The sequence below is a fragment of the Lissotriton vulgaris genome, chromosome 9, assembly GCF_964263255.1.
Source record: "Lissotriton vulgaris chromosome 9, aLisVul1.2, whole genome shotgun sequence".
Classification (NCBI taxonomy): Eukaryota; Metazoa; Chordata; class Amphibia; order Caudata; family Salamandridae; genus Lissotriton; species Lissotriton vulgaris.
In genome coordinates this window covers 530,083,358-530,227,536 of record NC_141697.1, presented here as the reverse complement: position 1 = coordinate 530,227,536, position 144,179 = coordinate 530,083,358, and positions in this window count along the sequence as shown.

The following is a 144,179-nucleotide window of genomic DNA, read 5'->3' as shown; positions in this document are numbered from 1 at the left end:
TGACGGAGCGGTTCCGTCATGGCCCCGCCCGCTCAATAGAACGCGCCGCGCAGGTGCAAAATCAGCGCCGCGCAGGCGCGGCGGCCGGGCCATGACGGAACCGCTCCGTCATCAGCACTGCGCGACCGTGGCTGATGACGGAGCGGTTCCGTCATCAGCACTGCGCGACCGTGGCTGATGACGGAGCGGTTCCGTCATCAGCAGGGGAGGGGTTAAAGGGAGTTTCATCGAACAGTGGTCAGAGAGCGGACACACTTAGAGGTTGTGTCAGGGCAATACGCCAGTGCAGGAGTCAGATTCTTCTTTTGACCCATTGTATATAGCCATAAGAATATTGAATAACAAACTCCAAATAGACACAATAATACAAAGTGTTGTGAACTTGGTTCTATGGCATTGTTTATGAACAATTTAAATACAGAAGAAAATTGAATTGTAAATATTTCTGTTGTGTGCTGTGAGTGCAGGTGATATGTTGATTGTATGCCGGAAAGGTTGAATGAGAGATTGAATGTATGACGTTTGATATTTGTAGAATTGAATGCTTTTATTGTTGCAATCATGATGTAAAAATGTAAAAAGTGAAAATTGCATTTATGCTGGAATTCTGAGAACAAAATAATAAAAGAAAAAGATTGATTCAGACAGAATTAGTAGTCTAGTACACATTTTGTTGGATGTTCAATTTGTTAGTACAAGTTAAGATGCAATAAGAAAGCAGTAATGGCGGTTGTTTAGTTAAATATAGGAGTCAGATTCTCAGCAGACCTCCAGGGTGCAACAGCATCCGGCCACCGGAGAGTCAGGAGAACGATGTGGCATGAAACAAAATGAAGGTCTGACATCCAGACTGCGAGATGGACATAGTACCCTGTGGCTTAGAAGAGGGTTACGAAGAACCCACTATAGTTACAGGATGCCCAGGTGATGTGGTGTCGTCCTGCTAGTTGCCAAGTGTGACGCCCCATTCAGTGCGCCATCAATTGCACTTAAGAGCCGAGGAGGTACGAAAGGAACAGCTTGTTACCGGAAAATGTGAAAAGTGACGGAATTACCTTCCAGTTGAAAAATTGCATTGAAATCACTGATACAATTAATAAAAACACCAGATGAACATGGAAAAAAATCATAGTGCGAAAGCAAAGACAGTGTGGCAAAGTTTAGGAATCAGGAAAGTTAGGGCCATATGTATGAACACATTTTCCCATAGACACAGAATGGGTAAAACCCTTTGATACATATGGCCCTTAGTGTCTGTCTGTCAACAATTTAAATTTAAATTTAAAGTTTAGGAATCAGGAAAGTTAGTGTTCGTCTGACAACAATCATGTATGTTAGTTACCGAGTCCTGCTATCAACATAAATGTCTGTTATGAACAAGGGCATGGGATAGGGCCCTGCAGAACAGTTGGCACCACCACAATAATGTGATCTCCAGTGGGGCCAATACCTTGGTATGTTGGTAATGTAGTCTTACTGAGTACGTTCCGCTGGCAGATGGTGTGGGTGGTGAGAATTTAGGGCACCAGCAGCCACATTTTTTCGGAAAACCGCATTTTATCATATCAACAGTGTCTGTATACAGCCAAGTGCGGCCCACCAGTCCCTGAAGAACAGTGCAGACAAGCCTATGTTATTACCTGCCTGAGGTATGTGCCTGGGCCTATCACGGCTGCAGATCTGGAGTGGGCCTATCTATCTCCCAGCACTGTCAATTTCCACTCTGCCAGCTGTTTTCGTGTGCCATTTTTAAGGGGGCGTGTTCAAATAGGAGCGGTTAGCCTCGTGCTCTTTTAAAACAAAATTTAAAAAATGATGCATTGCTCTTTCCAGCGAGGATGACCTCACCGGCTTAGGAGGAATGCGCCCTTTCTATCGGCTGATCTGAGGCCTACTTCACCCGCGCGCGCCCATCACTCACGCGCGGAAGCTCGGCCGCCAGCCTTTGAACAGAGGGGGGCGGTCTGATGCCGACAGATGACATCTTCAAAGCAGCGGTGAGCGTATGTCTGCTCCGCAGACCTGTAGAACAACCGCAGCGGGCGCATTGGTTCTTCGGGTGAGCGCAGAGGTGTTCTTCAATAAGTGCTTCTGGAAATGAAATTCGTGGCACGTCCAAGAATGCATCTGCATCTCTGAGGCGTAACATTCAGTTTTCTAACGCTCATGTAGAGAGTAAGTATGACCTCCTGCCATTCATGTTACAAACGAGCATTGGCAAAGCCAATAGGCCTGTACTCGCAACTGTGTAATGTGTTTTTATTTAACTTTTATGCTGCAAATGCTCGTAATATGTTTTTTTTTAAAAAATGGCAAAATTGCATTAATAAATAAATAACTTAAGATAAAAGGAGTAGCCCAGCAGACCTTTACCTGGCTACGAACTTATTTTTAAGGTCTAGCCTGCAAGGGCATGCGCTCGCGTGCTAGACACTGCTGTATACATAAAAGGGCTTGGAGCCCGTCCGTTGTTTACCATTTGGTGGTTTGCGTGGCACTCCTCTTTACAGCCTCATCTTTCCTCAATGCAGGCCTAACATAGTTCCCCTTCCTCTCTGTGGAGCAGGGGCCCAGCTCAGATTGATTCAACTTAATCAGTGCCCGTCCGCTGCTCCCGATGCGATTGAGAGACTATTTTGTTCTGCTTAACTTTTAGTGCATTTTATTGCAAAGTAACATTGTTTCTTCCTTATGTGTAATTTCTGAAATTAGGCTTTAACACAATCATGCAGTACACCCCAATCCACCCCACTCTAATATGTTCCCTCTCTAATCCACGCCAATCCATCCCACCTCACTCCACACCACTGGTACTCATGGTACGGCCCACAGGCCGCCACCGGCTCGACACACCTTCATGGTGGCCCGCGCAGCTTGCCTTGCAGTTTTCACAGCCGGCAGTAAACACAGAAGATGACTGCAGAAGCATATGTAGTGAATATGTAGGTATTCACTACGTATGCTCCTGCAGCCATCTTCTGTGTTTACTGCCCACCTCTGTGACGTCAGGGCACCTTCAGAAAGCTTCCCAAAAGGCCCTTTAAAAGTCAGCTGTAAGAGCTTTCCCAGCTGACTTCTAAAAGGGCGTTTTGGGAAGCTTTCTGTTTGGACAGAGACTGATAGAGACAGATCGAGGCGACGGATAGAGGCAGTGACACATCGACAGATAGAGACACAAATACAGATAGAGAGATAGAGACAGAGGCAGACAGAGACAGGGACAGACAGGGACAGACAGAGACAGGGACAGATAGAGACAGAGACAGATAGAGACAGGGACAGACAGAGGCAGATATCTGATAGAGACAGGGACAGATAGAGACAGAGATAGAGACAGGCAGAGACAGGTAGAGGCAGAGACAGGTAGAGGCAGAGACAGATAGAGGCATAGACAGGTAGAGGCAAAGACAGTTAGAGGCACAGACAGATAGAGACAGGGACAGATAGAGACAGGGACAGACAGAGACAGATAGAGACAGACAGGGACAGAGACAGACAGACAGATAGAGGCAGAGAGAGATAGAGGAAGAGACAGATAGAGGCAAAAACAGACTGAGACAGACAAAGATGGAGATAGAGATAGAGGCAGGGACAGATAGAGGCAGATAGAGGCAGAGACAGGGACAGGCGGGTAGAGGCAGAGACAGATAGAGACAGACAGAGAGACAGGGAGATGCAGAGGGAGACAGAGGGAGGCAGACAGATGGAGACAGACAGAGGTCGGGAGACAGAGGGAGGGAGACAGACGGAGGGAGACAGACATAGGGAGGAGAGAGACAAACAGAGGGAGACGCACGCAGGGAGACAGAGGGAGGTTGACAGACAGAGGGGGAGAGAGGGGGGAGACAGACAGAGGGAGGAGGGAGACAGAGGGAGAGAGAAGGGGAGGGAGACAGGGAGACAGACAGAGAGAGGGAGACTGAGACAGGGAGGAGGGAGACAGAGAGAGGGTGTAGTAATTAGTCCAAGGAAGCAGAAGAAAGTTGGAAGTAGTTTATTCTGAGAAGACAGCTTAACAACCACCTCCAGCATAACACCAGTAGTAACTGACCAGCTAGTACAGATTAGAATGTTAAGCCAAGAATGTACAATAACAATTCTGAGAAGGAATGGTGCACTAAGATAGGATAACATGGGATACTACACACCTTCCCCCCTAAAAAAAAATAAAAAAAAACACAAAAAAAAAAGAATTCAACAAAGCAAAGAAATTCAACATAAGTAATCATGTAGCTTTACAGGTAATTGCTTGACGCGAGAACTTTTCCTTTGCGCTGTGGAAGGAACAACACTGTGTTTGAGAGAAGCACTTAAGGAATCAGGAACACTTTCCAGAGCATTGGAATTATTGACAACACAATCATCAGAGGACGGGGAGGATTGAGGAAGCGAAACATATGCAGGAACACTGGGAACCGGACTTTCCGGTGCAAAGGTGTCAACCATGGCAGAATAAGAGGTGTCATCTTCAACTGTGGGATGACTAGGTACAGAGATAGGAGGACACAGGCTGTTATCTTCCAAGCTGGGGTTCTTGCATAGAGACACTCTCCTGAAATTCCATACCTTCCCCCCTTCAACACGAATAGCTTTAGAGAAAATTTCAGTCACCCTACAAGGATCAGACCATTTGTTCCATTTGTTCCCAACAGACCTACCCAACTTGACTCGTACAAAATCGCCAACTTTGATTTTAGTACTTTGTCTATTTAATGATAAAAAACTGTTTTTCATCTTCTCTTGATATTTCAAAACCCTGTCTTTGACTTCATTACAATCAAAAGAAGATTCAAATGGGAGTTTAGATTTTAACCACCAAGGGAGCAGCTTGGAACCAGGTTTCCTACCCCTGAGCATTTCAAAAGGAGATAGACCAGTGACGGAATTAGGAGAGGTACGGTAAGACAAAAGCATAGCACGTAAGGATTTCTTCCAATCAAGGTTACTCTTAATGGCCAATTGGATAGATTCTTTGACGACCTTGTTAAAGCGTTCTGTTTGACCATTGGCCTGAGGGTTATAGTTGGACACCCTCTTATGCACAATTCCACACCTAGCAAGAAAAGATTCAAATTCCCTACTCACAAATTGTGGCCCATTGTCAGACACAATTTCGGCTGGTATTCCTTCCTTGCAAAAAACTTCATCCAGAAACTGAATAACCTGTGTGGAACCAACCTTATCCACAACTTTAAGTTCAGGCCACTTAGAAAAATAGTCGATGAGCACTAAAGCAAAGACCTCCTTGTTGGGAGACAAAGATAAGGGACCAATAATGTCAATGCCTAATTTTTTCCAAGGACAAGCTACAAATTCAATAGGAGAAACACCCGTAGACAAAGGTTTGACAGTCTTGTCGCTTTTAGCACACGGGGAGCAGGAACTAACCCACTTATCCACCATCCTGTCAACCCCGGGCCACCAGTAGAATTCACGGATGCGCCTCTTGGTGCTGGACATGCCCATGTGGCCTTCATGTGCCATCGAAACAATTCTTTCTCTCAAAGTAAGGGGAGGAATAATTTTGTCACCTCTGATTAGAAAACCTTGGTCAAACATAAGTTCGTCCTGAATTTTAAAAAATGAGAGGATGTCACCGGAAAGATACCTTTCTTGAGGCCAACCATGTTGTAAATGATCCACTACACTTGACAAACACGTGTCCTTGGTCATGGCTTCTCTCCAAACAGTCTCAGATATGCTATCAGCAGAGCAAACAGTGGCACATTCGTTAACATCATCGATGTTGAACACAACATCAGAATCACACTGTTCACACCAAATGGCATTAACTAATGGTAACCTGGACATGCAATCAGCGTGCACGTTAAGACGACCAGGAATATACTCTACAATGCACTGAAATTCTTGTAGTTTTGCTGCAAGACGGGCTAGACGTGCAGTTAACGTTCTACCGCCACCAGCTGCCAACATATTTATCAAGGGCTTATGATCAGTTCTTAAACGGAATCTGGTTCCCCAAATAAATTGCCTAAAGTGTTCACAGGCCCAGGTGCATGCTAAGAGTTCCTTTTCTATAGTAGAATAGTTATATTCAGCGCCACGTAGTGTCCTAGAAGCATATGAGACTACACATTCATCCCCTTTGTCTTTCTGGATTAGGACGGCACCCAAGCCCACATTGCTTGCGTCCACACAAACTATGCATTCATTACCCAAGGTGAATGGTTTGAGAAACGGGGCATTTGCTACTTCCTGTTTCATCAAATCGAAAGCTAGTTGTTGTTCGTGACTCCAAACAAACTTTATATCTTTCTTTAGCAAAGATCTTAATGGATGTACCTTTGATGCATAACCCTGGACAAACTTACTGTAGAATTCAGTTAAGCCCAGGAAAGACACAAGTTGTTCTTTATTCAACGGTGCTGGTGCCTTTAAAATACTCTGTATATGATTGAATTTAGGCTTAATGCCTTCTGAGGATATTTCGTGACCCAGGTACTCGACCTTGTTTTGCCTAAACTTGCATTTAGATAATTTTAAAGTTAGACCTTTCTCTTGTACACATTTTAAAACATTTTCTAAGTTAATATCATGTTCTTCATAACTTTTCCCGTAGATAAGGATATCGTCTTGGAAGGCGATAGCCCCAAAACAACCCTCAAGAACAGTCTTCATTAGTCTTTGGAAGACCGAAGCCGCACTGGCTAGGCCGAAGGGCATCCTGCAATACTGGAACATGCCTTCTGGCGTAATAAATGTCGTCAAAAACTTTGACTCTTCATGGAGCAACACTTGGTGGTATGCACTGGTTAGATCTAGAGTTGAGAACACAGTAGCTCCTGATAAAGTGGAAATGAGTTCATGGATATGGGGTAAGGGGTGTCTATCAATCCAAATTTCCTTATTTAAACTCCGAAGGTCAACACATAAACGGAGTTCGCCGTTACTTTTGAGCGACAAAACTACTGGCGAAACCCACGGGGATGATTCTACTGGTTCAATGATCTTTTTGTCAACTAAATCTGCTAAAATACCCTTTAATTTTTCACGGTAGGCTAAGGGGACGTTCCTTACTCTGTGTCTGATGGGAATAGCTGAATCTTTGAGTATTATGCGGTGTTTAAAATTTGTGAAGGTTCCCAAACTGTCCGAAAAAATAGATGAAAATTTTTGCTTCAACTGAAGGATGAAGTCATTTTCAGGAGGAACAACATAGACAGGGGGTGAAGCATTTGGATCAAGCTTAATACCAAGGTCATGTTGGTGAGGCCAACATAACAATGACGCACCCTTAGATGAAACATAAACTTTCCCTTTTATGGACCGGTCTTTAAATTTGATGTCTGCCCACATGTAACCTTCCATGTCAATCTTCTTGCCCGTATACCCACCTGGATTTACGTCAGGTGGTAGTAATTTAGTAGAAGGCCAGTGGCGATCAAAAACATTTTTGCCAATTAGAGTGTACCAAGCACAGGAATCTATTAGCATAGAAATATCCTTACCATTGATATTGATGATATCAGAGGGAAACCCTTCACATTTTGTGTCACTTACACATAACAAAGTGTTAATTTCAGAAGGTTGTTCGACCTCTTCACAATCTTCATAGGGCAAAAAGTTAACTTTTTGAGGAGACCTACACATTTTACTGAAGTGCCCGGATTTTTTACACTTGACACAAATTTTGTTCCACGCAGGACAACCTCTATAATTGCCTACGTGGTCATTTGCCCCACATCTATAACAAATAATTTGACTTTTCCTAATAGGAGGTCTATTCTCCCTTCCTGCAAAATCTTTTCTGAAAGGGACGGTAGTTTTCTTAAAATTGTTGACATTTTTGACCAGAGAAACTTCAGGAATGACTACTTTACTTTTAACATCCTGGTTTCTAATTTCGTTTACAAATAGTTCAGACTGTTCGATGCCCTTTGCAATGTTCAAAACAGCACTGAGAGAGGAATCCGTCCCCATCCAGAGACGTTCTTGAATTTTTTTACTTTTAGTGCGCATCATAGATCTCTAAGAACCTGGTCAAAATTTATAGTTTCCAAAAGCACAGGATCCAGCTAAAGTGCGTAAAGCAGCTACGTAATTTCTATGGACTCATCATCCTTTTGTATTCGAGAGTAAAATTTGAATCTCTCCATAACAATGTTGATCCTTCTTCCAAATCTAGTGCTAAGCTGTTTTATGACTAAATCAAAATACATTTACATCACCAGAACCAACATTTTCAATGGGAGGTAAGTTTTCCAATTCTTTAAGTCCTGCACCGCCTAAACAGTTTTTTTAATAGTGCTAGCTTCCTTTTTGGGGAACAACCATCTTCTTCAATAACATCGACATAAGCAAGGAAAGTGGGATACCAAAGATCCCATTCTACCTTTGGATCTCCAGCAGTAGGTAAAAAGTGAGCAGGGGAGATAATGTTATTAGACATACTAAGTTATAAGGTACTTAAATTAAGGTAAAAGACAAGATAAGGTTAGTAGAAATATGCCAAAACAAAAAAAGTAGTCACCGTTGTCTTGTAGTGAAGAATGAGAGAGAAGAAAAAAAAATATCCACAGCGAAGTCTTCAAGCTTTGTTCTTCTTTTTTTTTTAAAAAAAAATGAGAAAAGATAAATTAACTGTTAATAGTGTGGTCCTTGCGAAGAGCGGAGGTTGAACGCAGTGAGAACGAGCAAAAATGGTGAAGTAATCATGGAGAAATGCTTTGAAAACAAGATCGTGGTTCTGTAGTCATGGAAACGAGGAGTTGATTACAAATAAAATGGCCGCTGGAACGCACACGTTGTAGCGTGATGCGTGGGTGACGTCGGAATGACGTGTGAAGTATTCCTTCCTTCGTTCGGAGAGGACACGGGACAGTGCAGGCGCGCGTTGGTGAGTTTATCTTTGTATTTTTTGAAAGATGCTGTGTAGTAACAACAGCATGAGTGGCGCGCGCTGGGGAAAGGTTAGCGAGTCCGCTTCAACAAGAAAGTCAAATGTTTTAAAAATACCCAGATCGAAGTGGCGCGAAGGAATAGTAAATGAAGCGCACTCCACCAAACGCGCTCAATGGTTAAAATAAACAATGAAGGTCTTTAAATAAGACGCATTTGAAGATAGCGGTGCAGAGAAAAATTATAATAAAACTCCCGGCTGGTGCAATCAAGGCACTTAACATGGAAAACAGCCGCTGGTGCAATCTTACACACTTGAACATATATAAAAAAAAATACCTGGAAACTTTTAGCTGTAGAGGCGAACGCTGTCAATTTTTCAGAATTTCCAAATGTCTTTAAAGGTGGAGATTCTTCTCTTGAAGTAGGGTAGAAGCAGGGTAGTGAATCCCGTTCGTCGCCAAATTTATGTAGTAATTAGTCCAAGGAAGCAGAAGAAAGTTGGAAGTAGTTTATTCTGAGAAGACAGCTTAACAACCACCTCCAGCATAACACCAGTAGTAACTGACCAGCTAGTACAGATTAGAATGTTAAGCCAAGAATGTACAATAACAATTCTGAGAAGGAATGGTGCACTAAGATAGGATAACATGGGATACTACAGAGGGAGACAGACAGAGGGAGATAGAGGGGAGGGAGACAGGGAGAGACAGGCAGAGGAAGGAGAGAGAAAGACAGAGGGAGACAGAGGGAGACAGATGCAGGGAGACAGAGCGAGGGAGACAGAGGGAGACAAACAGAAGGGAGGAGGGAGACAGACAGAGTGAGAGAGAGAGGGAGGGAGCCAGAGAGGGAGGGAGACAGAGAGAGACAGAGAGAGAGGGAGACAGAGGGAGTGAGACAGAGGGAGGGAGACTGAGAGGGAGGGAGCCAGAGAGGGAGGCAAACAGAGAGGGAGGGAGACAGAGGGAGGGAGATAGACAGAGGGAGGAGGGAGACATAGGGAGACAGACGCAGGGAGACAGAGGGAGGGAGACAGACAGAGGGAGATAGAGGGAGGCAGACACACGGGGTGAGACAAACAGAGGAAGAGAGAGAGGGACGAAGAAGGAGGGAGACAGAGGGAGATAGAGGGAAAGAGAGACAGAGGGAGGGAGACAGAGGGAGAGAGAGAGAGAGAGAGAAAAGAGAGAGGAGGGAGGGAGGGAGGGGAGGGAGGGAGACGAGAGAGGGAGAGAGAGAGAAAGAGAGAGAGAGAGAGAGGGAAGAGAGAAGCCAGAGCGAGATAGAGCAAGATAGAGAGATGTGTGTATGCCGGGTCTAGTGGCTCAGTGGACGAATGCGTCCGCTGTAGGGGGCCTGTGTTCAACCTCATGGTCCCATTTTCTTTCTTTTAGCCCTGCCCCCTCCCCCACGACCCTGCCCCCACCGATGCAGCCGTCTGCCACAAACCACACTGTAAATTTGGCCCCCGAGAGAAAGTTTGTAAGCACCCATGCTCTACACCAATCCACCACACTCAATTAGGTGTGAGCGGGAAATCCCGTTACGCTCGTGGATTTTGCGGATTTTTGGGAAATCCGCAATCCGCGAATTTTGCGGATTTCCCGCAAAATCCGCAAAAAAAAATCCGGCGAACGTAACGGGTTCAAAAGTTGAACCCCCACTCATGCAACTATTTTACAATGGCGCCAGCAAGCTGCCAGCGCCGTTGTGAAATAGTTACAAAGTTAGCTTGCACAGGAACCACTAGATAAAACGAAGCAGGTGCTGCTTTATTTTATCTAAGTGCTTCCTGTGCAAGCTAACTTTGTAACTATTTTACAACGGCGCTGGCAGCTTGCTGGCGCCATTGTAAAATAGTTGCATGGCTGGGCACAGGTCTGCAGCTCACTCAAGGGACCCCTGCGCCCTTCGGGGCGATTGCATAGTAACACACACATGGTCGCTCGAACTAGTTGATGCTCAAATTCAGTGACTCATTCATTAGCCCAAAAACAATCGTGAGCGTGGTCGAGGCTGGACAGGTGTGCCTTCTTCCCAAATCTACAGTGGAAAATCAGCTGTAATACTGGATAGGCTTTGCATCCTTGACTTTCACGAGCGCAATACCCGTGCTGTTCCTGTGACCAGGAGCTTCTTTCTCTTCATCTGCTGAACTGATCTTTCTCTGACCTTTCATTCACACAAGAGGCACATACCCTACTGGGCAGCACATTGTGTTTGCACGGGTTTCTGCAAGTTCGCACGCGTTTTGTACAATTTCGCAATTTGCAAAATTGTACAAAACCCTCGCGAACTTGCAGAAACCAGTGCGAACATAAAAAAAAAAATCTTCGCGGATTTTGCGGATTTTCGCACTCCGCAAATTCGCAAATCCGCAAATTCGCGGATTGCCAATCCGCAAAATCCGCTCATGCCTACACTCAATTCAATCTGTCACAGACCAATCCAACCCACCCTACCTCCCTTCAATCCAAACCACTCACCCCAATCAAATCCACAGCAATCCACCACACTCCAAACCTCTCAACCACACCACTCCAATTTGCCCCATTCCAATCCAAAACAATCTGCCCCACTCCAATCTTCTTTTACAACAAGGGGTGGTGAGGGACAGAGTCTCTGAATTAAGCAGAAAGCTCTCACCCAGTCAAGAGATCAGGGCTAGATCCAACACCGTTTTTTAGCTCACTGCACCATCCCAGTTTCAGAACCTGGCTGTATGCAAATTAGTCTGTTCCTGTCCCAGTGCATGATGGGAACAGGACAAACCAAACTCCAAAAGCCAATTCTTACACTGGGAAGGAAACAAGCTCCCAGGGACCGGTTTCTGGCATTACAGCCGTCTTCGGCCCGGTTTGCTTGAATCCTGATGGTGCAATGAGCAAGGGTCTCACATCTGAGAATACCCTTCCACGCTTAGGGTGGACAAAAATATTTACAACAAGGGGTGGTGAGGGACAGAGTCTCTGAATTAAGCAGAAAGCTCTCACCCAGTCAAGAGATCAGGGCTAGATCCAACACCGTTTTTTAGCTCACTGCACCATCCCAGTTTCAGAACCTGGCTGTATGCAAATTAGTCTGTTCCTGTCCCAGTGCATGATGGGAACAGGACAAACCAAACTCCAAAAGCCAATTCTTACACTGGGAAGGAAACAAGCTCCCGGGGACCGGTTTCTGGCATTACAGCCGTCTTCGGCCCGGTTTGCTTGAATCCTGATGGTGCAATGAGCAAGGGTCTCACATCTGAGAATACCCTTCCACGCTTAGGGTGGACAAAAATATTTACAACAAGGGGTGGTGAGGGACAGAGTCTCTGAATTAAGCAGAAAGCTCTCACCCAGTCAAGAGATCAGGGCTAGATCCAACACCGTTTTTTAGCTCACTGCACCATCCCAGTTTCAGAACCTGGCTGTATGCAAATTAGTCTGTTCCTGTCCCAGTGCATGATGGGAACAGGACAAACCAAACTCCAAAAGCCAATTCTTACACTGGGAAGGAAACAAGCTCCCGGGGACCGGTTTCTGGCATTACAGCCGTCTTCGGCCCGGTTTGCTTGAATCCTGATGGTGCAATGAGCAAGGGTCTCACATCTGAGAATACCCTTCCACGCTTAGGGTGGACAAAAATATTTACAACAAGGGGTGGTGAGGGACAGAGTCTCTGAATTAAGCAGAAAGCTCTCACCCAGTCAAGAGATCAGGGCTAGATCCAACACCGTTTTTTAGCTCACTGCACCATCCCAGTTTCAGAACCTGGCTGTATGCAAATTAGTCTGTTCCTGTCCCAGTGCATGATGGGAACAGGACAAACCAAACTCCAAAAGCCAATTCTTACACTGGGAAGGAAACAAGCTCCCGGGGACCGGTTTCTGGCATTACAGCCGTCTTCGGCCCGGTTTGCTTGAATCCTGATGGTGCAATGAGCAAGGGTCTCACATCTGAGAATACCCTTCCACGCTTAGGGTGGACAAAAATATTTACAACAAGGGGTGGTGAGGGACAGAGTCTCTGAATTAAGCAGAAAGCTCTCACCCAGTCAAGAGATCAGGGCTAGATCCAACACCGTTTTTTAGCTCACTGCACCATCCCAGTTTCAGAACCTGGCTGTATGCAAATTAGTCTGTTCCTGTCCCAGTGCATGATGGGAACAGGACAAACCAAACTCCAAAAGCCAATTCTTACACTGGGAAGGAAACAAGCTCCCGGGGACCGGTTTCTGGCATTACAGCCGTCTTCGGCCCGGTTTGCTTGAATCCTGATGGTGCAATGAGCAAGGGTCTCACATCTGAGAATACCCTTCCACGCTTAGGGTGCTCCATCAGGATTCAAGCAAGCCGGGCCGAAGAGGCTGAAATGCCAGAAACCGGTCCCCGGTAGCTTGTCTCCTTTCTGGTAAAGAATTGGCTTGGTAGTTTAGTCTGCCCTGTTCCCATGATGCACTGGGCCAGGGACAGACTGATTTGCATATAGCCAGGTTCTGAGCTGGGATGGGGCAGTGAGATAAATAACGGTGATGGATCAAGCCCTGATCTTTGGACTGGGTAAGAGTGGTCTGCTCAATTCAGACACTCTGTTCATCACCACCCCCTTTTGTAAATCGATTTTGGCCACTATAGGTGGGGCAGGGTATACTCAGACATGAGTCCCTTTCTCACTGCTCCATCAGGATTCAAGCAAGCCGGGCCGAAGAGGCTGAAATGCCAGAAACCGGTCCCCGGTAGCTTGTCTCCTTTCTGGTAAAGAATTGGCTTGGTAGTTTAGTCTGCCCTGTTCCCATGATGCACTGGGCCAGGGACAGACTGATTTGCATATAGCCAGGTTCTGAGCTGGGATGGGGCAGTGAGATAAATAACGGTGATGGATCAAGCCCTGATCTTTGGACTGGGTAAGAGTGGTCTGCTCAATTCAGACACTCTGTTCATCACCACCCCCTTTTGTGAATCGATTTTGGCCACTATAGGTGTGGCAGGGTATACTCAGACATGAGTCCCTTTCTCACTGCTCCATCAGGATTCAAGCAAGCCGGGCCGAAGAGGCTGAAATGCCAGAAACCGGTCCCCGGTAGCTTGTCTCCTTTCTGGTAAAGAATTGGCTTGGTAGTTTAGTCTGCCCTGTTCCCATGATGCACTGGGCCAGGGACAGACTGATTTGCATATAGCCAGGTTCTGAGCTGGGATGGGGCAGTGAGATAAATAACGGTGATGGATCAAGCCCTGATCTTTGGACTGGGTAAGAGTGGTCTGCTCAATTCAGACACTCTGTTCATCACCACCCCCTTTTGTAAATCGATTTTGGCCACTATAGGTGTGGCAGGGTATACTCAGACATGAGTCCCTTTCTCACTGCTCCATCAGGATTCAAGCAAGCCGGGCCGAAGAGGCTGAAATGCCAGAAACCGGTCCCCGGTAGCTTGTCTCCTTTCTGGTAAAGAATTGGCTTGGTAGTTTAGTCTGCCCTGTTCCCATGATGCACTGGGCCAGGGACAGACTGATTTGCATATAGCCAGGTTCTGAGCTGGGATGGGGCAGTGAGATAAATAACGGTGATGGATCAAGCCCTGATCTTTGGACTGGGTAAGAGTGGTCTGCTCAATTCAGACACTCTGTTCATCACCACCCCCTTTTGTACTCCAATCTTCAGCACTGAAAACGGCCCCACCCCAATCCAAAACAATTTGCCCCTATCTAATTTGCCACACTCCAGTCCAAAACAATCTGCCTCACTGTCATCCAAACAAAACAATGGGCCCCATTTCAATCTGCCCCACTCCAAACGCCCCACTCCACTCCACTCCACTCCAATCCACCTCACTCCAATCCACCCACTCCATCCCAATTCACCCCAATCCAACCCACCACAATCCACCCCACTCCAATGCAATTCACCCGCAACAATCCAATCCAGCCCAATCTAATCCACCCCACTACAATCCATTCCACCTCACCACAATCCATTCCACCCCATCCCACTCCCCCTCAATCCACCCCACTCCAATTCAATCCACTCCACCCACTCCAATCCAAACAACCTGCCCCACTCAATCGAGAACAATCTGCCCCTCTCCAGTCCAAAACAATCTGCCGCACTTCAATCTGCCCCACTCCTGTCCAAAACAATCTGTCCAATTGAAATCTGCACCACTCCAGTCCAAAACAATCTGCCTCACTGTCATCCAAACAAAACAATGGGCCCCATTTCAATCTGCCCCACTCCAAACGCCCCACTCTACTCCACTCCACTCCAATCCACCTCACTCCAATCCACCCACTCCATCCCAATTCACCCCAATCCAACCCACCACAATCCACCCCACTCCAATGCAATTAACCCACAACAATCCAATCCAGCCCAATCTAATCCACCCCACTACAATCCATTCCACCTCACCACAATCCATTCCACCCCATCCCACTCCCCCTCAATCCACCCCACTCCAATTCAATCCACTCCACCCACTCTAATCCAAACAACCTGCCCCACTCAATCGAGAACAATCTGCCCCTCTCCAGTCCAAAACAATCTGCCGCACTTCAATCTGCCCCACTCCTGTCCAAAACAATCTGTCCAATTGAAATCTGCACCACTCCAGTCCAAAACAATCTGCCTCACTGTCATCCAAACAAAACAATGGGCCCCATTTCAATCTGCCCCACTCCTGTCCAAAACAATCTGTCCATTTGAAATCTGCACCACTCCAATCCAAAAAATCTGCCCCACTCTATCCAAAACTATGTGCCCAACTCCAATACTAAATAAAGTGCCCACTCCTGTCAGGCCCACTCCAATCAAATACAATCAACCCCACTCCATTCTGACCCACTCCAAGCAGCTTTAGTCCAAAACAATCTGACCCACTTCAATCTGCACCGCCCAGTCTGCCCCACTCAAATCCAAAACAATCTTCTCCACTCCAATACAAAACAATTTGTCCCACTCCAATGCCCCCATACAGTCCAATTCACGCCCCCACTCCAAACCACCATACTCTAATCTAATCCACCCCACCCAAAGCAATCTAATCCACCCCAATCCAATCCACATCACCCCATTTCAATCAACCCCACTCCAATGCAATCCACTCCATTCAGTCCACCCTCTTCAACCCATCCCACCCCAATCAATCGAGCCCCCTCTACCCCAATCCAATCCAGCCAAATCTACTTCAATCCAATCCACCCGACTACCTCAGTCCACTCCAACCAACAACACCCTTTTCCCACCTGCTCCACTCTGTGGAAATTCACTCCATGACACTGCACTCTATGAGTCTCTTTGCCTCTGAGCCACTAAACTCTATGCTCCTCTCCTCAACTCTGACATTTTACCCCAACCCACCCCACTCTACGACACTCTACTCCAAACAAATCCAATCTACGACACTCTACTTCCCCCACTCCACTCTAGGACACTTCACGCCATGCTGAACAGCAGCCAAACTGTTGTACAAAATATCAAAAACACATTGGCAAAGCAATAGCTCTTATAGAGGTGATACCAATTGGCTTGCCAATGCTTGTTTATCATTACGCAACTGTGTACATGAGATCAGGGCAAAAGGCAGCGACTCACAGTACAAGAGAGACAATGGATAACGTGGATTTACCCTTTGTCCCTTGCTGTATGGTTAGTGGGCGGAAGCAAATATAGGAATGACACTTGAACAGCCTGATAAAGAGTACTGATTAATAGCCCTCCTATGTTTTTATTTATGTATGTAATTTTTTTTAAAGACATGAGGCTGCAGAAAATGCTAAAGCTGTCAGACCTAAAATGTGCTTGTACTAGCATCGTACATAAACAAGCATTGTCAAAACTAATAGCTGTACCTTTTGCAGGCTTGCCAAAAAACACAGTGCTATACACGGTGCCACTCTGTGTCATACAATATCCGCTCTGTTGACACGGTCATCTGGTGAAGAACCAGTATCACATGGTGAGAGATAACATGAAGTGGAAGCCCCAGCACAGTGTGGATTTCCTGCTGGTGTTTAGAGGTTGGGCACCGCTAACATCTATGGAGTATTTTCCAAACTCCCAAGGGACATTGGGCCATATGTATCATCAACCTGATTTGCGATTCTCAAATAGCGATTTTTAAGAAATCGCTATTTGAGAATCGCAAATAGGTATGTATGTACAAAATGTAATTTTTTTTGCGATTTCTTAAAATTCCTTAATTGCGATTAGCAAATTGCGAATCGCAATTAAGGAATAATTTCCCATTCTTTACTCTGGGCCAGGAGGCCCACAGGAATGAATGGAAAGGTATTCTCAATTTGCGATTCGCAATTTGAGAATCGTAAATTGAGAATAATTTCAAGGGTGCAGGGGTGTCCAAAGGACGCCTTGTTGCACCCCTGAAATATGCATGGGTACACACGTGGCGCACATACATGCCCTAAGGGCATGTATGTGCGTCACATGGCACTTTGAAAAATGCAAAAATGTGCATTTTTTCAAGGAATTCGCAACTTACCACCAACTAGAAGTTGGTGGTAATTTGCGATTCCTTAAGGACAATTTGCATTTTTTTTTCTTCATACATTGCATTTAAGGAATCGCAAAATTTGTGTTCCTTAAATGCAATTGCAAAAGGAATCGCACATTTTGCGATTCCATATTTTGCACCAGATTTTCCTTCATACATGCCATTTAGCAAATTCGCATTCGCAAACTCCGAAATTCTGCAAATTTCGGCGTTTGCGAATGCAAATTTGCTTGATACATATGGCCCATTATCCCCAGCCTCAGGTGCCATTTTTGTGTGGATGATCCAGCGATTTGCACAAAACCCCGCCTCCTCTCCATGGTCCCTCCCCTTCATACTTCATAAAAATAAATTCCTTACACAAATTAGATAGCAATAGATCGCACATGGGTTTTTATGGGCGATATATATCACTAGGCCCAGCAAATGTAACCCTTTCCTTGTCTGCTGCTGCACAGTAAACTATATCATGCTGTTTTACTAGCATTCAGTTCCATGGCACATTTAGATTCTAGGCACCCCTTTTGATTATTTGGTTCTTGTTGACTGGAATAAAAGTTGTCTGTTCCCAGTGTGTTTTGTATGTTCATCGTAGTATTTAGTGTGTCCTGAAGATGTTCAGTTGAGAAGCGTCATTAGCATTTGCAATGTTGTGTGGGTGTGGTGTGTTTAACTCCTTCCATGCTGATGACGAGCTCAGCTCGTCATGAGGCACGGTGGCCCTGTGCTCATGACGAGCTGAGCTCCTCATGACACGCGCAGTGCTCACATGCGGGGCTAATTCCCCCGCGGTGCTGAGCGTTCCATTAAACGGCTGTGGTCATGACGAGCTCAGCTCGTCATTAAGCACAGTGCCACCGTGCAGCGTGATGAGCCGAGCTCGTCACAAGCATGGTGGCGCTGCACGCACCCCCCTCCCTATAGTGGCGCGGGGGAATTAGCCCCGCGGAGAAGGTGCTAAGTTAAATTCTCCTAAACTGTTTTGATGTGTACATGAGAGAACATGCATGGTTGTGCAGGTGACAGAGTGTTGCCAAGCATGAAAATTAGAGTCATGTTGTACATAAAGTTGTGGTCAGGGTGTGTGTCTAAGTCCTATTGTTAACTTTTATCTTTCCATGCTTCCTATCTCTCTTCCGCACTATTTGTTCAAAACCATTAATCGCCTCCTAACAAAATTCTTGTGGAATAATCGCAAAGCTAGGATTTCCCTCTTTCACCTCCAACAACCCAAAGATATGGGTGGGGTTCATTTTCCTAGTATCTCTCGTTTTCACTCGGCCTTTACTTTAAAACAAATTTGGCCTTTTTTCACAGACTCCTTTTCTTCTCCCTTAACCGCCTGGAGCTCAATAGAACTTGCACAACTCGCCCCTTTTTCTTTCTTTACTACTACTCGTTTATCTCAACCTCCAAAGAGATTTATTGCCCCATATTTAAACACTCCAAAGCACGAGCTCTTTCATTGTTTCGTTCCTTTCTCTCACAAGCTAATCTTCACTTTTTTACTCCGATCTGTTACAATAAATTCCTCAAGATTAACAACACAGCGCTATTCTGGAAAGAATGGATTGACAAAGGTATCATCACCTATGAACACTTACTTAAGGATAACTCACTTAGAACTTTCCCGGACCTACGTGATACTTTTAACCTCCCTAACGCACACTCTTCCCAATTTCCCTTACTTAAATACACCTTAACCTCCATTATTTCTCAGAATAGTTCCCTTTCCATCACTGTCCTGTCTCTCTTATCTCCACCAGACTTCTCTATTCCTCTCAGAGCTGCTGCTATTTATAAAGTACTCTCTCATCCCACCTCTGAAAGGCTCAAATCTAAACTTGAGCTTATATGGGAAAAAGACCTAGCTCAAGAATTTTCTCTACAGGTTTGGGACACTGTCCGGTCTAAAATACATACTGTTTCCCGTTCTGCTAGTACCACACAGACTTTTTTTTTTTACAATAGACTTTTTTTTTACTCCTTCTGACTTACACAAATTCAAGTTACTTTATTTAAAAAAATGCTGGTCATGCTCATGTGATAGTAATGATTTACTCCACATGTTTTTTCACTGCCCGTTTGTTAAGTCCCTTTGGTCTCGCATTTAGTCTAAATTAAATGTCATTCTATCCACTGATTTTCCTTTCGAGATTGTACATATTTTCATAGGTGGTTCTTCACCTATATGGAACGTTCCCTGTAATGTACGTAAGTTCATAGATCTTTTTATAGCAATTTCGTTTCAGATAATTACATTCAACTGGAAAGATACATCAAAGATTTCATATAATGCTTGGTGGAATTTGTTATGTCATCATCATAGGCTTGACCGTCCCTTTGCCACCACTGTACATTCATTAATCAAAAAAGACTAGTTATGCTTGCCTTTAACTGATTTTCTTTCCAAACATATCCCCTGAACGTTTACCTCTTACTTTCTTAATTTTCAAGTGATGTTTATTATCTTCCTTTCACTTTTATCGTCTATAGTAATTTCAGGTATTGAATGTGTATTCTAAGTTGCCTCTCCTTTTTTCCTCTCTCTTTTTAGGGCTCGCCCCTTTCCTATTCCGCAGGAATAGGAAAAGAGCCCTAATGCAGCCAAACCATACCTTCTGCCAAGGGGCTCTCCAGCGGATTTTGAGAAGTGCACGCCTCGTGCACGAGCTTGCCGCCTGCCTCCACATCAAAGCCATCTGTTGCTTTGCGCTCGGCCTTAGGCCGGCATTTCTCCTCCCCTAATTATTCACTGCATGGCCGGCCGGCACATCAAAGGCTGCTGCTCCCCATGCCTCTCGTCACCCTTCCTCCATTGTTTTCACTTCTTTCACTGCCGCTCTCTGCTTTGCACTGGATTCATAACCTGCTGTGATGCTGGCCCCGTGAAGAACCTCTCTTGCCCCCCTTAAAACTTGCTTCCATTGTGCTTGCATACCTATCAGACACTGTGGTTATTACTGTTAAGAGCATCTTGCCCCAATTTAAACTTGCTTCTGTTGTGCTTGCATGCCAGTATACAATAAACAATAATTCGTGATACATTAAAAACAACCTGCACAACTAAAAGCACCTTAGAAACGGAAAACACTTTTTTATTATCACCGTATGCTGCCATAGCAAGAATTAGCTGCTGTCTGCTCCAACTGAGAACGTACTTCAACCCACTTGAACAAACGTTATCTGCTAAATTACAGAGTACTGTGCGCCCTGTGAGTTGTACCGCCCCCTGTTTCACTGCTGCCTCGAACACCTCGCAGCAAACCCTGCTCGCTGCTGGAGCCGTGTTCATCGTGTTCTGGTTACAACAATAAAAGCTTAGCTACAATTCTCTTGTGGCACTATGTAACATGCTACATCACCCTTACTAGACAAGGGGTTCCCGCCTTCTATGGGGGCCGTTTTATTGGGGGAGGGGGGAACTTTCAGCTGTTTTTGACTCAACTCCACTCTTACCCCCGCGGTGTCGCGAAAATTAACATAGCAGCGTGGCCTTTATTCTCAACTATCCACAAAGAGACTTTCGCAATGAAGACACTTCAAGACGTGGTGCGTCGATTGATACCTTTGCAAATGGGGGTGCCTGTAATTAAATCCCCTTCCATGTAAAGCCATATTTGATTAAGCTACATTGCACCCCCACCCTCTGTCCGCCTATGCTACCAGCAACCTTCTGGATCCCGACCCGAGGTCAGCTCTATTCTCACACATCCGCCGTATCGGGGGCACCGCTGCCCACACCTATACCCGCCTTGCGATGCATGACTGGATCGCTGGTCCTCATAACTCCAGGCTGGGTCTCCCGCCTCAACCCAAGGCACTGCTGTATTGACTTCAAGTGCCCCGTAAGTCCTGAAAACTCTTCAGCTTGTCCCCCCGTGGTCTTTGTGAATCGCTGCCCTCGCACCTCCGGTCCTTGCGAATCGCACTTGCTCTGCTCCAACTCGCTGCTCACGGTCAGGTTTCAGGTCTTGTCCTCAGGTCAGTTGTTCCTCTTCCCGGAGATTCATCATTCCTTCTTCTCATTGCAAGGGGGGGGGGTGTTGTGGTAACTCAGGGCTTTGTGCCCTTATTTAAACCCTCCCCAGCTGCTTGCCAACTCGCCCCTCCGCCCAGACTTGCACGCAGAAGACAGCATTATACTGGCCTGGGTTCTCATCAAGTATTTTACCAGAAAAGTCCCACTAATGGCTCCGTGTTTCACCCCTACTCGTCTCCTCTGTGCAAAACCCTCACCCACACACCCTCACCCACCCTACACATCCCTCTCCACACACCACACCCCCTCAACCTCACCCCCTCACCTCACCCCTCACCCTCACTCACCCTCTCACCCTCTCACTCACTCACCCTGTCACCCTCACACACCCTCTCACCCTCACGCACCCTCTCACCCTCACACCCCATCACCCTCACTCCCCATCACCCTCACACACCCTCACCCTCACACACCCTCACTTACCCTCACACACCATCACACACCATCACACACCCTCTCACCCTCACACCCTCTCACTCTCACACCCCCTCACCTCACCCTATCACCCTCACACATCCTCACTCACTCTCACACCTCACCCCCTCACCCTCACACACCATCACTCACCATCACACCCTCACACCCACATCCTAACACACTCTCACTCACCCTCACACCCTTACTCCTCTCACAACACTCACGCCCTCACTCACCCTCACACCTTCACCCTCACAATACTCAAACTCCACCCTACAACTCCACCCTACAACTCAACCCTCCAACTCCACCCTCCAAATACAACATCCAAATACACCCTCCAACTACAACATCCAAATACACCCTACAAATCCAACCTCCAACTACAAGTCCAGCCTCCAAATCCACCCTCCAAATCCACACGCAACACAACTACAGAACCCAAGTCCACCCTCAAAATCAAACTCCACCCTACAACTCCAACATACAACTCCACCCTCCAACTCCACCCTCCAACTCCACCCTCCAGCTCCACCCTCCAGCTCCACCCTGCAGCTCCACCCTCAAACTCCACCCTCAAACTCCACCCTCAAACTCCAACCTCCAACTCCACCCTCAAACTCCACCCTCCAACTCCACCCTCCAACTCAACACTCCAACTCAACGCTCCAACTCAACGCTCCAACTCAACGCTCCAACTCCACATTCCAACTCCACATTCCAACTCCACATTCCAACTCTACATTCCAACTCCACATTCCAAGTCCACATTCCAACTCCACATACCAACTCCACATTCCAACTCCACATTCCAACTCCACCCTCCAACGCCACCCTCCAACTCCACCCTCCAACTCCACCCTCCAACTCCACCCTCCAACTCCACCTTCAAACTCCACCCTCCAATTCCAACCTCCAACTCCAACCTCCAAATCCACCCCTAAATGCCACTTCACCAATCAATGCCACAACACCACTCAATGCCACAGCACCCCACAACACAACAGCACCACTCAACGCCACAGCACCACTCAACGCCACAGCACCACTCAACACCACAGCACCACTCAACGCCACACCACAACTCAACAACACAGCTCCACTCAACACCACAGCAACACTCAACACCACAGCACCACTCAACACCACCGCATCACTCAACGGCACTGCATCACTCAACGCCACTCAACGCCACAGCAACACTCAACGCCACAGCACCACTCAACGCAACAGCACCACTTAATGCCACAGCATCACTAAGCACCACTGAAGGCCACAGCATCACTCAGCACCACTAAAGGCCACAGCATCACTCAACACCACTGAAGGCCACATCATCACTGAACGCCACAGCATCACTCTTTGCAACCAATCAACAACAACTGGTTCTAATATGTTCTCTCAATGTTTTAAGCTTTATTAGAAATGTTACAAAATAATGTTAATATTTCACTTCTGTTCTTGGATTTTCATCACAGTAAAATACACTGAACATAATCTTCCCATAAGTTATTTACAAAAGTTTAAGCTATTGCTGTTATAAATTACAATAACTTTTATTTGAGTATTAATTATTAAAACAAATAAAAGCCATTGTTATTTGTAATATTAATACTTCAAAGTCATGTAAATACAACACATATTGCATTAGAATGCTATAGGTGTCACGTTTGCAAAAGTTAAAAATATTGGCATTGTAAATGACAAAGCTAGAAATTTCCCTACTTTCAATACCAACACATAAATAAAATATTTGTCATTTGCAATACCAATACCTCAAACTTTCCTAATGCGAGACCTATTGCATTGCAAATGCTTGTTTTCCTTCTCCTTCCCTCCCACTTAACAAAACACCTTTAAAAGCTTTGTTTCTTGGTACTGTTTATTTACCCCTTTGGGGGTCTGCGTTGCACACTGTTTCATTTTAATTGTTTTTATATCTTTTTCCAATGCCATTTATTTTTGAAATGATGTTTTACTTTGCATATTTTATGTAATAAAGCTTTCTGAAGTTTTTTTTTTTTTAAAAGGGTGTGTGTCTGAGGGGTTGTGTTGGTATAGGACAAAGTATAAATATATAAAATACAAAAAATGTAAGGTATAACTGTATCTGTCTATGATATGTAGTTTTGTGTGAGGATGTGGATGTACTATTGAGGTGTCAAAGATTACTGGCTATATGGGCTTGTTGCCACGTTATGTGCATGTTGATGCCAGGTGGTGTATCTCATGCGTTCTGTTCTTGTGGGGTGAAGTGTAAATATTCCCGGACAGGACTGAGAAAGAGGCAATGTGTGATGTTTAGTGGCACTGTGTGTTTTTATATAGCTATCATTTGGCTGGCCAATTCCGAAAGCAACAGTACCTGATTCATCAGATTACAATGAAAATGGCAAAACGTTAAGCCAGAACGAAATTTAAATTTCTCCCGTGTCATTTGTATAATTTGGGGAATTACGCAAAATTTCCAAAATCATGCCATTATTCCACTATGCATAATTACATGCCATTTGCGGTAATATTTTGCCACAAACGCACCATTTATGGAAAAAATGACAACAAATGCATAGGTACAACAGAGTACAAGGGTCTGTTCGGTTTTTTTTTTACTACTTTTAAGTGTGAAATGCTTTTTCACATCAAAAATTAACGCAGTCACGCATTTCACAGTAAAACATAGCGCAAACTGATGGATTTGCATTTTAGGTAATAATGCCACATTTTGCTATATCTTGCTGAACTTTCATGCAAATTTGCTTCACTCGCATTGTCTATTTGATGTCACTTGGAACACATTAGTAAAAAACAAAATCCCCTTAATTCACTGTTACCAATCTATAGTTCTATATGTTGTTCCTTCTGTCCGTTCGAATAAATGTAGTTTAAATATTCACAAATTAACTGTATGGTTGAGCCTTAAACCCCATTAATATAGCTTTATAGTCCCCTGTTCATACCTACATAGCTGTAAGGTTGATCCTATGCCCCCTTTTGAGGGAGTATTTGAACACAAATGACAGAAATACTGCACATAGCTGGTGTCAACCTATGTCATCTAATAAGTCTCCAGGGTCTCTGCTTTTCTTTACATAAATATATATAGAAAACAATCATCCACCCCCTCTACATTTATTTAAAACGCAAAGCCCCCCACAGCCATAACTCATGCCTGCCAGGCCAATTACTGTGAGCAGTGGGGTAGGAATGGTACATGAAGCCCTAATGGTGGGGAACATGACTGTTAAAAAAAACTATGAGGCGGCTAGCTAACTATACGTTCTACTATTTGTTGTCCTGTTTGTCCAATTCCAAAAGCAGAATGCAAATCCCAAAATGGTAAAAATAAATCTGGACTGGTTGAGCCACTCACACATGGAACTGGGAAATGTGAGATTTTTAAATATGAAACTGCATGTTGTAGAATGTAGTCAAATGGTAGCTAACCAGTGGCGGCTCCTCAGCTAAGGCGGAGGAGCGTCGCCTCACTGCTTTTCTCAGTGTATAAAAAGGAAAAATAAAATGATATTAACTTGACGTTATCATTTGATTTGTTCTTTTTCGGGCATCTTGTAGGGGTGGGCGGATCTGCTCTGCTCTCAGAGCAGGAGGAAGGAGTAGTGGGCACTCTGTGAGTGCTCAATGTAATGACTGACTGGCCGGCCCTCTTGGGCCGGCCAAACAGTGATGCGTACTTTGCATGTCCTCCACCCACGCTGCATTACTGCCTGGGTGGAGAACATGCCCAGGCTCCCATTCCCTGGCCGAGCGCCAAACTACGGCACTCAGACCAATCACAACACCGCATTGCAGCGTTGTGATTGGCTATGGGGAGCCTGGGAGTCCGGGTACTTCCTGCTTCCTGTCTGCACAGAAGAAGCCCAGAAGAGGATGAGGAGAGATGGCAGCTGGCTGGCCTTCCAGCAGGTAGGTAAATTCATTTGTTTAACCTGCCCCCCACTCCTCCCCCTCTTCGCCCTGCCTCGCTGCTGCTAACAAGCCAGTGAGGTGTTTCACAAAACATGGGATCTTGGCAGCAAAACCTGAGGGATTTCTTTCTTGCTAGGTTAGAGCTGGCAGTGATTATTTTGCTCATTCTTTTGCTAAAATGGGACTCATCAGTACTATACAATTTGTATTTGCCTCCGCCTCGCCAATTCAAGTGTGATATCTGTTTTTACACAAATGAGGAAAGAACATAATTATTGAAACCTGTCTGCCAATACGCTCAAGTAATACCAGCAGACAGTTTGGGTGCTACATTAAAGCCACTGCAGGCAGCTGCCTTGTGGATCCACCACATATGACCACAAGACAAAGACACATTTAAAACAAAAGGTCTTAAATATACAAGACCTTGTCCTACGGAAGAGGGAGCATTAAAAATATGAAAATGTCATTTTGCTTGGGGCTTTGAAAAACCTTCACTGGAGAAGTCAGAAATTCTTTATGTACAAAAAAAGCACTGATCAATGACCCCCTAGCTGATGTCTGATAGGGCACTGAATGTTAAACCACAGAGGGCTGGTGCAAAAACCGTTACCGTGCCCATTACATGAAATAATAAAAAAGAAGAAAAACAAATGGGAGGGAGGGTGGTAGGAGGGAAAAGAAACAGGGACAGTTAGGTGGGTGCGAAGGGGGAGGAAACAGGATGGGGTCACTATAGAAGTCAGAAATTCTTAATGTACCACAGCATTTTACTTTTCATTTCTCCTGTCTGCCGGACCTCGACCTCCAGCGATTTAATGCGACTTCGACCTCCAGCGATTTAATACTACCTTATGGTCTCGTAAACTCCTGTAATAGAAAAAAACAACATAGCATTTCTGGTCACCGATCCCCTACCTACGGTAAAAAAAGAGTTATGACACGGTCAGTGTTGACTGCATCAAAGCGTTTAAAATAAAATAAAAATAGTGCCTGAATCACATTGCGAGCAGCAGATGGCCAGCGGAGGGACACTAATTATAGTTATTTAATCTCTGCTTGGTCCATGCACCACAGAAAGAAAAGGAAGGGACGCGTGTCAAGTGCTGCCCAATTAGAAGGCAGCAAGGAAGCATGACAATGCTGAAAAGGAATGGCAAGTGATAGGCCGGTTTCAAGCCTGTTACAGAATACAAGAGTCTCACAAGCGAGAGCACATGAGCTAACTCATGCTTTTGCAGACAAGACCTAAAAATTGGTCCCCAAGACCTCTAGTTGGGTAGTACAATATATCTCTTAATGTGATGCAGTGCACTCTCAGATCCCTGGTCTCCAGGGCCACTGCCCCTCCTGCACTATTATGCGCCTGGATTTGGGAATTTTGTAACACTACGGAGTGAGGTCCTGGGACCTGGGGGCAGCTGGAGCAAATAATACAATAAACATAAACAAGTTGCTGGCCCCACACTTTGACTTTGTATCTCCAAAACTAAGAGAAACAAACAAATCCTAGTCTTATGTTTGTTGGGTATATTTATTTTTACCCCTCTGAATTTATTTTCACAGTACTACTTTCAATTATTCATGAATGAGAAACTTCTTCGCATTAGAAGAAATTGTTCAGAGGTAGGGCAGTTTGACCAGCATGCACAAAATGTCTGTGACGAGATGACTCAAAGAGAGGTTACCCGAGGAAGTTACTAAAACATTCCTATAAGAGGGCACGCTACACTCCACGAGAATGCCTACTTGAAGTTAAAGAAAAACGTGAGCTTGAAAACATGGTGTGTGTCACCACATTTTGTCCTGACACCCACAAAATAAGACAAATGGTTCTCAAGAACTGGCACCTTTTAGAAGAACTAGAGGTGCCTTTCCCTCGTCCTATATTTGCATATAGGAAGAATCAAAATATTGGCCAGCAGATCGTCCGAGCGGACATCTTGTTGCCAAAACCCAAAAATGATCTTTTATCACAATGGGGAATGAAACCTGTAGAAGGACATCATAGATGCGGCAACTGCGTGGCGTGTGACACCACAACCGAGGGTAAAATGTTTCAACATGCAAACGTCACTTGGAAGCATGAAGGCGTTTCCAACTGTAGGACTAGGAACGTGGTGTATGCTATTGTGTGCCCCTGCCTCAAAATCTATGTTGGCAAGACGAATCAACAAGTAAATGCACAAATGACCCAACAAAGATCACGCCTTAAAAATAAGGTCTTAACTGCGCCCCTGGTACAGCATTTTATAGAAAACAAACACGGAGAACATGATTTCAAGTGGACTGTTTTGTTTAGCGTTAATCAATCTAAACTCGCAACAAACACAGAACAAGTCTTATTGAAAAAGGAGGCCTATCTAATTTTAAAATTTAACAGTACGCAGACCGGGTTGAACTCATTGTCTGAAGTATCAAGACTCTAAATTATTTTCCCCCGACATGTAGATCGACTGTCATGTAGTCAACCACATTGACCAGAATGCACCATATTGATTGTCTATATGGGAGGAACCAAACATGACCGCCACGTTGACGGCTTGTTCGCATTGCCGACTTGGTGCAGAAATTGACAGGTGAGAGAGCGCTCTTGAAAGGTACCAACAAACGCGAGCAATGTGCTCGGTTTCAATAATAAGTTTGCGCTTTTTGCACAGGAAAGCAGCGCTATGATGTATTGCTGGTGAAAGCAGCGTGTTGAGGGAAAAGCGTTCAGCAAAAGAAGCTTGGCGCCCGGAACGAGCAACCCAGGTATGTTGCTCTTTATGGGCGCATGATAGAGTCATGGCTTTATTGAATTTGAGCACTAAGCGCCGTGTCCGATTATTATTTTAGATCGGGCGGAATGCGACACACTATGAACTGAAGTCTTCGCACATGCGTATTTTCTAGAAAAAAAAGGTAGGAACATGAGGACCGTGGGTCCTGTGCCCCCCTTGGCTGCTCTAAGATTGATAAAGACCAGTATTAAATCAATTTTCTTACTTGCACATTAGGTGATCCCTCCCCATAAACAAAGTGGAGTTTTGTTTCGTTAACACTAAAAGAAGTGGACCCGCGGGACCGCCCGTCCAAGATAAAAGGTATTTTTAGCTTTGATGTGACATCTACAGGTAAAGGGTTTTCGTAGAAATAGAGAATCCTAGTCATTAAATCCCCTTCTTCTATATTTCTTAGATAGACAACCCAAAACGACAGAGCCCTGATGAGAATCTGGCAATTGTAAACACCGGATTCGAAACGTGTCGGCATAAAGAAAGACAAAAGGATTGCATTGATTGTGACTTTGATTTAATTCTTTAAAGTTTTATTTGCTCTTTCTCTTAGCAAGACTTTACTCACTTTTTGTGGTTATTATACTTGACAATTATCTTGCAAAGAATAATTATTTGTGGATAAAAAGTAGTGTCCAACAGAAGAAGATTGTATATATTGTGTATATATGTATAATGTGAAATTGTTTTGTATATATGTGTAAATGTGTATTTAATGTACAGTGGTTTTTCTCATTCATGAATAATTGAAAGTAGTACTGTGAAAATAAATTCAGAGGGGTAAAAATAAATATACCCAACAAACATAAGACTAGGATTTGTTTGTTTCTCTTAGTTTTGGAGATAAAAAGTCAAAGTGTGGGGCCAGCAACTTGTTTATGTTTATTGGATTTGGGAATTAGCAGCTTGCCCAAACAAGGTGGTACTCACAAACTGTGATAATAAAATGAATGGCGATTCTTAAGCACATTCCCATCTCTCAAGTAACTTCCATTAGGGGTGGGGTGAACTTGTGAATTTTCCTCTGAGGAATTCCATGGAGTGACATAAAAACTCAGCAAGATTCCGTGGAATGCCGCCTTGGCAGAAAATATGCTGCTTGAGCCGCTCTCACTGCAATGGAGCCTCGCTGGAGAAAAATTCCACCACATGGCAATTGGTGGAATTTGGCCAGAATTCCGCATTAAAGAGTAACACAGAGTGTCCAAAATTCTGCAAATTCTGCAGATGGAACTGAATATTTCGCCACCCCTAATTTCCACCATACATGGGACAGTTTGTTCTCAATATATCGTGAGGCAAGTCACCAAACAAACAAGCATTGGAAATGCAATAGGTCTCGCATTAGGAAAGTTTGAGCTATTGGTCTTATAAATGACATTTTTTTTATTTATGTGTTGTTTTTTAAAATAGCTAAATTAATAGCTTTGTCATTTACAATGCCAATAGTTATAACTTTCGCAAATGTGACACCTATAGCATTTGTAATGCAACATGTTTTGTATTTACGTGACTTAGATGTATTGATATTACAAATAACGATGGCTTTTAACTTTTTAAAATAATTAATACTTAATAAAAGTGATTGTAATTTATAATGGCAATAGCTTAAAGTTTTGTAAATAACTTTAGTGACGATTATGTTCAGTGTATTTTATTGTGACGAAAATCCAAGAACAGAAGTGAAATATTAACATCTTTTTTGACATTTTTGTAATAAAGCTTGAAACATTGAGAGAATATATTTGAACCAGTGATACTGTGGTGATGCTGAGTGATGCTGTGGTTACGATGAGTGATGCTGTGGTTGAGCTGAGTGATGCTGTGGTTACGCTGAGTGATGCTGTGGTTGCGCTGAGTGATGCTGTGGTTGCGCTGAGTGATGCTGTGGTTGTGTTGAGTGATGCTGTGGTTGCGCTGAGTGATGCTGTGGTTGCGCTGAGTGATGCTGTGGTTGCGCTGAGTGGTGCTGTGGTTGCACTGAGTGGTGCTGTGGTTGCGCTGAGTGGTGCTGTGGTGGTGCTGAGTGGTGCTGGTGGTGCTGAGTGATGCTGTGGTGGTGCTGAGTGGTGCTGTGGTGGTGCTGAGTGGTGCTGTGATGGTGCTGGGTGGTGCTGTGGTGGTGCTGTGTGGTGGTGCTGAGTGATGCTGTGGTGGTGCCGAGTGGTGCTGTGGTGGTGCCGAGTGGTGCTGTGGTGGTGCTGAGTGGTGCTGTGGTGGTGCTGACTGATAATGTGGTGGTGCTGAGTGGTGCTGTGGTGGTGCTGAGTGGTGCTGTGGTGTTGCTGAGTGGTGCTGTGGTGTTGCTGAGTGGTGCTGTGGTGGTGCTGGGTGGTGCTGTGGTGGTGCTGAGTGGTGCTGTGGTGGTGCTGAATGATGCTGTGGTGGTGCAGAGTGGCACGTGGAATCTGGGAGTACAACTGACCTTCTAAAGGGACGTTTTAGTTGATTCAAGTGCTCCTCGATGCTTGTTAATTATGACTCGCGGTATCTGTTGATTACAATAGGTAATTAACAGCAAAGTTTCAGACTTTTTTATTTTAACTATGAGGAACGTACATGAGCCAGCATCCAAAGCCTGTATGCCACAACTGGATGTCAGAGACCCTTTGTAACTGGCGAACTGGGCATGTACTTACTTGGGTTAGCGTCATAAGCCTGGTGTGTTTTGGAGCTAACAGCCTGGTGCCTCGAACTCCCCCTAAGTGGTGTTAATTAACTCCCACCATGAAATGTGTGAGGTGCTGCTCGATTTTGTTTTTAAAAAGACCCGACTGGAAACGAATCCTGAAGTGTTGGGGAGGGCTGTCGACTTTGAAACAGATGAACAAGCCTGGAGTTTAGGCGCCGGCTCAACATTACAGGAAAGCAGAGTTCTGTCGCCTGATCACTCTCACGGTGATCGGCGCTCCTCTGCCCTCCAGCGACCCCAGGACACTCACCCGCAGAGCTGCCGACCGCGTCCGGACCCCCCAGCAATGCCAGCACGACGAAACATGAGCTGCACAGTCCCGACCAGCCTTGGAAGACCATAGCTCCTGCAACCGGAGCTCAGGGACTCTCCGCCGACGCTGCCCGCCTCGCCTGTCCTCAAAATGGCGGCCTCTGAAGACATCGCCTGACCGAGCCTTCCCCCAGAGTCGCGGCTTCCATCATTCGAGGTCGTGAAAGGGGTGAGGGCGCTAAACTTCACCCCCGACCTCTACTGCCAGTGATTAAATTCACCAACCGGAGCACAGGGACTCCCAACGCTGCCATCCCTCCGCCTGGCTTAAAAATGGCGGCCAAAGAGGACGTCGCCTGACCGGAGCCTACTCAGTAGACACTGCGAGTACTGGCATTCTTTTGGGCACTACCTAGCTTCAGCTCTGACTACCCCACCAAACTAAGCCTTTTCATCTGAGCCCCACGTTTCCAACCACAGCCGGCCTGTGCCTGACTTTAAAATGGCGGCCAAAGAGGACGTCGCCTGACCCACACAGAGAGATACTGGTAGATACTGGGGGCGCCAAACAGAGGGGCAACTGGGATGTCCTGCCTCATCATGCAAAGGGAGCTTCAGGGGCCCTTGCCATATCTCCAGTGTGATCAGTTCCAGTGAATTCATAACCAGGACACCCCAGAAAAACAAAAGTAGGACTACTACAAGGAAAAATAAAAAATAAAAAAAAATAAAAAAATTCCAATGAAGAGACCAGTAAAGGAAGGGAAAGAGTGCCTTCCACCTAGGCAGAGGCCCTGAGTCTAACTGCCCTGCCCCCGACCATCACCTGCAATCCGCTGCGCAGAATAGCGACCCAGGAGGGCTTGCAATGCCCCACATGACTTCTAACCACGGGTCCTACTGAACTGCACCCTCAATCTGTCGCCTGCCCTCCGGGCCACTCTAGCGCCACACCCCTACCTAATCTGGCTCCCCTCCCACCTCACCCACGATGGCCCGGGACCAGCCCCCCCCTCCTCCACCAGCCCCACTTGCCCACCTTAAACCTCACTGCCGAAACTCCTTCACCATCATTTTCCCCCCACTCCTCTCTACTAAGCAGCGACGCACCCTCAAGCAGAAACTCATTCGCAATCACAAAGAAACCCTAATCACGGACATCTACCACTCGGCCTCCATTGGACCGACCAAGATGGACCTAATATTCCACACTGAAAGACCAGAATACTGGGTCTCCACGATTAGATCGCGGATGTTTATAGCCAAAACAACTTCCACTCTCCACAGCTGCAAACTAACCATGACTCTTCCGTTCAGATCAGCTGGCAGAGGCTACATAACCGTGACCATCTTTACCAATGGCACGGTCCTCATCCAAGCTAACAATGAGAACCTAGAAGCTTTCGACTCCATATTTCCCGCACTCAGGTCAGCCCCTCCCATCCTCGCCTCTACGCCGCCTCCGACCACGACCACAACTTACAGTGAAGACCGTGATACTCCCTTCCGCAACCCCTACCCAGCCCCAGTAATACCTCACCCTCCATGCTCAGCCACCCAACATCCGCAGGACACTCAATCCCCCTCCTCCTCCCCCTCCTCCAACCACCTCACCTCCCTTAACACCAAGCTACGACAGCCTCCTACAGCAATCACCCCCACGCCAGCAGGCTGCCTTCAGATAACGAGCCACTTCCCCTCTAGTCTCCCTACATCCCTCAATCCACCCCTGTCCAAGCACCCCCCTGTCCTCCTCCCTTCCTCCCCCCTGTCTAAACCCCCGCCGGACCCTCCCCTGAACACCTCCCCCGCCCTTCACCCTATCTCCCAACCCACCCCGAACACCCCCCGTCCTTCACCCTGACCCCTATCTCCCAACCCATTCAGAACACCCCCCCGTCCTTCTCCCTGACCCCTATCCCCCAACCCACCCTCTCGAATCCTAGCACTCTCGGACCCACCGCGGATGCCCACATCCCCTTCCTTGAGGCCATATCAAAACGGCTCGCAGCCCTGGAAAACCAGGTCAACACTATCACCCATGGTCTTTCAGAAATCATCTCTAACCTTGGAATAGTCTGTAATCCCTACAAACTCTCCCCCCGGACCTCCCCCCACGTCAAAACGTCCTCTATTTCCTCTCCCACTCCAATGGGCTCAAATCACCCGACCGCCAGGTCCCTTAGATCAGAAGCTCCTATGTCAGACAGGGAAGCAGCCTTACTTGCCGCCACCTATGACTCCTCCCCTACGGAGTCACCCAAATCTAAAATTCAAGTCATCACAGGTCACCGGAAAGACCGACCCATCATCAATACACAGAGATTACCAGTCCTCACCGCTATACCTAGAGAGACTAAAGAGGGAACCACCAGTAATCAGGAGAAATTCACCAACTGCCTCCTAATCAACTGCAGATCGGCTTCTCTACACGCAACGGACCTAGCCGAAGCCATCCTCACCCATGACATTGACGTTGCGTTCCTCACGGAGACTTGGCTTAATAAGACATCCCCTCCCTGCCTAGACATGCTGGTTCCACCCGGCTTCTCCCTCATCTCCAAAGATAGGATTGAACAACGAGGAGGTGGGGTCGCTATCATCCACAAGGACAGCTGGAGCATCACAGAAACCGCCTCCTTCGAGTATGACTCCTTTGAATGCCTATCCACTGTCATCAAGACAAAAGACAATGACTCTCTACTGTGCCACCTACTCTATCACCCCCCGGGCAGAAATAACGAGTTCGGAGACCAATTATCAAACCTGATTGCACAAGACACACTGGGCGACTCCAAAAACTTAATTCTTGGCGACCTGAACATCCGGTGGAATGAGACCCACAACCCTCTAATCAAATCGCTATCTAGCCTCCTTGATGAGAACAACCTCACCCAACATTGTACTGAGGAGACTCACTACAAAGGAGCCACACTGGACGCCATCATTGCCCAAAAGAATTCTATCACGGTCAACCACATACTACCAGTTGACTGGTCAGATCACCACATGATCTTATTCCACATCAATCACCCCATCTTCTCGCTTAAACCTCCGCAAGACCCGCCTAAATGGTCGAGAAACCTCTCCCAAGTACCCCAAGACATCTTGGAAGGTCAACTAAGCGCTCTTCTTTCAAACAACACTATGCACCTCTCGACCAACGACCTCGTCGACCACTATAACTCGGGGGTAGTCGCCATACTTGACAATCTAGCTCCTCTTAAACTCAAAAGAAGCTGAGCCACTCCATCCAGAACCTGGTTCACTGCGGACCTCAACGCAGAAAGAAGAAACCTGAGAACCAAAGAAAGAAAGTGGAGAAACAACCCAACCGCCATTCTCCGCCTTCAACTAAAATCAGCCCGTAGGAAGTACAGCAACCATATCAAAAACAAGAAATCCAGCTTCTTCCGTGAGGCATTGGTCAAATCCAAAAACAGACCCAAAGAACTCTACAACATAATCAGACAACAAACAACAAAGCCCCTGCCCTCAACCCTACAGGCTTCCAAAGAACTCTGTGACAACTTTGCCAACTTCTTCAACGTCAAAGTCCAAAAAATCAAACTATCTCTAGACATCAACAACCCACACCTCCAGAAGAGCTACTCGACCTCCCCAGTGGCACTCCCATCCGACTCCTTTCCCTCCCCCTGGCTAAGCTTTCGCCCCGTCCAGGAAACTGAGATAATCGCGCTGATCTCGACCTCCAAACCTTCAGCACACATCTCAGACCCCATCCCTCCATCTTTAATCAAACAAATGAAGCTTACCTTAGCGCCTATCTGGGGAAGAATCATAAACAGCTCCTTACAAAGCGGTGTGGTCCCCGATTGTCTAAAAATGGGACAAGTCACTCCCCTCCTGAAAAAACCCGGTCTCGACTCAACTGACCTGAACAATTTCAGACCAATATCTAACCTCCCTTTACTCTCGAAAACACTTGAACGCTGTGTACTCCTGCAACTGACGCAACACCTGGACAACATCAATCTCCTGGACCCCCTCCAATCTGGCTTCAGACAAGGCCGCAGCACTGAAACCGCGATGTTGAACATCATAGATGACATCCATGGATCTCTTGACGCTGACAAGTGCTGCCTCCTCATACTCCTTGATCTCTCAGCAGCGTTCGACACGGTGGACCACAAGCTCCTCATCACGACTCTCCAAGAAAGAGCCGGCCTTGGCGAGGTAGTTCTCAAGTGGTTTTCCTCCTTTTTACACAACCGTTCGCAACTAATAAAAATCAAGAACTTCACCTCCGATACCCAGCAAGTCAACAAGGGTGTCCCTCAAGGATCGGTGCTCTCCCCCCAGATCTTTAACATCTACATGGAGCCACTCGCTAAGTTACTCAGGAACGCCAACATCAACTTCCACCTCTACGCGGACGACACGCAGATTTACCTGGAAATCTCCTCTCTTAAAGACATCCAGAGACTCAACGATATCCTAAATGAAGTTCAAGACTGGCTGACAAAGAATCACCTGAAACTCAACCCCGATAAGACAGAAACACTCCTCATCTCAAACAAAGAAGATAACCCTCAAATCACCGAGTGGCTAAAGTCGATCGATGCTCTCAAGGGTAACCTCACGCTAGCCGACTCCGTTAAATCCCTGGGCTTCACCTTAGACCCTAAACTAACCCTGACAAATCACATTAAGAACTCGGCGAAAAGCGCATTCTTCAACCTCAGACTTTTGAACAAAATTAAACCTTACATTCCCAACAAGGACCTCAAACTAGCCACGCAATCTCTAGTTCTATCAAGACTGGACTATGGGAACTCAATCCTAACAGGCATCCCCAAATCCCACCTGGCTCCACTAAAAACAACACTTCACGCGGCAGCAAGAATGATCACAGGCTGCAAAAAATATGATCGCATCTCCCCGGCTCTTAAAGAACTCGAATGGCTCCCTGTGGAAATGCGAAGTACCTTCAGAACGGCCTGCCTAACCCACAAGGCCCTCCACACCGGCAAACCGGAATACCTGGCTAACAAGCTCAAAAAAGCAGGCCAAGCCAGAAATTTGAGAAGCTCTAATTCCCTACTGCTAACGCCATCCCCCCGCACATCAGAACTCTACCGTCCTATGCAGAATTCAAGAGCCAACTTAAATCCTTGTGCCTGATCCGCTCCCTTGGTTATGGATAACTTGGAGCTGCAAACGTCTCAGAATCCATGCGGTATTGTTGAATCCAGTATTGAATCCAGTAGTTTGCAGTATTGTTTATTAAGAAAAAACTAAGAAACAAATGCGAAATACACGATGATATTATTACCTAAAACACAGAAATAAAAGATAAACGCATTTCATAAACACCAAGCTGTTCATTCCGAGTCTACTCAAACCCATTACACCGTTTATAGGTTGTATTACATGTATAAACAAAGTGAACTTTCCGAGGTTACTCCAAACAATGTCATTAAACTGTACCGGAAGCCATCTTTCTTGGCAGGCCACAGTGCACAGAGCATTAATCCACCGCGGCTAGAAGTTACTGCTGCAGCTTAAAGGGGGTCTCTGTGATATAAAGGGCTGTTTTACATCAAAGTTCTCTGAAACGCATTAGGTCAACCCGGCCAGCTAGTGGCTCTAATATCTAATGTGAACCCCGTACTATCGAAATGAATACCACATGCCGTGTGCATGCTTACATAATATACATTATACCGCCCACATATATCGTCATTATTTCCAGAGCGATGACAAACTGGTGTAAACTACAAGGCATGCGAAATTCGGCTGCGACTGGATGCTGTACAGAAACAGGCTATCGCGGTCCAAGCTCTAAGTGTGTTTTTCACACCCGTTGATAGTAACAAAGCCGTTGAGTGTGTGTTTAGATTGCCCAAACTCTGCCGGGCAGATTGCCTAAGTGCATTTTTTAGGTTACAAAATATGATTACATATTGCATCTGTCAGCTGTATAAGTTATGTGCACTTGTGTGGGACACGTTTTTTAAACCAAAAGGCGCATTTAAAGTGTGCTGTACAGAAACAGGCTATCACGGTCCAAGCTCTAAGTGAGTTTTTCACACCCGTTGATAGTAACAAAGCCGTCGAGTGTGTGTTTAGAGTGCCCAAACTCCGCCGGGCAGAGTGCTAAGTGCATTTTTTAGGTTACAAAACATGATTACATGTTGCATCTGTCAGCTGTATAAGTTATGTGCACTTTTGCAGGACACGTTTTTTAAACCAAAAGGCGCATTTAAAGTGTGCTGTTTTACAATGCCTCCCAGGCCTTTCCTACCGAGCTTGTACTAACTAGAAGCGTCACATGGCACATGAAAAGCGTCACACGGTACATGAAAGGAGAGCGAGCTGTGATCCGTGTGTTTCTTGGAAGAACTGAGTTTCAGTAAATTGAAGGGAAATAAACATGGAAATATATGATAGAAAACATACATGTAGTCTTATTCGTAGCGGCTTCGAGAGACGATGGGGCCTCGTACTGTCTTCCTGGCTCGATGGTGTTTGGGAGGTGGGAGGGGGGAGTGATAGGGATGTAAGCACTAGGGGCACGTGGGAGGAGAAGTAGGAGAGTGGTGCAGGCGGGGGCGGGGAGCGGAGCCTTTGAAGAGACAAATGGTGGTTTGTGACGTAGGAGGCTAAGCTGGGGAACAGATGGCTGGTGATTTGATGCTGAGCACGCGCATTTTAGCTCAATGCGCTTGGGCATTAACCTTAAAGCGCACGGGCACAACATCAAATCGCCAGTTTGGTTAAACTCCGGATAAGCCCCTATATCTCTCGCCAGCTCGAATGCGCAAGCGCATCGGCAGGCGAGACCTAAAATCATCCAGTGACCCTAAGTGTGGTTTAAGTTATTGTAGGTAAGTGCATAAAAAGGAAAGGTGTTGTGGATTTCACTGGGTCCACTTGCAGCAAGTCAGTAAAAACAAGCATTGAAAGTCAATAGTCGGGATTCCTTGCTGGTACATGTGCATATGTGTAAACAAACATTGTATGCACATATGCCACTATGTCATGTCTGTAGGGTGCGAGGGAAGTGATGGGGAAGCCCATAGGGTGAAGAAAGAATAGAATTGATGTTGCGTCAGCAAATGGACGATGAGAGACAGCAAAGAGGGAAGCAGGAATTAGGAGCATGAACAACTAAAAGGCCTAGGTAGTTACAGGATGCCCTTTGCATGCAACAGCTGGCGGGAGTCATCCTGCCAGGAAAAAATGTCAATGGCATAGAATGAGTAGCAAGATATAGCAGAGAGGGACAGTGGAACGAGAAAAGAGAAGTCAAAAATGGGTTAGAGGACGGGAGTGGAAAGCGAAGCAAAGCATGGAAGACGACATGTAGGGAATCTGCAGTGATCATGGTGAAAGTATATGTGGGAGGCCAGGAGACTGAAGCAATGCTGAGGAGAGGCTGGCCAGAGAGGAGAAACAGATGGCAGGGAAATAGATGGTTGGGCAGCTTGGGGTGCAGCAGCGATATTGGGTAGAGGAAGGGAATGCAGCAGGAATTGAAATTGCAGATGCGTTGCCTCCCCATGCTGCTGGTGGTCTGTTCTCCCCACTAGTGCACCAGAAGAGACCACTCATATTGCTGGCAAAGAAATGGCTCTGCTACATGTCAACCGATGTTTCAGGCCGGAGGCATTGTGCGCTCTTCCATTTTAGGTTGTGCTTGAGGCCATTACTTTATACAGAAAACTCTGAGGCGTATGGTCCCTGGCTGGTGTAGCATGAAGCAGTGGGAGGACAGAAAGGAGGGTAGGTGGTAGCGATGACGAGGGAAACAATTGCAGGTATCATGATGGGCGATAGAAAAGGAGGGAGGCACAAGAAAAACCAGGGGAGAGAAAATGCTGGAGGAGCGGCTGGCGAGGAGAGACACATGAGAAACAGGGATAGAGTAAAAGGAACGTGGAACAACACACAAGGTAAGGTGGAAGACATCAAGCAGAAGCAGCAACTTTGAGGAAGCATTGGCGAGCCGCCAGGAAGGACTGCAGTTGTATAATAGTGCCTCAGACACTTCAATGGAAGCACCCGATTGAAGGCAGAGGATACCTTCTAGGAGCCAATTGGGTGAGGTGAGAAGGTATACTGTGATGAGCGAAGATGTGATTGACAAAGTCTCAAGCCAGTGACTGAAAGAGGCTGGTTGAGAAAAGCCAATCATTGACAGGGGTGACACAAAGCCAACTCTTGGTATGTTGTAAACAGTAGATCTGTTTGACACTTGCGCTGCCAACACAACCTTTGCCTATTGATTAACAGATCTTGCTTGCTAACTCACCTTCCAAGTTAAGGTACACTCAGGGCTTTAAGTGGGCAGGGTCTCACCGGTGCTGAGCACCAGCAGTTTTTTAAAGGGGGCCTCAAAACGGGTCTCAATCGGGCTCTGTTTTGTGCTCTCAAGGACTACAGTGACAGCAGGCACATCAATGGGCGCGTGCTCACACCTCTCACTTCTCCCTTGCGGCGAAGTTAGGCATGACGTCATGCCAGGTGAGCGTTTTAGGGGAAGGGAAATCCTTTAAAGAGAGTCATTTTCTCTCTGGATTTCCCTTCTCTTTTTGAAACTCAGGAGCAGCAACATTGACGTGGTGTTAAATGGGCTTTAAGGGAAAGCTTTTTCAATATTATATACAAGCCATAGTTGCTGCTTATTTATCTTATGCAACTAACAACCATTGACAAAGCCACTAGTCCTGACTTATTGTAGGTATGATGTTACTTGTTGTATCATATATCTGGATGCAAAACAGAAACCGCAAAATACTAGTCCGCGGCACACTATGCTAAGCACAGATTTATAGCGTACGTGTTTTTAAGCCACGCCCTTAATTACATCTCTTCTGCTAACTTTAGATAGCTACTGTTGGATCCTTGTCATCTCTAAGTAAAGAATTGAAACCTCGTTTATTTTTTTTAACTTAGCAGAACTTTGAATAATGCTGATGCAATGAAAACATAAATCAGTCCAGGACAATCTACAAAAAAGTGAAGACGTTAACTAGATATAATTGCAAAACAGGAGACCAGATTACAGTACTGTACTGTATGTGTATTTTATTTATTTATTTTTAGAGTTTTATTTACCACTGGCTAGACCCGAGGGTATCAGAGCACTTTACATGTTATAAGATTGCATTTACAAGATATACATGATTGGATGTGAATAAAAAAACAGAAATGCGGCTTTACTTTTCACATCACAAAAACAAACGTGGGTAAATAGTAGTTAAGTGAATGACGGAGAAACATGGACAAATGCAGAGAGAAATGTACAAGATAACAATAATATAACATACAATCATAAAAATGCAAGTCCGCAGGTTGATGGCGTCCACACAGAGCCCGGGATGTGTACTGTATCTTTAAATGTGTTTAATGCTAGTCATTTTTCTATATAATAACAAAATCAGATTAGACATTCTCCTTTGAAGCAGCAAGAAAGAGTGCTATCTTTTTTTTAAAATGAAGTTTTTCTGTTTGGAAAGTGCAGCTGCCTGGGAGTTTAATCCAGGCTGCTGGAGGTTGGGCCACTGAAAGCTGCAGCTGTCTCCAACAATCTTTACTTCCTGCTGGAGGATTATTAAGAGATTATCTGTGAGAAAGTAGAATAGCGTATGTTTGCATAGGTGTTCTTTACGTGCCATATATCCGCGAGTCAATACGTACCTGCAGAATCTACTTTAAACTAGATAAGTTTCCTGTAATTAGACACTTTACTCTAAAGACATTTTATTTCAAGAGCCATCAGTTGTTTTTAGGTCTCGCCTTTTCCATTCCGCAGGAATGGAAAATGGAGAGAATTCAAGTGCTCAAAATACTCGTCAAACTAAGGCTTTTTCTGTGCAGTTTTCTTCGAGTTCACATGGCCACAGGCACGCGCGTTTGTGCCATAAACTTTTTTTTCACGAGCTTTTGTTTTTTTTCATTGGCTCTTCACTTTGTCCATGCCTCATTGAAGCTGCTCCCTCCGCCCACCTTCTCTCTGTCCTGCGCGTGCCTCTTGCTTATCTCACCGTAGCTTGACAACATTCAGACGTGCACTCTTTCCAAGCATACCACCCTGCCTTTCACTTGCGAAAAACACGCACACCAAAAACAAACAGCCCACAGACTCTCTCTCTCTCCCATTCACTCACGGCAACACGCACACCAAAAACAAACAGCCCACAGACTCTCTCTCTCTCCCATTCACGCACGGCACAAACTCTCTCCCATTCACGCACGGCAACACACACACCAAAGTCAAACAGCCCACAGACTCTCTCTCTCCCATTCACGCACGGCAACACGCACAACAAACAGCTCACACAGAACACAGACTCTCTCCCATTCACGCACGGCAACACGCACAACAAACAGCTCACACAGAACACAGACTCTCTCCCATTCACGCACGGCAACACGCACACGTTGACAACATTCAGACGTGCACTCTTTCCAAGCATACCCCCCCTGCCTTAGCTTCACTTTCATTCATTCATCTGCACGTTCCTGCCTTTCACTCGCGGAAATGCGCACAACAAACACAATCAGCCCACAGACTCTCTCTCCCACCCCTCCACACTCCCAGTCTCTCTCCCATTCACGCACGGCAACACGCACACCATAGCTTCTCTCTCATTCATCTGCATGTTTCCCCCCCCCCTCCCAGACGCTCTCCCATTCACGCACGGCAACACGCACACCATAGCTTCTCTCTCATTCATCTGCACGTTCTCCCACCCCCCTTCTACTTTTATGCCCGCTTTTCTCTGAAAACATTTTAAAACACAACCAACAGTCCCCAGACTCTTTCACATTCACGCACGCCATCTGCTTCTTCCTTCTACCCTCTCTAAGGTGGAGAGGGGGCGAGAGCAAAACGTCTGGGGCCTAACCACCCCAGGAGACTGGATTGCTTTAATCACAGTCGTAAAGATTCTAATCTGTTGTCGGCCATCCGCTGAGAAATGCAAATATAAACTAAAGGGAGCGAAACTCGCCTTCTCACCGAATACCATAAAATACAAGGGAAGCAACTTTAGAAACACTGTGGAAAGCACCACGTTGTTTTACACATACTATTACATGCAGGTAAAATGGTATTTTTTATTCTTACGTTTGTTAGTGCAAAGTTACACACCAAACACTCATAGCACCAGCCGTAAGTGCCTGCTTAGGCCATGCACACACACCAACACTGCAAATGCCTAGACATTTGACGTAATGAGTACTAGGATTACGCGAAACACTTTTGTATTTGTATAATTGTGTTGCGAGTGCTGCTTTAACACTTGCTCACAGTTTTTATCGCCATGTTTTGCTAACCTCAATCGTGAACACAAAGTGCAAATATTGTGGAACTATACACAGCCCTCACTCCCACTGCACAAAGTGTTCGATCGCACTGCATACAGGCCTCACTCAGTGCATACAGCCCTCACTCAGTGCATACAGCCCTCACTCAGTGCACACATCCCTAACTCACACTGCACACAGGCTTCACTCACACTGCACACAGGCCTCACTCAGTGCACTCAGCCTTCAATCACACTGCATACAGTCCGCTCTCAGTGCATACTGCACACACTCCGTGCACACTGCCCTAACTCACAGTGCCCACAGCACTCACTCAGTGCACACAGCACTCACTCAGTGCACACAGCTCTCACTCAGTGCACACAGCTCTCACTCAGTGCACACAGCTCTCACTCGCACTGCACACAGGGATCACTCACACTGCACAAAGGCCTCACTCACACTGCACACAGGCCTCACTCACACTGCACACAGGCCTCACTCAGTGCATACAGCACACACTCAATGCACACAGCCCTAACTCACAGTGCACACAGCCCTCAATCAGTGCTCTCTCTCTCCCATTCACGCACGGCACTAACTCTCTTCCATTCACGCACGGCAACAAGCACACCAAACACAAACAGTCCACAGACTCTCTCTCTCCCATTCACGCACGGCAACACGCACACCAAACACAAACAGCCCACAGACTCTCTCTCTACCATTCACGCACGGCAACACGCACATCAAACACAAACAGCCCACAAACTCTCTCTCTCCCATTCACGCACGCCAAACACAAACAGCACACAGACTCTCTCTCTCCCATTCACGCACGGCACTAACTCTCTCCCATTCAGGCACGGCAACACGCACACCAAACACAAACAGTCCACAGACTCTCTTTCTCCCATTCACGCACGGCAACACGCACGCCAAACACAAACAGCCCACAGACTCTGTCTCTACCATTCACGCACGGCAACACTCACACCAAACACAAACAGCCCACAGACTCTCTCTCTCCCATTCACGCACGCCAAACACAAACAGCCCACAGACTCTCTCTCTCCCATTCACGCACGGCACAAAGTCTCTCCCATTCACGCACGGCAACACGCACACGTCAACAACATTCAGACGTGCACTCTTTCCAAGCATACCGCCCCCTGCCTTTCACTCGCGGAAACACGCACAACAAACACAAACAGCCCACAGACTCTCTCTCTCCCATTCACGCACGGCAACACGCACACCAAACACAAACAGCTCACACAGCCCACAGACTCTCTCCCATTCACGCACGGCAACATGCACACGTCGACAACATTCAGACTCTTTCATATTCACGCACACCATCGGTAAGCATGAGCGGATTTTGCGGATTGGCAATCCGCGAATTTTGCGGATTTGCGGATTCGCAATCCGCAAAATCCGCGAATTCCCGCGAATTTGCGGATTTTTTTTTTTGTGTTCGCCCGTGTTTCTGCCAGTTCGCGAGGGTTTTTACAATTTCGCAATTTGCGAACTTACCTGTCGGGTCGCAAGTTTTGCGAACTTGTTGTTTCTACGTGTCCAGCCTGTTTGGGACACTCTTCTTCATCACTGCCACTCTCTGTCACCACTGCCACTCTCTGACTACTCATGCCACCCTCTGGCCCACCCATGCCACCCTCTGTTTCATCACCACACCCTCTGGTTGTCCAGTGTACATTATTTTCGGCAAAGCAAAGCACACCTTCCCTGCCTCAAGTGACCTGAATTAATTTGGGGCTGATTAATGTGTCACAGAATATTTTTTTAGCTGGCACCTGCTTCCTTAGTGCGCCCTGATTAGTGATCTTTTGCACTTGCTAAGTGCTTTCATTGTTGCAAAATTAGTTACAACACCTGCCCTGCCCCAACTGACAATAATGAATTAGGGGCTGATTAATGGATTTTAACTTCCAGCCTGGCTCCTGCTTGTCTCCCTTAGCTGTAATTCAGGACCTTTGTGGCATATGTGTAACTATTCTGAGGTTCAGAGCAGGGTCACATAATAGTTTCAACTGGCAACTGAACTCTGGAGGGGCCCCTCAGGAAGCACTACAGGAAATGGCTACTAATGATGTGCCTGAACTTTTGAACCTGGTAAGTAGTTACTTTCAGTTTTGCTAAGATCGTATTTCTGCAATTTTGCACTTATTCGCGGGGCGCGAACTCACGCGAACAGTGCGAGCAGCGCGAGCAAAATCCGCTGCTCGCGGATTTGCGGATTTTGCGGGAAATTCGCAAATCTCGCGGATTGCGGATTTCCCGAAAATCCGCAAAATCCGCGAGCGTAACGGATTTTCCGCCCATGCTTAACCATCGGCTTCTTCCTTCTCCCCTCTCTAAGGTGGGGAGGGGGCGAGAGCAAAATGTCTGGGGCCTAACCAGCCCAGGAGACTGGAGTGCTTTAATCACAGTCGTAAAGATTCTAATCTCTTGTCGGCCATCCGCTGTGAAATGCAAATATAAACTAAAGGGAGCGAAAATCGCCTTCTCACCGAATACCATAAAATACAAGGGGCCTCATTTATGAGGCTGTGCGTCACTTTTACGCCGCTGGTGCGTCACTTTTTGTGACGCACCAGCGGCGTAAAAAATGCACCTTGTTGCGCCATATTTACAAAGTGACACATCTAGGTAGATGCGTCACTTTGTAAACCCCTGCGCCACATTATACCTGCGCCAGGTATAATGTATGCAAGGGGGGCGTATTGACGCAAGGAAGGGTTGTAGAAGTGACGCAGTGAAATCTATGAGATTTCACTGCGTCACTTTTTGGACGCTGTTGCGGCAAAATCTTGCTCCTGCCTCACAGCAGGCGTAAGACTGACGCAGGCCCTTTCACATTGGGCTTGCCCCATGTGAAAGGACGCATTGCTGGAGTTGCGTCACTTTTGTGACACACTCCAGCAATGCGTCACTTTTGCGCTTACAGATACGTCAGAAATACTGACGTATCTGTAACTCCTTGCTACATGATGCATCATACATTAAATATGACGCATCAGGAATGTTGCAAGGAGTGCGCACTGAGAAGTGACACATCGCTGCTTTCACGCAGCAATGCGTCATTTCTCATAAATGAGGCCCAAGGGAAGCAACTTTAGAAACACTGTGGAAAGCACCACGTTGTTTTACACTATCTATTACATGCAGGTAAAATGGTATTTTGTTATTCTTACGTTTGTTAGTGCAAAGTTACACACCAAACCTGCATAGCACCAGCCGTAAGTGCCTGCTAAGGCCATGCACACACACCAAGACTGCAAATGCCTAGAAATTTTACGTGTAAATGCAAATATAAACTAAAGGGAGCGAAACTCGCCTTCTCACCGAATACCATAAAATACAAGGGAAGCAACTTTAGAAACACTGTGGAAAGCACCACGTTCTTTTACACTATCTATTACATGCAGGTCACATGGTATTTTGTTACTCTTATGTTTGTTAGTGCAAAGTTACACACCAAACACGCATTGCACCAGCCGTAAGTGCCTGCTTAGGCCATGCACACACACCAACACTGCAAATGCCTAGAAATTTTACGTGTAAATGCAAATATAAACTAAAGGGAGCGAAACTCGCCTTCTCACCGAATACCATAAAATACATGGGAAGCAACTTTAGAAACACTGTGGAAAGCACCACGTTTTTTTACACTATCTATTACATGCAGGTAACATGGTATTTTGTTACTCTTACGTTTGTTAGTGCAAAGTTACACACCAAACACGCATAGCACCAGCCGTAAGTGCCTGCTTAGGCCATGCACACACACCAACACTGCAAATGCCAAGAAATTTTACGTGTAAATGCAAATATAAACTAAAGGGAGCGAAACTCGCCTTCTCACCGAATACCATAAAATACAAGGGAAGCAACTTTAGAAACACTGTGGAAAGCACCACGTTCTTTAACACAATCTATGACATGCAGGTAAAATGGTATTTTGTTATTCTTACGTTTGTTTGTGCAAGGTTACACAACAAACACGCATGGCACCAGCCGTAAGTGCCTCCTTAGGCCATTCACACACACCAACACTGCAAATGCCTAGACATTTTACGTGTGCGGATTAAGAAAAATACCACATTTAGTATGACACAAAAAATAAGTACTAGGATTACGCGAAACACTTTTGTATTTGTATAATTGTGTTGCGAATGCTGCTTTAACACTTACTCACACTTTTTATCGCCATATTTTGCGAAACCTCAATCGTGAACACAAAGTGCAAATATTGTGGAACTATCCACAGCCCTCACTCCCACTGCACAGGCCTCACTCAGTGCACACAGCCTTCACTCACACTGCACAATAGGCACCACTCACCACCCGTCTAAAATTAGACAGAACAACTCAGCACTATTGCAAGCTTCTTTCGTATATTGAGGCCACACAACACCATTGCAAGCTTCCCTACAATACAGAATACAGTCAGCAGCATTGCACCATTTAGAGTGGTGTGTCAAGTGAGCTCAGTGCACAGTTTTACAATACATTACACCAGGCAAACACACACACACCACCAGCCATCAGTGCATGCTTTCACCAGGCACACACACCAACAGCCATCACTGCACGCTTTCACCAGGCATACACACACACCAACAGCCATCAGTGCACGCTTTCACCAGGCATACACACACACCAACAGCCATCAGTGCACGCTTTCACCAGGCATACACACCACCGGCCGTAAGTGCACGCTTTCATCACATGTTTCAACGTGGCACACACAATAACAGGTATAAAAGCATGCTTTGTTGCTGTTGAGTAGTGCAGTAGTGTTGATGAATGAGGCTGTTGTTGTGCTAAGTACGGCTGTGGTGGTGCACAGTGATGCTGTGTTGGTGCTCAGTGGTACTGTGGGGGTGCAGAGTGATACTGTGGTGTTGCTGCATGGTGCATTGGTGGGGCTCAGTGATGCAGTTGTTGTGATAAGTACTACTGTTGTGGTGCTGAGTTATGCTGTGGTGGTAATCAGTGAACACCAACACAGCAGCACTCATCACCACCACAGCACAACTCATCACCACAACAGCACCACTCATCACCACAACAGCATTACTCAGCAGACAAACGTCACACAAAGAGAACATGGACAGTGCATACATACTAAGTTTTAAAAAAACAGGAAAACATCACAAAACAAAGGGCAATGCATATTGGCGACACGAGCCAGATACGGGCAAGACACGAGCCAAACACAAGCCAGGTGCGAGATAAAAAAAGAAACAGGGTGCGAGTTAAGGCAAAACTAGAGTACAGGACCCGGATACCAGGACGACACGCGCAAACATCAGTCAATGCATGGCGAAGATACGAGCTAAAGACGAGCCAGTGATAGCATTGAAAAGGACACAAAGCAGAGACGAGCCGGACACAAGCCAAGTGCGAGCCAAAAACGAGCCAAGTCCATGATTACATTAACATCACACAAAGGAACTGTATACAATTTAGTGTAAAAAATCACAAAGGCACTCTTTAATTATATAAAAATATAGCAATTACCTGTCGATCGTAGCAGCACAGTCAGTGAAGTGTAGAGATCAGACAAACGTCACACAAAGAGAACGTAGACAGTGCATACATACTAAGTTTTTTAAAAATAGGAAAACATCACAAAATAAAAAGGGCAATGCATATTGGCGGCACGAGCCAGATACGGGCCAGACACGAGCCAAACACAAGCCAGGTGCAAGATAAAAAAAGAAACAGGGTGCGAGTTAAGGCAAAACTAGAGTACAGGATCCGGATACCAGGACGACACGCGAAAACATCAGTCAAAGTTTGGCGAAGATAAGAGATAAAGACGAGCGAGTGATAGCATGGAAAACGACACGAAGCAGAGACAAGCCGGACAAAAGCCAAGTGCGAGCCAAAAACGAGCCAAGTCCATGATTACATTAACATCACACAAAGGAACTGTATACAATTTAGTGTAAAAAATCACAAACGCACTCTTTAATTATATAAAAATATAGCAATTACCTGTCGATCGTAGCAGCACAGTCAGTGAAGTGTAGAGATCAGACAAACGTCACACAAAGAGAACATGGACAGTGCATACATACTAAGTTTTAAAAAAACAGGAAAACATCACAAAACAAAGGGCAATGCATATTGGGGACACGAGCCAGATACGGGCCAGACACGAGCCAAACACAAGCCAGGTGCGAGATAAAAAAAGAAACAGGGTGAGAGTTAAGGCAAAACTAGAGTACAGGACCCGGATACCAGGACGACACGTGCAAACATCAGACAATGCATGGCGAAGATACGAGCTAAAGACGAGCCAGTGATAGCATGGAAAACGACACTAAGCAGAGACGAGCCGGACACAAGCCAAGTGCGAGCCAAAAACGAGCCAAGTACATGATTACATTAACATCACACAAAGGAACTGTATACAATTTAGTGTAAAAAATCACAAAGGCACTCTTTAATTATATTAAAAAAAATAGCAATTACCTGTCGATCGTAGCAGCACAGTCAGTGAAGTGTAGAGATCAGACAAACGTCACACAAAGAGAACGTAGACAGTGCATACATACTAAGTTTTTTAAAAATAGGAAAACATCATAAAATAAAAACGGCAATGCATATTGGCGACACGAGCCAGATACGGGCCAGACACGAGCCAAACACGAGCCAGGTGCAAGATAAAAAAAGAAAGAGGGTGCGAGTTAAGGCAAAACTAGAGTACAGGATCCGGATACCAGGATGACACGCGAAAACATCAGTCAATGTTTGGCGAAGATAAGAGATAAAGACGAGCCAGTGATAGCATGGAAAACGACACGAAGCAGAGACAAGCCGGACAAAAATCAAGTGCGAGCCAAAAACGAGCCAAGTCCATGATTACATTAACATCACACAAAGGAACTGTATACAATTTAGTGTAAAAAATCACAAACGCACTCTTTAATTATATAAAAATATAGCAATTACCTGTCGGTCGTAGCAGCACAGTCAGTGAAGTGTAGAGATCAGACAAACGTCACACAAAGAGAACATGGACAGTGCATACATACTAAGTTTTAAAAAAACAGGAAAACATCACAAAACAAAGGGCAATGCATATTGGGGACACGAGCCAGATACGGGCCAGACACAAGCCAAACACAAGCCAGGTGCGAGATAAAAAAAGAAACAGGGTGCGAGTTAAGGCAAAACTAGAGTACAGGACCCGAATACCCGGACGACACGCGCAAACATCAGACAATGCATGGCGAAGATACGAGCTAAAGACGAGCCAGTGATAGCATGGAAAACGACACTAAGCAGAGACGAGCCGGACACAAGCCAAGTGCGAGCCAAAAATGAGCCAAGTACATGATTACATTAACATCACACAAAGGAACTGTATACAATTTAGTGTAAAAAATCACAAAGGCACTCTTTAATTATAGTAAAAAAAATAGCAATTACCTGTCGATCGTAGCAGCACAGTTAGTGAAGTGTAGAGATCAGACAAACGTCACACAAAGAGAACATAGACAGTGCATACATACTAAGTTTTTTAAAAATAGGAAAACATCACAAAATAAAAAGGGCAATGCATATTGGCGACACGAGCCAGATACGGGCCTGACACGAGCCAAACACGAGCCAGGTGCAAGATAAAAAAAAAAACAGGGTGCGAGTTAAGGCAAAACTAGAGTACAGGACCCGGATACCAGGACGACACGCGCAAACATCAGTCAATGCATGGCGACGATACGAGCTAAAGACGAGTTAAAATTTAAAAAAAGTAAAAGTGGAAAACATACACAAACACGAACATCCCAATAAATTGTACCCAATGCACAAAAGTCAAATACTAGTCATGTACATTATTAAATCCACATTTCACAAAATAAACTAGCTAGAATAAAGTAGAACAACACCAAGAACGCAATATGAAAATATATAGGAAAAAAAGGAGACTTACCTGTATGTCGCTTCAAACCCGTCAGTGAAGTACAGAAATGTCACAAGCGGTAGACAAACAGGACCCGGACAGTGAATAGCTGTAAATGCCAAAAAAAAGAATTAAAAGACATCTACAAAAAAAACAGAAATACATTACATCAACAGACAAAAGTTGGTCTTACCTGCAGAACTTCCCAAAAGATATCGGTAACTGACGTTTACGTGAAAAACGTGCCCCACCCGTGCCGTATGAAAATCAAGTACTCCCCGTATTCAATTATGAATCGCACTTTCGTCAAACAAATAAAGTAGAAATATCGCAAAACATTTTTAACAAATGAAATTACAGCTATAAGGCAAGACAATAAATAATACACAATATAATAAAAAGGTAGATAAAAATATTTTTTTTAAAATAACTTACCTGTATGTCGCAGCAACTCGGGCATTGAAGTGTAGAAATATCACAAACAATACAAAAACATTGAATACTTACAAATTTTAAAAATATGAAACATACATCAGGAAAAAAAACATTCTTACATTAAACAGAAACGCAATATCCCACAACATAAAAATGTAGCACTTACCTAAATGTCACAAGCGGTAGCCAAAAAGGACCCGGACAGTGAACAGCGGCAAATGTAAAAAAAAATTTAAAATCATATACAAAAATCAGAAAAACACATTACACTAACAGACAAAACTTACTCTTACCTGTAGAACTTTCCGGAAGATATCGGTAACTGACGTCAGAGCAGCAGAGACGGCGAAGTGTTGAAAAGTCACAGACGGTCTAAACAGAACACAGACAAGGAACACTTAATAAAAAGTCTACAAAAAAATACATTACATCATAAACAAAAACATTACATTAAATTCACAGAAAAGGTGTTCTTACCTGCATCACTTGCCAGAAGATATCGCCATCTGACGTTTACGTGAAAAACGTCCCCCCGGCCGCACGTATTCAAATAAGTTATTCCACGTAATAAACGCGTTACAGCACTTTCGTTAAAAACACCAAAGAAATATATATATTAACATTATTACCAGATAACAAATAAAGTAGCTCCTATTATATAAAAATAACTATATAGACTTACAAAAAACAGAAAAGTCATAAAATTAGCAAAATAAAAAAAAACTTACCTGACACTTCAAAATACCCGCATATCTGAAGCACAGCGGTGCACATCACAGAGGTGCACATCGCTGCAGAGAGCACGGAGACACCATGGACCATGTTAGACCTAAAAATAAGAGAAAAAACATAACATAAGCTACAATAAAAATATGCCTTACTTGTAACATAAAAAAAAACATACATACCTGTCTGAACAGCTTCGTGCACAGCGGTGCACACGGCTGCAGGGAGACGCCACGGGCCATGTTGGACCTACAAAAGACAAAAAAAACATAAGATTATTACAAAAGAAAAGATAGCTTACCTCAAACTGCAAAAGAGCCGCGGATCGGAACCATTCCGTGCACAGCGGTGCACATCGCTGCAGGGAGACGCCACGGGCCATGTTGGACCTAGAAAAAAGAAAAGAAACATAAGATTAGCCAAAAAAACAAACATGGCTTACTTCTAAACGAAAACAACAACAACATACATACCCGTCTGAACAGCTTCGTGCACAGCGGTGCACACGGCTGCAGGGAGACGCCACGGGCGCAACAACCGCATCACTCAGCACCACCACAGCATCACTCCGCACCAACACAGCATCTCTTAACACCACCACAGTACCACTCAGCTCAACGACAGCATCACTCAGCGCAACCACAGCATCAGCCAGCGCAACCACATCATCACTCAGCGCAACCACCGCATCACTCAGCACCACCACAGCATCACTCAGCGCAACCACCGCATCACTCAGCACCACCACAGCATCACTCAGCAACACCACAGCATCACTCAGCACCACCACAGCATCACTAGTTCAAATATGTTCTCTCAATGTTTGAAGCTTTAATGCAAATGTCACAAAAAAAGTTAAGATTTCACTTCTGTTCTTGGATTTTAGTCAATGAACATAATCGTCACAACAGTTATTTACAAAAGTTTAAGCTATTGCCATTAAAAATTACAATCACTTTCATTTAAGTATTCATTATTTTAAAAAATTAAAAGCCAATGTTAATTGTAATATCAATACATCTAAGTCAAGTCAATACAAAACATGTGACATTACAAATACTAAAAGTGTCACATATGCTAAAGTTAAAAGTATGGGCATTGTAAATCACAAAAAATAAAAATAAAATGTCATTTAGAAAACCAATAGCTCAAACTTTCCTACTGCGAGACCTATTGGCAACGCCAGTGCTTGTTTAAAATAGTTATGAAAGTGTACTCTGTTTAACAGGTTTAACAACAGCATTCACAGCTTTATTGTGAACATACCTACTCTACCATTCTCTTCTTTAGTTTTCTTGGAGGGCACATCTGTAAGTGCATACACAACAAGCATTGGCAAAGCCAATTAGTCTAATCTATGAGAAAGTTATTAGTCTTTTTAGCCATGTTGTACAGCAGCATGAATATGCAGAATTTTGTGACAGTTCCTCTGCTATGGTTGAGGAGCACCCCCCACTGCTTTTAAGCAGTGCAAATAAGGGGAACATACAATTATAATAACTTTGAGTTATTATCATTTTATGTTTCCGTGCTGCTTTGTGGGGAAACAACAGTTACAACGCAACTGTTACAACGGACTACTTTTACAACGCAACTACTACAATGCAGGATCCTTTACAACGCATGCCTTTACAACGCATGACATTACATAGCAGATGCTATTACAACGCATGCCATTACAATGTAAGTATAGGTAAGTTTATCTTTTTTAAAACATTTATTTAATTTGGGTTTTGGGGTACAAGGGTATTTTTAGGGTTCAGGGATAGGTTTGGGTTATGGGGTACAGGGGTATTTTTAGGGTTCAGGGCTAGGTTTGGGTTTTGGGGTACAGGGGTATTTTTAGTGTTCAGGGGTAGGTTTGGGTTATGGGGTACAGGGGTATTTTTAGGGTTCAGGGCTAGGTTTGGGTTTTGGGGTACAGGGATATTTTTAGGGTTCAGGGCTAGGTTTGGGTTATGGGGTACAGGGGTGTTTTTAGGGTTCAGGGCTAGGTTTGGGTTTTGGGGTACAGGGGTATTTTTAGGGTTCAGGGCTAGGTTTGGGTTATGGGGTAAAGGGGTATTTTTAGGGTTTAGGGCTAGGTTTGGGTTTTGGGGTACAGGGGTATTTTTAGGGTTCAGGGCTAGGTTTGGATTTTGGGGTACAGGGGTATTTTTAGGGTTCAGGGTTAGGTTTGTGTTTTGGGGTACAGGGGTAGCTTTAGGGAAAAGGGATAGGTTTTGGGTATGGGGGTACAGGGGTATTTTAAGGTTTCCATTTTTTTTAAAAACTACTTTAAATAAATTAAATTAATTAATTAAATTAATTTAATTAAATTAAAATAATTAAATATTTATTAATTGATTTAAAAAAATATATATACTTACCTATACTTACGTTGTAATGGCATGCGTTGTAATAGCATCTGCTATGTAATGATATGCGTTGTAAAGGCATGCGATGTAAAGGATCCTGCGTTGTAAATATCGCGTTGTAATGGTATGCGATGTAAAAGTTTGCGTTTTAACGTCATACATCCTGCTTTGTGGGCAGGTGGGGCTGCTCTGCTCTCGGAACAGGACAGGGGAGGAGTGGTTCGCTCCTAAGCCACATGACTGTTTGGCCGGCCATCTGGAACTGGCAAAACAGTCATGCACACTTTTCCTGTTCTCCACTAAGGCTGCATTATGCCCAGGCCCTCATTCCTTGGCCGAGCGTCGAACCATGACACTCAGACCAATCACAATGCTGCATTGCAATGTTGTAATTGGTCAGGGGAGTTTGTCTGTGCTTCCTGTTCCTGGAGTCCGACGGTGGAGAGCAGGTGCAGAGACGCGGGACCCGGCGGCAAGTTAAGTGTTTATTTTTTATAGCATATTTTTACATTGCACCCACCCCTCCCCGCGGACTCACCATAGAGATTAAATTTGATTTTCATAATGTGTGTGCTAATTCACACAAATAACATTTATTGATCTGCAAACTAGTTAGAAATGATCCTTACCTCTGATTTTAATCGAAATGACATGAAGTTTATGTAATTTGTGCATTTGTTTTTCATATATTTGACTTAAAAGGTAGTTCTCAGCCATACTTACAGCCGATTATTTTAAAGGCTGGCTGAATGTTACATGTAACATGAAACCTATTGCATTAGTAATGTATATTCATTTGTGTTTAAATGTGCACATGCATATTAAATGAGCACCACTGAGTTAATGTTTAAGTTGTCCTGTGTAGGCCTGTATTTCACCATGCTGCATAAAAGCTGATTAATTTTTTTTTGCTAACTCGACATTTCTTGCAGGTATTCAAATGCATTGTTAGTTGTAGAATAGCTACATTGCTATACTAAAGATGAAGACAAGAGCCTGAGAAGAAGAGCTTGACTAAGAAACATGGGCAACCAAAGCGTCAACTGAAAGGCCTATTAAGCAAATGTAGCAAAATGATGCGGGCGTGAGACGGTGATGTCTTTCCCATGTCCAAAATGGGATAACCTGCCGATATTGCAGTCTGCAACCTGTGAAATGGACAAGAATTTGGTCCCCTGATGATGCTTACAAAGCGGGTGTTACCTAGAGAACGTATATGGTATAATATAGTATTCACACTGTAGGAGTTCGACTCTCTTCGAAACCCCCTTTTCCAGATATGCGGTAGAATGCCCCTTTCAAACCTTCTTTGCCCTTTAGAGGTTTAGACCCAATACCTATCTGATCCCGTCCTAAGTGGGGAATAGGCTAACGCTTTTCTCTCTGACCCATGGAAGACTCTTGACCTGGCTTCTGAAATGCTGACACCTTCTTCTATATTTAATTTTCCTTGCGCGGCTCAAATTTTCCTCTATGGACTCCCTAATCTTTGAGAATCTTTAGATTAGCAGAACCATCCTCTTTGTCTGGATATTAGTTGCTGTTATTCTAATATACCCACTTATAGATAAAAAAAAACTTGAGACTTTTCTCTGAGAATTAACTGCTTTTGTTAATATTCTTCATAACAGTGACAGAATTTCTTGTTTCCTTAATTCTGGTATACCTTAACTTCTTTATGAGTTTGGGCTTCCCCGTTGTTATTCTGTATCTTTATAGCATGATGCTGCGAGTTGTGTATTTGAACTTAATTTTGAATTTGTAATACATTTTCTAAACCTAAGCTACAGATTCCTGCTCCTCATTGTGTAGCCAAATGGGTTGCACTGTTAATTGAATTTTGATTGATGTTAATGCCCTCAGTCGGAAAGAAAGGTCAGTCGGGGGGCCAATGGTAAGCAAGTGCGCCCAGAAAATGCTTTATCAACAGTACTGTCCATGCCATAGCGCTTTTATTTCTTATGGTGGGAAAAGGGGGTGAGCAATACAGACAACATGTGGGTGATAGGTGGGAGGAAAGAAGCAAGATGGGGATCTTGAGGGCAGGGGTAGGAGGGTGAGAAGCAACATGGAGAAGTTTAGGGGAGAGGGTGCATCAACAGTAAATACATCTCTGAGAACAACAAAAAGAAAGTTAATAAAACCTGATTTGAGAATTGAGCACAAAGACCTAAGCTGAACTAAACTCGTAGATAATGGACTTTCCATGGATAATTAACCATGTCAGAATGAGGCCGGAGGGGAAGAGGCACTTCAGGTGCTATTATCTTTGCAATCTTCAACATATTAATGCCAAGAGGTAGAAACCAGCTGTCACGCGGCCTCTTGTCATACGTGTCATCTCCGGCCAGTCCTAGCTCTGTATCCCATAGCACTCAGCAGACACGAGTATATGCCCATACTGCTGCATGCAAAGCAAAACTACAAGTCCCAGAAACCAAAGTGCTTCTGGCTTAAAAACCGTGACCAGCTGAGCGCGTGAGTTATACATGACTTGTAAATACTTGACAGCAGTATGGGAGGAGCAAAGGGTAAACATGAATTCATCCGTTTATTCAGCAAGTAAAACATGGCATTGGCCGTAACTTATTGACAAATGTAGATAAACATTACAGGAAAATCTGGATTACTTCAGTGCTGAAAATAAGTGACCCCAAAGCATCTGAGGTGAGGGTTGGAGAACTGATCCATGTTGTCAGTAATAAAGCTTTCTTCATAGTGCTTAAAAAACCAAGCACCTGCAGGTTTGGGTGTGGTGGTGGCGGAGGGGGGGTGGGTTTATTCTTGAATAATTAATTGATAACCATGAATAATTAGTTAGGTAGGAATTGTCGATTATGAATCAGTGCAGCATTGCTATGAAATGCTTAATCATCCAGACAAGCATCCTCACCGCACCACTATAATCACAGTATTTTAGGGCCAGATGTATAACACATTTTAGCGGTCCCGTTTGTGACCGGTAAAATTCTTTAATCTATGTGCAAACTCTATTTTGTGAGCCTTTTATTTATGTGTTGTTTTTAAAACAGATAAATTAAAGGCATTGTCATTTTCAATGCCAATAGCTTAAACGCTCGCAAATGTGAGACCTATTGCATTGCAAAGGCCAGCGCCAGTGCTATAAAATTAGGACAGAGCTTGTCCTGCCTTCAACAGCAGGCAGGACAAAGCTATTTGAGAAAATAGTGCTCGGAGGCTGTAATTAAAGCCGACCGAGTAACAATACAAGTGACAGGGGGTGTCCCCATGGGAGGTTACAAAATGAGACAAGACAGTACTATGGAGGGACTACTAAGGCTTTTGACCAATGAACAGCCAGTTTACAGTGGACAATGACACAAGCCAAGGAAAAATATGGGGGGAGAGAGTGCGGGGCTTCAAGTCCCTACCAGAATACAGCATGCCTCGCAGAGCAGCAGATGCACTGCCCAGGCTCGACCTAAAAAGTGATGGATAAAATGCTTTAATGAATCTCAGGCACAGGCAATAACTATGCAGCCATTTGCTGTAAAATACCGTCTACCTGGGAGGAATCAATAATCGTCCCCATTTACAAAAAAGGTGACCGGGGCGATGCTAAAAATTACCGACCTATATCCCTACTGGATTCATCTGTTAAAATTATGAGCCGGGTCCTTTTAGTAAGACTAGAGGAATGGGCAGAAACCAACGAGATCTTAACTAACTGCCAGTTTGGATTCAGAAAAGGAAGTGGCACTATAGAGCAGTGTCTGAATCTAGAGCTCTTGGTTGGAAAATACACCCAGGCCAAAAAAGGGTCGCTTTATTTATGTTTTGCTGACCTAAGCAGCGCATTTGACATGGTAGACCACGCTATATTATGGGTCAAATTATTAGAAATGGGGGCCCCTGAAGGTATAATATACTTCCTTGCCCGCCTGTACGAAAAGCTTAGCACCAGTGTCCGATATGGACCTAATGGGGAGTGTACGACCAAGTTTAGGATCGGAAGGGGAGTTAGACAGGGGTGTGTTTTAGCACCCCTGCTTTTCACCCTCTTCATAAATGAGGTAAATTCTGCCCTGCAGACAGTCACTGCGGATGCTCCTAGAGTCAATAATCTTAACATACCCGTATTACTTTATGCGGATGACGCAGTGTTACTGTCCAGGACTCCCCTGGGTCTTCAACGCTTGATGGACCACTTTGTGCGGTTCATCAAAAATAGGAAACTGGTGATCAATAAATCCAAAACATACGTGATGGAGTGTGGGCCAGGAAGAGTTAAAATGAAAGGTAAATCCCATTACTTTATCGATGGCGTCCAGGTCGAAAAAGTTGAACATTTTTGCTACTTGGGAATTACTTTTTCTAATAATGGGAGCTGGGTCACTGAACACAAAGCTGTTAAAACCAAGATGATTAGGAGTGCTAATGGGGTCTTTGCATTTGCCAAGAAGCTGGGGAGCAGACGTATTAAAGACATGTTAAAAATTTATCAAACCAAATGTCTTTCAGCAGCCCTTTATGGGGCTGGTGTATGGGGTGTGTCACCAGCGGGGAGCCTTCAGGTGGAGGAGAATAACTTCCTGAAAAGGCTCCTGTGTTTACCCAAGTCTACCTCCAACTCCTTGGTCCATAAGGAAACAGGGATTCAAACCCTAAATGATATGATCATGTTAAGACCCCTATTATTGTGGCGCTCCATTTGGCTGAGCGATGGCACCTCATTGAATAGAGCTATTATTGAGGACTGCCTTTCTTTTGACTAGCATTTAAAGATCCCTTGGATTAAATACATCATTGAATGTTCCCAAAAGATTTTTGGGATTAATGTGACCAATGATTCATACAGTGCCTCGGATATCTCTAAATCAAGTATGAAAATAACTTTCTTGAACTATTGTAATGAAAGGCATTTTTTGGAGGATTCTAAACTATCCACATGTGTACTGTACAATAGCATGAATGATTTTATTGGATTTCATCCGTATTTGTCACAGGTAACCAGAGTTTCGCACCAGTTTGTACTCACCAGAATGAGGATGGGAATAGTACATTACCTTGTTGCGTGCCCTAATATTAAAATGCGCACTAATGGACCCTGTGTATGTGATAATACAACGGAACAGAGCACTAAGCACTTTTTATTATCATGCAAATTGTATAGTGAACTCCGGAAATTCTACCTAAAGCCAATGTTAAAGAGATTTGTAGTGAGAACAACCATGGACGCTATGAAACTGCTTTTTAATCTGCACCATCCGGACATTTGCTTTTTTACTGCTACATTTTTGCTTAAAGCTATTAGCGCCAGGAAAAGTATGTGCTTTTAACTATTTTAAATATTTATTTCATCCCCCTCTGGATAATATATGTATTATGTGTTCTTTTTTCTTAAATTAAATGTTTAATGTTTAATGTTTAATGAAATGTTTGTATCTGTAACTGAATGTGCTTTTATGGACATGCTTTTTAATGTTCCGAATAAAGCTTTATGAATTGAATTGAACTATGGGCCTCATTTCAGTTTGTTGTAGCTTACCTGTACCATGTAAAGCTTTGGTATTTCCCCAAAACGGACAGGCCAGCTGGAGCTGTTAATCAGTGTCACATCTAAAGAGGAACAGAATCAACTTCACAATGATTTCAGTACTGTTGGGCCTCAGTATCTCTTCACTGAGGTGCAATACGGTGCAGCTTGAATCCCATAGATCTGTAAACCCGGGAGCCACGTTTGGGCCTAACACTCTGAATTCGGGAGACTCACTCAGATAACACTAAGTGTAATGCACAGGGCACAAGTCCTAAAAATAAAGTGGGGTGACGCTGACATCACGACCGGAAGTGACGTCACGAAAGGTGGCTTGCACCATCAGGCTCATTGCCTCCCCTCGCTCACCCCTGAGATGCGATTGCATCAGAGAAGCGAGCGCGTGACATACAGCTGAGACACTACATGTGTAATGTATTTTACAGATTAAAGGAGGTGTCGCACGCACATCAGACTCTGACAGTAGTTTGTTATCGATCTCTTGGTAAAATAATGGGGGGGGACGCCGTCCACCCGCGTGGTACCCCGAGTCGAGCCCTGGTAATGGATCTGACTAAGGTTTGACTTGATCTGAGGCACTGGTAGGTGCCCAGGGCCATATTTTAGCTCTATGTGCCATTTTGGATAGACCTAACTAACCATATGCAAATCGCGCGAGTCAAACAACTAACCAGGTGGTAGTGCTGCTCTAATGCAGTGCTGTGTAGCACGAAGACCAACTAAAACACCAAGACCAAATGTACAATCACATTTGCAAAGACTTAGCGCTTGGACGCCTCCGGGCAGCAATTCGCGCTGTATAAATTTACATCCTATCCTATCCTATCCTATACCATAACGAGCTATGTTCGAATTCTCTTTACAGTTTCAAAAACCCGATTCACAAGGTACAAAAATACGGTAATGACTCACCAATGCTTTTGTGATTTGTAATTGTAGCATAAACATTGCGACTTCGCACTTCACAAGGCATAGCTAGGACTATGATTAATTCAAGTATTCCTTACATCACTTTGTTGTGTTTGTTGCACTGGATGTCCTGAGTTTGTGTATGCCATGACGTGAGTTCCGTCCTCACAGGGCCACAGGACCCAAGGTGTACCTCACTGAGGAGGTCTTTATTTATTTATTTATGCGATTTTATATAGCGCGAACTTTACCCGAAGGTGTCAGAGCGCTTTACATAGGACCCAGTGTCAACCATAAGGACTGATGGTTACAATCAGAAAAACAGATTTGCAAATTTTTGACTTACATAAGAACCAGTTGAAAACATACGGATTTAGGATTACATGCGTTCTAAAAGACTTAGGATTATATGCGTTACAAAAGGTACAAACAGAGAAAAGAATTGCAAATGTACAAGAGATAGAATCACACAAGGAGGAGATACAAATGGATATATTCTAGGCCTAAACTAGTAATATCTCTATCAATATAGGGAGGGGATACACATGGATATACTCTAACAGTCACATAGGGGACTAGTCGTTAGAGTTATCTCTATATACATAGGGAAGGAATATGACTGGATATACTCTAAGAGTCACAAAGGAATGGTGGAGAGCACAACGGTCTACAGCATATACTAGTGATTAGAGCTATCTCTATATACATAGGGGAGGGAAAGGACTGGATATACTCTAAGAGTCACAAAGAGGGCAGGCACGTGAGATAACGAACTTTACCCGAAGGTGTCAGAGCGCTTTACATAGGATCCAGTGGAAAACATAAGGACTGACGGTTACATGCGTAAAATGATTGCAAATTTTTGCATTACAAAAGAACCAGTTAAAAGCATACGGACCAAGGATTACAAGGATTACAAGTGTAACAAAAAGGAATACAAATGGATATACTCTAGGCCTATACTAGTAATATCTCTATCAACATAGGGAGGGGGTACACATGGATATACTCTAAAAGTCACTTAGGAGACTAGTTGTTAGAGTTATCTCTATATACATAGGGAAGGGATACACATGGATATACTCTAACAATCACATGGGAGACTAGTCGCTAGAGTTCTCTCTATATACATAGGGAAGGGATATGACTGGATATACTCTAAGTGTCACATAGGAATGGTGGAGAGCACAACGTTCTACAGCATATACTAGTGATTAGAGCTATCTCTATATACATAGGTCTAAGAAGAAAGAAACTCGTTCTGGGGTTGCTTGTTCTCCCGTATGGAGGCGACCTGAGTTTAGGCTAGAGTATTTCTATCAGAGCAGGAGCAAGGCTGATTTGCATATGACATGTACCTGTGGCATTGTGGGCGAAAAACAATGGTGGGGAATGAAGCCAGAGTGGTCGAAACTGACTGAGAATAAATATTATCACTCATATAGTGTGAATCCTCCTTCATACGCCTCCCAAAAATGGCTAGTATATATGGGATCCCAAAAATCCATAAAAATGAACAAGATCCCCCGCTACGCCCTATAGTTACAACCATTGGGAGTGTGACAGAACCCATCTCTAAGTATATAGATGCCATTTTACGTCCACACATAGAGAAAATACCAGGTCACATTAAAGATACTAGGGATGTGATCATCCAACTTGAAGGTACCTCTTTTAACGCTCACCGTCAGTGGATGGTAACATTGGACGTAGAGAGCCTCTATTCCAATATTCCTTGCATTGGTGCAATGGAAGCCACTAAGTGGTTTATTGAGTCATACAACATTGATTGTAACATGTCATTCATTCTGGACTGCCTCCAAATTATTCTGGACAACAACATTTTTGAATTTGCAGGGCAACTCTATAAACAAATTAGAGGAGTCAGTATGGGTGCTTCCTGTGCTCCGACGATCGCCAATATTTATGTGGCCCTTTTTGAGGAAAAATTTGTTTTCAATGAGGTCGCACCTTTTTTTGAATCGGTTTTTTATTGGTCACGCTTTATTGACGACATCATTTTCGTTTGGGACGACAATGAGGATGTTCTAGAAGAATTTGTATCGTGGTTGAATGCTTGTGACTCAAATTTGAAATTTACAGAGAAAAAAAGCAACTCAGAAATTGAATTTCTGGATCTGAGTATTAGACATGATGAAGGAGTTCCACTCAACCGCATTACCTTCATCAATTATACCAACAACTGAATATTTCGTATATCACTGGGTTAATGTGTATATGTATTTATGTTTATGTAAATTTGTCTGTTCTCACTTATTAATTCTATATATTTTTGATTGCAAATAATTAACTGTATGCCTATGTTTTTGATATCATGTAATACACATCAAAGTTCTTTTTAAATGTGAACAATGAATCAAAAAAGTAAATGAATTGTGCTTAAAGGATATAAATAACAAACAAAATATACTAAAAACAAAATATAAATAAATTAAAGGATTTTTGTATAAATTTTCGTTTCAGCACACACTTATTTGATTGCTCTAGAGGGTCTATATACATTTTTTTGTTTGGATTTTGATTCAGGGAATATTTACGCCCTTGGAGTTTAGCTACACTGTCTTTTTCTACATAGTTTACCTTCCCTACGAGTAGCTAACTGTATACATTGTAGGGGCCCCTTCTTTCTCATAGAATTGCATATGACATGTACCTGTGGCATTGTGGGCGAAAAACAATGGTGGGGAATGAAGCCAGAGTGGTCGAAACTGACTGAGAATAAATATTATCACTCATATAGTGTGAATCCTCCTTCATACGCCTCCTCAGCAACTTCCGGTTGCACTCCGTCGCCATGTTATATCTCACTAGGTACACACTCCACCGGCGCTGTCTCCATGACACACAACTTCCTTTGAAATCGAGCAGTGACTCAGTCGCAGATTGAACTATTCACTTTCTTTCAGTAACCAGTGTTTGGATGGAAAACAACAGGCCCCGTCCAAACCAGACAGGGCTCTTCCCCACATGTTCCAAAGATAATAGGTAGGAATTCCAACCACTTTCTGTCCAAAGCACCAGTGCTGATTGATGCATCCAAACTGCAGGGGTGTTATTTTGATAACATGTGGCGCAGTGGATTACTGAGGTAAGAAGACGCTGCCACATTTACAACCGACTTTTGATAAGCTCCCAGCCATTTCCCGCATTATGAAATTATGTCTGTGTTCATGGCAGGACTGGGGAACCCAAAGCAGCCTCAGCAGGAATGCTCAAACCAGCCCCACTCCCGTCGCCTCTCTATGCTGCCTCTCTCTTTCCATCCATCCTTTCTCTTTCTCTCTCCTTCTCTCTTCTCCCTCGCTGATTGTGTTTGTTCCACCTTTCCACTCCCTCAATCAAAACTGGCCTCCAAGGGCTCCAGCCCACCAGGCAGTCCTTAATTTGTGAAAGAAAGAGTGCCGGTGCCACAGCTTTTCTTAGAAGCTAGCAGCCTGAGCTATTAAACATTTGCGTGCTGGATACCAAGGCAGTAGCCTTAAATACACGACAAGCCACTCCCTGCCCCTATTTTCTCGCTCTTGCAGGTTCCTGCTTTCTATTTGTGATGGTTTTGTCATCTTTTTCTTCCTCCGTCTTTCCGATCTGTGTGTTTTCTCCTTTTTGGCATGCAGTAAATATCTCATACGGAAAAATAAGTGTTGGTCTCCAAAAATAAGTGCCAGTGCTCCCTACCGGCAACCACTGGCTGAAATTAACCACTGGATATGCTGTGTGGAAAAAAAGGCCTGTCCACCCCTGCCTGTGTTGCTCATGCAGTGGGTCAGGATACATCTATTTGTGTTGCTTATAGTTCGACGGAATAATTCTTGGACATAGAACAGCCTGCAAAAGGTCCACAGTACTGCTTATAAAAGGGTGGTTGGTGTTGCAAGAATTGAACACATGACTCTCTAGCCCCGATTTATAAAAAGCTGACTCAACACTAGGCAGCAAGTGCTGTGTTGCTTTGAGTTACTTTTGGTTACAAAAAAGCTCAAATCACCATTTGCATTAGGTTGGGAATACCATCCTGGATTTTGCACCTGGCCTGCGTAAAAAAAAACACAAACCCAAAGTGAAATGTTTGTGAATCTGGGCCTTGGTCTCAAAGAGCTTCAGTGGTTGACTGTAGGCCAGCTAATTTACTTCAAGTTTTCATCTGAGGCAAATAACCACTCCATGGCTACCTTGCATGCAGAACCATGATTTCCCAATTCTTTCAAGTTCTGGCAGGGAAACTGACAATAGGCCTGCGTAAAGAAGTCAATCCAAATGCGAATCACTTGGATTTGTAGATGAACGTAGTCCCTGCAGCATAGGAACTTTTGTCTGGCTCTTTATGTTGGACCCTAGATTATATCAGTAACCATAATAACCATGTATCGTTACTGATATAATCCAGGATCAACGTGTTTTGGTTAAAATCAGATGATCACCTATGTATATTGACATTTGATTAAGGGTGTCCCCTTTGCAACCCAATCCCCCGTGTGTAGAATTATCCATCACATCACCTTCTGGTCTGTAAAACTCAGACCCACAGCGATCCCTTCAACTGAAGTAGTGCACCAGGGAGAGGCTATGGCCTCAAACCGCTCCCTTGTACCACAAGGAAAATCAAGTGAACAAAGGATCCTAGTAAACAATTCAAATTCTAAGTTGCATCTCTCCGCATTGGGGGTTAACACAGAGGGTGCAAGTTACCACCGCCTTCATTTGGCCATACCTAGATTATGTCTATTTTGCCTAGAGCCCCAACTTCCTGCTCCACAGATTGTACCTTGAGACACATCCTCCAGCTCTACAGATTGTAGTGAGTACAGAATGAAATAATGAGGTACCCCCTGCCTCCACGAAAGTTTGACCGTATTACCCAAGGTCTTCAAGCTCTATACAGGCTGATCGTGGCAAGGCATATTTCATATAACGCTCTTTGCATTACCCGTGTGCCATCCATTGCAAGTGAAACACTGCACCTATGGCCAAAAGGTGTGCTGAGACCCAGTATGACCTTTCTACTGACCATTCCTTCATTCAGTATGACTTGCATGTGCATTATTTCATTTTCTGTGCTGGTTGTCAAGGTCTGGAACTCATTCGCAGCAAGGATAAACATGTTCCACAAGTATTTTTATGGTCCAAAGAGGTTGAAGGACCTAGCTGTTCCAAAACACCTAGCCCACTCAGGCATAGGGTTATCACGAAGACGGTGTGAATACATAAGCATGACTCTACCTGCTTTACTTCTTCTCCTTCAATGCAGAAAATAGAAGTTAGAGCCACTTAGCACCCACTCTGATTACTACTACAGCCCCATATAGAATGCTCAGAATCCACAAGAGTAGTTCTTATCAAAGAACTTTCTCCTTACTGAGTTGCATTGCTTGCCTAATTGGGTACCCAAGCACCTTGCAATTCTTTAATTGACTTTCTTTAATCTGAAGTGCTTGATATTAGGGCACGCATTGCCCCCTAGATGCTTGCTTATATTCATCTTATCACCCCATGTTACAGATCGTAGTTTCAGGCTCCCTTCTGTAAATGTTCTTTCTGAAGAAAAGCTCCTGACCAAACTAAAGTAGCTTACATCTGGGTTCCCTTGAGACCTCTGTTTTCCTTAGAGTCACTACTGGCTCATTTTATGAGACACCTTTTACCTACTCACCTTCAAGCTTTGTCCTAAATAGTAATTTCTATGTTCCCTAGCCACCGGTTAGTGAAAGAAATCCTACTTGTACTTTGATATACCTGTGAGCAACCACTTTACCTCTTTCATTCCGGCCACTACTAAAATATTTGATGGAAAAGTAGCTGTTCCATTTCACAACCACATGGGAGACAACTAATTATGTATATGAACTTAAGGTCCAATTTTTCCCCTCTTGGGGTACTAAATCTGATCTCTTTGTATATCTTGTCTGCCTTGGCCGGTCTGTGGCCAAAATGTTATAGGGCATGCTGTGACATCAGTGACCAAAGTAAGAAAGCTAGGGGCCCTGTTCAACCTTAATCCCTCTTTCACCCAAAGATAGACAGACACAACTGCCAAGATGGGCCTCATTCCAACTTAACATGTTCAATAAATGCTACTTTGTGGCACACTGACCACTCTATATATAACTTCCAGTGTGTGTGTATTGTTTTGTAATGTATAGATAAATGTATAGAATAAATGGCAAAGGAAAGTAGAAAAACAAGAGTGCCTTACACAAGTGTGAATTTAATCTAACTGAGTTTTAACCTATGAAAACCAAGATATATATCCTGCTCAGAGTGCACAATATAGAAAATATGAAACTCATACTGTGGGAGTGGTTGGACAAACCAGACCTATGGATATGCAACCCTGCAACAAACCGAAGCTGTGCTTCCGAGTGTGATAATAAAAAATTATCCACCCTGATGAAGGGTCTTCTACCCAATAAGAAAACTTAATAGATATACATAACAAACAATAAATGTTCAGACATTTAAAAAAAAAAAAGAAAACATTTTTCCTCATTAGCCTAGGTCAGCGAGAAGGCAGAGATAGAAGTAGTCTTCCGCTTGTTTGACCTAAGTTAGATCACTCTATGCCTTGCTTCTGCATACTTCGACCATAGGTAGCCTTGTCAAACGGCCCGACCCTCTCATATGCCACCACCAAAATAACCAAGCAATGAATGGTATAGAGGCCTAATCATCGGACAATTATTAAGAATTTCCGTTACCATTTATCCAATTTTCGAAGTGAGACCAAAACTCATTTCGCCTAGACAATAGCACTCTGTCCAAACCGAATGTATATTTAATTGAACATAACCATTCAGCTTTGTTTGGGGGTATGGATTTAGTCCATTTTTTATGAATTTCCCTGCGGGCCAACAGAATTAGGTAAAAGATTACCTTTTTAACATTTTGAGTAAGGGGGTCATAATTGTCTGGTAGCCCGAAAAAAACAAGAGGAATGCTTACCTGGGTAGTGAAGTAGTGTGGCTCACTGATTAGAGGCGGTAGACCCGAGAGCAGAGGACGGCCCGGAACCATGGTTCGATTCCCGGCGCGGCAGGTTTCTGGACCAGGGTCAGCGGACTCGATAATTCTCTCGCCTCGGTGCCCACTCTGATCAGCGATCACACTCGGCAACTCTGGGCATTAGCTTGCCTCATCTTCACTAACGGCCCCACCAGACCGCCGGGGATGCCTGGTCTCACCCTGGAGATACCCATTAAGGGACCATCTCTCAGGGAAGCCAGGAAGGGTTTCGCAGCGGTCGAAGCGCCTTGGGACCCTACGGGTAAGTAGTGCGCTATATAAATGCCAATACATACATACATACATACATACATACATACATACCTGGAGCTGCACTCCAACTATTATACACAGCATATTACTTACATCCCTCCAGAAGGTTTGCCGTGACGGGCATTCCAGAAACATTTGTAGGTCATTACTTCTTAATTCCCCACATTTGGGGCATTTCGGAGTAGCACCTTTTGCAAATTTTGCCAACTTGTAAGGTGTCCAGTAAACTCTGTGGATACAAAAGAGGTGGTTCCGCCTTAGGTTTGCAGCACGCACTGTGGAATGTAACATGTTACAAGATACTTGCCATAAGTTTGTCAGCTGCACTCCCGGCAAGTTCTCCTCCCATAGTGTTGCTGGCAAATTAAATTCCCCATCAGCGCTGTCCACCAGACTCCAATACCATCTCGCCACTACTTTTCGACTGGGTCCTCCAGCCATTATTGAAACTTCAACCGAATTTAATTGTCCCGCACTGCTCCCCTCAGCAAGGCTCCAGCTTTTCCTTTGAAAATATTTAAATTTAGATAGTCTCCGATTGGTTATCTTTTGGGCCTCCTCCCAGGAAATCAGCTCCCCTTCCTCCATCAACTGTCCCCAAGTTTTTATCCCCTGCCTCTTTCAGAGGACGTGCCAAATTGTCGCTTAACCATTCTGGGGATCCCAGGGAGTCCCACATCAGGGCAAATTTACTATAATAGCGTACATTGACTTCTTTCCTGATTTTATACCAAATTATTGCCAAACTCTGCAGGGTTTTGAGTCATACCTTTTTGAAGTAACGAGGATCTCAATACTTTTGTACAAACCCCTTCTCACCCCCTTGTACCTCAGATAGCATTGCTTTAAACATCTTGCCAGTTTCTGAACTTTCTGGGACATTCGATAAAGATTTCCCTCGTTTTAACAGGAAAACCCAGCCATAATATGTCAAATCCGGTAACCGTAAGCCTACTTTATCGTATTTCCTTCTACGTTTTTTCCGGGCAATTCTGGTTCCATTTGATGCCCAGATGAAATTACAGATCTTACAGCCTGATTCATGTACATGCCATTTTGCGTGTCCCTAATAGCGAATAATAGCGACTCGCAATTGAGGAAACGCAAAACGGCATTCATGTACTTTTCGGGGAAAAAATAGCGACTCGCACGCGGGCGCTAAAGCCGTTAGCGACCTACAAAAAACGCAGAATAATCGCTATTTCCGGCCACCAGCGATCGGGATTGCGAGTCGCATTCTCGCGGGATCTGGAAAACGGGAAGACGCATTCCGAGCACCGTGATGACATCACAACCAGGAAGCAGCCAAATCCCACCCCCAAACACCACAGTGACGCTACCATACGAGTGTACACGACGGAAAGCTGCCGCCAAACCTCCGTTAGCGACTCCCGACCCGGGCGAAATAGCGACCGCCATGTCCGACGAACCTGAACCTCTGCCTGGCCCCAGCAACAGCGCTGGCCGCAAGCGCAAACTAAAGTTCTCCGAGCAGGAGCTTGAGAACCTTATAGAGGGGGTGGTGGCCAAACACGACCAGCTCTTTGGTGCCAACTCCAAGAGGGTCCCAGAACAGGAGAAGCGGAGGATCTGGGTGGGGATTGCCCCCAGCGTCAACTCTGTGGGCGTTGCGGACAGGTTGTTGGGGGAGCTGAAAAAGCGCTGGTACGACCTCCGAGGGCGTGCCAAGGAGAAGGTGGCGGCGCGCCTTGGTGAGGCATCAGGCACTGGAGGTGGTGGACCGACTGTCCCACCCAACACCCCCCTGGAGGACCAGGTAGAGGACACCTTGGAGAGGGAGGCGTGTGTTGGCGTGACCACTCTGGACTCCTCCCGCCCCACACAAGACACCCAAGGTAATTGGCATGCGACTGCGACCCTGTCCCCTATGACCGTCCATGACCAAATAGGCTCACTCATTGGCCCTTAATCATGCCTATGTTGTGCATCAGGAAATGCCCTGAGGCATTGTGGGAGACGTAGTATGTCCACAATGTAGTAGTACCACAATGCGGCCAGAAAGGTTCCTAAGTGCGCAAATCCACAGCCATCCAGGGAATGTCACCCAGCATGCATGTAACATCTGCACGTCTGACAGTCACATGCACCTAATGAGTATCCACTTACCCTCACAGGTGCGGATGATAGCAGTGACAGCGAGAGGCTGGTGATCAACGAGGAGGCCCAGGAGGAGGAATCCCTACCCGCTACCCAGCCACCAGCCCCTGCCGCTGCGCCAACACCAGCAGCCAGGCCCCCCACCTTACCTGCTGCAACATCTGCAGGCCCACCGGCTGCCAAGGCCAGGCCCACCACCTTACCTGCTGCAACATCTGCAGGCCCACCGGCTGCCAAGGCCAGGCCCACCACCTTACCTGCTGCAACATCTGCAGGCCCACCGGCTGCCAAGGCCAGGCCCCACACCTTACCTGCTGCAACATCTGCAGGCCCACCGGCTGCCAAGGCCAGGCCCCCCACCAATGTGCCTCCAGTGCCTGCCGCACCTGCAACACCAGCTGCTACAACACCTGCAGCTCGTCCAACACGATCTGGGCCAGCCACATCCGCTACACAGCGGCCGAACAGCAGGAGGGGCAATGGGCATCTCTATGCCTGCATGAGCGTGGAGCGGCGAATGCTCCGTTTACACCAGCGCCAGTCGCAGCAGCAAGGAGCCATCCAGCTCCAGCTGCATAAGATCGGCCGCAATGTGGCGGGAGTCGGCGAGCGGGTGGACCGCATGACGGCGGCCATGGAGCGCATGACGGCGGCAATGGAGGCCAATACTGCAGCGCTGGGGAAGCAGCGCAGTGTTGCACGCAGGCGCCACCACCAGCTGTTGAGCCAGCTGTCGACCTATAGTCGCTCAAATTATGTGGCAGCAAATGCCACCACCCAGCTGTCGCGGCGCTCTATGACCCAGCAGCACCAACTGGTCCAGTGCTGCGAGGAGATTACCCGGGTGCTGGAGCACTTGACCACCGCCGTGATCCCACTGCTTACACCTGTGCTACCGGCCATCGTAGGGGGAGATGATGCGAGTGAGACTGCCTCCAGCGTGAGCAGCAACTCTGCCACGCAGGCCCCCCCACCTAGGCGCAGCACCAGGGCTACGCCTGGTCCAGCTGCCCAGGATGAGGAAGAGCCTCACAGGCGCCTGGGAAATGTGCGCCGGAGGCACCAATGACATTGTGTCAGGGACACAGGCGCAGGCTGAAGCTAAGCCTGCCATGAACCTTTACATGCAGTATGCTGGAATACTGGATTTTGTAAATAGTTGTTACCATGACCCTTTTATCTTGTGATTCAAACAAATACATTTATTTTGCTGCACACATTCGCCTTGTGTAATCATTACATTTTGCATGCAATTGTGATATGTGGGGTGGGGGAAGGGATTGGGCTAGAAATTGTTAGCTGTGATGTGGTTGCGACGTCTGTGGCCTTCAGCTGGGTTCTCCCCGCGTGCATGGTGCGCATGTGCCGGTGGCCGGTCGTCCCCCTCAGATTCACTGCCTGAGATGTCAACTGGTATCCGGCGCTTGGTTGCAATGTTATGAAGCATTGCACAGACAGCCACAATGCGGCAGCACGCTGTAGGACTGTAATACATGGCCCCACCTGTCTTGTGCAGTATACGGAACCTGCTCTTGAGCAGGCCAAATGTCCTTTCAATACAGTTCCTTGTCCGGATGTGCGCAACATTGTAGCGCCGTTGCTGAGGTGTGGCAGGGTTGAGGTAAGGGGTCAGGAGGTATTCCCATAGGGCGTAGCCACTGTCACCTGAATGAGAGGAGCAGATGTTGATTGCCTGTGCAGCGCTGTTACTTCATAGCAATGTGACATTGTCGACAAAGTGTACTTACCAAGTAGGTGTCCTTCCCCAAACTCTCCCCTGATCAGTCGTGTGTGGAGTCCGCTGTGCCTGAAGATAAAGGAGTCATGGGTACTCCCTGGGTACTGGGCCACAATGTCAGTGATGATGGTCTTGGTATTGCAGACCATCTGTATGTTGAGGGAGTGGTAGGACTTCCTGTTGCGGTACATATACTCCGTGCCAGCTGGTGGGCAGATGGCGACGTGGGTACAGTCTATGCAGCCGAGGACATGGGGAAAATGGGCAACATTATAAAATTGTAGTTTAGTGAGGTCCAATTCCTGTTGGCTCGTGGGAAATGTGATGTGCCGGTGGAGCTGGCTGAGCATGGCGTCAACAAAAGTGTGGAGGCAGCGTGACATGGTGGGCTGGGATATCCCCCCAGCAGCGGCTGCTATGCCCTGGAAACTGCCGGAGGCCAGGAGGTGCAGGCTGCACAATACCTGCACATGTGTGGGCACAGAATTGTTTCGCCTTGTTGGGTGCTGCATGATGGGGTCGAGTTCTTGTATCAGCCAGGTGATCATTTCCCCATTCAGCCTGTATTTTGCATAAATCTGTTCTCTGGTTTGGCCCAGCAAGGTGACCCGCTGCCGGTAAATCCTTGCCTGCCTCATGCGTCTCCTCCGTGCTGCTCGCTGTAGCCTTCGCCGCCTCACCACCATGTACATCCCAGGCATTGTGGAACGCCTAATGCTGCTGCTGAATGTCCTTATGTGTGATTGGTCAGGCCTGGACCTGTTGGTGATTGGCTAACAGTTTTTCAAATTTGGCTTCATCATGGCTTTTATGGTTACCACCTGCTTTGAGTTGTCCTTAAATTGCGCCGCGCAAACGTGCGATTTGGCGCTTTTTCGCTAATGTATTTCTTTCATGAATGCCGATTGAGACAATATTGCGTTTCGCTAATCATTTCGCAGATTCCGTGGTTGGTCGCTATTTCCGTGTCGCTAATGCTCGACTTCCCGGAGTCTGCGACTATTACAGCGTAATCGCTATTCCAATCGCTTTTATTTTTTAGCGATTTCGCTATTTCGTACTTGAATGCCGATTCCGTGTTTTGCACCCGCAATTGCGTTTTTGCAGCCATTGCGGGCGCTATTTCGCTCCATGAATCGGGCGGAAAGTTTGGGATTTTTTAAGCCAACTTTCTTCAAATGCCATTGGGATATTTTGAAACAGGAAGGTAAATTTAGGCAGAATTGCCATTTTCACTAGATTTACTCTGCCATAAATTGTTAGCGGGAGATGGGACCAACTAAGTAAGAGTTTTCCTACTGCCTTATTCAGTTTACTTCTGGTATTCGTTCTACCTTCTGCACAACTTGAATCCCTAAATACCTCATCTCTTCCTTGACACAATTTAGTCACAAATTAGCATTCCATTCCATCACGACTGTCTTGTTTTCATTGATTTCGTATCCAGAAAGCTGTCTGAATCATATTGCCAAATTGTACACTACTGGTAATGTTGTATTCAGGTCTGATGTGTACACTATTAAATCGTCTGCATTCAGACCTACTTTCTTTACCCACTCGTGATACTTGAACGGTTGAATGCCTTCATGAGTTCTTATCTTTTCCGCCAGGGATTCAATATACAAATTAAAAAGCGGCGGGGATTAAGGGCACCCCTGCCTAGTCCCCCTATGAATATTAAAACTGCTAGAGATATTCCCATTCACTACCACTCTGGTGGTAGGATTCTTGTAGATAAGCATTATTGCCATAAAGAAGTTATTCTCTAAATTAGAGAGTTGTAAAATCTCCTGTAGAAAAGACCAGTTCACTCTGTCAAATGCTTTTGTAGCATCTACAGTGATTGTGGCTAAGGGCAGTTTAAAAGTAGTTGCTATGTCCACTGCACCAATTAAGTTGTATGTTAGATCTTTTATTCCCCTGCCACGCATAAATCCCTTCTGATCCTCATTTAATAACACATCCAATACTTCACTCAGCCTATCTGCTAGGATCCTCAAAAAGATTTTATAGTCTGAATTCAATAATGAGATGGGTCTATAGGAATCACAGCAATTAGCTGGTTTATCTGGCTTGAGGATAAGGGTGATAATAGCATCATTCAAAGATTTTGGGATCGCCTTACCATCTACAAAAATCTCATTACAAAGTCTAACCATTACCGGAATCAAACAGCACTCTAGCTTTTTATATATCTCAGCAGGGATACCATCCGGTCCCGCTGCTTTATTTATTTTCCCTGCTTTAGAGGCCTTCCTTATATCAGAATCTAAAATTGGACTATTCAAATTTTCCCTTTGTGTCTCAGAGAGCCGTGAGGAGCTTCTTGGCCTAACCATTCTTTCACTTTCTCTCCCTTTGTGGCCAAATTTTCAGAGTACACCGTTTCAAAATGGCTGACTAAAGTTTGTTCAATCCCTTCCCTTGATCTAACTAGAGGTACTGGCCCATTCGATTTCATTTATTTTATAAAGTTCCTTGCCTGATCATTTTTTATCTTCCAGGCAAGTAGCTTGCCACATCCTTCTCCATAATTAAAGTGCGTCAGTCTCCTTGTCTTCCATCTTGCCTGTACTCTTCCTCCAAGATACTTTTTAATTCCACTTTCAAGGCTTCTGTAGCATCCGCCTCATTTCGCTCGACACTTTCCTGAGTCTGCATTTGATGTTCAGACATTTTAGTTTTAAGTTAATAACACCTCATAAGAAAGTCTTAATGAAAAAGAGTGGATATCCCTCTTTGAAAGTGAGCACCACAACCAAGAAAAGGATCTTGGACATTCAAACCAAATTCTAATTGTAGTGAACAAATGTAGATCGAAACCAACGGGAATTTGAAGAGGATTGTTTACAAAGACGAAGCATGTTTGTGGGTGATGAACCCTATTGTGTAGACATATAGTGCTCTCTGAAGAGGCGGGTCTTCAGATCCTTATTGATTTGCAGGGATGTGGGGCAGTTCAGGTCTTGATGGGGATGTTGACTAGATCCTGGGAGCAGAGAAGGGAAGGCCTGTTTTCTCTTTTTAGCATGTTCTTGATTCCCATCTGGAGATGACCCTCACTTCTGGTGGTGCACTATTCATTTGAGGTGGTTCATTTCTCTGTCAGCAGTGAAGGGTGCCCGTTCTGGTAACCTTGTAGGTAATGGAGGTGATAATCTGTAAGATGATATGAAGTTGGGGAGGAGCAAGTGTATTTCTGTCAGGGTTGCTGAGGTACCCTCAAACATCTTCACACATTTGCTTAGATGTTCTGATGGATGCCACATTTAGGATGCCTTTCCAAGACCACTTGTTGGACTACTTCTGCATAATGTCCATGGGCTTGCCCAAGAATTGTCTGAGGAGTTAATAGAATTAGGAACCAGTCAGCCAAAGCCTATACAGCTCTTACGAATTTGACCATTCCAATAGGATACCTCAACACCCAGCAGAGCGCATTAGGCAGACTACTCCACAGATATCCTAGAGATCACAAACATGCGGTACAGTCAGCCATCACATACCTCTCAGGGAATCCATTTGCATATCTATAACTAACCAGCTGCCAGAACATGTCTTACAGAGATTATATGCGATGAGAGACTGGCTCTAAAATTGAGAATAATATGAAAGATTGTGATATGAAAGGTTGCTGGTACCACAGTGCACTGCAGTCTCACTAGGGACTAACACCTGATGGTGATACATGCCAAAGTTGCCTTGTTCTGGAGTGAACTTACTTCCTTATGCCCAACAGGGCGCTGCAGATAAAATGCCTCATACAGGTGGCTATCGACCGCAACAGCTCTTGCTACTAATGGTATATCTTCAGTAAACCCCATCAGAACACATTAGGGATAGACATAGAAATGTGTATAATATTTCTATTAGAATATATTTCTTGGAAATAAAGTACTTTTGACTTTACACATTAGACACAAACTCTCACATACATTCAAACAGCACAGATGTGAAAACATATTTGGCTATCACTGTGCTCTCAACAGCATGTGCCACCAGCTCCACAGCACGCCAACATACAACAGAACGCATTAGGCATAATTCATTTTTTATTTTTTATTTTATTTGAAAAGTTTTATATAGCGCAGGCTAGATCCGGAGGTATCAGAGAGCTTTACATGAGAAAAGATATTGTTTCAAAACATTGTTACATAGTTACATCAGTTACAGTTGCAGTTACCAGTATATGCTTATTACTATTATTATTATTATGTTTCTTATATAGCGCCTGAATCGAGCCCCGAAGGGGTATCTCCGCGCTTGCCTTGGGAACCCATCCTGGCTTTACCCTGTGAGATAGCCCCTACAGGGCATCCCCAAGGTGAAAGCCAGGCATCCCGCCGCGGGGGGCCATTGTGGAGATTAAGCAAGCTTAATGCCCAGAGTTGCAGAGTGTGAACCCATGATTAGGTCAGGCACCGAAGCTAGAATTATCGAGTCCATGGACATTTGAGCTCAAGACCCTGCCGTGTCGGGAATTGAACCCTGGTCCCGGGTCTGACCTCTGCTTCAGGGTCTGCCTGCTCTAACCAGTGAGCCACATTTCTCCACGGAGAAAAAAACTTGAGCTTACACAATAATATAGGATAATTATCGCGTAGCATATCCAAGACACACGTCATATGGGTAATGGAAGGTAGTGGGGGAAAGATAAACAGGGGAGAGGAAAGCAGACAGAGTCAGGTAGATCTGAAGGGGGAAAGTACTCCAGGGGTAACAAAGCAGTCAAAGCAGTCGAGGAGAGAGACAGATAAAACCGTGAAGAACCGTGACAAACAATGTCCGATGTACCGCTGGGTAGGCGACAGCAGAGGGGGTGACCCAGAGCCAGACTCCGCTATAGCTGCATAGGACAGCCTCCACCGGGCAATGGCCAAGGGTACTCGTGCTCCGCAGTAAGTACAAACAGTTAAAGTTTCAGCTCGTTCCATAGAAGGCATCAGTCCCGGTGTTACTGTGATGCGCCGCCCGCCTCATCCTCCATCTCGGGGTGATTGCAGGCGAGGTATGGATGGGGAAATTGCGGCCATCATTTTAGAGTCAGGCAGGTACAGGCAGCATCTCGGGACCGAACAACGTGAATGGCGGGTACAGTGCAACAGTCAGCAAACAAATGGTGCCCCTGGTGTTCCATTCGGAGTAAGCCTGTGGGTCATCTCACCAATGTGAGACTTGTAACTCATCGTGGTAAAGGACCACTGTGGCGGCCATCATGGGGTCAGGCAAGAGAATCTGCCCCATAAGTTCCATTTGGCTAGTCCCCTTGACCATGGACTGTCCAGTCTGTGTAGTTAAGCGGCAGATTGTGGGCTCATGGGTTGCTGCCAGTTGTTCTAGGGAGCCCCCCTGTCTCTTTTGGGCATGAGGACCCCCACCGCGGCAACCCGTGGATGAAGAGGGGTATGGCCTTTCTCCTTTCTAAAGGACACCCGTCACTTCATATCAAAAATGCTCACGCTTCTCCTCAATGGTGCCGTAGTGGTCGGGGCCTCCCTGGTAGCCTCTCGGGGGGCAACCAGCTAATCTAGGAGCAGTAGGGGTCCTCTCCCCACCACAGAACTAGCTCCCTGACTCTCCTATAAGAACTCATATACGTTAAAGCAACACAGATATGGCATATTGGCAGAACCCATGTGGCTCAAAACACCACTACCATTCAGAATATAATACAAAGAAACACATCTTAACATATTATTTCTCTCACTGGCTCAAAGTCATAATTACAAGAAATAAAATATTTCACATGCAACCATCACTGCTGACACAAATCTTACTGTGGTTTGTCACTTGTGGAGAAGTGTGGCTCACTGGTTAGAGGAAGCATACCCTGAAGCAGAGGTCAGACCCAGGACCAGGGTTCAATTCCCGACGCGGCAGGGTCTTGAGCCCAATTGTCCACGGACTCGATAATTCTCGCTTCGGTGCCCACTCTAATCACGGGTTCACACTCTGCAACTCTGGGCATTAAGCTTGCTTAATCTCCACAACGGCCCCCCCGCGGCGGGGTGCCTGGCGTTCACCTTGGGGATGCCCAGTACGGGTGATCTCACAGGGATAAGCCAGGATGGGTTCCCAATGCAAGCGCTGAGATGCCCTAGGGTAAGTCGAGCGCTATATAAGAACACACATACATACATACATACATACTTAGCTATTTACCACCCTTGCCCCGGTAAGACAAGCAAACCTATCACAAATATCATAGAGAACATCTCACACACATCTATTCACTATACAAGCTGGCATCACCAATAGCACATACCATTAGAAAGACATATGTATCCCAAACTCAGCTCACATTTGACAGAAACTACATACACACATCAAAACCACAAGAACCACTCACACAAATCCAGCAGACACCTAAGTTATTCCACTTGCCCAGCACCTCGCTGCACAGGCTATCTCCAACTTCCAGGCTACAGGTAATTCACTGATGTAAGAGATGCATAATGGTAAAGTCCCCAAGACACACTTAAACAACGCCAAAATCATACAAAGACAATTCAGTGAAAGCCAAAACACAGCACCTGAAATGTATCATCGCAAGCCTAGAAAGACTCCAATCTTAGATGAATCTTCAGAATCCTGAAGAAAGGCACCCCACGGGCAGATAACATAACGTAACGTAACGTCATGTAAAGTACCCTAACGTAACGTAGCATAACCTATCACCCGCCTGCAGTAAAATCTAAACACTGACTCCCCAGTAAAGTAAAGGATCTGCTTCTCACTGGCGTACCATACAGAAAGACTTTTTAGGGAAAGCGGAGGCCGGAGCCGTACATTACTTCCATCCATCCAGCTGATCCATTTCCTTTTCCAAATTTCAATGGAAAAACACAAGAAAATCCTGTAAAGTTCCAATTCCTTGGCTGTAGGCTTAATACATTCTCTTCTTTCAAAAGGGACCTGAAGCACACAATTAACAGGAAAAACATTGGATTGAAGACACTTATGAATTAGAGTCCTACATTCATCAATGAGTGGTTGCATCAACTACAAGGCAAACAAGCATTTGCAATGCAATAGGTCTCGCATTAGGAAAGTTTGAGCTATTGGTATTGTAAATAACCAATATTTTTATTTATGTTTTGTTTTTGAAAATAGCTAAATTAATAGCTTTGTCATTAACAATGGCAATAGTTATAACTTTCGCAAATGTGACACCTATAGCATTTGTAATGCAAGATGTGTTATATTTACGTGACTTACATTTATTGATATTACAAATAACAATGGCTTTTAATTGTTTTATTATTTAATACTTAACTAAAAGTTATTGTAATTTATAATGGTAATAGCTTAAACCTTTGTAAATAACTTTTGTGAAGATTATGTTCAGAGTATTTTATTGTGACAAAAATCCAAGAACAGAAGTGAAATATTAACATATTTTTGTTACATTTGTAATAAAGCTTGAAACATTGAGAGAACATATTTGAACCCGTTGTTGTTGAATGGTTGTACAGATTGATGCTGTGGTGGCGCTGAGTGATGTTGTGATGGCGAACGAGTGATGCTGTCGCGTTCAGTGATGCTGTGGTAGCGCATAGTGATGTTGTGGTGCCCCTGAGTGATGCTGTAGTGGTGCTGAGTGATGCTGTATGCTATGCTATGTTTTGTTTTGCTATCCTATGTTTTGTTTTGGTATGTTATGCTATGTTTTGCTACCCTATGCTTTGATTTGTTATGCTATTCTATGCTGTGATTTGTTATGCTAAGCTATGTTTTGTTATGCTATGCTATGTTTTGCTATGCTATGCTTTGTTATGCTATGCTATGTTTTGTTATGCTCTGCTATGTTTTGTTGTGGTTTATTATGCTATGCTTTGTTTTGCTATGCTATGTTTTGTTATGCTATGCTATGCGATGCTATGTTTTGTTGTATTTGGTATGCTATGCTATGTTTTACTATGCCATTATATGTTTTGTTTTGCTATGCTATGTTTTGTTGTGTTTTGTTAAGCTATGCTAGGTTTTGCTAGGTTTTGTTATGCTATGTGTTGCTGTGTTTTGTTATTTTATGCTATGTTTTGTTATGTTATGCTATGCTTTGTTATGCTATGCTGTTTTGTTTTGCTATCCTATGCTTTGTTTTGTTGTGCTATGCTATGTTTTGTTGTGTTTTGCTATGCTATGCTTTGTTACTCTATGCTATGTTTTGTTATGCTATGCTGTGTTTTGTTGTGTTTTATTATGCTATGCTTTGTTTTGCTATGCTATGTTTTGTTATGCTATGCTATGCTTTGTTATTTTATGTTTTGTTATGCTATGCTAAGCGTTGTTTTGTTATGCTATGCTATGTTTTGTTGTGTTGTGTTATGCTATGCTATGTTTTGCTATGCTTTGCTATGCTATGTTTTGTTATGTATGCTATGTGTTGTTGTGTTTTGTTATGCTATGCTATGTTTTGTTGTGTTTTGCTATGTTTTGTTATGCTATGTTTTGTCATGCTATGCTTTGTTTTGTTATGTTATGCTATGTTTTGTTATGTTATGCTATGTTTTGTTACTTTATGCTATGTTTTGTTCTGCTATGTTTTGTTGTGTTTTGTTATGCTATGTTATGTTTTGTTATACCATGATATGTTTTGTTTTGCTATGCTTTGTTATGCTATGCTTTGTTTTGTTATGCTATTTTTTGTTATGCTAAGCTATGTTTTGTTGTGTTTTGTTATGCTATGCTATGCTTTGTTGTGTTTTCTTATGCTATGTTTTGTTTTGCTATCCTATGCTTTGTTTTGTTATGCTATGCTATGTTTTGCTATCCTATGCTTTTTAGGTCTCGACTTAAAGCATTGCTTTAGCAATGCTTGTTTGTCGAGATTTCTAGTAAGCGGTCTGAAAAGTCTGCCAACGGCGGATTAGCCACAGTTCATGTGAGAAAGGCGCATGCACAAACCAGCCACGTCACAAACCACCATTTGTCTGTGCCTCGGAGACTTCAAAGCTGCCGGTCCCCCGCCCCCGCATTAGACTTCAAAGGAATGCGATCCCGTCCGCCCCCACCACAGCAATGCCGAGAGCTTGTTTACCATCCTTTTACAAGCTGACTTTTCTCCTACTGCTGCTTACATTCAGGAAATTGTTAACACTGTGGGATTGCATGCTTTTTCTTTCTCTCTCCCCGCGCACCCATGCCTCTTACCACCCACTCTCTCCATGTTGCGCTCACCCCACCTACCCATTCCCACCCTGCTTGGCTTTTTTATATTTAAATAAACCAACCCACTCGTTCTTTTTTTTTTTGTGCAACTGGCATAGCGCTCTATTGGCCGTAAGACCGGCATCTCCGCACTTTTGTTTGTCCAGGGATAACATCTGTGCTGTGTTTGCGGTAGGAAACGTTTCTCGTGCTCGCTTTGCCTGTCCTCTGTGTTTGGGCTGATATTTGACTCGGTGGTGCCTGTAAGATGCCTGCAGGGTGTGTCTCCATGTATTGCCCCGCCATTTCCTTCATCCATCTTTGTTTCCATGGTGTTGCACATCTACACAGCAATTGCAGCAGAATATCACGCTATCGCCACCATGATCAATATCTGTGGTATTTCACGCTCGAGCTTACAGTAGTGACACGAGCACAGGGAAATGCGTATTTTTTTTGCTTGCTTGTGGTTTTTTTTTAAGTGACTCGGAAGCGGTAGGAACCGCAGACTGACAGCCTGCGCAGACCGAGGAAACTCTCTGTCACACACGCATGACTCATGTGCACTAAAATAGTTTATAGCGCTGCCTCCTGAAAAGGGCAAATCATTAATTCAGCACAGCAAAGTGGCATGGAAAGCTACGTGCACTATTGTGTTTTTTGTTGTTGTTGTTTTTTAAACGCTCATGGAGTTAAAACTAACCACTTGAAATAAATATCAAATACATTCAGCAATTAGTCTCTTTGTGCATAAGCATCGAGTAAGCTGTTGGTACTCGTTTCTTGACCTGGGGAGGGTGAAGATGTAGGTCGGTCTTGTTCAAGGCTAGTTCGACCTCTGGCATGTGATGTCAGCCCTCGTCATCGGACAATGGTGCACCCTTTCTCCTCCAGCAACTCGTTACTGCTTTTTACTCTCTCATAAGCCCCTTTTCCGTTGTGTTCTCTTCTCTCTTCTACTATTCCTGTGCCCTCTCATACAGGCAGGCTATGTGTCCCCGTCCTGTCACTGTCTCTTCCCTTTCTCTCTTTTTGCGACCCTCTCTTCATTCGCTCCCCATGTCAGACTGCTCTTGTTATCCCATTATAACAGTTTCCTCCATATTCTTCATTTCCCACTCCCTTCCCCACTGTCTTCCCCTTCCTTCATCGCTGTCGTCCCCTCTCCTTGTCTCTTTCCATATTACCTTCCCACTTGTCGTTTCTCTATCTGCCTGTCATCTCCCTGCCCCGACTTTTCAATTCTCTCACAACAAAACACAGCACAACAAAACACAGCACAACCAAACACAGCACAACAAAACAGCATAACAAAACAAAGCAAAGCATAATAAAACACAACAAAACAAAGAATAGCATAACAAAACATAGCATAGCAAAGCATAGCATAGCAAAACACAACAAAACATAGCATAACAAAACACAACAAAACATAGCATAGCATAGCATAAAAAACAAAGCATAGGATTGCAAAACTAAACATAGCATAGCATAACAAAACAAAGCATAGGATAGCAAAACAAAACATAGCATAGCAAAACATAGCATAACATAACAAAACATAGCATAGCAAAACTCAACAACACATAGCATAACAAAACATAGCAAAACACAACAAATAGCTTAACAAAACACAACAAAACATAGCATAGCAAAACAAAACATATAATAGCATAGCAAAACATAGCATACCAAACACAACAAAACATAGCATAACATAACAAAACATAGCATAGCAAAGCAAAGCATAGCATAATAAAACAAAACAAAACATAGCATAGCATAACAAAACATAGCATAGCAAAGCATAGCATAGCAAAACACAAAAAACATAGCATAACAAAACACAACAAAACATAGCATAGCATAAAAACAAAGCATAGGATATCAAAACTAAACATAGCATAGCATAACAAAACAAAGCATAGGATTAGCAAAACAAAACATAGCATAGCAAAACAGCATAACATAACAAAACATAGCATAACAAAACACAACAACACATAGCATAACAAAACATAGCAAAACACAACAAAACATAGCATAGCTTAACAAAACACAACAAAACATAGCATAGCAAAACATAGCAAAACACAACAAAACATAGCATAGCTTAACAAAACACAACAAAACATAGAATAGCAAAACAAAACATATAATAGCATAGCAAAACATAGCATACCAAACACAACAAAACATAGCATAACATAACAAAACATAGAATAGCAAAACAAAGCATAGCATAACAAAACACAACAAAACATAGCATAGCATAACAAAACATAGCATAGCATAACAAAACATAGCATAATAAAACACAACAAAGCATACCAAAACATAGCATAGCATAACAAAGCATAGTAAAACATAGCATAACAAAACATAGCATAACAAAACATATCATAACAAAACATAGCATAATAAAACACAGCATAACAAAACACAGCATAGCATAACATAACAAATCAAAGCATAGGATAGCAAAACATAGCATAGCATAACAAAACAAAACATAGGATAGCAAAACACAACATAGCATAGCATGCAGCATCACTCGGCACCTCCACAGCATCAGGGGCACCACAACATCACTATGTGCTACCACAGCATCACTGAACGCCCCATCATCACTGAACGCCACAGCATCACTCGTTCGCCATCACAACATACTCAGCGCCACCACAGCATCAATCTGTGCAACCCTTCAACAACACCTGGTTCAAATATGTTCTCTCAATGTTTCAAGCTTTATTACAAATGTAACAAAAAGATGTTAATATTTCACTTCTGTTCTTGGATTTTCGTCACAATAAAATACACTGAACATAATCTTCACAAAAGTTATTCATAAAAGTTTAAGCTATTGCCATTATAAATTACAATAGCTTTTATTTGAGTATTAATTTAAAAAAAAATTAAAGCCATTTAAATTTGTAATATCGATACATCTAAGTAACGTAAATACAACACATATTGCATTACAAATGCAATAGGTGTCACATTTGCGAAAGTTAAAACTATTGGCATTGTAAATGACAAAGCTATTACTTTCGCTATTTTCAAAACCAACACAAATACAAAATTTGTCTTTTACAATACCAATAGCTCCAACTTTCCTAATGCGAGACCTATTGCTTTGCAAATGCTTGTTTTGTTATGCTATGCTGTGTTTTGTTATGCTATGCTATGTTTTGTTATGCTATGCTGGTGAGGGTGTGTGAGGGGGTGTGAGGGTGAGGGGTTGTGTGAGGGTGAGGGGGTGTGAGGGTGAGGGAGGTGAGGGTGAGGGGATGTGAGGGTGAGGGGGTGTGAGGGTGAGGGGGTATGTGAGGATGTGAGGGTGTGTGAGGGTGTGGGAGTGTGAGGGTGGGTGAGAGGATGTGTGAGGGTGACAGGGTGTGTGAGGGTGAGAGGGTGGGTGAGGGTGGGTGAGGGTGACAGGGGTGATGGGGTGAGGGGGTAAGGTTGAGGGGTTGTGAGGGTGAGGGGTGTGAGGGTGAGGGTGTGTGAGGGGGAGGGGGTGAGGGGGTGTGAGGGTGAGAGGGTGTGTGAGGGTGAGGGTGTGAGGGGGTGTGAGTGTGAGGGGGTGTGAGGTTGAGGGTGTGAGGGTGAGGGGGTGTGAGGATGAGGGGGTGCGAGGGTGAGGGATGTGAGGGTGAGAGGGTGTGTGAGGGTGAGAGGGTGTGTGAGGGTGAGAGGGTGTGTGAGGTTGAGGGTGTGTGAGGGTGAGGGTGAGGGTGTTTGAGGGTGAGTGGGTGTTCGGGTGAGGGGGTGTGAGGGTGAGGGTGAGGGGGTGTGAGGGTGAGGGGGTGTGGGTTGAGGGGTGTGTTAGGGTGAGGGTGTGAGTGTGTGTGAGGGTGAGGAGGTGTGAGGGGGTGTGAGGGTGAGGGGGTGTGAGGGTGAGGGTTGGTGAGCGTGGGTGAGAAGGTGTGAGGGTGTGTGAGGGTGAGGGTGTGTGAGGGTGAGGGTGAGGGGGTGTGAGGGTGTGTGAGGGTGAGAGGGGGGTGAGGGTGGGTGAGAGAGTGAGTGAGAGTGAGATGGTGGGTTAGAGGGTGAGTGAGGGTGAGGGGGTGTGTGAGGGTGAGGGGGTGTGAGGGTGAGGGTGAGGGAGTGTGAGGGTTAGGGGGTGTGAGTGTGAGGGTGTGTGAGGGTGAGGGTGTGTGAGGGTGAGTGAGGGTGAGAGGGTTGTGAGGGTGAGGGGGTCTGGGTGAGTGAGGGTGTGTGATGGTGTGTATTATAAGGAAATTATTGTGAGAAGATGCTATTGCTTTTTTTCCAAGAAAATGTAATGATACGAATGTCTTGAGTGATGAGAATGAAAGTTGTTGTGTGAATGGATTGGGTTGATTCCATTGACTTGACTCTACTGGCATTGCTAAGTGTTGTTCTATCAAATGACCATTAGTGCTTCTGTATCCCAGGTACTAGACACAGTATCACAAGTAGTGGTGTGCAAGGCCATGTATTTCTGTTCCTGTGAAATAACCACCGTCCTTGCAAAGAACTACAAGTCCTTCCTGTCGTTTTTACAAGGATAGTTTTCATCTGAAAGTCTGCACTTTTGCAAACTTTTGAATTTTTTTTTACCCAAGTGTTATTTGGATGGAGTCACTTAAGAGGAAAAGCTAAGCAAGATAAGCATTCCATACTAAATGCTCACGAGCTCTAGAGCATGGATGCAGAATACTCAGAAATAATGCACTTGCCTACAAAATGCTTGCAGGTTACTTGAGCAAGGCAGGACTGCTCCGCGTAAAATGGGCAATGGTTTAGGAAAGAAAAGTGTGTGCTTTCTCTAGGCAACCCCACAAGACTGCAGTCACTTAAAACCACTAATCAAAAGTGTTACCACGATCTCCTAAAATAAAACAAAATAAAAGAAAGCAAAACGTGGAAAAACTAGAGGGGTGGATTTGTTCCAAGAAAAACTGAGCCGCTCTCTATAAACAAGCTCTCGGCATTGCAGGGGCGGAGGAGCGCATTCCTTTGAAGTCTGAAGCAGGAGGCGGGGGAGCGGCAGCCTTTGAAGTCTGATTGGGGGGTAGCGGCAGCCTTTGAAGTCTGATGCCGAGGCACAGACAAATGGTGGTGTGTGATGTGGCTGGCGTTGTGCACGCGCCTGTCTCACATGAACTGTGTCCAATCCGCAGCTTGGGTAGACTTTTCGGACCGCTTACTAGAATCTCGCCGAACAATGCTTACGCATTGCTTCAGCTAGACCTAAAAACTACTACGAGAATAACCATTCTCTCTCCTGGAGTCCGTAAATTCAGTAAGTTCGCTTCTGTAGACCTTCAGTCCATTGAGGGGAACTGGTCCATATCACCTGCTATCTACTGTATAACAATTAAGTGCCGGTATAACAGTGGTCTGCTGCTAAGACTCTGTAATATTGCTTGTTGGCTCTCAATACAAGAGGCCAAAAAATTCCATGACACCCAGTAACTAGAGGGATTATGATGTTTTGTGGTATAACATGCAAACAGCAGATTTGCTACTTTGATCTTCTCAGATATTCCACCTAGAGTCTTTATTTCGTTGCGGCTTCTGAAATCTATAGGTGGTTTACCACAGAGCAGCGGTGTTCCCTCTAAAATAATAAAAATAAACCTGTGGGCCCAGTAGCTCTTGTTATGGAAAGTAATCAGTCGTATTACTGTGCCTTTTCAAGTCGATTCACAATGCCAGCATTTGAAATATCTGATTATTTTACCACCTGACTTTTGAAGGAGGCTTTGTGTCACAGGTACATTTGTAATCCCATTTTGGCAGAAACCTGGAGTTTTTGGCCACAAACAAGAATACCAGATCACGTGAATTCGGCTCCTCATGTGTGAAATGGGAAACAGACATTACAACACAGCTGTTTCCCTGCATGTTATTACATTGCATGCGTGACTACAGCGTAGTGTAGTGTTATTGTAGGGAGAGGACTGGGGGTCGGGGGAGGGTAGGGTAGAGTCACTTACCTTGCAAACCTTTACCATGAGGATATCTTTACCACGCATGCCTTTGGGTTGTAATGGCATGCGTAGTAAAGGTATAGTCGTGGTAAAATTTTGCGATGTAATGGCATGTTGTTGTTATTGACATCGTGTAGTAATACCCAAGTTGTAATGGCACGCGTGGTATTTGTATTACGATGTAATGAGTCATATACATGGGAAACAGCCAATTACAACGCAGCTGTTTCCCCACATGTTATTACATTGCATGTGTTACAACGCATGCAATGTAACAACGTGTAGCTATTACTACGCATTCCATTCCATCGCATGCGCTTTTACAACACATGCAATGTAATGGCGATCCACAACGTTGTGAGGAAACTGAGGCTGTTCCGTTTCCTCACAACGACGTACACCGTGCAGCGCCCCTCAGACACAGGAACTAGGAGAGATGAACCACAAGGAGAGAGTGAAGTAAGGGGGATTGGGCTGGGGCTGGGGGTTATTTTTTTAGGTTTAGGGTCGTGTTGGGGTAGTGTTGTGGTGTTTTTGTAGTGTAGGGTTGTGTTTTAGGATTTAGGGTAGTGTCGGGGTCGTGCATGGTAGTGTTTGAGTGTAGGGACCAGACTGGGGGTGGTGGAGGGTCGTGCGGGGGTTGTGTTTTAGTGTTTAGGGTAGTGTTGTGGTGTTTATGTGGTGTAGGGTAGTATTTTAGGATTTAGGGTCGTGTTGGGGGTAGTGTTTTAGGGTAGTATTGTGGTGTTTGTGTAGTGTAGGGTAGTGTTTTAGGATTTAGGGTAGTGTCAGGGGAGTTGTGCAGGGTGTAGTATTTGAGTGTAGGGACCAGACTGGGGGTCGAGGAGTGTTGTGCTGGGGGTAGTGTTTTAGGGTTTAGGGTAGTATTGTGGTGTTTGCATAGTGTTGCGTAGTGTTTTAGGATTTAGGGTAGCGTCTGGGGGTCTTACAGGTTAGTGTTTGAGTGTAGGAACCGAACTGGGTGGCAGGGGAGGGTTGTGCTGGGGTAGTGCTTTAGGGTTTTGGGTAGTGTTGTGGTGTTTATGTAGTGTAGGGGAGTGGTTTAGGGTAGTGTCAGGGGGTCGTACAGGGTAGTGTAGTGGTATTGTAGGGAGAGGACTGGGTGTCAGAGGAGGGTAGGGTACGATACACTTACATAAACAATGCAGACACATGATTGCATATAGACACTGTATACAGAGAAGCAGACCTGTGTAAAGACACAAGCCCCAGCACATAGTTTTATAAACACGCTAGAAACACAGGCATATGACTGTAGAAGAAACTTTTACATAGACACATGTACATGTGAATCAATTCTTTACATACAGTAAATGTAATTGTCTATGGATGATTTTTAACAGATGTATCGTATACATGTAATAGACATTAATAATAATAGATGTTTTACACAAAGTATATACATGAGTGAATGCATAATATATGTCCACATTCAGGCACATCTATCTGAATGGATATGTAACACATTAGCACATTGTTACGGTAGCAGGAGGAATAGGCAATACCCGGATCCTAGTTTTCAAAGGCTTTATTTTTAAGTACAAAGAGTCCGAACTCTTCTTCTTGGTGGTTGTTTTCGCCCTTGGTGACCGACTTCTGGCTGCCTTCCTGATCCTAGACTCTGCAGCTGAGGCGCGATGGTGTCGGTCGAGTCTCCGTCGCGGGACTGGCTCGTCAACCTCCGTTGTGCCGTTGGAGTCAATACCCAGGGGGGGGAAAGAAAGATAGGAAGTGTCAGCGTACTGTCCCAATGTCTTTTTATATCTACGGGGAAAAGGGAGTGAGGATAACCCTAACTGTGCACCAGTTCACTGCAAACGCCGTAGTGAGGGAAGGGTGGAATCTGTGTTCAGGGAGGGAGCACCGGGACCAGTTAGGATGTGACTCAGGGTACGTCGGTACGTGTATTCCTGCCCGTGACCCAGCCCCGTACTTTGTCACGTACCTGGCGTAGCCATACACCTCCCGCGGGTGTATGGCTGGGCGATTCGCCGTAACAGTGGCCTCCTGGCTTCTCTTCCTCCTTCGCCTCTCTCTCTCCTCCGGCTCGATTCTCGTCTCGTCCTTCTTCACTCTGCTCCGTTTCGCTGTCTCCCTCAACTCCGCTCCGCGTCTCCGTCTCTTCCTCCTCGGTGAACAAGCACACTCCTGATAGGTTCTGTGCCGTATATGACGTCTCAGTGTCTTGACGCGACTCCGCCCATTGGTAATCCCAGTCTTCGTTAAAGGGCCAGTGTTCCGCTTGTGAGTCTGCGTTTGTGTTGGCGTTCTGCAGAGGGTATAATTGGTTAAAGGCAGATTCTGTCCGTATTGTCCTTGCATGTTGATCACATTCCGCATTACTGGACATCCCCATTTCGTTACATACCTCCCCCTCCGGACACTCACGATCGGTGAGTGGATGACGTGACAAGAAATCAGCCCCTACATTTTCGATACCTTTCCGATGATGTACAGAAAATGAGAACGGTTGTAGGGACAAAAACCAGCGGAGTACCCTTGCATTATTTGATTTATTGCGGGCCATCCACATCAGCGGAGCATGGTCTGTAAAAAGATCAAAATGTCTCCCTTCTAGGTAATAAGCGAGTTTCTCGATGGCCCACTTGATCGCCAGACATTCCTTTTCGATGGTAGCGTACTTTAGTTACCTGGGAAAGAGTTTTCTGCTCACGTACAGAATTGGGTGATCAAGCCCATCAGGTCCTACTTGTGAAAGCACCGCTCCAATCCCGTAATCCGATGCATCTGTGTGCAACGAAAACGGGCGAGAAAAATCCGGAGAAGATAATACCGGAGTCGACGTAATGATGGACTTCAACGTGAAAAAGGCCTCCTGCATCCGCTCTGTAGGATGTATTGGAGTAGATGGTTTCCCTTTGTCTTTCAGTGCGTCTGTAAGAGGCGCAGCTATGTCGGCAAACTGTGGGATGAACCTCCTATAATATCCGACAAGCCCCAAAAATGATCTCATTTCCCTCCTAGTTGCCGGGAAAGGGGTCTCCGAAATTGCCCTAACCTTCTCAATTTGTGGCTCAATCATTCCATGGCCCAACACATAGCCAAGATATTTAACCTTTTGAAAGGCCAATTTACATTTCTTGGCGTTCACTGTCAATCCCGCATTCTTCAATTTTTCCAAGACAGAGGCCAGATGAATCAGATGCGAGCGCCAATCCGGACTATAGATGACAATGTCGTCTAGATAGGCGGAGGTATAGTCACTCAACCCGGCTAAGACTCTATTCATTAGACGCTGGAATGTCGCTGGCGCCCCGTGGAGGCCAAACGGCAAGACCGTAAATTCAAAATGACCATCTTCAGTCGAAAATGCCGTTTTTTTCATATCTTCCCGACGCAGGGGCACCTGCCAATACCCTTTTGTCAAATCCAGGGTCGAGATGTACTTAGCATTGCCTAACCTTTCAATTAATTCGTCCACTCTTGGGATGGGGTATGCATCGAACAGAGATATATCGTTCAGTGCTCGAAAGTCCATGCAAAAACGGCGACTGCCGTCCGGTTTAGGGACCATAACGATGGGGCTAGACCAATCACTTTTGGAAGGCTGGATTACTCCCAGCGTGAGCATCTCTTCCACCTCAGCCTTGACAGCCGCTCTTCTGGCCTCGGGGACTTGGTACGGTTTGATCCTCACTTTTTTTCCAGGAGGGGTATCGATACAATGTTCAGCCAGATAAGTTCTCCCTGGCCGGCAGGAGAAGACGTCTGAAATTTTTTTTAGGGTATCTTTCAGTTCCTTTCGTTGCGGTCCAGGCAGTTCATCATTGTGAACCAGCATGTCAATGGTGGCGCTCTCAAATTCCGATTTAACAGTCAAGTGAACCGCGGCAGGGGGCGGCCCCAGCCATTTTTTTAGCAGGTTGATATGATATGATTGGTGTTTGTTTGGAGCGACCTGCAGTTTATAGCTAGTACGCCCTATAATGGCCGAAACCCTGTATGGGCCCATCCACTCTGCCCTAAACTTATTGGAGGAAGAAGGTAGGAGAACCAAGGCCCAGTCATCCACCTGTAGTTGCCTCCACTTTTTCCCTTTGTCATATGCTTTTTTCTGGGCATTTTGGCTGGCCGCCAGATGGACCACCGCTATTTCCCTCAATTTGGCAAGCTTGGACTTCAAGGCCGTGGCGTAATCCAGGGTAGTGGCGACCTCCTCAGATTGTTCATTGACCCATGCATCCCTTGTCATTTCTAGTAATGAGCGGGGTTGACGGCCGTAGAGGAGTTCAAACGCAGAGGCCCCCATACTACTCTGTTTCTGGGCCCTTATTGCGTATAAAGCTAACGGCAGCATTTTGTCCCAGTCAGATCCACTAACTTCCATCATTTTCCGGAGAGTTGATTTAAGGGTACGGTTGTACCGTTCCACCAGTCCGTCCGTCTGAGGATGGTAAACAGAGGTACGGAGCTGGTGGATGTTTAAGGTACCACAAATTTCTTGCATCAGTTTAGAGACAAATGGCGTGCCCTGGTCAGTTAGGATTTCCTTCGGGAACCCCACCCTACTAAACAGTTCAACCATTTTATCCCCCACTTGTTTAGAATTGGCCGCTGACAAGGGAAATGCCTCCGGAAACCTGGTAGCATAGTCGACTACGACCAGAATATGCTGAAACCCCTTTTTAGTTTTGGGTAATGGACCTATCAGGTCCATCCCGACCCTCTCAAAAGGTTTCCCAATAATCGGTAATGGCTGCAAAGGGACGGCAGGGGGCCTTATCATATTCATTCGTTGACAAATGTCACATTTACGGCAATAGGATTCAGTATCTTTATAGATCCCAGGCCAAAAAAACTGTCTGAGTACATTTTGGGTCGTCTTCTCGGCACCAGTGTGTCCGGCGACCAGGTGGCTATGAGCAAAGAAAAGAACCTGCTCCCTGAATGACACCGGTACAAGAAGCTGAGCCGGATCCCCCTCTTTCCCAATTCTGTACAGCAGGTCACCCTGTATGACAAAGCGGGGAAAAGTTTTAGGGCGTATATCGGTCTGGTGTGCCTGTTCCCAGGCATTCATCAGAGTTGGATCACTTATTTGAGCAAACTTAAAGCTTTTGTCTAAAACCCACGGGTCATGAGGGAGTGTAGTATGTACGGGTTCACTGCGTATCCCAGTGGACCCGAAGGCTCCTGCCCGCCTATCCGTCTCTTCCAGGCTGTTCACTTCGGACAATGTGGTAGACGCTATGCTTTCGCAAATTAGTTGCGCCACCCGGTCACCTTTATTGATTTTAAAGTTCTCATTTCCAAAATTAAAGAGGAGGATAGTCACATTACCTCTATAGTCTTCATCTATAACCCCTGCTCCTACGTCAATAAAATATTTGGCGGCCAAACCCGACCTAGGAGCGATTCGGCCGTAGGAGCCCGGGGGAACTGCAATCTGTAAGTCTGTTTTAATTAGAGTTTTATCTTTACTGGGCACTATATAGTCATATGCGCTATATAAATCGTACCCGGCTGCCTTGCCCGAACCTTTCGAGGGAGAGTATGCATTTTTAGACATTTTTACAAAGCGTAGGCAGTCAAGGGTATGTTTTTCTTTTGTTCCTGTATTAGTTTTAAAGGGAAACCCCGTTGTATCTGCTAGTTTATCTCTAAACATATTTAGGAACGCCGGATTGTCCGTTCCGATTATCAAATCTTCAGGTAGACTTTCCATTACCCCTACTCTAACTTCATGAGTAGTCCCTAAAGTGGATTTTATAGCGATGTTAGCCACTGGATAGGGTTTTATGTCCCCATGGACGCACTTTATATTCACCACCCCGTTTTGGACGTACTGTTTTGGATGGACGTAAGATGTTTTAATTACAGATTGGCGACACCCTGAATCTAATAGGGCTAGCAGAGGGTATCCATTTGCTGTAACACTTACTCTAAATGTTCCGCCCATCTCCGCTGAAAACATGACGGCCTTGGGGAGGTACCCAACCTCCATCGGTTCCTCTTCATTTCTCTTTCTTGGGCACAATCTTGCAATGTGCCCCCATTGTCCACAGTCAAAACATTGCGGACCAGAAGGGAGGGTGTTTTCCGTTCTCCATGTTCTAGGACGTGTCATTTCTTTTCCTCTTGCTATCGGTTTTTCCGGTCTCATCACAGTTTTTCTCTCCCTATCCGGTTCAAATGGAAACCCCTTTGGTTGAGCCCGTGAAAAAGATGAAGCCATTTCGACCGCTTGAGTAGTAGTCAAATTATGGTGCTGCCTCAGCCACTTTTGAGTGGCATAGGGGAGTGCCTCTAGGAACTGTTCTAAATAAATACGGTCGAGTATTTCTTCCTTGCTACTCGTCGTGGGTGTGAGCCATTTGTCTGCTGCCATTTTAAGCCTTACAAACAAAGTCTTGGGGTTTTCCCCTGCTGAACCTCTTTCCCTTCGAAACCTTATCCAATAGGCTTCAGGATCTAGCCCCAGATGGTCGAAAATTATTCTTTTTACCTCATTGTAGGGGGTGTTCCCATTGGGATTGGCAACTTGGTAAGCTGCCTGTGCTTCTCCCCCTAGAAGAGGCGCCAAAAAGAATGGCCATTTCGCTACGGGCCATCCCGAAGCTCTGGCGGCCCTTTCAAAATTTAACAAGAATGAATCCGGATCTTCACCTGAGCGGTATTTCTGCAAGGAAACTGAGGGGGTTCCGTGGGTTATTGTTCTCTCCGTGGCCCCTCCTCTGTTACTAGGGTCGACCCAGGCTTGCTCAGGTTTTTCCTCAAACGCTTTCTTTATGGCTTCTCTGTCAGCTTGGGCTGAAGCCAGGTGTTGCTCTAACACCCACTCGATCCGTTCTTGACCTTTCACTAGTTGCTGCACTACCGTTTCCATCTTATCTCCGCAGATGGTGCCTATGCCCGCATTCTCCACCACTGTTACGGTAGCAGGAGGAATAGGCAATACCCGGATCCTAGTTTTCAAAGGCTTTATTTTTAAGTACAAAGAGTCCGAACTCTTCTTCTTGGTGGTTGTTTTCGCCCTTGGTGACCGACTTCTGGCTGCCTTCCTGATCCTAGACTCTGCAGCTGAGGCGCGATGGTCTCGGTCGAGTCTCCGTCGCGGGACTGGCTCGTCAACCTCCGTTGTGCCGTTGGAGTCAATACCCAGGGGGGGGAAAGAAAGATAGGAAGTGTCAGCGTACTGTCCCAATGTCTTTTTATATCTACGGGGAAAAGGGAGTGAGGATAACCCTAACTGTGCACCAGTTCACTGCAAACGCCGTAGTGAGGGAAGGGTGGAATCTGTGTTCAGGGAGGGAGCACCGGGACCAGTTAGGATGTGACTCAGGGTACGTCGGTACGTGTATTCCTGCCCGTAACCCAGCCCCGTACTTTGTCACGTACCTGGCGTAGCCATACACCTCCCGCGGGTGTATGGCTGGGCGATTCGCCGTAACGGTGGCCTCCTGGCTTCTCTTCCTCCTTCGCCTCTCTCTCTCCTCCGGCTCGATTCTCGTCTCGTCCTTCTTCACTCTGCTCCGTTTCGCTGTCTCCCTCAACTCCGCTCCGCGTCTCCGTCTCTTCCTCCTCGGTGAACAAGCACACTCCTGATAGGTTCTGTGCCGTATATGACGTCTCAGTGTCTTGACGCGACTCCGCCCATTGGTAATCCCAGTCTTCGTTAAAGGGCCAGTGTTCCGCTTGTGAGTCTGCGTTTGTGTTGGCGTTCTGCAGAGGGTATAATTGGTTAAAGGCAGATTCTGTCCGTATTGTCCTTGCATGTTGATCACATTCCGCATTACTGGACATCCCCATTTCGTTACACACATACTTTGAAAGGACTACTTTGAATACAATATACGTTTCAAGGGGCAGGTACTTTATGGACTATAGTTATGCTGCAGTTTTACAAGAATGCACGATTACTTGTGGAGTTATTACATGAAGATTTAGAACTGATGCACTTTTCTTTCACTTCAATGGTTCTACACGGAGTAGCATGCAACCCATGCCGGCAAGCGCTTCAGCACCCCACATGAGGGTAATAAGTGCTATATAAATATTAGAATAGAATATAATAAAAAAGATTAAATTAAGTAAGAAGCTCACTCTAAGCGCAAAAACATTAATTTTATTTGTATAGGTGACTTTTTGTAAGTACTTTGAATTTAGAAAATAATTTTGAAGAACAAATAATGACATCTAGGTAAGACCTGTGTATGGTGCATGCATTATTAGAGAAGAGTTTAGGGCACCTTTGTGGCTGGGTTTACTCGATTGCATCTCGCTTCTACGACCGAAAATTGAGGAAAATAATATACATCTACACAAATATTGGCAACAAATTATCTTCAATTTTAATATTGTGACCTAATACTTTTTAAAAGAAAATACAAAAATATTGCTGTACAAAATATTTAAAATACCTTAATGTTAAAAAAAAGATACTAAACATTGTGACCACATTAAAAGACACAAACTAACTTATGAACAACACAAATTATGTTACTTTTAAACAAAGCAAAAAATTCAAATATATTAAATTAATATATAAAAATTGCTTAACCTAAATGAACATATTTAAAACTATAATAAGGATGTTTTAACAAGCCAAATACGATTTAACTTATTATGAAATATAGCTTAATGTGTAATAAAATACATTGAAACAAAATAAATAAAATATACAATAACTATAATGAAAACAATAATTTTAAAATATGTAATTTTAACAACAAATATAATGCAAAAAAATGGTATTTATACATTTAAAAAGCTTACATTCAATGTATTTAAATATAGCATCTAAATATATATATCTATATGAATAAATATATTATCTCCCTCTCTCGCTCTCTCTCTATGTATATAAATATCAATCTGATAAATGTATCTGACTTACCACTCTCAGAGGATGAGGAAAAAACATTATCAGCAGGGCTATCATTTTGCACCAGGACAAAATTTAACCATGCTCAGACACGCATAGATTTCTACAAATTTGCAAGAAATTTAAAAATAAAGAAATTCTTTTATACTCAATCTGTAAGTGTGCCAGCAAAAGAACTAGAGAAGGCAGAAGGTGCTTCTCTTGAATCTGGGGATTTGAATTTATTACATGAACTACACTTATTAGAGACTGAGTGTGAGGGTACAGGGCAACCTGAGTCTGCAAAAGAGACTGCTGACACTATGGGACTGGACATTTACAAAAGCATAGGAACCCCATTCAAACCAAAATCTACCTTTGCACCAATGTCATCTAAGGATTCATTAGATGTATTTGTTGATTTGGTTGTTAGAGATCTACAGACTTTATCAATTGAATCCAGTCAAGAGTTTTTGTGTGGTAATGGGCAATAGGACAGGAAATTTACAACACTTGTACAGAAAATAAAAATTTGCAAAGATATAGTGGTGCGTGAGTCCGATAAAGGGGGGATATCGTATTGTGGCAATTGGATATGTACAATGATCAAGTGATGCTTCAACTAACAGACAGTAGTTGTTACCAGTAAGTACCTAACAGTAATCTTATAGAAACGAAAAACAAATTGCATAAAGATTTAGCTAGGTGGCGAGGTCTGGGAATGATATCCCAAGATGAATACTACTTTCTCAGAGTTGATAATCCGGTGACACCAATACTATATCTTATATCTAAGGTACACAAAGATTTAGTGACTCCCTCTGGAAGACCAATAATTTCCGTCATAGGCAGTCTGTTAGAACCAACATCCAGAGTCCTAGACTTCTTTTGTACAAGACTTTGTGAGGGAGTTGCCAGCATACATCCAGGATACAAGGGACTTTCTCAGAAGAATAGAAAGTATTGTATGGAAGGACACATTCCTTTCAATTACATCGGATGCGTCATCCTTGTATATGAGCATACACCCTGCAGAGGGATTGAGAGCTATGAGGCACCACCTCAATACGAGGTCTATTTCATTACATCAACATTCTGCTGTGTTAGTAGAAATAGGCAGAATCTGTCTTGAAAATATTTTTTTCATTTACAATTCTGAAACATACAGGCAAGTACGAGGGACTGCGATGGGCACCTGCTTTACCCCCAGCTATGCAATATGCATATGGGCTGGTGGTAGGAGCAGGTGCTCATGGTGCAATTCCAACATGAATGAGAGACCAACATCAGTCTATGGACCAGGTTCATAGATGACCTTTTTATAATATGGGATGGCACTATGGACACTGCTAATCATTACATAAGATTAAACAACAACACTCTGAATTTAACGTTCACTAGTTGTATTGACAATACACGAGCAAACTTCTTAGACCTAGAGGTGTTTGTGAAAGAGGGCACACTACATGCAAGAGCTTAAAAAAAGCCCACAGCTGGAAACACCATATTGCATGCCAGGAGCCATCACCCACGCAAACTTAAGAACTGTATCCCATATGGAAAGCACCTTGGAATCAAGCGAAACTGCAGTGATAATTCCACTCTTGAAAGCACGCAGCAAGATTTCAACACTAGATTCCTGAAGAGAGGGTATAACCCGAAAGTACTTGATCAAGCCCTCGCTAAAGTCAACAAGATGAAGAGAACAGACCTAATCTACCCATAAGAGAGACAGGGTTGTGAAAAAACCTGAAACAGTAATGAGACATGCATGATCACCACCTACAATGCCTACCACAGCAGGGTGATAGACTGCGTGAGTTGGCATTCTCATCTGGTCAGAAGAGATCTGATCTTGAGAGACTTAATCTCTCAAAAATCCTTAATTACCTTCAGAAGGGCAAGGCCCCTAAGGCAGGACTTAGTCAACAGCAGTCCTGAAGACAGAGATACAGAAGGGTGGTTGAGGGCAAGCACTGGTTTTTATAAATGCGCAAAGTGCAAAGCTTGTAAAATATGGAAAAATACAAAACGGATTGCATCACCCCTATTAAAAAGTCCTTGGATTATCAGAGCCCACCTCACATGTAGAAATGATTTTTTTGTTTACATGTTACGGTGCACGTGTACTAAAATTTAGGTGGGCAGTACCATTCACATGGCCCATGTACGAATACTACAACATCTCAGAGCGGTTACGAATAAGGACAAGAGCTACTCCGTAGCGAGGCAAGTGAATGAAGAGCATGAGGGCAACATCAAAGACCTTGTATATTTTGTGATTGACCAGGTGGAAAAAAGCAGAAGGGGTGGAAGACGGGAACAAAGGCTACGACAACTCGGGTCCCAATATATCGTCCTATTTAACACCAAGATTCCTTGTGGGCTTAATACAGATGAGGATCTCTCTGTACATTTAAGCACTTAGACGAAATTGTGACCAGTTCCCCAGTTTTTCAATTGGATCAAGTTTTAGACTTACCCTCCAGACCATGAATTTAGTACGGTTGAAAAGTAACATGTAATACAAATGAATTCTGATGCTAACTTTAATGTTATTTGGATGACCAAAATGATGAATTAATGTCGAAACCAATCATGCTTTTGAAAAATTGACAAACAGTCAGATAGTGATAAATCACACTTGCTTGTAGATTCTATGTTTATTGCAATACTTGCCACTTGGCGGGTACTGCAAGAAAACAATTTAAGATTGATATTACTAAATGTCAAAAAATGGTAGGTTACTTTAGGCACATTGAATGTTTAAATGTGGAGTAAAGCCATGCACTTGCACTTTATCATAAAAACATACATGGTCTTGTATGTACAGGTTAGCAACAGAAGTGGTAAACTTCAAGACATAATCATGTGGGTCACATGGATAAATGTAAAGAATAACATAAATGAAGTCATCACTAGGCACGAGGGTTTTTAAACTGTATGTCTGTAAAGCGGATGATGTGTGAACAAGGCAGTAATGCCGAAATGCGTTACAGCGAAATTAAAATAATTGCGGAAACTGCATTGGATTGTCTCACCTTGAATTTGGTGTCAGGTATATATATATATTCACCAAAAAGCCCCCGAGCTTCAAGGACGCACTCCCAACAGGAGATGGTTCATACAGAGCTTTTATTGGCAAAACAGGATTAGCGTCACCAATCAATCACCAATCCCTGACGTGTTTTGGTGCTGCTGCACCTTAATCATAGGGCAGGGCCTGGCAATTCAGAATAACTGTACATTCTGCCTTTAACCACTAATTGGCATCCATTCTCCAGTGAATGGTATGCCGGGAAATGTAGTGTTCAGTCATCCCCATCGGTGGGTCCAGGTTTTTGCCATGCAATTTAAAACTCCCAGTATCATTCGATATTCACAGCTCTCCGGTGGGCCTCGGATCTGCCATCCTGGTTTCAGTTCTGCATCTCCCAGGCTGTGAACTGTACTCCAGTTTACAGCCCAGCAGACCTGTTTCCTTTCAGGCAGTGCGATCCTTATCACGGCCAAGGCCGCCATGTTTAAACATCTTCACCAAAAAGCCCCGAGCTTCAAGGACGCACTCCCAACAGGAGATGGTTCATACAGAGCTTATATTGGCTAAACCGGATAGCGTCACCAATCCCTGACGCGTTTCGGTTCTGCTGCACCTTAATCATTGGGCGGGGCCTGGCAATCCGGAATAACACCACATTCTGCCTTTAACCACTAATTGGCATCCATTCTCCAGTGAATAGTATGCCGGGAAATGTAGTGTTCAGTCATCCCCATCGGTGGGGTCCGGGTTTTTGCCATGCAATTTAAAACTCCCAGTGTCATTTGATATTCACAGCCCTCCAGTGGGCCTCAGGTCTGCCATCCTGTTTTCAATTCTGCATCTCTATATATATATATATATACCAAATTCACGGCCCGATCCTGGCTGTGTATAAACAAAGCGCACTCTATGAAGTTTATATTTTATCAAGGTTTATTGACACATTGCAAATCACACACTGCACAAAGCATTTTATCAAGGTCGCCTTTTCCAGTGTCCATTGGACATTTAATATTGAGCCAGCGTGAGTATGCGCTATTGCATGCATCTCGCTTGCAAGACACTGTTCTTAAGAAAAAGGGCTTGGAGCCTGTCATTGCTTACCATCTGTTGGCTTACATGGCACTCTTCTTTACAGCCTTGTAATTTGTCAAGGCAGGCCTAACAATGTTTCCATTCCTTACTGAGGAGCAGGGACCAAGCACTGATTAATTCAACTTAATCAGTGCCCGTCCACTGCTCCTGACATGATTGAGGTACTATTTTGTTCTGTTTAACTTCTAGTGCCCTACAAACAGAAGGCATGTGACTGGCAGCAATGTGTCCAGCAGGACAACCCGAATTGCAAAGATTTATTTTCTATAGTCAACTTTCCTTTATTTTGCAAAATCTTCTTTTCTTACTTCGCACTCATGTTTTCTTTTGTTTTTGCTCGTGGGCACTGTTCTTAAAAGATGGGGATTTTTTTATTGCAGAGCAACATTGTTTCTTTCTTATGTGTAATTTCCGAAATGATTCTTTCACACATAATTGTGCAGTACACCCTAAGCCACCCCATTCCGATCTGCCTCACTCCAATCTATCCCACCTCACCCTACACCAATTTTCCCCACTCAATCCAATACAGACCACCCCAGACCAATCCAATCTTATCCATTCCACTGCAATCCAAACCACTCAGCCAAATGCAGTTCACTCCAATCCACCAAACTCCAACCCTCCCAACCCACCCCACTTCAATCTGCCCCACTTCAATTCGCCCAACTCCAATCCAAAACAATCATTTCTGACCTTCAGTGCGGTATCAGAGCAGGGCTATGCACGATTGATCGATGCTTGCCCCTTATTAGTCACAAATACATTCAAGCTAAACAGGGCTTTGTACACTTGTGAGCACACTTACTATGATTTCCCAAAACACAGCGCTGTAAGGGAACTTGCTGCACTGAGTTGCTGAAAGAGGGAGAGCAGAAATACTCCATATTTGCAAAGATTTGGAGCATTTCTGTTCACTCCTTGCGCTGGTGCACTGTGTGCAGCCTAGCGCCAACAGAGGCACCCTTGCAGCATAGTACAAGGATTTCCATGTTACGGGCCGGATTAAAGGATACCTTCCTACACAAAAACAATACTTAGAGGCCTATTACTCTTTCTATGTGTGCTGCAGAGGAAGTAATGAGTACGGTGCTGCAGAGGAAGTAACGAGTAAAGATATTTGTCCCCACACTATTTTGGTGCAAACCCAGAATACATGGGTGGATACATGGGAATGCCCATGCTTTACCCATGTAATGACGACCCATGCAAAGTAACGCAAGGCAATGCTATGTGAAGCGTTGCATTACTTTGTTTATACTAAGCCATGCAAAGTGACTTTGCTTGGCTCAGTAAATGCCAAAAATCATTTTACGCAGGGACGGCCCCGCAAAAGGGACGCACCCCTGATATAAAAACGCAGTAAATCTGAGCCTGAACCTTTAATTGTTATAGGGTGTTGGTCAAGGATGTATGTTGGCTCCTTTTATTTTTATTTGATATATTAATCAGGTGCAGAATGTTTTGATTTCTGTCGTGCGGACTTGACATTAGTAGGCCACTGCCTTATCCCAGCTTTACTTTATGCTAATGCTGATGGTCTACTTTCTGGGTCAGCTAACTGCTTAAACAACTATTAGAGTCATTAGTTTCATTTATGAACAGCATGGAGTCAAGTACAAATTTCACTAAGTCACATATTAGATTGTGGGCCCTAAAATAGCTAATTTCAGTAATATTTAAAATTAAGGATGGACTTACTAGTAATGTCCAATATTTTTCTACCTCGAGATATTTTTCTATCCATCTAATGAAAGGACCTGTCTATAACTAATAAAAGACGATTATATTGTAAATGTATCTCACCTGTGTTTAACTTCACCACGAGGATGCGTAATAAGGCCTCTCAAGAAGAAGAAACTGAAGTGAATACATCATCAGATCTTACGTCCTTTTAAGGCTAGTACTCTCGTGAAACCTTATTTGACACTCATGGCTAGCAGTAGGGATTGTTTTTATTGATTTACTTTATATTTACTTTGGTGAATTGTCTTCTGCGTGCACCTAAAGGAGGGTCACATGACTCACAAAAAAGAAAGGGAGGCCCCCTTACTAATCGAATATGGGACAGGGGGCAAAGTACACAAAAAATAAAGGACTCCCAAATCAGAAAGGCTAATGTCCTCAAACCAAACATGAACTTATAAACTATAATAGGAAACAATCATATAAATGCCCGGAAAATTAAAATAAATGCTCCACTGTGAGAAACAACATATGGCAAATTTTTTAAAAACCAAAGAGAATGTAACTAACACGATTAAAATGTCTTCTTCATTTTCTTCGTTTTATTCAGATACAATATTCACCAATTCGTTATATATATCAAAAGACACAATGCATGAAAACACAGTAAGATCACATTATTTGTACAGTTTTAGTATTCGAGAAGTAGAAGTCGATGCTGCGTTTCGGTTTCTAGGAATAAAACACCTTCCTCAGGATAAATTCTCCCCCAAAAAATTTCACAAGATATTTAGTGCGAACCTTGATAAAGATTTCAACCATTACATACAGGAACCAACCGGTATAACATGGAAATTGATTCTCTCTTCTGGTTCCTTAACCTCAGTTTGTCACAATAGAGGTCCCATGATGTACGTTACACAGCCTAAACTACCGTTTGATCTGAAGAGGCCAAGTCCAACGAGCCTGCCCAGGAGGATGGGATTGGCAAACGGGACCAGATTGGAGGGAACCAACAGCAAGACATTCGCAGCCTACTGATAGCTATGGAGAAGAGCCTGCAGGGTTGGATCGCCTCGCTGGGCACCAAGATGGATGCGCTTACTTACCGTATGGACCGCATGGCCGAGAGGCTAGATAAGCACGCGGAACGCCTCGACATGTCAGAAAGGTGGCTGACTGAGGTGGAGGAGGCCCACACCACTCTGGATGTAGAGCAAAAACAGTTGGTGAGGGTCCTTCAGGTCATACAAGTCAAAACGGAAGACATGGAGGCCCGCTCTCGGCGCTGCAACCTCCGCATTATCGGCCTGCCGGAAACTACCCAAACAGGAAATTTGGAGCTCTTTATTGAAAAGCTTTTGAGGGGCTTGTTAGGGGATACCGCCTTCTCCGGAATGTTTGTTGTCGAGAGGGCACATGGCTCCCTTGCGAAATTGTTAAACTACAGAGACAGGGACACAGCTCTCAGACTTGCCAGAGAGAAACAGCCACTTCAATACGAGGGTTCGACGATCTCGCTATTCCCTGACTTCACAGCCAAGGTGCAGGAGGCAAGACGGCAGTTTGTACCAATGAAAAGACAATTGCGAGAGATTGGGGCCGACTACGCAATGCTGTTCCCTGCTAAGCTGTGGGTCAACCGACAGGGGCGTTCCTTGATTTTCACGGACCGTAAAGCTTTACAAAAGGCCTTCAAAGACTGGCAGAAGGAGCGGCGGCCCTCCCCTGGGAGGGACCTTCTGGAAGAGGCGACTGCAGGCTCACTAGACGAGCAGGGCTGAGCACACCGGGGGCACCCTGATGGCTGAGTATATTTTGTACCGGTTGGGTGTTTGGGAGGGATGTTACAGACACCACTTAACGAGAGGGACAATGTTGTTTTTTGTGGGGTCTGTTCCCTTTGTACTTCTGCACAAGTATGGAACCATTTACTGGGTGACTGTTGGGAAGGGGTATTGGAAACGAGTTTTGTTAACCATCTATCTGGTTCATTTGTTCCACCACTGTTTTGAGTTGCGCCCCCTGTGAGGGCCGGCGCAGGGGTCTGCGATTGTTTTCATTGATTTGTTGGGGGTTGCTGGGCTGTGGGAGGCGGGGTGCAGGGGGCCCGGTATATTATGTTGCCCTGCAGGCCGGTTGCGGTGTGAGTATTGTTAGAGATATACTTATGCACGGCTGTGAGTCTCTCAATACCCATCCTCAGTGAGGCAGAGAGAATGGTCATCACTGTAACCATTAGTGTTTTGTTTTTAGTGAGCTACATCCACCCCAGTGTGAATACCACATCTGAAATGTTTTTTGTTCTGGTGGGGTACCGGGGGGAGGGTCACTGTTTGAGAGGTAGGGATGTATACCGCAGCCAAGTTGGGGATGGGCAAGCGTGGGAGGGATTGGGGGGGAGGTTTGAATCGCGAATCTATGTTTCTCCGGTGGTTACAATTGATGCTCTTCTGTATTGGAATTCTGGGACCGTGGTCCACTGACGTACACCCACATCCTGTCCCTAAGATACAAACAGGAGGGAAACATTTGTTTGGGAGGTTGAATGCATTTTTTTTGGTTATGATTGGTCTTGTGGCAAGGCTATGGTATGGCATGATACTACTGCACTTTTTCTTGACACCCCACCATGGCTCCTTTAACTGCGACTGACCCTTCGGTGGTCTCACCTGGGGAGCCCTCAGGCACCCTGGTCCTAATGACTTGGAATGTGCGTGGTCTTAATGACCACCGCAAAGTCTGTAAAGTACTACAATATCTTACCAGAAATAATTTGGACGTTGCACTTCTCCAGGAGACTCACCTCCAATCGGACATCCCTATTTTGTGCACTAAGGGTCTATTGGGTAACGTTCACTCAGCAGGATTTACCTCACACGCTAGGGGGGTATTGACATGGGTGAACCCAAAGGCCTCTATTACTCTGACGCCCCTGGAGACGGACAGGGAGGGACGCTTGCCTATTTCCAAATGCTGTGGGAAAGGGCTGGAGCTTTTTATAATGAACATTTATGGCCCCAATTATAACAACCCAGACTTCTTCACCAGTCTGATGTTGAAAGCTCATTTACATACGCGGGCTATGTCCTCTGGGGAAGAGATTTTAATCTTGTTAGACACCCTGATAAAGATATATCAGATGGCCCTGACAGGCGACCTTCGGCCTCAGCTAGAGTTCTGGAGACGACGATGTTACGATTGGGCCTATGTGACATATGGAGGCACAGGTACCCACATCAGAGAGGTTACACACACTACTCCACACTGCACAATTTTCCCACTCGCATTGACTACTGGCTGGCCTCCAAACACTTAAGCCAGCCCCGTACTTATTTGGATCACTCGCCAATCCTACTGACTGTCGCCTCGCCCACGAGGTGTATTCCCCGTTTATGTGGTGTTTCCCGCCCCATTCTCTACTTGATAGTGCCTTTAGGGAAGAACTGGCCACGGCCATTCAGGCTTTTTTTGAAACCAATGTTGGATTGGTTGACTCGTTCCAGACTGTTTGGGAGGCACTCAAGGCGTACATTCGAGGGATTCCTATCTCTAAGCTAGTTGGGGTACTGAGGTCGATCCGGGGCCGCTTAGATACGTTGGAGAAAAAGCTGAAAGAGTTGGAAGCCTTCCAGATTTCTGACTCGAGTGAGGCGCTCTCTCGCGAACTGGCGCAGATGCTGCGTGAATATCACGAGGAAGCTAATGCGGAAATAAAGTTTCTTGGGAAGTATGCTATGGCTAGATCTTACGGTGAGGGGGAGTGCCCGCGGATGATACTAGCACAAACCATTAGACAGCGTAGAGACAGAACAGCGATACCGGATATGAGGACTTCGCTCAACTGACCCGCCCCTTACTGAGACACAGGTGGCGGAGAGGTTTCGCCCTTGTATGCCTCTCGGGGGCCTGCCCCGGAGGAGGGTATTCTCGATTACCTAACCCATATTGAATTACCATAGGTATGGAACCTACACCGGGAGTTTTTAACGCGACCGATTGAACGCCAGGAGATTGTTTGGGCACTGTCGGGGATGAAGGCGGGGAGCACACCGGGTAGTGATGGCCTTACAGTCGCCTTTTACAAGACATTCCCTGATCTTCTGATCCCACAGTTACTTGCGTTGTTTGAAGATATTTGTTCCTCTGGGGTGATGCCTCCGACTATGCGCGAGGCGATACTGGTTGCTATACTCAAACCAGGGAAGCCGCCAGAAGAGTGCGCTTCCTACAGGCCTTTGTCACTCATGAATGTAGACGCCAAGATTTTCGCGAAGCTGGTGGCCAACCGTCTCAGCCCTTTGGTCACTACGATGGTTGCTCCGGAACAGGCTGGCTTTGTGCCCAGTCGTAATTTAACTTATACCCTGAGGACGGTCTTTGAGGCCATGCAGCACACAAGACAGGAGGTTCCCGCGGTGGCAGTCTTTCTCGATATGGAAAAGGCCTTCGACTGTGTCGAGTGGCCTTTCATGAGGCAAGTGCTTGGCCGAATGGTGGTCGGGCGGTCTTTCTACAGCTTTTGGCGGAACTGTATTCTGCCCCGAATGCTCGGGTCCGGATTGGTTCGCTGGTCACTGACCCTATACAAATTTGTAGAGGCACAAGACAGGTCTCCCCCTATCCCCAATACTCTATGCGCTGACGGCGGAGCCATTGGCTTGCGCCCTGCGTGAATATCATGGGCAAAGGGGCATAAGGTTCCTGAACTACCGCCTAATTGTATCCACATATCGGATGTCACCCTTCTGTATGTTAGAGAGCCTGCAGTCAACCTCTCCCCAGTCCTACGAGAGGTGGTGCTGCTCAGCTCCCTCTCCCCTGTATATATGTCAATTGGAACAAGTCCACCATGTTCCCCCTCACGCCAGCCACAGTACGAGTGGACCCGGAATACCCATTGCAATAGACCTCGGACTCAGTGCGATACCTAGGGATTCGACTGTATGCAGAGGTGGTACTAAGGGAAAACTATGGGGTTGCCATCTCAAAACTGGAAGATGACATTGATAGGTGGATCGGCCTACCACTATCGCTGATGGGGAGAGTGTCCCTCATGAAAATGATTGTATTACCACGTCTACTTGTCCTATTCACTAATATCTCCATGGTTCTGTCAAAGGCTTTTTTCCGACAGCTGCACTCGTTAATGATTCACCTGGCCTGGGCAGGCAAGCAGCCGCGGGTGACCTGGAAGATACTTACCCGACCATACACAATGGGAGGTTTGGGTGCCCCTGATTTGGAACTTTATTATAGAGCGGCACAATGCTCTCATGCATATCATTGGATACATGGCCCAGTAGAGATACCACACGTTCAAATAGAATCTATAGTAGCTGACCCCAATCCTTTACCAGCCTTAATGTTTTAACCTGGAGACCGACGTACTGGCATACTAGACTCGTTAAATTCGGTCACGCATGCGTAGCATCACATGCTAGATGCACAAGCGGATAACTTGCTGTACGCTCCGCTAGCTCCTCTCACCTGGTGCTATTGGCTCGGCCCTTGCAAAGATAAAGGGGTAATAGCTGCGCTGAGAAAGTTGAAAATACACAATATGGGGGACCTCTTCGCTAATGGCACGGCGCCCACTAGGGATGAGGTGGTGGAGGAGGGACAGTCCTACTCGCTGATGCCGAGCTTCCAGTTTCATAGGGTACGTCGTGCTCTCAGGGGCCCATTGGGAGAAGATATTTTGCAGAACCCCCCGAGGTTATGACATTAACGGCCACTACTACGGCTAAGTCGCCCGCCAAAATGGTGTCCAGACTGTACCGTATAGCCCTCTCGGAGAGGGATGCCGAATGCACTAAACCACTAATGGAATGGCAGAGGGACCTCGGAGTGGAAATGACGGATGAAAAGTGGCTGTACTACTGCTCGAGCACTAAACGTATATCGCTCAACGGATGCCACAGGTTGATCCATTTCAAATTTTTGAATAGGGTGTACTATATGCCTGCATGACTACATAGATACGGCCTCCGGGAGAGCCCACAATGTGAAAGGTGTGGAGTGATGTCTGCCGAATCTGTCCCTGTGGCGTAGGACTGTTCAGGGATTGCGGCCTTCTGGGGCAGGGTATATGCGGAGGTGAACCGCGTCACCGAACTGACATTGACTCTAGATCCATTACTGGCTCTCCAAGGACCTTAGGTGACTGGTAGATATGGCCTTTCTCCTAAACAGGAGATGTGTGGCTCTCACCTGGATGCGGGGCCCAAAACCGACACTAGAACAATGTCTTAAGAAATGCTCAATTGCTGTACCCAAGCAGAACTATATAGTGAATTACTGCCTCCCCGCAACAGACCTAAGTACTTCTGGTCCCTCTTTCTGACTCAGGGTGCTGTACACGAGACGGAAGATAGGGAGGAGGTAGCCACAACGACAGGGAAGGGTTGCCCTGTTGCTAACAGATGAATACTACCCTAGTGTACACCCCTGGGACCCTGGGGGGAACATCCGCTTGACGGACAGCGTGCTGAGGACACAGAGGGATAACTACTAGCACAGATCACCATGACGACTGGGGAGCGGAGGCTTCCTGGGGGGGACACTGCCACATGTGTATCTTGTTTGGGGCGATGCATTCACACTGCTGGGGTTTAATCTTTAAGTGCACTAATGGTTATGTATCATTTATGATCATTTGCTTTTTGATTTCGCTCCATGTATGTATATGCCGACGCCTTGATCTGCTGTTTTTGTTTTTTTTAAACACCAATGAACAAATTAATTTTAAAAAAGTTGCAACGTGTTTCTGTGCAATGGAAGGAACTTTGCAATGGTTGACCAGTCACCTCTAAGGGGCCGGTTTCAATGTGGTCGGAAAAGGCTCCGACCATCAGCCGGAGCCATTCCGAGCGCATCAAAATGTCCCGTTCGGATTCCTTTCCGACCGACCCATTAGGATGTAGTCGGTCGGAAAGAAATCTGAACAGGTTTTCCGAATGGCTTACGATAGGCCTGTCTGCCATTCGGAAAAGGGCCAGTAATCCCAAGGGCGGCTCTTTCCACCCGAGGGATTACGATGTTGGATTTCGACAGTGTTTCTGTACCAGCCTTTTCAACACAGAAAGGCTGTTGGAATCCGATTTTGGGGGCCTCAAGCACCTATGGTGCCCCCCTGTTGATCCATGCACCCGGTGGCAGGCACCTTGAGGGGCCTGCCATTGGGTGCAGGGATGAACTGCATCTCAGCTCTTTACAATGAGAGCATGCATTCCTGTCGGAATGCATGCTTCCATTGTAAAGAATAGGAGTGCAACCGAACAGTGTTTGGTCGCATTCTAATTGCTGGTTGGTCCCAGTTCCAGATCGATGTCAGACGGACTAAGGTCCATCCGACATCGAAATCGGCCCCTAAATTGCTTCTTGCTGTATTTGAAAGTTAAACTAGAATTATTGCGCTGAAACCTTTGCACAAGCAGTGTTAACATGTCAAAACGACAAATAAGTGAAAATGTACTATCACAAAAGAGCGTTTGATAATAGTAGCCCCAGATGCCACAGTTAAATAGGAGGGATGGTTTCTGTATGACTGCTGCATATAGCTCTTTGGCGCTCATGATGCTGGTGCAAGTTTACTGCTCCTGTACTGAATGTTCCAGTAACCAGAGTGTAGTGGTAATAGTACAAGAATTATATTTTGCCCAATTGAGGTCATGGTTTCAACTGTTTTGCCTTTGCCCCTTTCCTCCCTCCATGTTGCCTTGCTCCCTCTTATCCATCATCCTCCTGTCTTGCCTGCCAACATACACCCCACCCTTACTTCCCTCTCCGCCATACCAAAACAAGCACTGGTAATGCATTGGTTTCGCATATGTAATGAATAAAGAACTGTTTTCATGAATCATCATCCGGGAGAAGGAAAGAGCTCCCTGACAGGTGACACCGGAGTGGACAGGATGTGGTGCAGTGGCCAGAGCTGGGGATCCCAGTTCGAGTATCGGTGGCGCCATGCAACAACCTGTGGGGCAGATTTACAAGGAGCTGACGCATCTGCATAGATGCATCAGTTTCCTTGCGCCAGAGTCAAATGTTCTTGCGCCACCATGGATGCGCTGTATTTTCAGTACGGTGCTCCATGGCACAAGGATTAACAGATGCGTCAGAAATTCTGGCGCATCTGTTGGCCCAAAAGTCACGCATTGCTTGAGTTGTGTCGCAAGCACAATCCAACTCCAGCAATGTATTTTGAGGCCTATACTTACTGTACTGCGTCACTCCTTACGCCTGCTTCACCCAGGCTTAAGGACTTGACGCAGTGGCGTACTAAAGGTGGCGCTGTGAAATATTGTAGATTTCACTGCGTCACTTATACGAGGCCTTCCTGCGTGGGAACGCCCGCCCTGGATTCATTATACCAGACAAAGGTATACTGTGACACAGGGCTTTACAACGTGACGCATCTCCCTTGATCCGTCACCTTGTAAGTAGGCTGCATTGTTTGTGCCGCTGTTGCATCAACCAAAGTGATGCAATGGCAGCGCAAAGAGGTGTAAGGGGCTTGTAAATCTGCCCCTGGGATTCTATGCAAATCACTTAATCACACCAGGTGATAAATTGTCATATAAATATGCTGCAAGAGTAAAAGGCAAAACTATATGAAAATAAAGGTCCACCAAAAGCAGATGTTAACACTATTTCAGCGGCAAGAAACTGATAATATAAGCAGATGAGGAACAAGCATTGGTAAATGCAGGAAATTTGCTGCAGCCAATAGAAATGGAGGAAAGGTAAGTGGCATGCACTGGAACCTCTGAGAAGCCAGGAAAGAGAGGAGGCTGGATGTAAGTCCCTTTTAAGTTTATATTAAAAACAATTGATTTCTCAAGCGCAGCGCATGCGCTGTGCAGGCGAAACCTAAAAAAGTGCTATGACGCAACCAGCGCTGATCTCATCATAATGCTTTTTGTTTTTTACTTTCAGCCATGCTGCACCGAAGCCAGGCTACTGTACAACGTGGTTAGAAAACACACTGACAATGCTAATAGCTCTGGTAGGCGAGACCTATTGTCTTTATTTGTTGTTTCATAAGGCAGTGACCCTGCTGAACCAGGTTTCAGAGCGCTGTACAGCGAAGATATGAAACATGAGGCAGAAAGTCAACCATGAGTTGTTTTTTCGAACATAGGCATTTTTATTAAAAAAGTACATACATCACTATATTTATAGGGCAATGAATATTATAAAGCAAGGGATGTATTCGTGAATGAGGAGAATTAACATGTCACCATCGATAGAGATTGTAATTTCTGCTTCAACATTTGTCTTGCTAAGCCAACCTGGGTTAATGAAAGTACTGAACGCTTGTTATTCGAATTGTACCGTCAATGTTCAGTATCAGACCGAGAGCTAAAACTACCTAGAACCATACGTAAAAACTCTGAATAATTATATATGTGCACCTGATGCGAAAAGCATATACACCTTGGTGAGTTTGTTCGTTTTCGAGTCGAGTCACCTCTCGCACTTTATTATCAGCCTTCCCAGCACAAGGCAGATAAAAGTGTGCCTCAATTTACTTCCAAATACGTGGACGGTAAAACACTGACAGCTCCCAGAAAATTCCGTGACATGACGTGGGAGCTGGAATGTCCCTGGCTGATTACCAGTAAGTGTGGGAGGAGAGGCCGCTGAGAGCCCCGCTGACCTCTGACCTCCCGATTAGAAAAAGTGACCGTAAATGACTGAGTGGCGACTCTTTCTTTCCTGTCCCCCAAAAAAGGTCACGGCAGGGAAGCCTCTTGTGTGAGATATGTATCTGTTCAGAGGAAATAAAAAAAATCTAAAAATCTCGACAGTGTGTGTCCACCGATTGGTCAGACACAGGTAAAGTCAAGCGTTGAATACCTGCTAATGTTCAAGGGAGATGAGAGAGAGAGAGTTTCCAGACGTTTGGGCTGACATTATGTCTTTTTTCTATATTAAAAAGCGTTTCAGTTCATTACCAGCCAGTCGGAGATGAGCAAAAGGCCAAAGCCCAATATGTCTCGCCTTGGCCAGCTGGTGCGATGCAATATCAATTTAATTGAAAGAAATGCCACAAAAAACAGAATAAAAATAAAACGTGCGTCCATTTAAACATGGAGGCCATATGCTCTGTAATCCAAATTTTAAATTAAAAATATGCATAGAGTTTTAACAGAGCAGTAGAAGTGCTTCTCAGCAGTCAGCTACATATGCTCCAGTGATGGAGATCCATTCTAATATTATACTTATTGGCACACAGAAAAGGTACAATAGCCGTCCAATTACTGTAACCTAAAGACACAGTCTAAACGTATAACACAATGTGAAAAAAAACGGAGAAAGAACTAAAACAAGCTTTTGCAAAGCAATAGGTCTTGCATTTACGAGAGTTTGAGCGATTGGCATTGTAAATGACAATGCCTTTTATTTATGTGTTGCTTTTAAAACAGATAAATTAAAGGCATTGTTATTTACAATGCCAATAGCCTAAAATCACGCAAATGCGAGACCTATTGCATTGGAAATGCGTTCGGCGCTCATGCTATACATTTTTTCTAAGAAGCGTTAGGAGAGAGTGTGCCCTGCATGCCACAGCAGGAGGGACAAAGCTATTGGGGAAAATAGTATTTGGAGGCTGTAATTAAAGTGTACCGAGTAATAACACAAGTAACAGGGGGTGTCGCCATGGGGAGGTTACAAAATGAGACAAGGCGGTACTAAGGAGGGGCTTCTAAGCCTTTTGACCAATGAACAGCCACAGTTTACAGGAGACAAGTACACAACCAATGAAAACAAGCATTGGAAATGCAATAGGTCTCGCACCATTAGAGTTAGTGCTTTTAGAATTGTTTATGGGTTTTTTTTGTAAATGTTTAGCATTTTTGTTTCCTGTAGCCAATGCTAAAGAATTACAAATAAAAAAAGCCATAAACATTTCTTAAAGCTCTAACTGAAATGGTCTGAGACCTATTGCACTGTGTGAGGGTGAGCGAGGGTGAGGGTGAGTGAGGGTGAGGGTGGGTGAGGGTGAGTGAGGGTGAGGGGTTGAGGGTGAGTGAGGGTGAGGGGTTGAGGGTGAGTGAGGGTGAGTGAGGGTGAGTGAGGGTGAGTGAGGGTGAGGGGTTGAGGGTGAGTGAGAGTGAGGGTGAGTGAGGGTGAGGGTGAGTGAGGGTGAGGGGTTGAGGTTGAGGGTGAGGTGTTGAGGGTGAGTGAGGTGTTGAGGGTGAGTGAGGTGAGGGTGAGTTAGGGTGAGGGGTTGAGGGTGAGTGAGAGTAGTTGAGGCTGAGTGAGGGTGAGTGAGAGTGAGGGTGAGTGAGGGGTTGAGGGTGAAGGTTTGAGGGTGAGGGGTTGAGGGTGAGTGAGGGTGAGGGGTTGAGGGAGGGTGAGTGTGAGTGAGGGTGAGGGTGAGGGTGAGTGAGGGTGAGGAGTTGAGGGCGAGTGAGGGTGAGGGTGAGTGAGTGTGAGGGGTTGAGGGTGAGTGAGGGTGAGGCTGAGGTGTTGAGGGTGAGTGAGGGTGAGTGAGAGGTTGAGGGCGAAGGGTTGAGGGTGTGAGGGTGAGGGGTTGAGGGTGAGTGAGGGTGGAGGGTGAGGTGGTGAGGGTGAGGGGGTGAGGGTGAGGGGGTGAGGGTGAGGGGTGAGGGTGTGGGGTGAGAGTGAGGGGGTGAGGGTGTGGGGTGAGAGTGAGGGGGTGAGGGTTAGGGGGTGATTGTTAGGGGGTGTGAGCGTTAGGGGGTGTGAGCGTTAGGCGGTGTGCGGGTTAGGGGGTGTGAGGGTGAGTGTGAGTGAGGGGGTGTGAGGCTTCGGGTGTGTGACGTTGCGTGAGTGTGAGTGTGTGTGAGGGTGAGTGAGGGTGTGAGAGGTGTTGTTATGCAGAGGGTGTGTGACGGTGTGTGAGGGTGAGGGTGTGTGAGGGTGAGTGTGAGTCATTGTGAGGTGTTGAGGGTGAGTGAGGGTGAGTGAGGGGTTGAGGGTGAGTGAGGGTGAGGGTGGGTGAGGGTGAGGGGTTGAGGGTGAGTGAGGGTGAGTGAGGATGAGGTGTTGAGTGAGGGTGAGGCGTTGAGGGTGAGTGAGGGTGAGGGTGAGTGTGGGTGAGGGTGAGGTGTTGAGGGTGAGTGAGGGTGAGTGTGGGTGAGGGTGAGTGAGGGTGAGTGAGATTGAGAGTGGGTGAGGGTGAGTGAGGGTGAGTGAGATTGAGAGTGAGTGAGGGGTTGAGGGTGAAGGGTTGAGGGTGAGGGGTTGAGGGTGAGTGAGGGTGAGGGGTTGAGGGTGAGTGAGGGTGAGGGGTTGAGGGTGAGTGAGGGTGAGTGAGGGTGAGGGTGATGGGGTTGAGGGTGAATGAGGGTGAGGCGTTGAGGGTGAGTGAGGATGAGGGTGAGTGTGGGTGAGGGTGAGTGAGGGGTTGAGGGTGAGTGAGGGTGAGTGTGATGATGATCTCATAGATGTGTCTCTGGGAAGGGTGCCTGGTTACCTCACTGGTAGATAGGGCGCTCAATGATACCATGTACTCATCACCTGGCTAAGCTACGTCGCACAGTGCCCTGTGTCACCTACTGCACACCCTCACCCCGCGCAGCAGTGAACTGAAAGAATTTGCTGCAGTGGGGGTCAGAGCAGAAAGTCAAAGCATGCCACCCGCGGCTGACGGGAGCGGCGCCAGCACCTCTGCGTGTGCCGTGGAGGAAAATGCCTGCTGAAGGGGGTGAGCAGTACTACTGGCAGGCCGTTCCCAGAGTATGGGTGAAAGAAATCCGTGCCCCAAGAGGTGTATGCCAGCAAGGTACGTTCCCAACCCAAGCGGAAACGAAGACCACAGAAAAGTAGCGAGATCTGGGAGTTTCCGAAAAGCAACTCCTGCCCCTTCTCCCCACGCAGCGTGGGTAACGAGCGATACAGCGACGGGGCGAGGAGGGAGATTGGAAAAATGCTCATTCACTAAAGTGCGAAGAAGGCAGTGGGAAGGGGAAAAGCATCATGGCGGTCGCAGGCTGTAAACATAGGCACGGTGGACAAAAAACATTCCAGAGCCTGGCGGGCGCACTCGCTTTTGTAAAATGCTTACCGGATTAGGAGAAAGTTTGGGATAAGCGCTGCTGAGGAGGGGCATACCCAATTGCAGTTCACCCACCAAAAGGTGTTTAACTTCAGGCGAGTTCTTCTGAATTGGGTGGAGATGTTATTCCAAATTGTTGAATATAGGGAACACGTCAGAACGTGGCAAGATATTTCTGAATGTGCCTGTAGTGGAAGTTCTTTTTCCTCCAAGTCCCAGTCCATGGTGGAATGTGGTTGAAAAAAAGCGAAAGAGAAAGCAGGGTAACCTGACCCAGGAGGGGGGAGGAGGGAGGAGAAATGCGTCTCGGCCGGAGCAGGGGGCGGAGCAGGGAGAGCGGGCTTTTGCACGGCGTCAGTGTTGGCATTGATGGGGGGTAGGGGGGAAGTGGGGATTTAAAAAAAAATGCGACACGGCGGGCAGGGGAGGGGGCGGAGCAGGTAAAATAAACAAAAAACAAGACGGAGGGAAGAGAGGGGAGGGGGGAGGAGAAATGCGACACGGCGGGAAGGGGAGGGGGCGGAGCGGGTAAAATAAACAAACAAGACGGAGGGAAGAGAGGGGAGGGGGGAGGAGAAATGCGACACGGCGGGAAGGGGAGGGGGCGGAGCGGGTAAAACAAGACGGACGTGCACGCGCTTTTAAGCTCAATGCGCATGCGCATTGAGCTTAAAAGTCACGGGCACTGCAAGGAATCGCCACGATTCCTTGCAGTGGATAAAGAGTGGATAAGCCCCTATAGTCTCGCTTGCTCGATGCGCATGTGCATCGACAGGCGAGACCTAAAAATGGGCGTAGAGTGGACGGAGCTTCAAGTCCCTAAATGAATACAATTTGCCTTGTAGAGTAGTTCATGGGCTGCCCAGGTTCGACCTAAAAAAGCATTGAAAAAATAAATGATTGGTCCACCAACTTTGGCGCAGAAGTGCACTTCTGTTTTTTAGGTCGATAAGCACATGTGATCAGGTTAGAAGTTCTCGCTCATAGTACAAGAGAGGCAGTGGCTGAAGTGGGCTGACCCCAGTACCCAGCGACGGCTCGTGGAGGGAGTTACGGTGGGGCAGGAGGGTGGAGAGGGGGAGGGGCAGGGTGGAGGTTGCTAAAACCCGGCATATGGATAATTGCAGGTAAGTAAACAATTTAATTAATAAAACGAATTTCGTAGTGCGCCTTGCATCGCAAAATGCAATGCAGTGCGAGCTACGAAATTCGTTTTATTAATTAAATTGTTTACTTACCTTCAATTATCCATATGCCGGTTTTTAGCAACCTCCACCCTGCCCCTCCCCCTCCCCACCCTCCTGCCCCACCGTAACTCCCTCCACGAGCCGTCGCTGCCAGTACCTCATGTTCACTGTTGTTGTTGGCAGAAGCAGATTTGATAGACAATGAATGAAAAAGTTTGACCCAAAATCCTTTAATGAATGTATTATAAATGCATTTTTAATTTATGAAGTTTTTTTATTACATATGGTTTGTGTGAGGGCTAAAGCTGGACCCAGGCCAGACCTAAAACCACTGAGCTCATCATAGCTCTAGCCCGTGATGTACCCTATGTGCCTAAAGACCATGCACTTGGTGGCGGTGTGCTCACTGGACATAAAATGAGAGTCCAGCACATTGGAGCAAAGATTCAATAAGGAGCTCTAGCATTTAAACATAGTTTCTCTTCAGAAAACTGTCTTAGTTAAGAAGCAGTGAATAGGTAGGCTCGTCCATTTTGAGAAGTTTGGTAGTTATGTCTTTCTAGGCAAGCTCCTAGAGACGCTTTGGGTATGAAGGCAGATGAATATAGGCAGCCAGTCAGTTAAGAAGCTACTTCAGTCTGTGCTAAGCTGCTAGAAATGGTTTATAGAATAGAACAGACAATTCTATGTGCTTATGCTAAGTTGTGAATGGGAAGCACAAATATGTCCACTACCCGCCCACACCCCATCTTTGAGTCCATAGACATTGATTCATAACTGGTCCTAAAACCAGAAGAAGGCTTCATTATTGATTAATAATGAGGGCTAGCCCATTTGTTTCTTGCTCTCTGTGCTGGGACTGAGAACAAGATCCTCCCCTGATGCCAATATGGGAGCATTTTATTATGGAATTGATGAGATAAGAATGTATTATTCATGAGCAATTAATTATGACAAAGACTTATTTTTTAAAATTTGTTTATTGAAAGTTCTGAGAGAGCATACAACATAAGCGCATTTCAATAGTACAATGCAATGACGCTTCTCCGTATGATAAACATCTGAACCATGCCAAATAACATTAAGCCGAATATATCAGGTACATTTCAGTGATCAGTATATAGCATGCACCAACACATCTACTGCTCTTGTCCTGTAGTTGCCATGTCCGAGCGTTATACATCTTTAGGGGTGATCTTGTCCAGCAGTGATTTATTCAGAGTTTTGTTCATTGTGTGCCCACAAATATTCCCTCAGAGGGGCCCATATATCCGTAGGGCTGGAGGATGTTGGTAATTCCTCAGCATAGAGTTCTAATTGTTCCTGACAGTATGCCATGTCTTTAAGCCACATATCCACATTTGGTTGTAGTCGGCTATCCCATGTGAATAATATCCGCCTTTTAGACAGCAACAAAGCCACCGCACAAACCTCCCCATTGCCGCCCTGATCTGGGGGACGTAACCCAGAAGCCACCCTTGGGATGTACACTGCAGCGTCTGACCTGTCATGGTGTAAAGCAGAGCAAAGACCTTTTCCCAATATCGAAACACTTCCTCACATTGCCATGCCAGATGCAAGAAGTCAGCCCCATTCTGCCCACATCGCTTACAGCAGGCCGACTCTTGTAGCCACAACCTATGTAATTTTTTGGGAGAGTAGTACACTTGGTGTAGGAACCTAAGATGAATGATCCACAAGTTGCTGTTTGATGTAAGTCGCCCTGTCAGCATGCAAATCTGCTCCCATTCTTTGCTCGTAATCGTAGAGGCTAACACCATATTCCAACGCTCCAAGCTCTTGTCCCGCCCTGGGTCTGTGTCCCCCTGTACTGATTTATATAGTTTGGTTATTATCTTCCTCCTATTTGGGGGCAACTATCACCATCTGCAGCACCTGCAACGCCTTCGGTTTGTCAGGGAAAGTGATGTAGTGAGCCTTCACCGCCTGTCGCAATCTATAGCAAGTGTACTGGAATAGTGGCGTGGGGTTTTGTATGTAGTCTAGATCACCCATATTAATATACTTCCCTTCAGTGCACAGGTCTCCCACTAGTGTTATTCCCACCTCTTCGGCGTAAACGGGGTCTAGCAGCGCCGCTGCCCTAAACCGCCATGTGAAAGACCTATGTGGGGAATCAGGTAGGTATATTTCAAGGCTAACTGGGCTACGATCAGACAGAGTCCGAGGGAGTATGTCAACCCTCTCTACCCACGCATTTGCTTCCTCACTGAGCAGCCAGTAATCCAGCCGAGACCAGCTATTAAACTCCGGAGTTATATGTGTGCCCGACAAAACACCCTCGTTCCACAAGCGCCAAGCGTCCACCAGTCCCAACTCCACCATAGCTCCTCTTATGCAATGCGCCACTTTAACCAAATGAGCCCAAGCTGTGTTAGACTAATCCACTAGTGGGTCAATGTGGGTATTAAGGTCGCCCCCCCACAGAAGTGCTGGCTCTGGCCAGGTGCACAACACGTCAAGCATATGCAAAAAGGGCGTCGCATCAACTACCACAGGACCATATGTATTCACAATGGTTACCATTGTCTGCCCTAGCTTACCTTGCACCATAGCCCATCGAGCTTCATTGTCCACACTCGTCTGTATAGCCCTGAATGGTACCCACTTCTTAATAAGGATGAGTACCCCCCTTGCATAAGTGGAGTACAACTAAGCTAGCCGGTAAGCAGCCCATCTAATCGCTATTTTGTCCTCCGTGTGTTTATTTAGATGGGTCTCTTGCAATAGAGCAATTTTCACATTATGTCTATCTAAGTACACTAATACTTGCCTTGTACTCTTAGGCGTATTTAACCCTCGGACGTTCCAAGTTACAAATTTGAATGTATCACCTTTAATTTATGACAAAAAGCAGCATAGTATGGGCAATTAGTTATTTCATAGTACATGTACAGATAAGTTTAGGAAGTGCATGTATCATCAAAATACCAATCACAGTACCATCGGCTTGAACAGTTAGAACATCCCCTCCCTTCCCCATCCTCTTTAGCAGCCCCAATTTGCTAAAGGCCTTACCCTCTTGCAACCCCCAACTCAATAGTAACAACCCAGTAATGTGCAACAGGTGGGGAACACCTATTAGGGGTCGCAGCGGCAAAGTCCAATCCCTGATCTAGTAGGGAGGGGGCTGCCGTGTATCTGCGCATTCCACCGACTCGCCCATCCATCTGGTACATATGTCGGGGCATAGTGTAATACTTTTAACGGTGAGCCTGTCACAATCTAACACATTCAGAGCATGATGTAATACAGTGTAAAAAAGTATTTTGGGATACTAGTCAAGTGAAAATACTGTACCCAGCTAGAACTTTCCCCCATCTCTAGAGTTTAAGCATCAATAGGTACGATACAGTATGAGTGTCCAGTTCAACTAGATAATACCTTCAGGATGACTCCTCATTACAATGGCTTAAGGTGACACATTCCTAATATCAACATCAAAACCTTTCAAAGTTCATGATGCAGTTATAGGCACCCGACAGCATCACCAAGGGGCCTCCCAGAGGATCCAGTAACTGAGCTACAAGTTCCTTAGTACTTAGTCGTCCACATCTGAGGTATGCGCCGGAGGGCTCTTCTGGCGGCGGAGAGACTTGGCATGTTCCATAGATTGCTTGGGATTTCTGAAAAGTTTAGCAGAGGACGCTTCTCCAATACGTAGCCTCGCCGGGTACAGCATGGCATAAGGAATTTGCTCCTTCATCTTTTTTACACCTTGAAATTCCTTGCGCGCCGCCTGCACCACAGCAGTGAAGTCCGGTTAGAACGTTAGCACATTTCCCTGATAGTTGATAACGCCCTTCTGACGAGTGACCCGAAGAACCGTATCCCGATCCCTAAAATTCAATAGTGTTGCAATGATCGGTATTGCAGGGCCCCAGGGGGCTGTCAGGCCGCCAGGGATCTGTGTGCCCGCTCTACTGCGAACATGGACGATAAGGTGTCTGCTCCGCAGATGTCTCGCAATAGAGTCTCCACGTAGTCTTCGAGTCGGCCTACAGTGGTGGATTCTGGCAGGCCTAAAATTCGCACATTGTTGCGCCGAGAGCATGCTTCAAGGTCCTCATTCTTCACCTGAATAACTGCGAGGAGTTTCGTGATGTCGGACATCTTTGTGGCGACTTGCTGCAATCCATCTTCAGCATCAGGAATTCGCTGTTCCGCCTCCCCAAGTCTCGCCGCTTGCTTGTCTAGTTTAGAAGAAAAATGGTCCATCCTGCCATTTAGGGCTTCTAATTTCCCATCGATAGCCTGGAAACTGGCCTGTATGTCGGCCAACGATTTCTCTAGCGCTCTGGGGGGCTGAGCCGTTGAGTCCAGCTCTGAATCTGAAGCCGCATTCTGAGAGTGTTTGCCTCCCTTGCGAAACTCGAAAGTGAGGCGTGGCTGTTTTTTCTCAGGCTTGCCCATGGTGGCGATGTCAGCAACACCTGTGGCAGCCCTTAGTAGTATACAACCCACTATCAATGCCTATGTGACGTGTTACAGACACGCTCAGTTCGTGATGCTGCACGCCTCAGGTGCACAGTTGTGCAGTGTCCATGCCGTGTTCCCTGTGTCAGCAACACTCGCTCCCTGCCTGGACAACGCTATCACTGGCGTGCCTGCGCCACAGCAGGTCCACTCGCCCCAGCCCCGATAATTGCTGCCAACCCTACTGGGCACCAGGCTCCTGCCAAACACTCCTCAGTACACGCCACCAACGATCTCTGTGCGCGCCTCGCGCAACCTTATTTTCTAGCACAGCAGATGGGGCCCAGCGCCTTGGAGTTCCATGTCCTCGCACGCTGCACCTGGCCTGATGTCCCCCGGCGCTCCCCACTGTTTACATAGTGCAGCTTCACCTGCACTCCGCTATAATATTCATGAGAGATCGCAGTACCGGGTCGCGTCGGTCCCCCGCCGTCTCTTATAGATGCACTCTGGAGAGGCCCCCGCAGCGCCGCACTGGCAAAGTCCAGCCTACCTTTCACTCCGGAGCCGGCCGCTCGCGTAGGCCCCGGGGCCCGTCAGCCAGCCATACCAGCATTTAGCGGAGCTCCCACTTCGCCTCCAGTTGCACACCGGCGATCGCCTGGGCCGTCCGCGCCCCGCCTTTTGCCAGTTTTCGTGCTCCGTCGCTGCACCTCTGAGCCGGCCTCCAAAACGCCCCAGGCAGCACCAACAGGCAGACCAGCCGAGCTCACACTGCCGCCGTTACAACGCGGCCCGCATGATCAGCAAAGTGCTCGCCTCCTGCAGCGAGTCACAACACCCGGAATGGCCTCATCAGGCTGCTCCCGACCTCAGCAATGCAGATCCAGACAGTGGATCGACGGATGGCCAGTCAGGGGAAGGATTATTGTAGAATAATAGACGGCCGCCGGCAGAGCAACACTAACGTGCGGCCATCTTGCCGGGCACCAAGCCACGCCCCCCAAGTATGACAAAGACTTATTACTAATTTCTGAGACTTATTCACAACAATTCCACTAAGCTGCACTTGGAAATCAAATCTCCCCCAGAGTCATAAATATGCGCCACAGCAACCCGGAAATGAGTGCAAATAATCAAAAGTCTCCTTGTAATGGATATACCTCTTAAAACACGATGTCTCTTGGAGTCACTGTCCGCTAATATGCAATCTTTGACGGTCTTCCTGAATTTTGTTTTGCTAAATATGGATTGCAATAATTGTTTCACTTGCTTTTAGTACAACTAAGTGGTACTGACGATTACAAGAATTCATTTTTAGCCAGGTAGATTGTTGAGATCACGGCTTTATGAAGTGGGATGAAGAAAGTACTTACTTAGCTTAAAAAAGGACCGCAGGATTCCAACGTTTTTGCTCAGAAGCCCACGGCTGGGCCAGCCAGATGCTGGAGGATGCCGAATACCAGGACTGCCCAGTCTTGATTCCAACTCATTCATCTTTCTTCCACCACTCTACACTTCACTTCCTGTTGGTTTTTCGGACTATTGCAGGTTCTTTTTAAGCTCTGCTTTCTCCCTTTGTCTCTGTTTTCCTATCTATCTCTTCCTCCTTCCCCTTTTGTGTCTTTCTTTACTGTGGATCAAAGGCTGATGAATAAAAAAAAACCCGCCCCCAACAATGAGTGTTGGTGGCCACTACCAGCACAAAATAGGCACTATTGTTCTACTTAGTCCAGGGTCTTATATTTTTGGTCTACAATGGTTATTATGCTAAACCCTGATTGGTCAAAATGGTTGGGGGAGGCATTGAAGGTGGGGATAAGTGATACTGATGGGGAAGGTTTATTAACTCTCTAGCACATAGCTCTTATTGTCAATCTCTGGAGCAGTGGTTATTTATTTCTTGTACAGGGTTTCCTTAACTCAGGTACAGTGGTCACTAATCACTGGCATCTCAGCTATTGTGGTTATTCATATCTGGTATAGTGATTATTAATCTCTTGTACAGTGGTCCATTTCCTCTGGCACAATGGTTATTCATCTCTGGTATCTCTGGTACAGTGGTTATTAATCTCTTGTACAGTGAATGATAATCTCCTGTACAGTGGTTCTTTTCCTCTGCTACAGTGGTTATTAATCTCAAGTATCTCTGGTATCGTCTTTATTCATTTCTATTACAGTGGCTTTTAATTTCTGGTACAGTTTTCTTTTCCTCAGGTACAGTGTTTACTAATCTCTGATTTTGTGTTTGTCAAACCCTGGTACAGTAGCTATTAATCTCTAGTATTTCTGTTATGGTGTTTATTAATTTCTATTACAATGGCTTTTAATTTCTGGTACAGTTTTCTTTTCCTCAGGTACAGTGTTTACTAATCTCTGGTTTAGTGTACATCAATCTCTGGTACAATGGTTATTAATCTTTGGTACAGTGTTTATTAATCTCTGGTACAGTGGCCATTCATCTCTGGCACCGTGGTTCCTTTCCTCTGGCACAGTGGTGATTAAACTCTGGTTTTGTGCCTATTAATCTCTTGTAAAGTGGTTATTAATATCTGATACAGAGGTTCCTTTCTTCTAGTACAGTGGTAATTAATCTCTGATACAGTGGCTAACTCTGGTACAGTGGGTACTTTCCTCTGATACAGTGGTGATTAAACTCTTGTATGGTGTTTATTAATCTATTGTAAAGTGGTTATTATTCTTTGGTATAGTGTCTATTAATCTCTGGTATAGTGTGTATTAATCTCTGGTATAGTGGTTATTAGTCTCGGGTACAGTGGTTTCTTTCCTCTGATACAGCCCTTTCTAATCTCTGGTACAGCGGTTATTAATCGCTGTTCAGTGGTTAATAATCTCTGGTACAGTGGTTTCTTTCCTCTGGCACTGCAGTTTCTGATCTCTGGTACAGTGTTTATTAATCTCTGGTACAGTGGCTCCTTTCCTCTGGCACAGTGGGTATTAATCTGGGGTACAGTGGTTTCTTTCCTCTGGCACTGCAGTTTCTAATCTCTGGTACAGTGGTTAATGATCTCGGGTACAGTGGTTTCTTTCCTCTGACACTGCAGTTTCTAATCTCTGGTACAGTGGTTATTAATCTCTGCTACAGTGGCTCCTTTCCTCTGGCGCAGTGGTTATTAATATCTGGTACAGTGGTTTCTTTCCTCTGGCACTGCAATTTCTAATCTCTGGTACAGTGGTTATTAATCTCGGGTATAGTAATTTCTTTCCTCTGGCACTGCAGTTTCTAATCTCTGGTACACTGGTTATTAATCTCTGGTACAGTGACTCACTTCCTCAGGCACAGTGGTTATTAATCTCGGGTACAGTGGTTTCTTTCCTCTGGCACAACAGTTTCTAATCTCTGGTACAGTAGTTATTAGTCTTGGGTACAGTGGTTTCTTTCCTCTGGCACTGCAGTTTCTAATCTCGGGTACAGTGGTTTCTTTCCTCTGGCACTGCAGTTTCTAATCTCTGGTACAGTGGTTATTAATCTCGGGTTCAGTGGTTTCTTTCCTCTGGCACTGCAGTTTCTAATCTCTGGTACAGTGGTTATTAATCTCTGGTACAGGGGCTCCTTTCCTCTGGCACAGTGGTTTTTAATCTCGGGTACAGTGGTTTCTTTCCCCTGGCACTGCAGTTTCTAATCTCTGGTACAGTGGTTCTTAATCTCGGGTACAGTGGTTTCTTTCCTCTGGCACTGCAGTTTCTAATCTCTGGTACAGTGGTTATTAATCTCTGGTACAGTGACTCCTTTCCTCTGGCACAGCTGTTATTAATCTCGGGTACAGTGGTTTCTTTCCTCTGACACTGCAGTTTCTAATCTCTGGAACAGTGGTTTTTAATCTCTGGTCCAGTGGCTCCTTTCCTATGGTACAGGGGTTCCTTTCCTCTAGTAGAGTGGCTATTATTCTCTGGTACAGTGGTTATTAATCTCTGGTACCATTGTCCCTTTCCTCTGCTTCAGTGTTTATTAATGTTTGGTACAGTCATTATTAATCTCTGGTGCAGTGGGTATTAATCTTTGATGCAGTGGTTATATAATCTCTGGTCCATTGGGTATTAACCTCTGGTGCATTGGTTCTTTTCCGCTGGAGCAGTGGTTATTAATATTTAGTACAGTGGTTCCTATCCTCTGTTACACTTGTTATTAATCGCTAGTTCTGCGGCTATTAATCCTTTTTACAATGGTTCCTTTCCTCTGGTAAAGTTGTTATTCATCTCTGATCCAGTGGGTATTAATCTTTGATGCAGTGGTTATTCATCGCTGGTCTATTGGGTATTAATATTTGGTACAGTGGTTCCTTTCTTCTGGTACATTAGTTATTAATCTCTGGTACCATTGTCCCTTTCCTCTGCTTCAGTATGTATTACTGTCTAGTACAGTTATTATTAATCTCTGGTCCAGTTAGTATTAATCTCTGGTCCAGTGGGTATAAATATTTGATGCAGTGGTTATATAATCTCTGGTCTATTGGGTATTAATCTCTAGAACAGTGGTTCCTTTCCGCTGGTGCAGTGGTTATTAATATTTGGTACAGTGGTTCCTATCCGCTGGTATAGTGGTTATTAACCTCTGGTACAGCAGTTATTAATCGTTGGTACAATGGTACCTTGGCTCTGCCACAATTGTTATTAATCTCTGGTATAGTGGTTATTAATCTCTGGTCAAGTGAGTAATAATCTCTGGTACAGAGGTTCATTTCGTAATGGACAGTGGTTATTAGTCTCTGGCTGGTAGATTGGTTATTAATCTCTGTTACACTGGTTTGTTTCGTATGGGATAGTGGTTATTAATCTCTGGTACAGTGGTTCCTTTCCTCTGGTACAGTGGTTATTAATCTCTGGGACCGTGGTATTTTTCCTCTGGTAAAGTGGGTATTAATCTCTGGGACTGTGGTATCTTTCCTCTGGTACAGTGGTTGTATAATCTCTGGTCCATTGGGTATTAACATCTGGTACATTGGTTCTTTTCCGCTGGTGCAGTGGTTATTAATATTTGGTACAGTGGTTCCTATCCTCTGTTACACTGGTTATTAATCTCTAGTTCTGCGGTTATTAATCCTTGGTACAATGGTTCCTTTCCTCTGGTAAAGTTGTTATTCATCTGTGGTCCAGTAGGTATTAATCTTTGATGCAGTGGTTATTAATCTCTGGTCCATTGGGTATTAATATTTGGCACAGTGGTTCCTTTCTTCTGGTACATTAGTTATTAATCTCTGGTACCATTGTCCCTTTCCTCTGCTTCAGTATGTATTACTGTCTAGTACAGTTATTATTAATCTCTGGTCCAGTTAGTATTAATCTCTGGTCCAGTGGGTATAAATATTTGATGCAGTGGTTATATAATCTCTGGTCTATTGGGTATTAATCTCTAGAACAGTGGTTCCTTTCCGCTGGTGCAGTGGTTATTAATATTTGGTACAGTGGTTCCTATCCGCTGGTATAGTGGTTATTAACCTCTGGTACAGCAGTTATTAATCGTTGGTACAATGGTACCTTGGCTCTGCCACAATTGTTATTAATCTCTGGTATAGTGGTTATTAATCTCTGGTCAAGTGAGTAATAATCTCTGGTACAGAGGTTCATTTCGTAATGGACAGTGGTTATTAGTCTCTGGCTGGTAGATTGGTTATTAATCTCTGTTACACTGGTTTGTTTCGTATGGGATAGTGGTTATTAATCTCTGGTACAGTGGTTCCTTTCCTCTGGTACAGTGGTTATTAATCTCTGGGACCGTGGTATTTTTCCTCTGGTAAAGTGGGTATTAATCTCTGGGACTGTGGTATCTTTCCTCTGGTACAGTGGTTGTATAATCTCTGGTCCATTGGGTATTAACATCTGGTACATTGGTTCTTTTCCGCTGGTGCAGTGGTTATTAATATTTGGTACAGTGGTTCCTATCCTCTGTTACACTGGTTATTAATCTCTAGTTCTGCGGTTATTAATCCTTGGTACAATGGTTCCTTTCCTCTGGTAAAGTTGTTATTCATCTGTGGTCCAGTAGGTATTAATCTTTGATGCAGTGGTTATTAATCTCTGGTCCATTGGGTATTAATATTTGGCACAGTGGTTCCTTTCTTCTGGTACATTAGTTATTAATCTCTGGTACCATTGTCCCTTTCCTCTGCTTCAGTATGTATTACTGTCTAGTACAGGCATTATTAATCTCTGGTCCAGTTAGTATTAATCTCTGGTCCAGTGGGTATCAATCTTTGATTCAGTGGTTATATAATCTCTGGTCCATTGGGTATTAATCTCTGGTACAGTGGTTCCTTTTCACTGGTGCAGTGGTTATTAATATTAGGTACAGTGGTTCCTATCCGCTGGTACAGTGGTTATTAACCTCTGGTACAGAAGTTATTAATCGTTGGTACAATGGTATCTTTGCTCTGGCAAAATTGTTATTAATCTCTGGTATAGTGGTTATTAATCTCTGGTCAAATGAGTAATAATCTCTAGTACAGAGGTTCATTTCGTAATGGACAGTGGTTATTAATCTCTGGCTGGTAGATTGGTTATTAATCTCTGTTACAGTGGTTTTTTTGCATGGGACTGTGGTTATTAATCTCTGGTACAGTGGTTCCTTTCCTCTGGTACAGTGGTTATTAATCTCTGGGACCACGGAATCTTTCCTCTGGTACAGTGGTTATTAATCTCTAGTACAGTGGTTATTAATCTCTGGCACACTGATTCATTTCCTCTGATAGAGTGGCCATTAATCTCTGTTTTGAGGTTATTCATCTCTGTTCAGTGGTTATTAATCTCTGATACAGTGGTTCCTTTCCTCTGGTACAGTGGTTCGATTCCTCTGGTATAGTAGTCGCTTTCTTCTGGTACAGTGGGTATAAATCACTGGTGTAGTGGTTCCTTTCCCCTGGTATAGTGACTCTTAATCTCTTTTACAGTGGCCATTAATCTCTAGTACAGTGGATCCTTTCCTCTGATACAGTGGTTATTAATCTCTGGGACCATGGAATCTTTCCTCTGGTACCGTGGTTATTAATCTCTGGTACAGTGGTTATTAATCTCTGGCACATTGATTCTTTTCCTCTGATACAGTGCCATTAATCTCTCTTTTGAGGATATTCATCTCTGTTCAGTAGTTATTAATCTCTGATACAGTGGTTCCTTTGGCTCTGGTACAGAGGTTCGGTTCCTCTGGTATAGTAGTCGCTTTCTTCTGGTACAGTGGGTATAAATCACTGGTGTAGTGGTTCCTTTCCTCTGGTAAAGTGGCTCTTAATCTCTCTTACAGTGGCCATTAATCTCTAGTACAGTGGTTCCTTTCGTCTGATACAGTGGCCATTAATCTCTGTTTTGAGGTTATTCATCTCTGTTCAGTGGTTATTAATCTCTGGTACAGTGGTTCCTTTCCTCTGGTACAGTGCTTCGGTTCCTCTGGTACAGTGGTTGCTTTCCTCTGGTACAGTGATTTTTAATCTCTGGTAGTGAATATTAATCTCTGGTCCAGTGAGTATTAATCTCTGGTACAGTGGATCCTATCCTCTGGTACAGTGGTTATTAATCTCTGGTACAGTGGTTATTAATCTCTGATCCAGTGAGCAATAATCTTTGGTACAGTGGTTATTAATATCTGTTCCAGTGGGTATTAACAATGAAAATGAAGAAAAAAAACCACCTCTGCTGGTTGGACGCTGTCTCCTTCCTACAGCCTCTTTTTCCTGTCTCCGAGACAACAGGAAGCACCCGGGGTCCCAGGCTCCTCATAGCCAATCAAAACACTGCAATGCAGTGTTGTGATTAGTTTTAGCGCAGTGGATTGGCTCTCAGACCGGGAATGGGAGGCTGTGTAAAGCAAGCCTGGTGGGTAAGATGCAAAGTGCGTAGTAATGTTTGGGCCGGCCAAGCAGTTATGCGCACTTAAGGAGTGTAAACCACTCCTCTCACTGATCTGGCCAGTCCCGCCTGAGAGCCACTGATTCAATAGGAAAAATAAAATGATAATGATACATTATCATCATTTTATTTTTCCTTCTGAGCAGTGGGGCGATGCTCCTCCACTTTATCGGAGGAGCTGCCACTGTTAGATATATTGCACTTTTTAATTGCTTTACCAGTTATCAAACAGCAACCCAATGTTAGGATCCCTTTGTAGGAAGGTACATCCTGACTATGGTTGCCCCCAACTTTTTGCCCTGTGTTTTAGCTGGTTTTGGACATAGTCGACCTGGGACCCTGCCAATCAGGACCCCAGGCCTACTGCTCTCTCTTTAAAATGGATTCCATGTACCCTAGGTGCATTTCCAATTGGTACTGGGCCACCTTATCAGACCCCGTAACGCAGGGCATAGGTGTACCCAGGGCCGCTAGGGGCTGAAGCATGTATTATGCCACCCCTGGCTGGCCTCCTAAATTTGACACAACTGGCTGCACGACAGCTGGGGCGAAGACGTGTAACCACCCTTTGCTGTAGATATAGTAGCCCTATATCTAACCCTCCAATGGACACCCGAGTTCCTATCAGTCACTCCTATGGCAGGCCTTGACAATCCTGAAGGCAGAGTGCATGGGCTCGCGTGAACTAAGCTCTGGCCCGAGCCGAGCCCGGTTGCAGCTTGCGGAATCGAGACCCAATGGCTGTTCCATGATAACGCGTACCACATCGGTAACTCCGGTGTCGCGTTATCAAGACATGTCGAGTAAGGTGTCATACGAATCGGGATGCTGCCCTCTCACCACCTCTGGCGACGAGGTTAGCATTCCGCCCTTCTAGAGGGACACGACATGTACGTAACTGTGAACCCCGGTTAAAGTTAACGAAGGCCTCAGCTCCACAAAATGGATGCTGCCACCACAGACACAAGTCTGACCTCCTGCTGCTGGGAGTCCTTCCAGCGAGGAGCACTTGGACAAAGGGTTTCCTGTCAAGGGCGGTGTTCGCACCGTCCCAGACAGGGTTTGTGTATTCTGGGTAGGTAGGGCTTTTGCGAGAAGGTGACTGCGGAGTGGCACCCCGGTGCTCACTACGCATCTGCCGGTTAGAACCAGTTCCAGGGGCGACAGCCCTGGCCTGGGGAGAGTCCGGCAGGGGAGAGGGGTGTAACTACCCCCCTTCCTGGTCCCACCCTTAGGGCAGGACCTAGTCATGTACCCACCCCTTTCTTTAGGATAAAGGCCGGAGCGGGGACCCTTCCAAATTAGATCATCTTTGAATCAAGAATACTTTCTACGAAAGGACTTCAAGACTCTTCTTAAGATTTCTCCCTTGTGGCTAAGGAGTAGTCACCCTGCATCAGCGGGCACCATCTAAGAACTCTGCGGTTTGCTGTAAGTCCTTCCTCAAGGAATCCGACGGCCCAGCTCGACGAGAACCGGCTTCCCTGGCACCTCTGACCTCTACCCACGTCATCAGCTCAGCTGTGATCTGTGGGTGCGACGAGACCTCGAGGGACCGGCCATCATCAGAACCTGCACGCTCTTAAAACCAGCACGACCATCGAGGTAACTCTCTGGTGAGTGCTCTGGGGTCCGAGAAGCCCCGACCCTGAGCCGCTCCAGCACCGAAGTGCAGTCTCCCAGCATCTCCACGATCTGCGTGGGGCCCTTCTGCTCGCTGCTCAGCACGTTGTCTGGTCACTTGCCGCTGGCTTGTGCCCTTCCGTGACGACGACCAAGAATCAACACTGCCGGTCTGGTTGCTCCAGACTGGCCCTTGCTTCCATCTTTCCGAGAAGCACCCCGGACCCTCCTGGTCCACCCAAGACGCCGACAGCGACATCCGTCGTGGGACAGCTCGCACCTCCACCGTGGTCGCCGACAACGCCTCCTGGTCCGTGAGACTGCAGAGCCGAGCGTCGCCCACTCACCTGGTCGAGGTGACGGCCAACCGGTGCCTTCCTGGTACCCTCTGACTACTGGCTAGTAGTACGAACTTGGTCCCCTCTGCTTTCAGGTTTCATCAATCTCTACGAACTATACACCACTGGTCGCCGGCCAGCAACTCCTTTTCTTCCGGCTCCTGGCTCGTCAGCGAAGACCCCGACGCCTGTAAGACTTGCAGCCGCAGCCCTCGTGGCTAGGTAACTCGGCATTTCGGTGCCTGCATAGCCTCCTTACTCTAGGGTCCCGAGTCCCTCGCTTCCGACTTGCCTTAACCTTTCCGTGTCCTCGGACACTTGTCTTTAAACGTGCACTTGAAGTATTTGCTAAAGAGATTTGGTTGTGCTTAGTACCCTGTCCTCATAAAGAGTACAGGGCTGTTGTGATTCTTAATAAATATACTGTTTATTTTCATAACACTTGTGTGGTGTCCTTTCACTGGGTGTTCAAGGGGTACATGTGTGGTAAACAGCTGGCTTAACGCGCCCTCTCGAGTCTTTAGCCTTAGACTGCTCGTATCCACGCTACTAGGATAGCTGGTCTATAGGTTGACTTACAACCAAACACCATAAGGGTCGTTGGAACGATACATAGCGGTCGCTAGAATAGCGAACGTTGCATATCGGGCCAACTTCTCACATTGGTGAGCAGCGGTTGGGATTTGAGCTTGCTGTTGTTTTACCACACGTATCCTAAGAATATCTTGTTGAAAGATCGCACAAGTACTGTTAGTACATATAACTAAAAGCTTAGAATACTCTGAGTTCTACTGAACCAGCTGTTGTAGCTCCTCAAGGCTTAGCACACCTTGGCTACAACTCTTAGCAAGGGAAAAGTAGGAAAACACATAGTGTAGGTAGGTGCATCACTTACACCACACTAGAAACAGTATGTCGGGCCAAGGAGGAAACTCTGAGTCTCCCCTTGTGTCAGTTGACCCTCCACAGGTCATCCCTTCAGGATATACTGTGCTGAGCTTCAAGGAGTTAAGACGATTGTGTCACTCCCGGAAGATTCAGCAGGGGTCTAACCCCACAACGTCCTTTCTGATTGGTCTCTTGGAGACTTATGATGCCAGGAGAGCTGAGAAACTTCGCAGCTCTTCTAATCCAGAAGGAGACATGCCTCCCCTCGAGGGAACCCGAGACGATCCTGACCTCATTCATCTCGCAACCGAGAACGAGGATGTGGAGGAGGATGAGGATGAGGATCTCTCTGGGGACGAGGCAGATAAGGGACAGGTAGAAGTCGTCAGACTAAGCAGGTCCAACTTAAGCAAACATGATAGCGGTACTGGGGGACCCCTGGGGCCACTATCAGGTCAGCTTAACATGGGGAATGGACGAGCCAGATCTCTATCAAGAGGCTCTGGCAGATCCCTTCATACCAACGGCTCTCACAACTCTTCTCAAAGAGGGATGACGTCCCCTCAGAGGAGAGTGTACGAAGCGAAGGAAAGGGCAGCTAATCTGCGGATCGAAAGGGAAGAACTTGCCCTGGCCAAGGAAAAGCTTGCTTTCGCTAGAGAGCAACAGTTAAGTGGGGCAGTCCCCACTGGTGGCAGCAATGTACCTAGTAATAGGGAAAAGAGTTTCGATACGAAACACCTTGGTAAGATAGTGCCCCCCTTTAAACAAGGGGATGACATCCACAAATGGATTACTGCTTTGGAGAGGGCCTGCACTGTGCAAGGTGTTCCCCAGAGTCAGTGGGCAGCTATCTTGTGGCTCTCCTTTGAAGGTAAAGGAAGAGACAAGCTCCTCACCACAAGGGTAGAGGACGCTAATAATTACCAAGTCTTGAAGAATACACTCGTTGAAGGGTTCGGCCTAACCACTGAGCAGTACAGGGTGCTGTTCAGGGATACCCAGAAAACGCAGGCTCAAGATTGGTCTGATTTTGTCGATTGTGCCACTAAGGCTTTTGAAGGCTGGCTACTGGGTAGTAAGGTTACTGATTTTAAAGGATTGTATAATCTGATTATGAGGGAGCAAATCTTAAATAATTGTCAGAACCAGCTATTACATCAGCACCTGGTAGACTCTGAGTTGACCTCTCCACAGGAATTGGGTAAGAGGGCAGACAAATGGGTCAGAACCAGGGTTAGGCCTAAAAACCAGGGTGGTGACCAGAAAAAGGAATCGACCAAGCCTCAAGAGAAGGGTGGGGATAAATCCACAGAGAAGACTTCCCAAGGGCCCCAAAACTCCAACAAGGGTGGTGGGTCCCAGAACACTCCTTCCGAACAGAAGAAACCTTATTGCCATACCTGTAAACAGGTGGGCCATTACAAAAGTGATGCCAAGTGCCCTAAAAATAGCAATAAGGAAAACATACCCCCAAGTAATACTCCTAGACCTCCTGTTACCACTAGTGGTAATCCCCCAGGTGGTGGGAGTGCCCCCAAGAATGTGGTGGGCATTACTTTGGGAAATCAGGAGGACTATGGCCTAGCCAGGTTCCCTGACCACACTCTTGTCTGTGAGACTGGCATGGGGTTTGCCAACTTCGCTACTGGACCCCACATTTTGGGCAAGTATAGACAAGAAGTTTTAGTGAATGGTCAGAAAGTTGAGGCATTCAGAGACACAGGGGCCAGCCTCACCATGGTGAGTGACCATCTGGTCCCCTCTGCTCAACTGACCCCTGGTTTTACTTATCAGGTGACAGACATTCATGGAATGAAGAGAAGGCATCCCATGGCAGTAGTCAAGCTCAGCTGGGGTAATGTCACAGGGCCCTTGAGAGTGGCAGTGACAGATAACCTACCTGTAGATTGCTTACTGGGGAATGACCTGGAACTCTCAGCATGGGCTGAGGTGGAGCAAGAAACTCATTCCAGAATGATAGGCCTATCCAGACAGGTTAGTGGGGCAGTAATAGCTACAGCCCCCGTCCAAGCACCATTCCTCCCTGAAAAGGTTGGAAGGGCAGTGGTAGCCACTGCCCAGGCTCAGACAGAATTTCCAGAGCAGGATAGGAGGGCTGTGACAGTCACAGCCCAAACACAAACTGAGTGCCCTCCTGAAAAGGTTGGCAAGGTTGAAATGGTCTCAGCCTCTACTCAGACAGATAGTGAGGTTGTGAAGCCTGAAACAATGGATCACTCCACTCAAACAGAGAGCATTGAGGAGGAAGAAGAGTCTTCCCCCTCCCAGACACTAGGTGAGAGCCAGCCTCCTCAGGGAACTGACTCTACCCCTGTTGAAGGAACTGCCCCAGAGGTAGTCAGGCCTAGCCTGGCAGAGCCCCTGATGGTAGTGGACCCTTCCCAGGTGGGACCCAGTCTGGAGCAGGTAAACTGCACCTCTCTACCCTGCCTCAGTCAGCCCAGGGCTGAAGAGGACAGGGAGGCCAGTGGTGGACCCCAAAGGGCCCCCTGTCCAAAAGAACCCCTTAATCAAAAGATTAGGATCACTGAAGCTGGTAAACCTAGCCAAGTGAGAATGAAACAGACTCCTGAGGGATCCCCCTTAAAAGTAGTTAGGGAACTCCCACAGCTGGACACTGGGCACAGCCAAACATGGGGCCGAAAAACCCCAGACCTGACCTGTCCCCCCAGTAAGCCAAACAGAGGGACTCAGCCTCCAGCTTTAGGTAGCCAGAGGCTGACCCTGAGAGCTCAGTGCATCTCAGCTAAAGAAAGAAAGGCACACATGATGAATGGTGATTGGAGGAAGTTGAGCCCAAAGGTAGAGGAGCCTCACTTCAGTACTCCATCCCAGCATCAGCCTTCTTCTTTCCCAAGACACACCAGAGACAGAGATTCCCTATGGTGGAGACCCTCAGATACCCTTAGGGTGAGGGGTTGCCTAGTGGACCATGACACAGGGGGAAACCAAGCCAGAGCTGGTCCTTCCTTATATGGCCACTTAGGTAATAGAGGCTTACCTGGACAAGGATAGCCTTATCTCCTTTCGTTTGGGGGGGGGTTGTGTAGGAAGGTACATCCTGACTATGGTTGCCCCCAACTTTTTGCCCTGTGTTTTAGCTGGTTTTGGACATAGTCGACCTGGGACCCTGCCAATCAGGACCCCAGGCCTACTGCTCTCTCTTTAAAATGGATTCCATGTACCCTAGGTGCATTTCCAATTGGTACTGGGCCACCTTATCAGACCCCGTAACGCAGGGCATAGGTGTACCCAGGGCCGCTAGGGGCTGAAGCATGTATTATGCCACCCCTGGCTGGCCTCCTAAATTTGACACAACTGGCTGCACGACAGCTGGGGCGAAGACGTGTAACCACCCTTTGCTGTAGATATAGTAGCCCTATATCTAACCCTCCAATGGACACCCGAGTTCCTATCAGTCACTCCTATGGCAGGCCTTGACAATCCTGAAGGCAGAGTGCATGGGCTCGCGTGAACTAAGCTCTGGCCCGAGCCGAGCCCGGTTGCAGCTTGCGGAATCGAGACCCAATGGCTGTTCCATGATAACGCGTACCACATCGGTAACTCCGGTGTCGCGTTATCAAGACATGTCGAGTAAGGTGTCATACGAATCGGGATGCTGCCCTCTCACCACCTCTGGCGACGAGGTTAGCATTCCGCCCTTCTAGAGGGACACGACATGTACGTAACTGTGAACCCCGGTTAAAGTTAACGAAGGCCTCAGCTCCACAAAATGGATGCTGCCACCACAGACACAAGTCTGACCTCCTGCTGCTGGGAGTCCTTCCAGCGAGGAGCACTTGGACAAAGGGTTTCCTGTCAAGGGCGGTGTTCGCACCGTCCCAGACAGGGTTTGTGTATTCTGGGTAGGTAGGGCTTTTGCGAGAAGGTGACTGCGGAGTGGCACCCCGGTGCTCACTACGCATCTGCCGGTTAGAACCAGTTCCAGGGGCGACAGCCCTGGCCTGGGGAGAGTCCGGCAGGGGAGAGGGGTGTAACTACCCCCCTTCCTGGTCCCACCCTTAGGGCAGGACCTAGTCATGTACCCACCCCTTTCTTTAGGATAAAGGCCGGAGCGGGGACCCTTCCAAATTAGATCATCTTTGAATCAAGAATACTTTCTACGAAAGGACTTCAAGACTCTTCTTAAGATTTCTCCCTTGTGGCTAAGGAGTAGTCACCCTGCATCAGCGGGCACCATCTAAGAACTCTGCGGTTTGCTGTAAGTCCTTCCTCAAGGAATCCGACGGCCCAGCTCGACGAGAACCGGCTTCCCTGGCACCTCTGACCTCTACCCACGTCATCAGCTCAGCTGTGATCTGTGGGTGCGACGAGACCTCGAGGGACCGGCCATCATCAGAACCTGCACGCTCTTAAAACCAGCACGACCATCGAGGTAACTCTCTGGTGAGTGCTCTGGGGTCCGAGAAGCCCCGACCCTGAGCCGCTCCAGCACCGAAGTGCAGTCTCCCAGCATCTCCACGATCTGCGTGGGGCCCTTCTGCTCGCTGCTCAGCACGTTGTCTGGTCACTTGCCGCTGGCTTGTGCCCTTCCGTGACGACGACCAAGAATCAACACTGCCGGTCTGGTTGCTCCAGACTGGCCCTTGCTTCCATCTTTCCGAGAAGCACCCCGGACCCTCCTGGTCCACCCAAGACGCCGACAGCGACATCCGTCGTGGGACAGCTCGCACCTCCACCGTGGTCGCCGACAACGCCTCCTGGTCCGTGAGACTGCAGAGCCGAGCGTCGCCCACTCACCTGGTCGAGGTGACGGCCAACCGGTGCCTTCCTGGTACCCTCTGACTACTGGCTAGTAGTACGAACTTGGTCCCCTCTGCTTTCAGGTTTCATCAATCTCTACGAACTATACACCACTGGTCGCCGGCCAGCAACTCCTTTTCTTCCGGCTCCTGGCTCGTCAGCGAAGACCCCGACGCCTGTAAGACTTGCAGCCGCAGCCCTCGTGGCTAGGTAACTCGGCATTTCGGTGCCTGCATAGCCTCCTTACTCTAGGGTCCCGAGTCCCTCGCTTCCGACTTGCCTTAACCTTTCCGTGTCCTCGGACACTTGTCTTTAAACGTGCACTTGAAGTATTTGCTAAAGAGATTTGGTTGTGCTTAGTACCCTGTCCTCATAAAGAGTACAGGGCTGTTGTGATTCTTAATAAATATACTGTTTATTTTCATAACACTTGTGTGGTGTCCTTTCACTGGGTGTTCAAGGGGTACATGTGTGGTAAACAGCTGGCTTAACGCGCCCTCTCGAGTCTTTAGCCTTAGACTGCTCGTATCCACGCTACTAGGATAGCTGGTCTATAGGTTGACTTACAACCAAACACCATAAGGGTCGTTGGAACGATACATAGCGGTCGCTAGATTAGCGAACGTTGCATATCGGGCCAACTTCTCACACCCTTGTCCATGTGATGGCACTTCAAAACAATGCACTAAGCACATCATCCTTTTTTGCTGGCTGTATGACAGAATATTTGTAGCTTTTTTTGTTGCAAATAATATTATGGATCATAAGGCTGCCCTAAAAATTGGATGTACATGTACCCCTACCGATCCACTGTTATGTTTTAGTATTGCCTCGTGCATATGGGGCATTGTTCGTATTAGGGAAAGTATTGTTGTTTAAAGCTTTTATAAGGTCATATGCAATTTACGTGTTATTGCATTGCATTCTAGATGGATTCGATGAGATAAAATGCATGCCTTCTCTTAATCGGATTCGTGCTACTGGAAATCGAATTATAGAGATTATGGAGGATTCCAGCTTGTTATTAGACCTGTTGCACTGTTTTAATACGTCTCAAATATAGGAGACCAACCTGTATTAGGAAAGCCTAATTCTCTAAGTCAATATGGGCCAGATGTAGGAGCCCAAATAACCGGTATTTGGTGATTGGGATGTAGGGGCATCATTTTACAGATTCAGTAAAGTTACCGATTCTGTAAAATACCGAATCGGTAATTTTACCGATTCGGTAAAACCCAGATTTAGGTGGGACTCTTCTGAGTCCCAAAGGCCTTTCAGATTCTGTATTTTACCACCCAATCCAATTGGGTGGTAAAATACCGAATCCTGGTGTGCATGCACATGTGTGGATGCACACCTGTGCAATGTGACACACAGACATGCCCTTAGGGCATGTCTGTGTGCCACATGGCACACAAGTCCGGAATTGGGGTGCTAGAGGGTGTCAAAGTGACACCCCCTGCACCCTTGCAGGATTCGGTATTTACCGATTCGGTAAATACTGAACCGGTATTGCCCATTTATTCCTATGGGCTTCATGGCCCATAGGAATCAATGGGCAATACCGATTCGGTATTTACCGAATCGGTAAATACCGAATCCTACCTATTCGGTAATTCTCAATTTGGAATTACCTACATCTCCCCCCTTCATATTTACTGACTCTTAAATACCGAATCGGTAAAATTCGGTATTTAAGAGTCAGTAAATATGAATTACCTACATCTGGCCCTAAGTGGCCTATTTGCATTTTATGGATTTGATTATATTGCTTTTAAACATTTAATCAGGTGAGGTTGTTTCCTTCTTACTGAAATATATTTAGAAATGTAGTAGGCCGAGGTATGTACTTTATTCTTTGCTGACAATTGCTGATGAAGTGTCATTTAATGTTTCCCTGTTTTGAGTTGATTTTAATCTTGTACCTTTTCTGGTCAATTCTCAATGAACTGAATAAAGATTTTGAATCGGATCGCGTTGGGACTGCTTACTCACTGCTCACCTCTCCCATCACTGGTCGACTCTCCGTCAACGCCCTCCTCGTCCCGTCAGTGTCCACCACACCTGACAGTACTCCATTATTTTGTCACTACCCACTGACAATGTCACCTGCCCCAGTGTTTAATTCTTAAAATAATAAGTGCTTGGTGTCAGGGTTGCAGAATACCACAGCTGCCTAGTCTTGATTCCACCTCATGCCGCTTTCTTCCACCACCACACACTCCCTGCCTCTTAATTTCACTCTGGCAGGTTCTTTTTCACCAACCCTTTCTCACAACTTTTCTGTTTTTCTCTTCCCTCCCTTTGCATTTTCCTCTCTTGCTTTGAGTCAATGTCAGGCGAAGAAAACCGGTCCCAAAAGTGTGTGCCGGCTCCGCCTGCAAACACGTTGAAAATATGGACTGCTTCCCCCTGCACTTATCACGTCTTCTGCCGCTGGCTGCTTACTCTGTCAGTGCTACCTTCGCTTCTGGAGTCCATTTTTGTCCTGTCGCTACCTCTGTCAATCTTCTCCCCCATCATTTTACGGCTCCTCTCCTACAGTACTCACTTTTCTTTGTCACCTTCCTTGTCTTCTGCCACTTGGTCCTTTTCCATTACTGTCCATCACTCTTATCACTGAGGCCTGCTGTCACAGCTCCCACACTCATCAATGCTCAAGAACTGGTGCTCTGAAAGGCCGGTGGTGTTGGGACAGGGCCAGCCTACATGCGACCGGCTCTCTCCCAGAACCACTAGCCTTAATACTTAGGCAGATTTTTCAGAGGGTCATACATTTGGATCATCAGCGAGGCTAGCTCAGACATCCATTCTTCTGAAGATGATAAACTGAGTTTATTTAGAGTAGCAATATTAATGCCTCGTATTTGCAGTTAAACTCTGGTATTACATGTAAATATTCTGAGAGGCTGGAGCTTGCAGTAGGAGTCTCTTGTCCTTGGAGGTGGGGGTTGTGTAGGGTGGGAGCAGGGAAGTTCTTAGGGCCTTCTGTCATATACTGATGATACAGGCAGTAAGGTTTGCTAAGGGGCCTGTAACAGAAGGCCCCACCCATTGTTAGTAGCAGTGGTGCAGCTTCTATTGGTGCAGCAGGTGCAGTGACACCGGGGGCCAGAGTCCTAAGGCGCCCATTGAACCATTAGTATTGATGCATTTTTCTAATTCAAACAGAGGCCAGGGGCACTTTCTTTCCTTGCAGTGGGGCCCACACGACACTATTTACGCCGCTGGCTAGTAGAGGGTGAGCTGTATGATGCATGTGGGAAAGTGGAAGTAGGGTTATTCTGCAAACAACTGCTGGCCGTAGAGATACACGTGGGCCAGCCTCATGTGCTTAGCCAGGAGTCTCCTGTCCCAGCCAGTAAAGGCAGGAGGTGGGACCAGAGTCCTGCAAAGGAGACCTCCTGCCCCTGGTGGTGAAGGTTGTGTATTGCAGGGCGAGGAGCCAGGCCCACAAGCCTCTTGCTTCCTGGGATGCATGTGAGGGAGGCACCATATGACGTGTGCACTCTGTCCCCAGTGATGGAGGCTGTGTCACGTAAGGCAGGAGCCTGCTCGGTGTGCCTCCTGCCTTCTATTAAAGGTCTGCGGAGATCCTGACAGAGAGAAATTAATTCTCATTTGTAGGGCTGGCTCAGGTTTGAATGAGACAGCTAAGGGTGAAAACTCTGTAACCATGTACCAAGCCATTCAGTCAATCAGTGGATCACTTGAGCGCAGAAGATCCATGTGTACTCAATCACTGAAAGTCAAGGATGGCACTAGACTCAATCCTTACAAGCTGCCCTTTTGTTTAGTCTCAGCCTTTACCGATTACTCACAAAGGGGCAGATATTTATTTGTTTTTTCCGGCTATACCATTTAAGCTTTCTACAGCAGCAGTATTGCGGCAGTCGAAAATAAGGGTGAGCAAGGACTCTTTTTAGATCAATCTTCTGTGCTACATATGTGTACTCTTTCATATTCACATCTTAATTGGTGATTGACGCAGGTATTTTTTTCTCACAGTTCAGTGTAGTCAGCCCATAGGTATTGCATTTGGGACTTCACACGTTCACACTGATAGGGCTTTCTGCTTAGTGTAGGTTTTCTCCTTTGCTCATTTTCTCTTACAAGATTTATATTAGGAGTCCACTTTCACTGCCAAAACTTTTCAGTAGCATGATGGGTCTGAGGAGCTAAATTCTTATACTGTTTCTTAGTGTTCCTTCTATTTTCTTGCATGAATCTTGCTTAGTTCCTGTTAGCTACTCTGTGTTAGGAATGAATAATGTTTCCAATTACAAGTTTCACTTGTAGAGGCTTATAATTAGTATGTTGATGCATGATATATTATAAAGCTGTGGTATACTTTTCTCAGTATCTGAGCATGGAGCGAAACATGTGTCGGCTCCTCTGTATAATTTGGAAAAGTGACTGCTTCATGCACGAAAAAAATGGCAGAATCACATGAAGCCAAGTGAACGTTCTGCTTCTGCCCATTTATCAGAAATAATTTTGTAATACTTGCACATGTATGGTACTCATGTCTGTTTTATTGAATTCGATATGCTTCTCAGAAGACTGCAACTTTCTTGTTGTGTAGAGGGATAGGTTAAGATCAATACCACTGTAGATTTTTTGTTAGACTTCTAAATGCAAGAGAATTTAATTTAATTTGTGTGTAATATAAGTCCAGCTGACGCTTTCTCTTTTGTTGGTCTCTAACCTGGGCTGTGAACTCCACTATTTTCACGGAGCTTGCAGAGATTTCTGCACTACGGAGTGCAGAAAAGTCGGCTCCGCGTAGTGCAGCGGAGTTTTTTCCCCGCTCGCGCTTGCCAACGGTAAGCTTGCAAGCCTGAGCTGTCGCTCAGATAGAATTTCTACTCGAGCGGCAGGAAGATCAGCACGAACGGCAGTTTGTGTTGCACTCTGCCACTTGCAGAACTCTGCAGTGTTTTTTTGTTACTTCGTGGAGTTCTGCATAGCAGAACTCCGCCCAGGCCTACTATGTACACGCAGCCATGTTGAAAGAGTTGTGTTCACATATTTGAGCAGAAGTCATCGTCAGCCCTACAAGTTGTCCTTTCCTCCTTTCCAGTGCTTCAAATGGAAATATAAAAGTGTGGGTACTTACCTTCACAGAGTACCTGCTGGCTACCGAGAAGCGCTTGAATTTTCACATTAAAGTATTGGACCTCTGCTGAGAACTGCAGGAACTCTCCCTTTAAAATGAATGATGTGCAGATACTTAGGGGCTTCTTTACAACAAAATTACGCAGTGCGGTGCTGCAAGCCATTTTGCTGCGCCGAACTGTGCCGTTTTAAATGTAAAGGAATGCCTCACATTTATAACAATATGACGCATCCCTGTGCTTTCCCCTGCGCTGGCGCACAGTTGGCTGCCATGCACCAACTCAGGCACTTTTGCACCATGGTGCAAGGAAGGGTGCCTGCGTTGCGGGGATGATTGTTTTTGTGCAGGAGGGGACAACTTCCTGTGCAAAAACTATCATGGATTGATGTTTCCTGATTTCACAGATTGCATTGGTGTAGTTACAACTTTGCACTAACATTTTACACCTTATGGACAGTACAAAAACATGACATTTGCATTAATTGAGTGCGCACAATTGTAACTACAAAACTGCATGGTCATTGATTATCGCAATCCGGCCCCTTACTGCCCGAAGTGAGGGCAGGATGTGCCAACTCCCTCCAATGCTCTGCATATATATATTTGTCTTGTCCCCCTAAGGGCATTTTGAGCAAGCGAGGCCATTGAAAGGGCATTTTTAGCAATCCCAGGCTTTGAAAACGTTGCTGACTCCGTCTAACTACCACTTCCGGCATCAGGGGAGACAGTCTGCTTGAGGAGAAATAAAAAGCAAGATGTCGACCTTTGCCCCTGGCACGGAACAGCTCAGAGCGTCCTCCATGCCAAGTCAGGAAGTCCATCATTATTACCAGAAATAAGCTCACCCCATGCCGATTTTCTTCTTTAATTTTGTTTATCCTCAAACAGCTTCTCAACAATCGCCCCCTTTTTTCCGGGCCAGGGTAATCTTTGCTGACGCCAAGCGGTTACGTTGCAGGACTGCTTTAATCTCATTCATTTATTATTGTAAATCAAGTTTATTTGTTCTCTTTTTAAAATACACATCAGTCTTCAAACTTTTATCAGAATAAAAGCGCCATTGAGCCCTGCCGCCAGCACATTGGCCCATAAAGAGCAAATAAGCGAAATAGACTTACCGCCGCCAACAGTCCCGAGCAGCGCGTTGTGGAAGCTTGAACACAAATATAAGTAATAGTTTTATGCTTTCGGTGAGGGGCACATCACAGACCAATAACAACGTGGTTGTATGAAAAAGGATGCTTAAATGAAGCTGGTGCATATTCATACATGGCAACATTGGGAAAACAAAAAGACGGGGATTTAAAAGAAATAATCGGACCGATTTATTTTCCTCATTGTCTAGCATGTAAGTGGGGGCAATTTCAGGCGGGAGAAAGCTAAATTAAAGCCATTTTTTACTTTAAAAATCGAGAGACATCTGCCTGGATCAGGTCTGTTGGCGTGTATGTATATCATAAGCTCGTTTATACAACCCCAGGCAAATTGCTGTACAAACTATAAACCGCTTACTCTGCATCAGTATTCCCATATGCCCTGGCCTACCCCCACCTCTAGGTACCACCCCCCAAAAGCCACCCCAACTCACTGCTCGTCACTGTACCTATTGACTACAGCTTGAACCTCGTTTACTTCAAAACACTGTAAACCCTTAACTTCCTGACTTCTATAATTGTCAACTTACTCTGAAGGACACTTTCAAACTGCTTAGCACGCCCCAACAAGCAATGAAACCGTTCAAACTATGTAAACATACTGGCAAGCCACCAACACAGCACTTGCCCTTCAACGACAATCCCCCAACAACTAAAGGTATCCTTCACACCATAACACCCTTCTAACCATTTGTGAAGGAGGATGAAGGGCGGGCCTCAAAAATAGCCCAGCCTATGTTACCAGCCACCATACCCTGCCCCCTCTTTTCAAATTGCTTTGCCCACCCCAACAAGCAATAACAACATTTCAAACCAGAAAAAACCCTGGCTAGTCACTACTCAGAGAAACGCAACAAAAGTGTTTCTGCCCTCCCGTCTCACTTTTTTAACCTGCGCACCTCGCCGCATTTGAACTTCCAACGACTCAACCAATGTTGCGCAGCTGCATCAAGTAAATATCCATCCCTGTGATGGTAGATGCACCCCATCACCAAGAAAAAACTGGACCTCTTCATATCGCAGTTCTTGATGCCTCACCCGCCTACTGGCCACCTTCCACAACTCCCTATTCACTTTCTGCTGTGCTTTTTCTATGGCTGCCGGTCTTTCTGCCCCACCTGGAAATCAGTCTCTCAACTATTTGTACCACCGCCATATTGTCCACATTGAAAATACCTATTTTGTTAGTAAACCTGTAACCTTACAATACCAACGCCACCACAAGTAGGAAGAATTGCAGGAATGCTATGCTTCTCCCACCATTCTTCCACTTGTATGGTCTCTGATCTGCACACAGACACACTTGCCAAAAGAGACCACATCTGGGCCACCTGTGTCATCTAAAAATATCAGTATATTACACTCCTCTTCATCCCTAGGGGTCCCACTACAAATTACTGTTGAAGTGCTCTAAAAATGAGCGCCACATCCTCAAGTTCTCCTTCACGCCTGCAACTAATACAGCCAATGGTGCGGCAAATGTCAGGCTTGACAACGCCAATCCAATTCTTCTACAAAAAGTTCTGCCTGCTCTGTGTACCCAACATTCAATATTCAATTGCCCAAAAGGACTTATACCTCCTGTACCTGCACCTTCTTTTTGCTAACATATTATTAAACAATGCACTCACCCCATGTTTCTAGCTTTCTGGCAGCGTCACCTCTACCTTATCAGACTCAATCTCAGTCCCTAGAAAGGAACACACCATGTGTAGCTCTGACATCTTTTTGGGCACCAAAAGGCACATCTATGTCCTCCATTAACTCTTTGAAACTTACCAGCATCTGCTCGCAGTCCGCAGAGCCAGGCGAACCCACAAAAAAGCAGTCATCAAGTAATGCATCACTGTCCTCTATCCTGTCACAAATGTAAAGGGCCATTGCAAAAAGCAACTAAACCTCTAACAGAGGGCATATGGAGCAAACCATTGGCTGTGCTTTGTCTACGAGCATTGTAGGTCGAACTGTATACTCGACAACTCAAAGTCCACTAGGTACACCGTCAAGAGGCATAACTTTATGTCACTTCACTATACGTGCCCCATTCTTGCCTGCTTCACCAAATCAATGGCTACACAAATTGTTACTATAACATTACCGGTCTCCTCCACACTTTGAGGATTTCTGACAACTAGATCGTTTGATGAGATGATAAGTCCCTTCCAATTGTGATGTCGATATTTTATCCAGTATTCTTGTTTACTTGCTTT